Source organism: Lithobates pipiens, unplaced genomic scaffold (assembly GCF_037356315.1).
Source record: "Lithobates pipiens isolate NorthernLeopardFrog02 unplaced genomic scaffold, aLitPip1_a1.2 Scaffold_24, whole genome shotgun sequence".
Taxonomy (NCBI): domain Eukaryota; kingdom Metazoa; phylum Chordata; class Amphibia; order Anura; family Ranidae; genus Lithobates; species Lithobates pipiens.
Window position 1 is genome coordinate 10,732,449 of NW_027507786.1, and position 125,380 is coordinate 10,857,828.

At 44.7% G+C, this 125,380-nt stretch overlaps 2 protein-coding genes across 2 annotated transcripts in view; both read left to right on the top strand.

The window, feature by feature from the left end:
* Positions 1–58,220: 58,220 nt before the first annotated feature.
* DHCR7 (7-dehydrocholesterol reductase) lies at positions 58,221–113,460 on the top strand. Its single transcript, XM_077453603.1, has 8 exons — positions 58,221–58,313; positions 91,913–92,014; positions 96,272–96,494; positions 97,009–97,099; positions 99,876–100,089; positions 102,091–102,295; positions 108,573–108,704; positions 111,950–113,460. Exons 2-8 carry the CDS (start codon positions 91,920–91,922, stop codon positions 112,412–112,414), a joined length of 1,425 nt encoding a protein of 474 aa, XP_077309729.1. The 5' UTR covers positions 58,221–58,313; positions 91,913–91,919; the 3' UTR covers positions 112,415–113,460.
* A 10,772-nt stretch (positions 113,461–124,232) lies between these two features.
* ZDHHC13 (zDHHC palmitoyltransferase 13) overlaps positions 124,233–125,380 on the top strand; it is a 71,313-nt gene continuing 70,165 nt past the window's right edge. The window contains 4 exon segments of the mRNA XM_077453604.1: positions 124,233–124,259; positions 124,721–124,817; positions 124,820–124,840; positions 124,843–124,861. Of these exon segments, the coding sequence (XP_077309730.1) occupies positions 124,248–124,259; positions 124,721–124,817; positions 124,820–124,840; positions 124,843–124,861 (149 nt within the window). The 5' untranslated portion in view covers positions 124,233–124,247.

Sequence of the window (125,380 nt, forward strand, 5' to 3'; positions counted from 1 at the left end):
CATCTGATCATCCCCCAAAGCTATTCATAGTTTCATAGTTTCATAGTTAGTTAGGTTGAATAAAGACACCAGTCCATCCAGTTCAACCTGAGTGAGTGGCTACAATTGTCCCTATCCCTGTACATTGCTACACCCACATCGGTCCCTATCCTCAAGGAGCCAACAATCCAAGTTCCCCATTCATATACTAGGGCCAATTTTGGACAGAAGCCAGAAGCCAACTAACCTACCTGCATGTCTTTGGATTGTGGGAGGAAACCGGAGTACCCAGAGGAAACCCACGCAGGCACAGGGAGAACATGCAAACTCCAGGCAGGTAGTGTCGTGGTTGGGATTTGAACCAGCGACCTTCTTACTGCTAGGTGAGAGTGCTAAGCACAACACCACTGTGCCGCCCGTACACCACTGTGCCGCCCGTTTTACCTTTTGTATCACTTGACTCTTCTAGATTGTAAGCTCTAACGAGCAGGGTCCTTTGATTCCTCCTGTATTGAATTGTATTGTAACCAGGGCCGGTGCTACCACTAGGCAAAGTAGGCAGCCGCCTAGGGTGCTATGCTGCCTAGGGCGCCCGGCCACTGGTGTTCCTACTCTTGTCTCTCTGCAGCAAGCAACTAAGTATCAGCATCAGCAGGCAGCCGCCGCTCTGTTTGCGCATAGTGTCAGAGGTGTGTTTTTGTCCAACTCCCGAATGAATGGAAACAAGCAAACATTTTTTTTATTGATGGGCACTGGTAGGCTGCATTGATGGGTGCTGGTAGGCTGCATTTGATAGACGCAGGTGAAGCTACATTTCATGTGCGTTGGTGAGCCTGCATTTGACGGGCACTGGTGAGGCTGCATTTGACGGGCACTGGTGAGGCTGCATTTGATGGGCACTGGTGAGGCTGCGTTTGATGAGCGCTGGTGAGGCTACATTTGATGGGCGCTGGTGAGGCTGCATTTGATGAGTGCTGGTGAGGCTACAGTTGATGGGCGCTGGTAAAGCTGCATTTGATGAGTGCTGGTGAGGCTGCATTTGATGGGCACTGGTGAGGCTGCATTGATGGGTCCCGGTGAGGCTGTATTGATGGGCATTGGTAGGCTGCATTGATGGGCACTGGTGAGGCTGCATTTGATGAGCGCTGGTGAGGCTGCATTGATGGATGCTGGTGAGGCTGCATTGATAGGTGCTGGTAGGCTGCATTGATGGGTGCTGGTAGGCTGCATTTGATGGGCACTGCTAAGCTGCATTGATGGGTTCTGGTTAAGCTATATTTCATGGGTGGGCGTTGGTGAGGCTGCATTTGATGGGCACTGGTGAGGCTGCGTTTGATGAGCGCTGGTGAGGCTACATTTGATGGGCGCTGGTGAGGCTGCATTTGATGAGTGCTGGTGAGGCTGCATTTGATGGGCGCTGGTGAGGCTGCATTTGATGGGCACTGGTGAGGCTGCATTGATGGGTGCCGGTGAGGCTGTATTGATGGGCATTGGTAGGCTGCATTGATGGGCACTGGTGAGGCTGCATTGATGGGTGCCGGTGAGGCTGTATTGATGGGCATTGGTAGGCTGCATTTGATGAGCGCTGGTGAGGCTGCATTGATGGATGCTGGTGAGGCTGCATTGATAGGTGCTGGTAGGCTGCATTGATGGGTGCCGGTAGGCTGCATTTGATGGGCACTGCTAAGCTGCATTGATGGGTTCTGGTTAAGCTATATTTCATGGGTGGGCGTTGGTGAGGCTGCTTTTGATGGGTGCTGATAAGGCTGCTTTTGATGGGCGCTGATGAGGCTGAATTGATGGGCACTTCATTAAAAAGATGGGGTTTACATGGGCGGGGGAAAAGGGGGTTGGATCAGGGGTGGAGCCAAGGGGGGGGGGGCAAAATGAGGTTTTCGCCCAGGTTGTCAATCCTCGCACCAGCCCTGATTGTAACTGTACTGTCTGCCCTCATGTTGTACAGCACTGTGAAAACTGTTGGTGCTATATAAGTGCTGTATAATAATAGTGTATTTATTTATAGGCAGCACAGTGGTGTAGTGGTTAGCACTTTCACCTAACTTTGCTGGTTCAAATCCCGACCATGACATTATCTGCCTGGAGTTTGCATGTTCTCCCTGTGCCTGTGTGGGTTTCCTCCGGGTACTCCGGTTTCCTCCCACACTCCAAAGACATGCTGGTAGGTTAATTAGACCCTGTCCAAAAAATTGGCCATAATATGTGTATGTGTATGTCAATGTTGTAAGTGTGTTGGGACTCTACAGGTTAAAGGACCGCATAAATAGCTGCAGATGGACACCGGTGGCAAGAAAAGCACCCTGAGGTGATTCAGTTCTTATAGGTAGCGCTATACAAATCATTCATTCATTCATTTAATAGCTAATTGGCAGGAATCATTGGAAACCTTAAGGAGAGCGTGCTGCACATTATTATTATTATAATTATAATACAGGATTTATATAGCGTCAACAGTTTGCGCAGCGCTTAAATATACATATTTATTGTATATCGTCAATAAAACAGGGCCCTCCTCCATGTGACAAGGCATTACAATTTTCACTAAGTTTCTTTTCTGGCCATTATAAATCAAAATTTTATTATATTATTACTAAAAATAATTTTATTGTATAGAATAGTGCTGGGTGTTCAAACAACACTAAGCAGCCACATTTTTTATTCCTTTATTTTTCTATCTCAGCTTTTCCTACACACTAATTTACCATGACCTGAAGATATACTGATTAACAGGAGTTCCCTGAGATCTGAAAATGGAAAATTGTATCAAATACATTGCAAATTGCAGAAACTGCATAAAATACTTGCCCGGCATACTGGTATGTTGCCATGTAGGAAAAGGACTTTTTTTTTTTTTAAAGGTTCCTCCATGTCGAGAAAGACCAATCTAATGGATAAGATGTCTGGGAAACATATAATGTGCATTTTTATTAATCAGCAACAGGTATTAACTAGCCTTGGTCAATGGCCTATCCACTCTATTCTAAATATATATTCTATATCCATTCCAAATTCAAAAATGCGAAATTCAGAAGACTATGGATAAGCTTGGGTGTGACTCCAGGTTCACGTTTGGCCAAACCCCAAAGGCAGCTGTCAGTGCCAGGCCAATGAGCCCAGCAGTTTCACATTCAAAAAGGGGCAGGGATGCCATCTGACCATATGAAATAATATGGACACATGGCCATGTTAAGTCAATGCCATTGATCCAATATGGCTATGCGGCCATATTAGATTAACAATGTCTGGAGCATCCCCATTTAGACATACTAGGGCCAATTTATAGACAGGATCTGATTAACCTACCAGCATGTCTTTGGAGTGTGGGAGGAAACTGGAGTCCCCGGAGGAAACCCACACAGGCACAAGGAGAACATGCAAACTCCAGGCAGATGGTGTTGTGGTTGGGATTTGAACCAGCTGCTAGGTGAGAATGCTAACCACTACACCAATTTTAGGCACACATGGTCATATTAAGTCAATGTTATTGACCCAACATGGCCACATAGCTATATTAGACCAATGTCATAAACCCAATATGGCCATGTGGCCATATTAGATCAATAACATCATGAGCATCCCTGCCTCTTAGTGCACATGAAGCTGTGGGCCGGGGAATGGTCACATCAGGTCAATGTCATTGACCCAACATGGTCACATGGCCATATTAAAGCAATATCATTGACCCAGTTTGGCCACATAGCCATATTAGACCAATGTCATAGACCCAATATGGCCATGTGGCCATATTAGATCAATAATGACATGCGCATCCCTGCCTTTTTGTGCATATGAAGCTGTGGGCCGGGGAAGGGCCATATTAGGTCAATATAATTGACCCAATATAGCCACATAGCCATATTAGATCAATATCGTTGAACCAGTTAGATATTAAAGCAATATCATTGACCCAGTTTGGCCACATAGCCATATTAGATCAATGCCATAGAGCTAATATGGCCCTGTGGCCATATTAAATCAATAATGCCATGAGCATCCCCGCTTCTTTGTACATATGAAGCTGTGGGCCAGGGAATGGCCATATTAGGTTGATGTCATTGACCCAATATAGCCACAAGACCATATTAAATCAATATGGTTGACCCAATTAGATATTGAAGCAATATCATTGACCCAGTTTGGCCACATAGCCAAATTAGACCAATTTCATAGACCCAATATGGCCAGGTGGCCATATTAGATCAATAATGTCATAAGCATCGCCACCCCTTTGTGTGCCCGAAGCTAAAGGAAGGGCAAAGGCCATATTAGGGACATATGGCCATAGGTCAAGGTCATTTGCCCAATATGACCCCCACATGGCCATATTAGATCAATGTTATTGACCCAGTATGGCCACATAGCAATTTTATATCAGCATCATTGACCCAGTATGGCCACATGGACATGTTAGACCAATGATTTCATGAGCACCCCCACCCCTTTGTGTACATGCAGGTCAGGGAATCCCCCACCCACAGCTCATTGACTTAGCACTTACAGCTGCCTTCTGGGTATGGCCTGAACCCAAGCAAATCCTTATTAAAGACACGCATCAACACTTGCCAACGTACAATGGCGCATGAAAATGCACTGGCCTAATGCTACAAAAAATGCACACATAGATCTACATGGGCAAACACTCTTTTGCTCCCTATTTGTTTTTTCCAGTTTTTAAAATATGGCTCATAATATTTCTCATGAAAAATAGCCAGAACAGCAATTTCAACCTTTGGTCACTAAGTCCCTCTGGAATTAAGGAAAGGCCGAGGATCATTATAACTTATCAGACCTATGCAAACCTTAGTCCTCCTCTTAGGGTTTTCAGATCTTGTTGGAATTCCTTCACCGTATTCCCATCTCGTGAGATGCTTCATGGATTGTGGTGGGAATCCGAGGAACCTTCTGTCACCTGATGGCCCTCTGAAGGGTTGCATGTTAGGTATGTGGCAAATTGCAGGGGCCTCACACATCCAAGGGGTTAATACTGCGTGTCACATTACTGGGATGACTGCCGGAGGGATCTGTGGCCTTAGAAGTGTTACGAAATCTTTTCAAGCAGGCTGGATGGTTGACACATTGTCAGGATGGGAGCATTCCTCTCCCAAATTTAGAAAGGTGACATCACTGATATGCAAGACATCACAATTCCCTACCAGCTACAGAAACCCAATGGCAATAAATATTGTACTTGGCCATTTTTCAACACGCACCTCAAACTGACATAGGCATTTTTATTAGGGGCTAGCCACCTAAGGGGAAACCCTACCTATATACAATGAGTGTACATATGAGTGATTTTTGTATCCTAAACTTTAAAGCTGAAGCTTAATCTGCATATATTTTGCCTGGGTCCTCCTGCCCCCATTATCGACATGCTAATGACATGTTTAAGTAAACTCTTTCCAGCTGCTACTGTTACACTCTCTATAATATAAAATAAAAACAAATCCAGCAGGGATAGCGGGAACCCCTCATACTGGACAAAGCAGGTGTCTAGACCCAGAAACTCTGAGCTGGGATGATGGGAACCCCTTTTAATGGGAACATCAGGTGTGCTAACCTGGAAACTCAGCACTGGGATGGTGGGAGCTTCCCATAATGGGAACATCATGTGTGGAAACCCAGGAACTTAGCATTGGGTTGGTGGGAGCCTCTTATAAAGGGAACATCAGGAGTGCCAACCCAGGAACTCAGCAATAGGATGGTCGAAACCCCTCATAATGGGAATAACAGGTGTGCCAACCTGGGATCTCAGCTCTGGGTTGGTGAGAGCCTCTCATAATGGGAACATCAGGTGTACAGACCCGGGAACTTAGCACAGGCTGGTGGGAACCCCTCATGATGGGCACAGCAGGTATACAGACCCAGGAACTAAGCACTGGGATGGGGGGAACCCCTCATTATGGGCACGGCAGGTGTGTATAAAAAGGAACTCATCACAAGGATGGTGTGAGCCCCTCATAATGGGCACACTATGTGTGCAGACCTGGAAACTCAGGGTATGGATGGTGGGAACCATACATAATGGGAAACTCAATGCCAGGATACCAGTGAAAGCTGGCAAATAATTTAACTCTCTTGTGCATCTACCAAAAACCAAAGTATCAGTTTTTGGCGGAGTGACCCTATAAAATAGGGAGTTTTTCAAACTGAAAATGTGTCTTTTTTTAGCTTTTACTGAATCCAGCTGGGAGCCTGGATGGAATAATTACGAATATGATAAAGGTATTTTATGTCACTCTGGCCTCCCCCATCTGGAGGTTCCTTGATACATCTCTGTTATTATTTATGGTTGTGCATGTCCTCACGTTGAAGACATATGGTAGAAATCGTGTTTTATTTGTTCTTACTCATCCTCAGGACGTTTATCATCTCAACCTTCCATGTAAACGTGCTTTAATCATTGTGCTTCTAAGGATGAGCCAGGTTTGTTTGTGGTGGATACAGGACCATATTTCCTGGGCCTGGCAAGGCAGCACATGGTCCGGAGCAGAGCTGGGAGTCCTCCTGCGTGTCATGTATCTATAGAGGGGATCCTCCGAACAGATGAGCGAGGAATCCCCCATATGTCATCAAAGCTCCGGATGGGACATAATAATCACCTTGACAGAGATTAAGCTAATGGGTTACATATTAACTATGCTTTTCTGTGATGAGTCAGTCTGGTGACTGCTCCCTATCCTGTATAAACTAGATTTAATTACATAAAGGTGACCTTTTCACAACTATAGGCTAATAGATACAACCTCATATGTGCAAGAGATGCTGTGACCACAGTGGACAAACTTGGGTTAGGAGTGACCCTAAATAAGTCATTTAGATCACTAATGAAGTAGTGGACGGTTGGTTGGCCTCCGACAGACTGTAGAGTAGTTAGGCCAATTTTACAATATAGGTCCTCTCTACTCACTAGAGTAGATGTGTGCTACAGGAGCCCAGAACCCCTTGTATGGAATATGATAGGCAGTCTAACCTTTTGGAGGCAGCTCTCGCTCAACAGGAGTAGCCTAATGAGTCACTTAAAATGTTGGAAGGATATTGGAGGAATGAGAGCACAATGTAAAGGTAAATAAATCAATGCATTCCTGGTTAGATTTTACATTGTATAAACCCATACTAGACTGAACCAGTTGGTTTGGCACTCTCATTCTTCCAACATCCCACCCTCTACCCATTAGTTAACCATGGGTTAAAATACGGAGTATAAAAATTGGAGTGCCTGAAGGATGAATTGGTACGGCGGTCAGATAAACAAAAAAAGTTTTATGAATGGTTTATAGCCAACATGTTTCAGAGGTTTCCAAATCATATTCTTCAGGGATTTGGCTGCTAACACCCCATTCCCTGCTGCCATTCTCACCTAGGCAAGAGATACGTGTACCTGCTACTGCAACATCCTGGGATACATAGGTCCCATATGTCAAGAGCCTGCATGAGCAGGGACTAGGCAGTGGGCGAGTCTGGCACACATTATTAGGGTCTACCTCCTGATAAAGTCCAAAAAGAGATGGCGGAGTGGGACCCGGGATGTGACACCTGAGCAATGGATTGCAACGCTAGGTTGGTTGGGCAAGTGATTATCTAAATTGAGAACAACTCTGGATAACTGGTACGAGTGGAGATAAAGTGGCTGGTGTAAGCCATGAAACACTTTGACAGTGTTATATGTATATCCTATGACCAACTTTTGTCACACGAGATCCTTTAAAGCATTTCCTCCTCTGCACATCTCCACTACTTATGTTGGGCCCAATTCTTCATTTTCTATGTACACTGAGATCTTATTTCCTTCCAGGACAGGACTCTCTGGAAGAACCACAATATATATAAAGAATGACCACCCTCTGCCATATCCCCCACATGCTCCACATATAGGTTGCTTGATCCACATCTGGGCATCCTTCAACCTTCCAAATGCAAGTATCCACCGCATTGAAGTGATTGGGCTGTCCTATGTGTGATATGTGGAATCCCATGAAAATTGCACACAGGAACATGAGTTCCTGCTACTTGAAGTGAGAACGGGGCCTCTGACTGCGTTTACACTTGCGCATTTTGTAGCTTTTAGCTCAAAAACGCTCAACAAGCAAAAACCCATTGTTTTCAATAGACCTTGTTCACATCTGAGCAAAACACCTTGTGACAGACCCAACCAGTACAGGGGCTTTTGGAGAGGACTAGGGGCAAGCCTCTTACCCACTGATTATGGCCCATAGAGAGAGCAGATCATTCTACAGTATAATGATGAACAACTATGAGATGAATGCTGAGAGCGAGGCTTGGATTAATTCTCTGAATAATGACAATAAAGATTCCCTTCTGGAGAGGATAAGAATGTGTAAGATTATTCTTGTACAGGGTAATGGTCCGAGGGAATATGGCGGCCCTCCTGCAGACTGGGTTAGAGAGGCTCCTTCACTTGGGACAGAAATGTTTATCAACAAGACCCCTCAAGAAATCTATGAAGATAAATGAATTCCACTGTATCAGACTGCTGGAACATTGTCTGTATTCTGATGACTTGTTTGGTTGACAGAATACACAGGTTTGTGTCTCTCCCATTGTGTGCCTCCTAGGTATGCATTCCCATTGCCAATTGTGTTAACTGAGTCACCTATTGTTTCTGTCTGTCTGCTAGTATTGTGTCCCCTTCACCTTGTTACCAAATTATTTGGGGATGTTATATGTTTGTTGATTAACTTACTGTTGAAATAGATTACTGTTTAATTAAGATCACTGTTAGTTGTTATCTTTTAATTGGATTGGTGTTTGAAGTTTGCATTGTCATGCTAATATCCTCAAGAGGGGAATGTCCTCCTGTGGGGTATAAAGTATGTGTTTCAATAAACACTCATTCCTTTGGATTTTACTTTAACATCTTGTTTGTGTGCGATGCTTGGGGTAAAAAGGGCTGGTATTAGCTCTCGGCTGGCTCAGGAACGGTTTGGAGGGCAGGAGGCAGTTCCTTCACACGTCCATCTCTCAAAAGAGTATATGAGCTACTTTTCCGGGCAGAACTGAGCATTTTTGTCCCTCTAGACTTCAGAGGAAACGTCTAAAAACCGCAACATAAAAGTTTTTCTAGCGTTTTTTTTTTCCAAGCATTTTGTCGCGTGTTTTCAGCACCCTTCTGGTGCTTTTTCAGAAGCACTCCACACCCTTTCGTTGGAAAACACCTGACAAAAGTTGCAAAAAGCACAAAAAAAAAACGCCCGAATACACTTAGGTGTGAATGTAGCCTCAAGCTTTGAAAAGGCAGAATATGTTTCTAAATGTAACAAAATGTAACTGGCTTTTAATAATAAGAAGAAATAACACTGTCGTTTATTGATCTATTGGGGGTTCCGAGGATGCAAATTTTGAATGAATTTATTTTTGTGTGTTGGCGTGACTTTGGTTGGTGTAACTTTGCTTTATTAGAACATTATGACCTCAGAAGAAAATATTTGTTTCCTGTTCATAGTGAATGTCCTCATTTTCTTTTTCTGCCAGCAGATCAGTTGTCTCCTCTATTTCCAGTTCTGTGTTGGGACAACTCACACATCCGGGACTCTATGTATAGATTTGCCATTGGTGTTAAGTTTTAAAATAGACCCTTTGGGGCATATTTTGGGTTTCTTGGACATTATATGCTAAACGTAAGGACAGTCACATACTGTATACATTCTTGAATAGGATGCTGCTGCAGAGGATTAAATGGGATCTCTGGCCTTCCCTTCGAGTGATTGTAAAGTCTCATTTTGTTTCGATTTTTTTTTTAAATAACAAACATGTTATACTTACCTTCTCTGTCCAGTTGGTTTTGCACAGGGCAGTCCAGATCCTTCTTTTCTCAGGTCTCTCTTTGCCACTCCTAGCCCCTCCCTCCTGTCGAGTGTCCCCACAGCAAGCAGCTTACTATGGGGGCACCCGAGCCAAGTCACAGCTTCATGTATCCATTCAGACACGGAGCTCCACCCCGGCCCCACCCCCTCTCTCTTCTTATTGGTTAACTGACTTTGATTTGACAGCCGTGGGAGCCAGTGGCACCGATGCTGTGTTCACAGTCTCAGCCAATCAGGAAGAGAGTCCCGGATGGCTAAGACACTCGTGGACATTGCTGGAGAGAGATGGGGCTCAGGTAAGTTATTAGGGGGGCTGAGGGGGGCTGCCACGCACAGAAGGTTTTTGATCTTACTGCATAGAATGCACCTTCTGCCTTTACAACCCCTTTCAGCTCCTCTCCTGGACCTAAACGGCTTCCTCTGATTTCACTGCACACTGTGAGCACAATGCAGCAAGTCAGATAGAAACCACCTCATTTCCTGGCTGGAGGACATCCAGCATCATTTAGTGCACAGGTGTCAAACTGGTGGCCCTCCAGCTGTTGCCAAACTACAAGTCCCATGAGGCATTGCAAGGCTGACAATTACAAGTATGACTCCCATAGACAGAGGTATGATAGGACTTGTAGTTCAGAAATAGCTGGAGGGCTGCCAGTAGCGATTTCCTCCCCAACCTGACTGTCCTTGATCTGCCCTTTTCATTCAATGAATTTCACTATTTTCAATGCTGGAGGCACATCATCACATGTGGGCATTACAGAGGGTGGTCTTCACACAAATAAGGTCTGCCTAAGAACGCCCACTCCTCCAGACTAACACCCACCCATCAAGGCAATTTGAAATTTGCATAGGCCCTCCCAAGAGCCAGCCCATTGCTTATAGCAGAGCTGAGGGCTCCTGAGAGGAGTTTCGGAAAAAAAACTTAAATTTAAATTTTAAATAAAGAACTTTGTAGCAAAATCAGGGTCAGTGCCCATCTGCAGCCTTACCATTGCACATCAATGCAGCCTGATCAGTGCCCATCTACAGCCTCACCATTGCCCAAAATGCAGCCTGATCAGTGCCCATCTCTAGCTTCACCGTTGCCCATCAATGTAGCCTGATCAGTGCCCATCTGCAGCCTCACAATTGCCCATCAATCCAGCCTGATCAGTGCCCATCTGTAGCCTCACCATTGCCCATAAATGTAGCCTGATCAGTGCCCATCTTCGGCCTCTCCATTGCCCATCAATGCAGCCTGATTAGTGCCCATCTGCAGCCTCGCCATTGCCCATCAATGCAGCCTGATCAGTGCCCATCTGCAGCCTCTCCATTGCCCATCAATGCAGCCTGATCAGTGCCCATCTGCAGCCTCTCCATTGCCCATCAATGCAGCCTGATCAGTGCACATCTGCAGCCTCACAATAGCCCTTCACTGCAGCCTCATCATTGCCCATCAATTAAGCCTTATCAGTGCCCATCTGCAGCCCCACAATTGCCCATCAATGTAGCCTGATCAGTGCCCACCTGCAGCCTCACCATTGCCCAACAATGCAGCCTGATCAGTGCCCATCTGCAGCTTCACCGTTCTCCATCAATGTAGCCTGATCAGTGCCCATCTGCAGCCTCACCATTGCCCATCAATGCAGCCTGATCATTGCCCATCTGTAGCCTCACCATCAATGCAGTCTGATCAGTGCCCATCTGCAGCATCACCATTGCCCATCAATGCAGCCTGATCAGTGCCTATTTGCAGACCCTCCATTGCCCATCAATGCAGCCTGATTGGCGCACGGAGATTAGCGACACCGGATTACACAGTGCGGGGATCTCCTGTTTACTCAGCGACCAATGTAATACGAAGTCCCGCCTCCTGGACTGGCTCCTATGATAGAGAGAACACTGGTCCAATGCCAGGACATGTTGTGATGTCTACTATAGGAGCCGGTCCAGGAGGCGGGACTTTGTATTACAGTGCCCACAGAGTAAACAGGAGATCCCCGCTCTGTGTAATCCGGCAGCGCTCGCCCCCCCTCCCCCCCCAGGCAGCCCGGGTGGTAAAATATCAGCGTATAACACATACCCATGATTTGCCCTCTATTTTCAAGAGGAAAAGTATGTGTTATACACCGATAAATACGGTATATATATATATATATATTATATTACAGTGCTCAGCATAAATGAGTACACCCCAACAGATTTGTCAGAAAACCTTACCTTCAGAATCAACATTTTCTATGGGACATTAAACTACAAAATACTCCTAAAAATGTGGCCCATTGATTGCAACCGAGATTTGTTAATTTGCGCACACAAAATAGTATTTTTCCTAACAAGTTAGTTCAAGACCATGTTGCAAAAATTAATACAAACACCTATGGGAAATTCTGAAGAGACGAACATCACTCTCCCTCAGGCATCCAGGCTCTAAAAGAGGTTGTTCTTGAAGAATGGAAAAAGATCGATGTTGCAATGTGTCACCAACTTGTTCATTCCATGCCTAGAAGACTTATGCCGCGTACACACGATCGGAATTCTCGTCGGAAAAGCTTTGGATGGTTTTTCTGACGGAACTCCGACAGAATTCCGCTCAAGCTTGTGTTGCCTAAACATGGTCACACCAAATGCCGACCGTCAAGAACGCGGTGACGTGCAACACTACGACAAGCCATGAAAATAACGTTCAATGCTTCCGAGCATACGTCAAATTGTTTCCGAGCATGCGCCGGAATTTTGCGTGTCGGAATTGCCACAAACGTTCGGAAATTTCCGATAGAAACTTTTTCCGTTGGAAAAATTGAGAACATGCTCCCAATCTTTTGCTGGCCGAAATTCCGCCAGCAAAAGTCAGATGGGGCATACCCATGGTCGCATTTTCCGATGAAAAGCTCTCATCGGTCTTTTGCTGGCCGAATTTCCGATCGTGTGTACGGGGGCATAAGTGCTGTCCTTACAAATCATGGAGGTCATACAAAATACATTTTTGGCGTAGAGTGTATTCATATTTGCATCAACTAGTTTGAGTAAAACTGAAGATTTTGTAATCTAAGTTATATTATTAACTTTACTTTCATGTAATGAGCTAAACAGATGTTCTATAAAACTCAGTTTTGTCAAAATTTGGGAAATTGTTATTGTGTTATTTGAACTATTGATCAATCAAATCTTACTTTTCAAGAGGGGTGTACTCATTTATGCTGAGCACTCTATATACAGTGCCTTGAAAAAGTATTCATACCCCTTGAAATATTCTACATTTTGTCATGTTACACCCAAAAATGTAAATGTATTTTATTGGGATTTTATGTGATAGACCAACACAAAGTAGCACATAATTGTGAGGTGGAAGGAAAATGATAAATGGTTCTCAAGATTTTTTTACAAATAAATATGTGAAAAGTGTGTGTGTGTGGGGGGGGGGGGGGGCATTTGTATTCATCCCTCTTTACTCTGATACCCCTAACTAAAATCTAGTGGACCCAATTGCCTTCAGAAGTCACTTAATTAGTAAATAGAGTCCACCTGTGTGTAATTTATTCTCAGTATAAATACAGCTGTTCTGTGAAGCCCTCAGAGGTTTCAGTTCAGGGATAAAGTTGTGGAGAAGTATAAAGCGGGGTTAGGTTATAAAATCTCCCAAGCTTTCAACATCTCACGGAGCTCTGTTCAATCCATCATCCAAAAATGGAAAGAGTATGGCACAACTGAAAACCTACCAAGACATGGCCGCCCACCTAAACTGACCAGCCGGGCAAGGAGAGCATTCATCAGAGAAGAAGCCAAGAGGCCCATGGTAACTCTGGAGGAGCTGCAGAGATCCACAGCTCAGGGGGGAGAATCTGTCCACAGGACAACTATTAGTCGTCTCTCCACAAATCTTCCCTTTACGGAAGAGTGACAAGAAGAAAGACATTGGAGAAAGAAAGTCATAAGAAGTCCTGTTTGTAGTTTGTGAGAAGCCATGTGGGGGACACAGCAAACGTGTGGAAGAAGGTGATCTGGTCAGATGAGACCAAATGTGAACTTTTTGGTCTAAAAGCAAAACGCTATGTGTGGCAGAAAACTAACACTGCCCATCCCCCTGAACACACCATCCCCTCCTTGAAACATGGTGGTGGCAGCATCATGTGGTGGGGATGCTTTTCTTCAGCAGGGACAGGGAAGCTGGTCAGAGTTGATGGAAAGATGGATGGAGCCAAATACAGGACAATCTTAGAAGAAAACCTGTTATGCCGCGTACACACGAGCGGACTTTTCAACATCCAAAGTCCGACGGACTGATTCCGTCAGACTATTCGATCGTGTGTGGGCTGCAACGGACTTTTGATTCACCAAAGTCTGACGGACTTTAGAATATGGAACATGCTTCAAATTTTTCCGCCGGAACTCCGCCGGACCCGGTCCCTTCGAAAAATTTGCTCGTGTGTATGCTATTCCGACGGACTAAAACCGACGCTAGGGCAGCTATTGGCTACTGGCTATGAACTTCCTTATTCAAATCCAGTCGTACGTCATCACGTTCGAATCCGTCGGAGTTTAGTGTGATTGTGTGTGGCCAAGTCCGCTCAGTCGAAAAGTCCGTCTCGTGTGTACGGGGCTTAAGTCTGCAAAAGACTTGAGACTGGGGCGGAGGTTCACCTTCCACCAGGACAACGACCCTAAACAATGGAATGGTTTAGATCAAAGCATATTCATGTGTTAGAATGGCCCGGTCACAGTCAAGACCTAAATCACATTGAGTATCTGTGCCAAGACTTGAAAATTTCTGATCACAGACGCTCTCCATCCAATCTGACAGAGCTTGTGATATTCTGCAAAGAAGAATGGGCAAAAATGTCCCTCTCTAGATGTGCAAAGCTGGAAGAGACATCCCCAAAAAGACTTGCAGCTGTAATTGCAGAGAAAGGCGGTTCTACAAAGTATTGACTCCGGGGGGCGCCATACAAATGTACCCCCCACACTTTATACATATTTATTTGTAAAAAAAACTTTTTAAAATTATTTATTATTTTCCTTCCACTTCACAATTCTATCACAGAAAATTCCAATTAAATACATTTACGTTTTTTGGTTTTAACATGACACTATGTGGAAAATTTCAAGGGGTATGAAAACTTTTTCAAGGCACTGTATATGTACATATATACACACACATACATACTCTTATAAATAAATGTAAAAATGTATATAAAACATGGACGGTGTCAGTAGGGCAGTGGATGGTGTCAGAAGTTTTTACTTTTTATAATTTTACTTTTGTATTTTTTTTTTCCAATATTTTTTATATTGGAAAAATAATGGAAACTCAAATGATTCGTTCCACAACCATTTATCCATAAGTCCTTCCGTTTATAATCCATATAAAAAGATTATAGCAATGTGATTGGTTGTGTAACCATAAAATGTCCATCCACAAATGGAAGCCTCCACAAGGGGATTAGAAGCAAAATCCAGCAGGAGCTCCAGAGTATAAAAGAGAAGAGAGGAGCCTCTAAGTGTAGCAATATGTTGCTAAATGTTGTACCTTCATTAAATGTAACCATATTACTACACTTAAAGGCGCCTCTCTTCTCTTTTATACTCAGTTGTGACATGACGCTGGTCTTATATCAAGACATCGCTTGTATATCAAATCAAAATTTATTTAAAAATTTTGCAAAACGTTCTCAAACTAAGTTACCATCAAACCAAGGTTTTACTGTATATCCATTTATTTTTTTTAGATCCAAGCAGTGTAGGTACCTGAATTGGACCTGGTATCAGCCTGTTGTATTCCCTGTACAGCAAAGCTCAGAGAGGTAGAAGCAGCACAAGGAACCAATCAGTTGTGCTGCAGAGCGAGGAGCATGCAGGTAAGATGAGAGAGCAGAGAGGTTAGCTCATCAGTATGCTGCTTCTCCTTTTACTGTCCAATCACAGGATGAGAGCGGGGGAATGGACCGGTAAATGCGAGTGAAATAGCAGCAGAGAAAAATCTCAGGTCCTCTCCCTGGCCAGCCAGGGCTATGCGTCGTGGCAGAGCCGTGTAAATCTCAGGACTGGATGGACAGAAATATGAATCCTTTGGCAGGTCAAAGAGCTCCCAAATAATTATTTAATCTGGATATTTAGCTGTCCAGCTTTAAGTAACAATAAAGTATATTAGAGCATGAAGAGCCTTTCCTCCTGTAGAGTACCCACGGCGTGGAATGTGCATCCATTTCACAGATCCTTGCACTTTCTCCCGCCCCGTGCGAAGTTGGATATGTATAGTTGCCGAGTATTGAATTCTCATCATTCCTCCTCTCCGTCCGCTGGATGTGATGGACAGTTACAAGTCATCTGTATTTTAAGGAATCGGGTCCCTGGCACATTCCTCCTGTTTGGAGATGATTTATCCCTCTCTGAATACTAGGGGATGTTGTCACTTTCTATTTGTTTGAGCTGGTACAGCTAGGTCATACATACATGGTAGCAAACCCACGCCAGGTCTTCGGAAGAGGCCCAAGGCTTGCCCATGGATGGAGCTGACGGACGGGGATTGCTCTGTGTTTTTTAGAAGCTGGACTCCAGGAAAACAATTATTTATACAGTCCAAGTACATATTTGAAAGGAGCCAATGGATGGACATTTCTGTACTTCTAGAGATCTAAACAGTACTGCTAGCCTGGTGACCTGACTTTTCTCTACAGCAGTTAAGCAACACAACTTGGTCACCTCCAAAGCCTGTAACTGGGCAGTGAAGGAGCAGCCAGAGGCTTATAAGGTCATCCCTCTTATGTCATCCTCTGTGATGTGGTCATTTGGGATACAGAATTGCACACGGGTCACAGAGTCACTTGGGGCACAGGAGCGCTGGTGGTCACAGGAGACACAGAGTTCAAAGGATTGGAGGCACAGGAGTGCTGAGGTCACTGGAGATACAGAAGTGCACAGGGGTAACAGAGTCATTGGAAGCACAGGAGCGCTGGGGACACTGGAGATAACAGAAATGCACAATGGTCACAGAGTCATTGAAGGCACAGGAGCGCTGGGGACACTGGAGATAACAGAAATGCACAATGGTCACAGAGTCATTGGAGGCACAGGAGCGCACAGGGGAAACAGAGTCATTGGAGCCACAGGAGCACACAGGGGTAACAGAGTCATTGGAGGCACAGGAGCACACAGGGGTAACAGAGTCATTGGAGGCACAGAAGCACACAGGGGTAACAGAGTCATTGGAGGCACAGGAGCACACAGGGGTAACAGAGTCATTGGAGGCACAGGAGCACACAGGGGTAACAGAGTCATTGGAGACACAGAAGCACACAGGGGTAACAGAGTCATTGGAGGCACAGGAGCACCCAGGGGTAACAGAGTCATTGGAGGCACAGGAGTGATGGGGTCAATGGAGATAGAAGAAGTGCACAGGGGTCACAGAGTCATTGGAGGTACAGGAGCGCACAGGGGTAACAGAGTCATTGGAGGCACAGGAGCACACAGGGGTAACAGAGTCATTGGAGGCACAGGAGCGATGGGGTCAACAGCAATAGAAGAAGTGCACAGGGGTCACAGAGTCATTGGAGGCACATTAGCGCCCAGGGGTAACAGAGTCATTGGAGGCACAGGAGCGCACAGGGGTAACAGAGTCATTGGAGGCACAGGAGCGATGGGGTCAATGGAGATAGAAGAAGTGCACGGGGGTCACAGAGTCACTACAGGTACATGAGAGCACAGGGGTAACAGAGTCACTGGAGGCACAGGTGCACTGGGGTGACTGGAGATAACAGAGGTGCACAGGGGTCACAAAGTCATTAAAGACACAGGAGCGCTGGAATCACTGAAGACACAGGAAGGCACAAGAGTCACAGCTGGAGGCACAGGCGCACTGGGGTCACTGGAGATAACAGAAGTGCACAGGGGTCACAGAGTCACTAGAGGCTCAGAAGCACTGGGGTAGCTGAAGATAACAGAAGAGCACAGGGGTCACAGAGTCACTGGAGGCTCAGAAGCCCTGGGGTAGCTGGAGATAACAGAAGTGCACAGGGCCACAGAGTCACTGGAGGCACAGGAGGGCTGGGGATGCTGGAGACACAGGAGTGCATAGTGATCACAGATCACTGGAGACACAGGAGTGCTCAGGGGTCACAGGGTCATTGGAGGCACAGAAGCGCTGGGGTCACTGAAGACACAGGAATGCACAAGAGTCACAGAATTACTGGATGCACAGGAGCGCTGAGGTCACTGGAGATAACAGAAGTGCACAGGGGTCACAGAGTCACTGGAGGCTCAGAAGCACTGGGATAGCTAGAGATAACAACAGGGGTCACAGAGTCATTGGAGGCACAGGAGCGCTGGGGTCACTGAAGACACAGGAATGCACAGGGGTCACAGAGTCACTTGAGGCACGGGAGCGCTGGGGTTGCTGGAGACACAGGTGTGCACAGGAGTCATTGGAGGCACAGAAGAGCTGGGGTTGCTGGAGACACTGGGGTCACTGGAGGCACAGAAGTGCACAGGGGTCACAGAGTCACTGGAGGCACAGGAACGCGACCGTGGATAGATTCATGCTATGCATGAATCTATCCATTAACCATGTAAGGGGGTGGCATGGATAGAGGCGGCGGTGCCTGTGCTCCCTCAATGAACGGGCCCCCCCTGGCGAACACTTCTTTTTCTGTGTAGATTTTCACATGTCCCCTCCCCTCCCGCATGAATCACAGCTCTGCCCAATCCCATCTGAAAACGTATTAAATTCGCATTACGATCTCGCTGTCTTTTGCACAAATCGCGACGCAAAGTCTCACTGAACTCCAGGAAAAATTTGCATGAGAATCGCACCCGTTGGCGACGCATAAGCGTGAACCCAGACTTAAAGAGATGCAATAGTAACCCAGCTGCGGACAGGTGGTAGACAACCCTCAGTGCAGAACCATCTGCAGCATCTGCTTTGGTTTAGCTGCCATTAACCGCCATCACCATCCCAGCAAAGGTCAGGAGTGATGCATCAGACAGACCGCTGACAACTCTTTCTCTCTGCAATCTATTCTCCCACCATTCTGCAGCCCTCGCCCGCCCACACACAGTCTCCATCGGACACCTGCGCTGCCACCATCCAAACAATGGCAGGCAAATGAGTGTGCTCTGTGCTTTTATTTCCAGCACTAAATGGTCCTCTTTATTCTATACTGAGTCACTGAGCAAAGGATTGTAAAGGCTGCAACAACGGGAGTCGCCATTCATTTGATTCATTGATATGAGGCTCAGATATTATGGGATGCTGTACAGATTACGCAGCACATTCTACATGAGTCGCCCAAGAAGCTTACACTCTAACGTCCCAGTCATTGCAACTCCGGCACATTTTGGGAGCAGTAAGGGTAGATTTAGATGTGCGTCTAATCTCCGTATCTGCTTCCGGATTGCGTGCAGAGGCTGCTGACAAGCGGTGAAGGAGCGCGGCGACGCCTCCTCACCGGCTGCTTTAATCAATTTTTGCCGGCAATTGCGCCGCAACCGCGTACAGGGCTTTAATTGGACCCCAGGCAAACATTTTCTTGGGCCCCCTCTTCCACGCAATTTCACTCTCCACATGCTTTGAGACATACAATAAATAGCAGCTAGACTCAAAATCACTTTACTGAATCAGATCAGGCAGTGATTGCGATTGGTTGCCAGAGGTTACAGTGTATCCTTACCGCTCACTGACTGGCTGCTAGAGGTTACAGCACACATTATGGCTCACTGTTATTTTCTAGAGGTTACAGTACATGACTTCTGCTTGTTGATTGGTTGCTAGAGGTTACTGAACATCTATACCACTCACTAATTGGTTATTAGAGGTTACTGCACATTTTTACTGCTCACTGGTTGGTTGCAAGAGGTTAGTACACAGCATTACTGCTCACTGATTGATTGGTAGAGATTACTGAACATCTATACCACTTACTAATAGGTTGTTAGAGGTTACTGCACATTATTACTGCTCGCTGATTGATTGCTAGAGGTTACTGAACATCTATACCACTCACGAATTGGTTGTTAAAGATTACTGCACATTATTACTGCTCACTGATTGGTTGCAAGAGGTTAGTGCACAGCATTACTGCTAACTGATTGATTTCTAGAGGTTACTGAACATCTATACCACTTACTAATAGGTTGTTAGAGGTTACTGCACATTATTACTGCTCGCTGATTGATTGCTAGAGGTTACTGAACATCTATACCACTCACGAATTGGTTGTTAAAGATTACTGCACATTATTACTGCTCACTGATTGGTTGCAAGAGGTTAGTGCACAGCATTACTGCTCACTGATTGGTTTCTAAAGGTTACAACACATAATCGCCTCACTGCCTACCTGCGTATTCACATGCACCAAAATTCAGGATGCTGTGGCACCTCCAATTTGCTTACTTTTGCAGAACAGACTGGTTTAATGACCACAGTTGTAGGCAGGACTTTCAAGCATGCCTTTTTACCTCCCCAGCGGGCAGCATTCAGCAGAAGTGATGGTGGATGCGACCTCAGGGGGACATGATATACATATTAATGCCACCTCTATTTACATATCAATGCTGCAGTCTATGACTATTTACATAAAGCTGGGCAGCAGCAGAAGTTTATACTGAGATATCGGGATACAGCATGGGACTAAAACTTCAAGGGATAAGGGAATTTAAACTGGGATAGTTGGCAAGTATGAGGCAGCTGCTTTTAGCCCCACTACAATGATGGGGCCCAGGGCAGCTGCCCCTTTTCCTCTACCTTAAAAGCGGTCCTGACCGCGTGCACTGCACATGATTGCGGGGGGCATTTACAGCGCTTCCCCACTGACTTGCATGTGTAGTATCGCTACATGTCGGTTCAACGGTGGCAAAAGAAAAGCATCGCGGCTACGGCATGTAAATATCCCCCTCCGCTGCTCATTTCAGCTTAAGGGGGTGTGGTTGGCGGATGAAGAGCGTTTTTGTTGCCCCTCCCCAACTACAAGTCTAAACGAGTCCATTAAGATGTTAGCCGGTGTTCTGTCGAATAGTGGCCTCTATCGAAAAATGGCCGCCCCAGGCTGCGCATGCGCAGTATGGAACAGCACAATAGCTGATTTCCCGATCAGCTGCTATGACGGTGCATGCGCAGTGCGTCGGATCACAATAGACGACGAGCGCGGAGGGACAGAATTATTCTCGGATTCTGCCTCGCACTTGCGGGGCGTGTTCAGTGTTGGTATAGACAGAGGTTGGTACACAGATACAGGGCCTGCGTTCTCTTGAGAAAGGAGCATTGCGGCGTATGGATTACTATCGTGCTCTGAAAACCCCTAATTTCCTCCCGGAGACCCACTTCCCGGCGGCGCTGCGTGTCGCGCTGCCCTCCAACCATTGCAGACTTGCAGACTGCTGTCTTTACTGACGGCTCCCTGAAATATCCAACAGCACACCTGCAATTACACGTTTTGAGAAACACTGGGTTAGGGGTTAATATTAGTGTTAGGATTAGGATTAGGTTTAGGGGTTAATATTAGTGTTAGGGGTTAATAGCGTTAGGTGTTAGGATTAGGGGTTAATATTAGCTTTAGGGGTTAGGATTAGGGTTAAGGCTTAATATTAGTGTTAGGGGTTAGGATTATGGGTTAATATTAGTGTTGGGGTTAATATTAGTGTTAGAGATTAGGGTTAGAATTAGGGTTAAGGGTTAATATTAGTGTTAGGGATAAATAGTGTTAGGGGTTAGGATTAGGGGTTAATATTAGTGTTAGGGGTTAGGATTAGGGTTAGGGGTTAATATTAGTGTTAGGGGTTAGGATTAGGGTAAGGGGTTAATATTAGTGTTGGGGATAATATTAGTGTTAGAGGTTAGAATTAGAGTTGGGGGTTAATATTAGTGTTAGGGTTAATATTAGTGTTAGGGGTTAGGATTAGGGATTAATATTAGGGTTAGGATTAGGGGTTAGGGTTAGGGGTTAACATTAGTGTTAGGGGTTAGGATTAGGGTTAGGGGTTAATATTAGTGTTGGGGTTAATATTAGTGTTAGAGGTTAGGGTTAGAATTAGGGTTAGGGGTTAATATTAGTGTTAGGGGTTAGGATTAGAGTTAGGGGTTAATATTAGTGTTAGGGGTTAGGATTAGGGATTCATATTAGGGTTAGGGGTTAGGATTAGAGGTTAGGGTTAGGGGTTAATATTAGTGTTAGGGGTTAGGGGTTAATATTACTGTTGGGGTTAATATTAGTGTTAGAGGTTAGGGTTAGAATTAGGGTTAGGGGTTAATATTAGAGTTAGGGGTTGATATTAGTGTTAGGGGTTAATATTAGTGTTAGGGGTTAGGATTAGGGTTACAGGTTGGGGTTAGGGTTTTTTATTTTTTTATTTATTATGATTTATTTTCATTGAATTATTGCTTGGAAGCAGAAAAATCCTCAAAAACGCACAACAAAACGCACCAAAATGCTCACAAATGCTTGAATCAAGCATCGTACATTTCCATGGAACGAAAAACACTTCAAACGCGCACCAAGCTGCCCGATTCCAGCTACAAAACTCGGAGGTGTGGATGAGAAGCTCACAGTGTGCGGTGATATCAGAGGGAGACGTTTCAGTCCGGGAGAGGAGTCGGTACAACTGTATAAGACTGAAGGGGGGGCCGGAGGGAGGATTTTAAAAAAATTATCTTCATCGATATTTCGGGGGCCTGGAAACCCTTTTTTTTTTTTTACTCATCTCTATTCTCCAGCCGGTGTCTTGGGATGCGTCTCATCGGAATATTTGATGATTTCTATATGTATGAAGGAAGGTGGAAGATGTTACATTTGTATCATTTTATTAATGAAGGATTTCTGCTCTGATTCCGGTCTTTTTCGACTCATCAGCACTTGTTATATGAAGTGCGATTCACAAAGTGAGAAGGTTGGAGACGCTGATTATTATTTGCAGATAATTTACACCTTTAAATGATTATTACCGGCATCTTCTGTGTTATGTAGAGCAGTCATGTCAGCCGCTTACTTCCAATCACATATTCTCCACTGTATAAAGTCACAAGAGCCGCCTAGCAACAGGAGCAGAAAGGGTTAAAACCACTGTATATAAAGGCAGAAAACTCTTGGCTCCAATTCATTAAGCCCAAACTACCCTCCCCCCCCAAGATGTATGAGTATTATGTCTCAGCAAAAATTACCCCCCCCCCAAAAAAAATAGAGCACTGACTGGTATGCTTACCCCCTAAGCATAAATCCCCCCTCCTTCCAGCTACAATCCCCCCCCCCCCCAAATGTCCCCTCTTAGCACATATCCCCTACTACAACTCACATTTCTGCCACAAGAATACATCCTCTCCCCCCTTTCCACTCCAAACCCCCCTCTCAGCACCAATTCCCCCAGTCCCCCCTCCTAGCACAATTCCACCCCCCCCCCCCCCATACAAAATTTCCCCTCTTAGCACAAATCCCCTACAACTCAAATTTCTGCCAGGAGTACACCCCCGCCCCATTCCAAAACCCCCTCTCAGCACCAATTCCCCCTAGTCCCCCCTCCTAGCACAATCCCCCCCCCCCCCAAAAAAAAATTCCCCCTCTTAGCACAGATCCCCTACAACTCAAAATTCTGCCGCGAGTACACATCCTCTCCACCCCACTCCAAATTCACCCTCCCAGCACCAATTCCCCCCAGTCCCCCCTCCTAGCAAAATCCCCCCCCAAAAAACTCACATTTCTGCCACAAGAATACATCCTCTCCCCCCTCCCACTCCAAACCCCCCTCTAAGCACCAATTCCCCCAGTCCCCCCTCCTAGCACAATTCCACCCCCCCATACAAAATTTCCCCTCTTATCACAAATCCCCTACAACTCAAATTTCTGCCAGGAGTACACCCCCCCATTCCAAAACCCCCTCCCAGCACCAATTCCCCCTAGCCCCCCCCCCTCCTAGCACAATTCCCCCCCCCCAAAAAAAAATTCCCCTCCTAGTACAAATCCTTTACAACTCAAATTTCTGCCGCAAGTACACATCCTCTCCCCCCACTCCATATCCCCCTCTCAGCACCAATTCCCTCTCAGCCCCCCCAAATTCCCCCCCAGCACAAATACCCCCCAATCCTCCCTAATAGCCAAAATCCCCCCCCCCAAAACAAATCCCCTTCTAGCACAATTCCCCTCTCCCCTCTACCTTATCATGTCTTCTAGCACAAAACTCCCCCAAATCCCCCCTCCTACCACAAATCCTCTTCCCCCATACCCTTCCTAACACAAATCCCCACTCCTAGCACACCCCCCAAATTTCTCTTCTTACAACTATTTTTACCCCCTGTCACCTCCCAAATTCCCCCTCCCAGCATAAATCCCTACTGCTCAATCTCCTTTGCGGTGACCCCCCCAGTACCTAGGGCAATCATGTGTCATGTGCAGAGGGTACAGAAAAAATTGTGGTCCCAATGAGCACAGTGGCCTCCATCATCTGGAAATGGAAGAAGTTTGGAACCTCCAGGACTCTTCGTACAGCGGGCCGCTCGGCCAAACTGAGCGATCGGGGGAGAAGGGCCTTAGTCAGGGAGGTGACCAAGAACCCGATGGTGACTCTGACAGAGCTCCAGTGTTTTTCTGTGGAGAGAGGAGAACCTTCCAGAAGAACAACCCTCTCTGCAGCTCTCCACCAATCAGGCCTGTGTTGTAGAGTGGCCAGACAGAAGCCACTTCTCAGTAAAAGGCACATGACAGCCCCCCTGGAGTTTGCCAAAAGGCACCTGAAGGGCTCTCAGACCACGAGAAACAAAATTCTCTGGTCTGATGAAACAAAGATTGAACTCTATGGATTGAATGGCAAGCGTCATGTCTGGAGGAAACCACCGCTTATTACCTGGCCAATACCATCCCTACAGTGAAGCATGGTGGTGGCAGCATCATACTGTCGGGATGTTTTTCAGCGGCAGGAATTGAGAGACTAGTCAGGTTAGAGGGAAAGATGAATGCAGCAATGTACAGAGACATCCTCGATGAAAACCTGCTCCAGAGAGCTCTGGACCTCAGACTGGGGTGAAGGTTCATCTTCCAACAGGACAACCACCCTAAGCACACAGCCAAGATAATAAAGGAGTGGCTACGGGACAACTCTGGGAATGTCCTTGAGTGGCCCAGCCAGAACCCAGACTTGAACCCGACTGAATGTCTCTGGAGAGATCTGAAAATGGCTTTTCACCGACCCTCCCCATCCAACCTGATGGAGCTTGAGAGGTCCTGCAGAGAAGACTGGGAGAAACTGTCCAAAAATAGGTGTGCCAAGCTTGTAGCATCATACTCACCAAGACTGGAGTCTGTAATTGGTGCCAAAGGGGCTTCACCAAAGTATTGAGCAAAGGCTGTGATACTTATGTACATGGGAGGAGCCTGCGATACTTATGTACATGGGAGGAGCCTGCTATACTTATGTACATGGGAGGAGCCTGTGATACTTATGTACATGGGAGGAGCCTGTGATACTTATGTACATGGGAGGAGCCTGTGATACTTATGTACATGGGAGGAGCCTGTGATACTTATGTACATGGGAGGAGCCTGTGATACTTATGTACATGGGAGGAGCCTGTGATACTTATGTACATGGGAGGAGCCTGTGATACTTATGTACATGGGAGGAGCCTGTGATACTTATGTACATGGGAGGAGCCTGTGATACTTATGTACATGGGAGGAGCCTGTGATACTTATGTACATGGGAGGAGCCTGCGATACTTATGTACATGGGAGGAGCCTGCGATACTTATGTACATGGGAGGAGCCTGTGATACTTATGTACATGGGAGGAGCCTGTGATACTTATGTACATGGGAGGAGTCTGTGATACTTATGTACATGGGAGGAGTCTGTGATACTTATGTACATGGGAGGAGCATGCGATACTTATGTACATGGGAGGAGCCTGTGATACTTATGTACATGGGAGGAGCCTGCAATACTTATGTACATGGGAGGAGCCTGTGATACTTATGTACATGGGAGGAGTCTGTGATACTTATGTACATGGGAGGAGCCTCTGATACTTATGTACATGGGAGGAGCCTCTGATACTTATGTACATGGGAGGAGCCTGCGATACTTATATACATGGGATTTTCTTTTGTTTTTTATTTTTAATAAATTTGCAAAGATTTCAAAAAAAACTTCTTTCACATCATTATGGGGTATTGTTTGTAGAAAGGAAGGAGAGGAAAAAAATTAATTGAATCCATTTTGGAATGAGGCTGTAACATAAAATGTGGAAAAAGTGAAGCGTTGTGAATTCTTTCCGGATGGAGTTTAACTGCGATCGGGATGTTGGTGTATGAGTGCCACTAATACCACAATGTTACTATGAGACATCTGACTGCTGAATTATCTCTGTGAACTTTTAAGACATTTGGACATTGTGCAATAAAAGCTTTTTTTGGGATGAATTTATAGAGACGTCATTATGATTTTATGGCTGCTACTTAAAACGAAGCGCCGGCAGCCGGATAGATCCAAGCTACTGGTTACGGTGCACATATGGTATACGGATGTTGAGGTTGATTAGCTAACAAAGGATTTTTTGTTTACTAAAATCATTTCAATGCTGTATTAAGCTCCACCCATTTTTTTAATTTTTTTTTTTTTTAATGCCCCCCCGCAGGTTTATGCCATAACCGTGTATAAGCACACTATGGCAGATTTACCTGTCAAACGAAGCCCTCCAGTACTGCGTACAGATCGTACACTTTTGACACTAATTTGGGACCATTGACATTTATACAGCAATCAGTGCTATAAAAATGCACTGATTACTGTATGAATGTCACTAGCAGGGAAGGGGTTAACACCAGGGGGCGATTAAGGTGTTAAGTGTTCCCTGGGTGTGTTCTAACTATAGGCGGGATGGTACTAACTAGGGGAGGAGATAGATCGGTGTTCCTACTTAGTATGAACACACGATCTGTCTCCTCTCCCCTGAGAGAACCAGGATTTGTGTGTTCTAGCTCTGTCACAAGCAATCACGGGTTCACGGCGGTCATCGCGCCCCCCCTCCCCGAGCATCCGCATCGGCTCTGGGGGCACGCGGCGCGCCTGCTGTGACGTCTTAAAGCAGGCTATTACAAGGAAACAAGGAAATTTGAAAATTCGAAGTTCAAAAATTTGGAAATCTGAGAATTCGGAAAAACCGAAAATTCGAAATTCGGAAATCCGAAAATTTGAAATTCAGAAATCCGGAATTGCAACTGTGATGCGGTGTGGGAAGCGCACAGGAATCGCTGCAAATCTGGCACCACACCAGTATGAACCTAGACTAAATGTTATTTAGGTTTTACCACCACTATTATGTCTATATAAATGTTACTTATGCCTGTTTGACTCGTTTTCACCCGGGGTGCATCCAGGGCTATGCCACGGGCATTTTTTTGCCCACTTTAAAAAAATTTTTTTTTTATCATAGACGAGACCTGAAGGTTACTTAACCACTTTAATACCGGTCACTTTCCCTCTTCCTGCCCAGGCCAATTTTCAGATTTCAGCGCTGTCGCATTTTAAAGGACAATTGTGCAGTCATGCAACACTGTACCCAAACAAATATGTTATCATTTTGTTCCTACTAATAGAGTTTTCTTTTGGTGGTATTTGATCATCTGTGCAGGTTTAGGAGATATTCATTTTACCTACAGGCAGGGCTTTTTTTTTCAGCTGAAACATGGGGGGAACGCAGTTCCGGCATCTCCAGCACTGAATGTATGTGATGGCAAGGGGTGCCGGGGGTGTGCTGGAGGGTCTGTTGATGCTGGGAAATCTATTGTTGTTGGAGGGGATCTATTTTTGGGGAGGAAGGGGGTCTATTGTTGCTGGGGAGGTTTTCTGTTGCTTGCAGAGGACCTATTGTGGCTGGGGGTGGGTCTTATGTAGCTGGGGGGGGTCAATCGTTGCAGGGAGGGATCTACTGTTGATGGAGGGGTCTGTTGCTGACTGCTTGAGGGTCTATTGATGCTGGCTGCTGGGGAATTTATTTTTGCTGCAGGGGATCTATTTTTGGGGAGGAAGGGGGGTCTATTGTTGCTGGGAGGTCTTCTGCTGCTGGAGGGGATCTATTTTTGCAGTGAGGTTTATTGTTGCTGGTGGAGGATCTATTGTTGCTGGGGTGGGTCTTATGTTGCAGGGGTGAATCAGTGCTGGGAGCAGTGGCGGCCCACATGGGCACCCCCCCCACCCCATCCCTGCTACAGTCTCCCTATCCATGCGCCCGGCCCATTTCAGAATGCCAGACGCATGGGAGGGACACTGGCAGCATATGATGGGCAGACTGGCAGCATTTGATGGGCACTCTGGCAGCATATGATGGGCACACTGTCAGCATATGATGGGCACTCTGGCAGCATTTGATGGGCACTCCGGCAGCATTTGATGGACACTCTGGCAGCATTTGATGGCACACTGGCAGCGTTTGATGGCACAGTGGTAGCGTTTGATGGCACAGTGGTAGCGTTTGATGGAACAGTGGCAGCGTTTGATGGAACAGTGGCAGCGTTTGATGGCACAGTGGTAGCGTTTGATGGAACAGTGGCAGCGTTTGATGGCACAGTGGTAGCGTTTGATGGCACAGTGGCAGCGTTTGATGGCACAGTGGCAGCGTTTGATGGCACAGTGGCAGCGTTTGATGGCACAGTGGCAGCGTTTGGGCACAGTGGCAGCATTTGATGGGCACAGTGACAGCAATTGATGGTTCAGTGGCTGTGTTTTATGGGCACAGTGGCAGCATTTGATGGGCACAGTGGCAGCATTTGATGGGCACAGTGGCAGCATTTGATGGCACAGTGGCAGAGTTTGGGCACAGTGGCAGTATTTTATGGGCACAGTGGCTGCAATTGATGGCACAGTGGCAGCGTTTGATATCACAGTGGTAGCATTTGATGGCACAGTGGCTGCAATTGATGATTTTTTTTTTTTTTAAACTTGAGCACCAGCCGCCATTGGCTGGGAGGGGTCTACTGTTGAAGTTTGGGTCTAATGTTCCTGGCTGTTGGAGGGTCTATTGATGCTGAATTTTGGGAGCCCACTGTTGCTGGGGTGGATCTATGGTCACTGGGGTGTCCATTGGTGCTAGATTTATTTTACTGCCTTTCTTGTTATCATTAACAAATTCAATACAAAATACTTAGCACCACAAAATGACACTTGGTTCTGTATTCTTTAAAGGGGTAAGGGTTAGACAAAGGAATGGTTACTCGGAGGTGGGTAGGGGGCGGAGTCAAGGGGCGACTCAGAAGGGAGGAGTTCCTGCACCTATTCTCTGGGAAAAAAAGCCCCGCCTACAGGTAAGCCTTATTATAGACTTACCTGTAGGTAAAAATGTCAGAAAGGGGTATACAACCAATTTAATGCATAGAACCTTGTTTATTTTATGAAAGCAGAGACCCTGGAAAATAATATAGTGGTAGTTCCAGATTTTTATGTCACACAATATTAGCACAGCCATTTATCAAGCACAACATTTCAGTTAAAAAATACAATAAAGTTGGTTTTAGGGCACGATAGATTACCCAATTTTTATTTATTTTGGTTACTCATTTCATCAGTTTGGTGTGTTAACCATGAATAACGGGCTGAGAATTATTGCTCTCACTCCGGCGTGTGCGATAATATGTAACATGTGTGGCCTTGGTGTATGATTACATTCATATGTTCATGTATGTGAGGGTGGAGTGGGGTTTTCTTTACGAAATGTTTATTTTTTCATTATGTAGGGGGCAAAAAGTTCCCTATGTGATGCTTTTTTTGGTGACAGGTTATTGACACATAAGGGGGTCTTTTAGATCCCTGATGTCTCACTTGTCCTCCAATGAAGCTAATAGAGCACAGACTGAGCTCCATTAGCTTCTTCCCCAGGCAGAGGAAGTGACACCGGAAGTGACGATTTACATGTTGCTTCCAGGCTCTTAGTAGAAAGAGGAGATCAGGGAATGGATGTTTGCTGATCTCCTTCCCCTCTACCCCGCAGCTTCCCTCATGCTGTTTTTTTTGGGGGTCGGGCAAACAACCACCCCCCCCCCCCCGAGCTACACCACCCCCCCCCCCCCCCCGCTGTTTTCCGGCCGGTCCTGCACTTACCTCATCATGGTGGGTGGCAGGCAGCATGGTGCATAGGCTCAGCTCTGAGTCCTCTCCTCCATGGCGGCTTGCAGCTCCTTCTCTCCTCCTCCTAGGCATCCAATAGGATCGCCTGTCATTTCAGCCAATCAGGTGACCGGTGTCAAAACACGCTTCCTGATTGGCTGGGAGGAGGTTCAAATCCCGCTTCCTGATTGGCCGGGAGGAGGATCAGTGTTAAAATGGCGAATATTGATTCGCCGTTGTAACACACCTGGGTGGGCTCGGAACGCACTCTCTGCGCCCTAAGCCCATCCAATATTGAAACCTATTAGAGCCTCTAGCTCTAATTGGTGCTTCAAAAAAACAGCCCCGCCCCCCTTCATTGGAATCCATGCACTGATGTCCTGAAAGGGGCCGGACGCATGGATAGGGGAGGTCCATCCTTAATGGATGGACTGCCACAGGTGTGGAGCCCGGGAAACATGTCAGGAGAGGGGCAGAGTGAGATAAAAAAAAAAAAGCAGCACAAGGAGCCAATCAATTCATGTCCTGATGAGGAGCATGCTGATAGGGGGAGAGAGCAGAGTGAAGGAGAGATGAGCTCATCACTGAGCTGCTTCTCTTTTAGGCTGGGTTCACATATATGCGAATTGGATGCCTTTTTAACCACATTCTGAATCACATAATATGTGACTGTGACCAGCTTTCAGTAAGGCCGGTTCACACATGTCTGGGGGCGGCCGCGTCCCGTGCGTGTTTGGGGTCTGGTTCAGGTGGGAATTCAGGCAAAAATTTACACCTAGACCTGTGAACAGAACACACCGGACTGCAGGCTGCGGCTGGACATGTGAGAAGCCAGCCTTACAGGCCAGGAGGACCTGGGCTCAGAGGAAGGGGCTGCATGATGTTGGCCATATGACTGAGGACATCTAGTTGCAGAGGAAATCGGATTGGAGCTGAATTTTTGCTACAAAAAGTTGATTGGGCTGCTTACTCTAATCTTATTTTCAGTTGGAGTTCCTCCTTAGGTCCGGGCGGTGAGCCTATTTCTGGTATTTTTGGAGCGTCCGTTTTCTCTGATTAGCCCCGAAGTTGTGGTCGGAGTCCCGGCACTAAACATTGTGGGGTAAGAATAGAATCAGGATTTCTATATTTAGCTCTCTGTGTGTCAGGCTTGTGTGAAAGTGGAATAATGCGGCTACAGCTGGACGTTTACTACTGCGCCTTTCATATCACCGAGCAAAACAAGGCGGCCAATGAATGGCGTTCACACGCGTCTGGCGGGATTTTATCCTGTCTGGTCCCGGATTTTATGAGTTTATAGGTGGTCTGAGCGAGAGTAACCAAAAACATATTGTCACCGAGATGGGGGCAGAACTACAGGCCTGCTAATGGTGATATGTAACCGAAAATAGATATAGTACAATGTAATATATTATATAGAATAATGTGACCTACAGTATAATAGATATGATATAATGTAATATACAGTATAATAGATATAGTATACCGTAATATATAATGGATATGGCATAATGTACTATATACTACATACAGTATAATGTGAGCTATAATAGATATTGTATAATGTAGTATGTAATAGATATAATATTGTGTAATATATAACAGATATGATATAATTTCATATATGACAGATATGGTATAATGATATATATACAAGATATATTATAATGTAATATATAATAGATATGGTATAATGTAATAGATATGGCATAATGTAATATATAATATATATGATATAATGTAAGATATAATAGATATGGTATAATGTAATATATAATAGATATGATGTATAATGTAATATATAATAGATATAGTATAATGTGATATATAATAGATGTGGTATAATGTAAGATATAACAGATATGGTATAATGTAATATATAATAGATGTGTATTATCATATATAATAGATATGATGTAATGTAATATACAGTATAATAGATATAGTATACCATAATATATAATAGATATTGTATAATGTAATATATAATGGATATGGAATAGTGTGATATATAATATGTACAGTAAAGTATAATGTCATAAATAAAATATATAGCCTAGTCATGTGATCTGTAACAGATATGGCATAATGTACTATATACTACATACAGTATAATGTGACCTCTAATAGATATTGTATAATGTAGTATGTAATAGATATAATATTGTGTAATAAATAACAGATATGATATAATGTCATATATAACAGATATGGTATAATGATATATATACAAGATATATTATAATGTAATATATAATAGATATGATATAATGTAAGATATAATAGATATGATATAATGTATAATATTATAGATATAGTATAATGTGATATATAATAGATGTGTTATAATGTAAGATATAACAGATATGATATAATGTAATATATAATAGCTATAGTATGATGTAATATTAAAACAGATATGATATATGGTAATATATGATAGATATAACGTAATATACAATAGATATGGTAATATATAATATATATAATAGTTGTAATATGTTGTAATATATAATTAGATGTAATATATAATAGATATGATATAATGTAATATATAATAGATATGATATAATGTAACCTATACCATGAAACAATGAAGATATTAGAAGTCAATAACAGGGACAAAGTTACTAGTTTTATTTTATGGAGAAAGTGATCTGGAGACAGAAGTTGGACCTGAAGGGATCATCTATTCTAGATCCACTCTAGTTATTGCTGAGTGTTGACCACATGCGAGTCATGCTCTTAGCCTGCACTGTGATTGGACAGTACTACAGACCAACCAATTGTATTTCATCCTGTATTGGTTCAGAACAGTAGTTTAATATTATATATTAGAGCTTTATTAAACCCAAAAGCTACAATGTCATTTCTGTTCTTGGGTTTACATACACTGGAAGAACAGGTCATAAAAAAAGTACTCTGCTGCCACCTAATGGACATAAGTGATTACTGCTGAGGCTTTTCTTACCCATCCAAGATTACTGTTATAATGTAGTTTGTATTGACTGAAATGTTAAGGCTTTTATTTCTGTAATCTCTTTTATATGTACCGTGTATTGTGGTATTGAAATCAATGGGCAGCACAGCTGAAGCACCTGCAAAGGCGCTTTGCGGGCGCTTTTAACACTTTATTCGGCCACTAGCGGCGTTAAAAGCGCCCCGCTAGCAGTCGAAAAAGCACCTCTAAAACTCTGGTAAAGCGCTGCTAAAACTAGCGGCACTTTAACTCCGATGCCCCCCGCGCTGTCAGTGTGAAATTGTGTCAGATTTACCAAAACCATATAATATGAGGTCAAACCTAAGGGGTTTCAATGTGTATGCAATCAGGCAGGCCCTTCCACTACATGGTTTTGGTAAACCTGAAGGAAAAAATCAGCAGACAATCTGATAGTGTTTATGGGGCTTTACTCTACCACCAGCTTCATTCACAACACTGATGCTGTGGTATGACGGGTCAGCAACCTGCAATCTGGGCTTGCTAACCCACCATTCCGGAGCAGGAGGTCGCAGGCCACATCAGAGGGCTCCGCGGGCCACATGTGGCCCCCGGGCCACTGGTTGGCCACCCCTGGTATAGGTGAAAAACCCAACACTGTCTCTTCCCTGGATTCCATCCCCAAGGTCCTGGATCCTGTGGAGCTCCATACTTTGGCCTTTTGTGGCACCATGCCTGTATGACTCCATGATGCTGACATTGGAGTCCACCAGTTCCGGTAAGGGCACACGCACTTCTCTTCATTGTTGATGATGCCATATCTTTGATGTCGTCCATATCAGACAGTGTTTTACACTTTGATTCCTCATTATCCCATGTTGGAAGATCATATTGTGTTGGACTATACTCCATACACTTTTTTGGACGGGTTTGATTTACATATCCTCCAGTGCTCATTGGTGTTGGGTTATTCACCTATACAGTTTTTTTACATACATTGGACACTTTTGTATATTCGTTTTGTTTTATCGCCATTATTCATCATTTTTCATATTCATTTATTTATGTTTATGGGTTAGCGCTGCATTATTTACCAATCAGAACCAAAGCACCACTAAAATGAGCGGGGCTTTAGCGCTAACGCACGGGTGGTCCCAGTGTGAAAGGGGTCTAATGCCGCGTACACACGACCGATCTTTCCGGCAGACTAGGTCCGTCGGACAGTCCGATCGTGTGTGGGCTAATCCGACCGTTTTTCATTATAAAAATTTGACGGACCTCGTAATAGAACGTTTCAAATCTTTCCGACGGACTCAATTCCTATCCGGAAAACCGTTCATCTGTGTGCTGGTCCGACAGACCAAATATGACGCAAGGGCAGCTATTGGCTATTGAACTTCCTTCTTTAGTCCCGTCTTACGTCATCACGTTCGAACGAACGGACTTCCGCAAGTCTGTCTGAAACTCCGCTGAAAAGTCCATTGGGGACGGGAAGACCGTGGGACCTAGTCTGCCGGAAAGTTCGGTCGTGTGTACGCAGCATAAAACTTCAAAACCTTCAGGTGAAACTTCTGAGAGCTGTGTACGAAGAATATGTGTTTCTGTATGTGATTGTCCAATGAGCCATTGTCATGTGGAAAAGACGCCGGATTAAAAGTACATTTATACTATCCAAATAAACATAGAAAGGGGATTGCAGATCAGAATGAGATAAATGCAAAAATAAAGAGAGATAGAATAGAATGGAGTCAGATAAAAATACTGAAATTTAAAAAATAGAAACATCAGATTTAAACTGCACGTAAAAAGGAAACCCGTTCCTATCTGCCCCTTAGACCGCCTATCTACCAACCGTGACCGATCGACTTAGGCCAGCACGATCTCTACCTTCAGAAAACAGGTTTACTGTTACAAACAGCTGAGCAAAGCCAACCCTGGCTTTGCTTGGCTGTCTGGCCAAAAAGCAGACACGCCCGCTGGTCGCTCGGGTCTCCCGGTGGCATAAGAGAGCCGCAGAAGGCGGCAGGAGGCCGTGGGGGGGGGGGGGGGGGAGGCAGGGTCCCCTCTCGCTGTTTGTAATGGTAATCGAGCCAATTGCTATTACAAGAGAGCCAACCGGCAGCTCTAAATAACTATACCGGGTGGTTAATGCAGCTGCAAGCATCATTCTGTAACAGGCGACGCCCCCCCCCCCCCCCCAAAAAAAATGCCACCCCAGGCAAATGCCTTGTTTGCCTCGCAGTAGATACACCCCTGCCCCCTGGTGGGGACTACAAGCGGTCATGCCAGAACACATTGTACGGACATTGTCACTATCAGGCAGACGGTCCAGAGCAATGATGTGCTGGAAGGAGTACTTGTAGACGGAAAGTGGGCAAAAGGAACTGGAGGAGATCAGCAGCACTGAGATGAAAACTGTATTTTATGGTTAAAAAAAAAAAAAGACCTTGGCGATTGTTTAACCACTTGCCAACCGTCCTATGGCATATTTACTGCTACAGGGCAGGCGCACAGTGATCGGGTGCGAGCGCGTGCCAGGGGCGGCTCGCTTCCATTGTGACTGACAAAATAGGGGCTTTTAAAGCGTCGCCAATTGAAAATATAGGGTACTGGAGTTTGTCGCTGTTCCATTGGTGCTCACCATTTTAAGACTTACCATGTTGGGTATCTTTTTACTCTCTGTATCTTTTATATTTCACCAAAGAACTCAATCATATTTTGTGTTTGTTTGCTCTAAAAATTGACTTGAATGTACTTTTTACCAAAATCTTATTCTGTAGGGTGTCTGCTTTCAGAAAAAAATATATAATGGTTTGGGAGTTGTAACTGATCTTCAGGTCTACAATAATTTTTTAAACATGTGTGAAAAAATACCAAAATAACTCTGATGTTAAACTCTGAATTCTCAGCACAACACTGCGCTTAATTGCTAACTTTGAAAATGCTTTTGAAACAGAAAAAAAATATATTTCCATCTCTGCCACTGGAGGGCAGTCCTGAGCTGCAATGTTGAATCCAGGGTCCCTTTAATTCTGATTGATCTGCCTGTGTGTGGGTAATATTGATTGATAGGAGCGCGATGACGTCAGTGTTCATGTTTGCACAGCCTTGAAATCCACAATGTTTGCTCGGCCCTGAACTCCTGACTGATATGAGGGAAGGAGGAGGACATCATGGTCAGACACATGGGTGTCCACTAAATGGTTAAAGGTTTCCAGATAGACATGTGAATGTGATCAGCTTAGAGCAATGATGGTCAACTTACCTGATAGAGGCGCTTCAAGTGTGGCCCCCCACACCACAAAAGGGCCACACATAATACTGAGGGAATGTAATGCTACAGAAAATGGTCAGAGACTGCAGACATGATACAAGAGATGGTAAGAGACTGCAGACATGATACAAGAGATGATCAGAGACTGCAGACATGATACAAGAGATGATCAGAGACTGCAGACATGATACAAGAGATGGTCAGAGACTGCAGACATGATACAAGAGATGGTCAGAGACTGCAGACATAATACAAAGGATGGTCAAAGACTGCAGACATGATACAGGAGATGGTCAGAGACTGCAGACATAATACAAAGGATGGTCAAAGACTGCAGACATGATACAGGAGATGGTCAGAGACTGCAGACATGATACAAGAGATGGTCAGAGACTGCAGAACATGATACAAGAGATGGTCAGAACTGCAGACATGATACAGGAGATGGTCAGAGACTGCAGACATGATACAAGAGATGGTAAGAGACTGCAGACATGATACAAGAGATGGTCAGAGACTGCAGACATGATACAAGAGATGGTCAGAGACTGCAGACATAATACAAAGGATGGTCAAAGACTGCAGACATGATACAGGAGATGGTCAGAGACTGCAGACATAATACAAATAATGGTCAAAGACTGCAGACATGATACAGGAGATGGTCAGAGACTGCAGACATGATACAGGAGATGGTCAGAGACTGCAGACATGATACAAAAGATGGTCAGAGACTGCAGACATGATACAAGAGATGGTCAGAGACTGCAGACATGATACAAGAGATGGTCAGAGACTGCAGACATGATACAAGAGATGGTCAGAGACTGCAGACATGATACAAAGGATGGTCAGAGACTGCAGACATGATACAAAGGATGGTCAAAGACTGCAGACATGATACAAAGGATGGTCAGGGACTGCAGACATAATACAAAGGATGGTCAAAGACTGCAGACATGATACAGGAGATGGTCAGAGACTGCAGACATGATACAGGAGATGGTCAGAGACTGCAGACATGATACAAAAGATGGTCAGAGACTGCAGACATGATACAAGAGATGGTCAGAGACTGCAGACATGATTCAAGAGATGGTAAGAGACTGCAGACATGATTCAAGAGATGGTAAGAGACTGCAGACATGATACAAGAGATGGTCAGAGACTGCAGACATGATACAAGAGATGGTAAGAGACTGCAGACATGATACAAGAGATGGTCAGAGACTGCAGACATGATACAAGAGATGGTCAGAGACTGCAGACATAATACAAAGGATGGTCAAAGACTGCAGACATGATACAGGAGATGGTCAGAGACTGCAGACATAATACAAAGGATGGTCAAAGACTGCAGACATGATACAAGAGATGGTCAGAGACTGCAGACATGATACAAGAGATGGTCAGAGACTGCAGACATGATTCAAGAGATGGTAAGAGACTGCAGACATGATACAAGAGATGGTCAGAGACTGCAGACATAATACAAAGGATGGTCAAAGACTGCAGACATAATACAGGAGATGGTCAGAGACTGCAGACATGATACAGGAGATGGTCAGAGACTGCAGACATGATACAGGAGATGGTCAGAGACTGCAGACATGATACAGGAGATGGTCAGAGACTGCAGACATGATACAAGAGATGGTAAGAGACTGCAAACATGATACAGCATCAGAGACTTTACATGGCCAGACATGCTCCAGACTGACACCTACCCATCAAGGCAGTTTGATATTTGCATAACTTCTCCCAAGAGCCCACTGCTTACATCAGGACTCAGGGCTTTTGAGAGGAGTATTGAGGCAGGATGCTGTGATGTTTTATTGTACAGCACCCTGTTGGCCCCTCCCACCAGCCATGATCTGCCTGCATAGTATAGAGAAGAACAGAGACCTAGTGATGACATTACTAAAATCACTAAAATGATGATATCTCTAAAATAAGCTAAGTAATTTAAAAAGGTAATTAGCATGTTGATAAGGAGGGAGGAGTCAGGAAAGGCAAAATATAATACCAGTGGCTTAGCAGACAAGCTCATTAAAAAAAATTCTCTGAATTCCCTCCACCGGGCAAAAGACACAAACCTTTATGTACAAAGGTACATTTTAAGCCTCCCTTCTTAGGGCTTCCGTTCTTTAACCCCTTACTGACGCTGCTTGAAAGGTTCTTAATGCCCAGGGGCGGCCCGTCCATTGATGGCGCACGGGTGCCTCCCCCTCTATGATTAATAGATAGATTCATGCATAGCATGAGTCTAGCCGCCGCAGCTGCGGCCACCCCCTATTCATGTGTTCGGCCCCTTTCAGGATGCCATGCGCATGAATTACAGCGGCGGGGGTGTTTTTTTAAGCACCTGATTAGAGCCATAGGCTCCAATAGACTCCAAAATGGAGTGTAGTGTGTTGCGGCGTTCATAGAGAGAAGGATAGGCAGGGACAGTGTCAGCTGTGCTTTACTTCTTTAGATAGTGCTGTTACAGTGAGTGTAGTGTTCAGGGAGAGAGCAGGATAGGCAGGGACAGTGTCAGCTTTGCGTCCTAACCTAGCGCTGTTACAGTGGGTGTAGTGTGCCTCCTGCACAGCATACACCCGAATCTACCCCCTCGTTGCTGGTGTTCTGTAGTTGATTTGTGCAGCACAGGCATATGCCTAATATTCAGTCAGTGTAGTGTGCATCCTGCACAGCATACACCTGAATCTACCCCCCCCCCCCCCCCCCTCACTGCTGGTGTTGTGTAGTTCATTTGTGCAACACAGACATCTGCCTAACATTAACATAACATATTTTGGGTGCGGGGTTCCCCTTAATATCCATACAAGACCCATTGGGGCTGGTAATGGGCTGGGGTAAGGGGGGTGATGGGGTAGCCATGCCATTTTTCTCAAAGATTTTCATCCATATTGCCAGGACAAGACATTACATTAAAGCCGCAAGCAGTTTTAAATGGCTTTTTTTCCTTTACAGGTACGATATTTAAAGGAATATTTCACTTTTTTTCCACTTTATGCATCATTAAAATCACTGCTCCAGAAAAAAACATCAGTTTTTAAAACTTCTTTTTGCATTGATACATGTCCCCTGGGGCAGGACCCGGGTCCCCAAACCCTTTTTAGGACAATAACATGCATATTGGCCGTTATAATTAACACTTTAGATTTTGAATGTTCGCGTCCATTGTAATTAATAGGGTTCTAACGTTCGTGCAAACTTTGCGGTCCGTTCGCAGGTTCTGGTGCGAACCGAACCGGGAGGTGTTCGGCTCATCCCTACCGGGGAGGGAAAATGGCTAATTGGGCCCAATTTGGACATTTTCACTTAGGGATGTACTGACTTTTGTTGCCAGTGGTTTAGACATTAAAGAGGAAGTAAAGGCAAAAAAAATAAAAATAATAAAAAACACACCCTGTAAGGCAAAGGCATAATGAGCTAGTATGCATAGCATACTAGCTCATTATGAATAACTTACCTGAGAACAAAGCCCCCGAAGCGATCCTCCGTCTTCCTCTTCGCCACTGCCATGTATCCCGGAGCGACTTCCGGGTCTCGCTGCTCCGGCGCTGTGATTCGCCGGAGCCGCGTTGACGTCACTCCCATGCATGCGCACGGGAGCCGACACTCGCGGCATATCGCCGCGATCTGCGGCCTGCCCAGTGCGCCTGCGCGCCGCTGTCTACGGCTGTCTTTGGGTAAATATCTCCTAAACCGTATAGGTTTGGGAGATATTTCTTGGACCTACAGGTGAGCCTTAATCTAGGCTTACCTGTAGGTCAAAGTGGTTTGTAAGGGTTTACAACCACTTTAATGGCTGTGTGTTGAGTTATTTTGAGGGGACGGCAAATTTACACTGTTATACAAGCTGTACACTCACTACTTTACATTGTAGACAAGTGTCATTTCTTCAGTGTTGTCACATGAAAAGATAGAAGAAAAGATTTACAAAAACACACACACACATATGCACGCGTGTTTGAGTTTTGGGATGCACACCCTATTGCAATAAGCAGGGCCGTCTTTAATATTGATTGGACCCTGGGCAAAAATTTTCTTAGGGCCCCCCTCCCCCATGCAATTTCGCTCTCCACCTTCTCTGAGACATACAATAAATAGCAGCTAGACTTAAAATCAGTTTACTGTATCAGATCAGGCAGCGATTGGTTGCCAGAGGTTACAGCATATCACTACTGCTTACTGACTGGTTGCTAGAGGTTACAGCACTCCTTAAGGCTCACTGATTAGTTGCTAGAGGTTACAGCACATTTCTGCTTGTTGATTGGCTGCTAGAGATTGCTGTACAGTAATACTGCTCACTGGTTGCTATAGGTTACAGCACATCTTCTCCTCACTGCAGGGGGGCATGATATACCTATGAATGCTGCCTTTATTTACATATTAATGCAGTTGGCCTCAGCTATTTACATATGCATGTCACTGCTATTTACATATGAATGCCAGTATTTACATGTAAACACAGGTCTGCAGGTGAGTCATCTGTACACAACAATAGGGCAGAGCTGGGCAGCATTAGTAGCAGCACAGGACTAAAACTTCAAAGGGTCAAGGGAATGTGAACTGGAATAGTTGGCAAGTATGAGGCAGCTGCTTTGGGCCCCACAACAATGACAGGGCCCAGGACAGCTGCCCCTTTTGCCCTGCCTTAAAGACGACCCTGGCAATAAGCTGCGCACACCCATGACGCCCTGTAAAGGTGACATCTGTCTTCTGTTCTTCAAAGCTGCCGCAATGAGAGGTTCCCAGCTGCTGTACATGTATCCGAATTGCGGTGAGTGTCCTGTGTCACCTCCCTGTCTCTTTTTAGGTCAGTTTGGCGAGAACATTGACTTTCTGGGTGTATACTCCTCAGACCGGCCTGTTTACAGGTTACATAACATTGTATTACATTGTATCCAAATGACTCACAGAGAATTCGCAACAGTAAAAAATGGTTACAAAATACTGTCTGAAATCACACCTACAGTATGCATTACACTCCCATGATGTACTTTCCATTTACATAAACAAAACACGTCAACAAACGCTTGTCAACATGGACTGACATGCATGGCCTGCGTTTCTAACCACCTCCCGCACAAGGTTCGTCATATGACGTCCTTGACTTTGTGCAGGTATATCTGAATGACTGGTGCAGCTACAGGCATCATCGTCTTTTTTTCAGCCGGCGATTCCCTACACCATAAGAAGGATCATATCGGCTGTTCTGCCACTTGATCGTTCTTACGGGCGGCGAGAGGGGATGTCCCCTCCTCCCGCCGACCTCCGATGCATCTACCAACTCACGGCTTCCATCAGTGAGTCTGAGAAAGGATCCGCCGGCCCCAGATGGTGACCATAGAGATTTCAGGCGGACCAGAGTCTCTATGATCGCTCAGAGGCCGGGCGCAATGTTATGACTTCACGCCCGGCCTCTGCATTCAGGCAAACGGCAGCGCCTCGGCTGGGAAGGCGTGATCATTTATTTTTTATTTTTTTTATTTCAGGCTTCCAAGCCTAAAGGTGAGATGTTGGGTCTTATTGACCCCATATCTCACTGTAAGCCCTTGTACACGCGGTCGGACATTCCGACGGAAAATGTCCGATCGGACCGTGTTGTCGGATAATCCGACCGTGTGTGGGCTCCATCGGACTTTTTCCGTCGGAATGTCCGACCAACAAAGTTTGAGAGCTGGATATAACATTTTCCGACAACATGATCCGATTCGGACTTTGTCCGATCGTTTTTAGAGAATTCCGATCGGACAAAGTGCCACGCATGCTCAGATCAAATTACGAGACCAAAGCTATTGGCTACTAGCCTGAACATAGTCCCGTCGTAACAAACAAACGAACGTCATCAGGTTCTGAACGATCTGATTTTCCGACAACTTGTGTATGCAACACCAGTTTCGGACAAAATCCGTCGGAAAAAATCAGATGGATTTTGTGGTCCGAATGTCCGACCGTGTGTACAAGGGCTAAAGAGGACCGATCATGCCATATTCCCTTTTTTTTTTTAAAGTGTCAAAAAAAAAAAAAAAAAAAAGAAAGTCAAATTAACAATAAAAAAAAAAAGTAATTCGCCCCTGTCCCCATGTGCTCATACGCAAAAGCGAACACATACGTAAGTCCCGCCCACATATGAAAACGGCGTTTAAAACACACATGTAAGGTATCGCTGCGAACGTTAGAGCGAGAGCAATAATTCTAACCCAAGACCTCCTCTGTAACTCAAAACATGTAACCAGTTAAAAAATGTAAAATGTCGCCTATGGGGATTTTTAAGTACCAAAGTTTGGCACCATTCCACGAGCGTGTGTAATTTTGAAGCGTGACATGTTAGGTATCAATTTACTCAGCGTAACTTCATCTTTCACATTATGCAAAAAAAATAAAAAATTGGGCTAACTTTAATGTTTGTTTTTTTTAAAGCATGAAACAGGTTTTTTTTCCCAAAAAAAAAGTGTTTGAAAAATTTCTGCGCAAATACCATGCGATATAAAAAGTTGCAACGGCCGCCATTGTATTCTCTAGGGTCTTTTCAATATATATATATATATATATATATATATATATATATATATAATGTTTGGGGTTTCTGTGTAATTTTCTAGCAAAAAAAAATAATTTTACATGTAGGAGAGAAATGTCAGAATTAGCCTGGATGGCAAGTGGTTAAACGCTTAAGGACTGCCCATATACTGCGGCAGGGAGGCTCTTTAGAGTGAAATCACGTACCTGTATGTGATTTTTTTCTTCCAGGCCTGGGGCGTGCACGTGCGCCGCCGGCAACCCACCCCCGCTGTGATTGGACACAGCAGGAGCCAATCAGCGGTTCCAGCAAACCCGATGTCCGCCGAGACCCGCCGTTCATTCTATGTAAACAAGGCAGACCGCCGTTCTGTGACAGGTGAAGCCAGAGATCTTGTGTTCCTGTTAAGTCGGGAACACAGATCTCTGTCTTCTTACAGTAAAAGCACCTCCCCCACCATTAAAAAGCACCCCTTAGGGACACGTTTAACCCTTTGATCGCCCCTGATGTTAACCCCTTCCCTGCCATTGTCATTAGTACAATGTCAGTGCATATTTTTTAGCACTGATCTCTGTATTGGTGTCACTGGTTGTGTAACACACTGGTCCCCAAAAAGTTTCAAAAGTGTCCGATTTGTCCACCGCAATGTCGCAGTCCTGCTATAAGTTGCTGATCGCTGCCATTACTAGTAAAAAAAATAAAAAATCAATAAAAATTCCATACAAATATTCCATTATTTGTAGATGATATAACTTTTGTGCAAACCAATCAGTATAAGTTTTATGAGATTTTTTTTTACCAAAAATATGTCGCAGTGACAGTGCATTTTATTTTTTTGCACTGTTCATTGTATTGGGGTCAATAGTCCCCAAAAAATGACACTAATGCCGCGTACACACGATCGAATTGTCCGGCGTACTTAGTCCGACATACAATCCGGCGGATAGTCTGGCGGACTTTCTACCGAACGGACTTGGCCACACACGGAAACACAGAAAGTCTGACGTTCGCTTGCGCGATGACGTACAGCACGTACGACGGGACTAGAAAAAGGAAGTTCAATAGCCAGTAGCCAATGGCTTCCTTTTTCATACTTGCTTCTGAGCATGCGTCATTCTTAGTCCGCCGGACTAGCATACTGACGAACGTATTGTCTGCTGAAACCCAAGTCCGGCGGAAAGATTGGACTGCAAAAATACTTTTAGTCCGCCGGACTTCACGCTGGAAAAGTCAGCTGAAGCCCACACACGATCGAATTGTCCGCTGAAATGCGTTTCGGCGGACTAAGTACGCCGGACAATCTGATCGTGTGTACGCGGCATTAGTGTCAGATTTGTCTGCTGCAGTGTCGCGGTCCCGCTAAAAATTATCGATCGCTGCCATTACTAGTAAAAAATATAAAAAGAAATAAATCTATCCCATAGTTTGTAGACGTAATATCTTTTGTGCTAACCAATCAATATACAATTTTGGGGATTTTTTTTACCAAAAACATGTAGCAGAATACATATTGGCCTAAATTGATGAAGAAATAATTTTTTTTTTTTTAATTACTGAATGTTTTATAGCATATAGTAAAAAATATTATTTTTTTTTTTTTTCAAAATTGTCAGTTTGTTTTTTGTTTATAGCACAAAAAATAAAACCGCAGAGGTGATCAAATACCACCAAAAGAAAGCTCAATTTGTGGGTAAAAAAGGACGTTGATTTTGTTTGGTTACAGCGTTGCACGACCGTGCAATTGTCAGTTAAAGTAACGCATTGCCGCAACGCAAAAAATGGTGTGGTCATGAAGGGGGTAAACCTTTCCGGAGCTGAAGTGGTTATGTACCTGGTTTCCCAATAACCCATGATGAGACTGGCGTATGATGGTGTAAAATTTGCACCCATCGCAGCTCCTTGAACCAGTAGGTATAAATCATCATTGAAGCTAAATTAATTCTGTGGCCTCTAAGATGAAGAATGCTTGTCTTTGGTTTATAAAGGGATCTGTTGTCAAAAAATGATTAAGAGCCAAAAGGCCAAAGTGATGTGGGATTGAAGTATAGAGCGAATTGACATCTAACGACACCTAGAAGTAATTTGATTACCATCTGTAAGGTTGTAATCGTTCTAATAAATGAGTGCTATCACTTATGTATGATTGCAGACCATGCAATTTAATAATTTGTAATAAAAACATCTTTGCCATTCAGAAGCTTCCCTTCAACCACTTAGCATATTATTTTATATATGCTGTGATTCTGTACTTGCCAAATATGCTGCAGAAATCTCCCTCCACTGAGTCTGGCTGCAGCCATTTTAACTGTGGGCATCTGAAGCTGCTGCCTGTTCACTTCCTGGATTTACACAGACACACAGAGGCACACATCCAGCTCTGCAGCTCTCATTGACCCTCTTATGACTCATCCCCCTTCCTGGGAAAACTCTGTGCATGATGTCATAAGCCTAGGCTAATGACCAGACAAGAAGCAGGAAGTGGGCTGTATAAGGGATTTACTGGCAGAAAAAAATGTTTTACTATCCAAAGTTAAAACAACAACAACAAGGGCAGAAGATTTAATAGATGGAAAGATGAAAAAATGACGGAAGTTACACTTTAAGACCCCTTTCACACCAAGGGCATTTTGCAGGCGCTATAGCGTTAGAAATAGAGCCTGCAATCCACCCTAAAACTGCTGCACCATTGTCTGTAGTGTGAAAGCCCTGAGGGCTTTCACACTACAGCAGTGCGCTGGCAGGACGTCAGGAAAAGTCCTGCCAGCAGCTTCTTTGGAGCGGTGAAGGAGCAGTGTGTTTACCGCTCCTCCACCGCTGCTCCCCATTGAAATCAATGGGGCAGCGCTGTAATACCGCCGGCAAAACTCCACTATTGCGGTGTACTTACAGTGGTTTTAACCATTTCTCGACTTGCTAGCAGGGGGTAAAAGCCCCCCGCTAGCGACCGAAATGCGCCGCAAATCCGGCGGTAAAACGCCGCTAAAATAGTAGCGTTTTACCGCCGACGCTATGGGCGGTGTGGTGTGAAAGGGGTCTAAGTGCTTTATTTTCCATAGGAGTGATATTACCTGAATTATACTATATTACCAAAAGTATTGGGACGCCAGCCTTTACACGCACATGAACTTTAATGGCATCCCAGTCTTATGCCCCATACACACGGTCAGACATTCTAACCACAAAATCCATCTGATTTTTCCCAACGGATTTTGGCCCAAACTTGTCTTGCATACACACGGTCGCACAAAGTTGTCGGAATTTCCGATCGTTGGGGACGAACGAGGGGATGTCAAACACGTATGTCGGGACTATAAATGGGACAGTAGACAATAGCTTTCGTCTCTTAGTTTATTCTGAGCATGCGTGGCACTTTGTCTGTCGGAATTGTCTACACACGATCGGAATTTACGCAATCGGATTTTGTTGTCGGAAAATTTTAGACGCTGCTCTTAAACTTTGTGTGTCGGAAAATCCGACAGAAAAAGTCAGGTGGAGCCCATACACAGTCAGATTTTCCAACAACATTATCGTTGGAAAATCTGACCATGTGTATGGGGCATAAGTCTGTAGGGTTCAATATTGAGTTGGCCCACCCTTTGCAGCTATAACAGCTTCAGCTGTCCACAAGCTTTAGGAGTGTGTCTATGGTAATGTTTGACCATTCTTCCAGAAGCGCATTTGTGGGGTCAGCAGGCACTGATGTTGGATGAGAAGGCCTGGCTTGCAGTCTGCGCTCTAATTTATCCCAAAGGTGTTCTATCGGGTTGAGGTCAGGACTGTGCAAGTCGACCTGTCATTGGTTACAGCAGAATAAAGTGAAGGTTCTGGAGTGGCCATCTCAGTCTCCTGACCTCAATATCATTGAGCCTCTCTGGGGAGATCACAAACGTGCCGTTCATGCAACACAGCCCAATAAATTACAGGAACTGGAGGCTTTTTGCCAAGAGGAATGGGCAGCTTTACCATCTGAAAAGATAAAGAGCCTCATCCACAAATACCACAAAAGACTTCAAGCTGTCATTGATGTTAAAGTGGTGTTCCACCTGCAATTTTTTTTTGTTCAGCAGCAGTCAGCAGCAGCGGCCATTCTAACTAAGAGAAACCAACATTGGAGCCTTGCGGCTTCAATGCACATTTCCTACTGCGCATGCGCGAGTCGCGCTGCGCTTTGTGAACGGCCAGCTGTCTTCTGGGACACAAACAGGTCCCAAAAGATGGGGGGGATGGATCAGAAGTACACTATGTACGCCATAAAAAGGTACTATAAAATAATTTTTTTTTTTAGATCCAAAAATGAGGAGTGGAGAGGTGGTCTTTCGTTTAAGACCACCTCTCAAAAAAGGGTGGAACCCCGCTTTAAAGGGGGCAATACACGGTATTAAAGCGGGAGTCTGCCGGGAGTGCGCATTTTTTTTTTTTTAAAAGCCAGCAGCTACAAATACTGCAGCTGCTGACTTTTAAAATAGTGACACTTACCTGTCCAGCGCGCCCGCGATGTCGGCACCCGAAGCCGATCTCTCGATCGTCTCTCTGGTGCTGCCGCCGCCATCTTAGGTATGGGAATCAGGAAGTGGAGCCTTTCAGCTTCATTTCCCGGTTCCCTACTGCGCATGCGCGAGTCGCGCTGCACAATGAGGATGGACCCGCTGCCTCTGGGATCTGTGTGTTTCCCAGCAGGCAGCGGGGGACTTTCGGAAAGGGGCGTAATCTACGCCCCTTTCCGCAGAGAGCTATCCAGGAAGTGGGTGCAGATACCTGTACTGTACAGGTACCTGCACCCCCCTCCCCCCTGAAAGGTGCCAATTGTGGCGCCGGAGGGGGGGAGGATTCCAATGAGCGGAAGGTCCACTTTAGGGTGGACCTCCGCTTTAAGAACTGGGGTATGTAAACTTTTGATCAGGTCATTTGGGTAGGTTCTGTTGCTATTTTGATTTAAAAAGAGTAAAAACAGATGATTGATAATAAATGGCTTCTGCCAAACACTGACCATGAGTGAAAGAAAAGTTTTTGTGTTATCATTCATATTCACTGAAAAATGTCCTAAAAATCATAAATTCTGCCAGGGTATGTAAACTTATGAGCACAACTGTGTATATATATATATATATATATATATATATATATATGTATATATATATATATATATATATATACATATATATATATATATATATATATATATATATAAATGTAAAGGGCAAGACTGCCTAGCAGCTTGTAGTAGCGTTTTTTTTCAGGTTGTGTTATGCAGTTTTTTTGTTTTTTTTAAAATACATGCAGGGGTTTTTTATGCGTTTTTTGCGTTTTTATTATTCATACTACTATTAGCTGCTAGGTAGTCTTGCCCACACATGCATACCCATAGAGTATTCTTTTAGGTTCATGCATGCAGTTTTTATACATGCGTTGTGCTATGCATTTCTTTTTTACGCATCCTTTTATATATACATGTGTATTCTATATGTACTTGCTATTTACTCTTCATATTCATTTTGTTATAGCCTTTTTTTTCTCTTACTATTAATTGGTTGCGAGTGGCTTCGGTTCGGTGGGCTCAGTAGTTCTACAGCGGCATTATATGCAGGAGATGTGATTTTGTGTTGTCTTTTCCTTTCCTCTCTTTCCACCTTTGAACGGCCTCTTTGTTTCTGAGTGTTTTCTGATTGGCTGAGCCCGGATATGCACTGCCAACCCCTTCTCCTAAATAGAGCTTGCCTGTGTATGATTTTAAATGGTCTGAGAAAGGCGCCAATAAGCGTTCCGAAACGCGCTACCATAGCAAGCAGCCTGCCCCAGGTGTGACATCACATCCGGCCTTGTGTCCCATGGTGGTTCTGCTCATTTCCTGGAACATTGGACTTTGTTTCCTCACTGATAACAGGCTATATGCTGTCACAAGCGGCTCTTCTAGTGGACAGCTTCCATCCGATGTGGCATGGTTGCAGAACAGATAAGCTCTTTGATTTTATATTTCTGTGAGTTTGCATTTGCCTTTTTTAATAAGCCAATTGATGCTGCACTTAGCTGGCGCCCCCTTGTGTTCCTCTTTTGCAATTTCAGAAATGTGTTCCTGTCTCAGATGGAGCTGCCTACTGAAGCATATCACACTTTCCTGTGGGATTTTTATGAACTTCTTATAAACCTTTTTCTGAACTACCCATGCTACACAAGCGTATCTTTACATTTCAAAGGTTAAAGGAGGGAGGTTCCGCGCTATTGGCAACCAATAAATCTTTAACTACCTCCCGCCCGCCGTATAGACAAATGACAGTGGGCGGGGTGCTCTCTATTTTTCGTATGTCATGTGACACCATCCCAGTCTCGCTGTGCTTGCACACCCGCAGGCAGGGGTCAAGTCCTGGGGAAAAAAGTGTGGGAACTCCCACCCAAGATCCACTCCGCCACCAAAAAAAATAAAAAATGATACGCTCATATGCACGGATGCTTTAAAAGTGGTATTTTTCATCCAATTTTCGTATTGTGTGTATGAAGCTTAACACATAATTAATACAGCTTAATACATAAAAAAAAACAATCCTCAATAAACATAAATACGGTAATTCTCTGAATAATCGGCATTCATTCCATTGTGCTTCCATGCAAATGTGAACATCATGTTCTGATCTTTATTGGGGAATTTTATTTTGTATATAGAGTGTTTGTTTATGTGGTGCGTTTACACTTTTCATTGAACAGAGTTTGGATAACACAGGGTTAATTGGAAAGGTCATAAATTAAGTGCACATTATCTGGACAGAATGCTTGGGGAGATAGTGACTGCTTAGGAGATGTATGTTAGCTTGGGGGGGCTGCAAACTCTGCAGGGGCTCCAACACACACTCGCTGCTATTCCAACCCTTCACATATTTCCACATAAACTTCCCTCCTGGCATTAAACTTTGCCAGGTATTGTGCTCAGCTTACCACCCCAAACTGATGTTCCTCCCTCAGCTCACCTCTCTCCCTGCATGTCCTGTGAGCAAAATAGCTGTGCTCCTCCTCTGGGTTCTCTCATCATATGGCACTGAAGATAGAGGAGGGGGGGGGGGGGGGAGGATTCAGCGGGACACACAGAGCAAGTATGCAGGAGACTGGGGGGGGGTGGGGGGAGAGATGAGGAGACAGAAAATCAGGAGGGGCTGGTGGGGAGGAGCATCACGAGAGGTCTGACTAAATACAATCTCTTAGCAGCAGGGACCTGATCTACTCATCAGCAAGCTGTGATTGACAGGTAGATCGAAGCGGAAGCTGTCATGGGGCCCCCTACTGGAATTGCCTGAATGGTCAGGTGTGGGGCACTTACTATTGCAAGCTGTGTCGGTGGCTGCTGGTGTAGCACCTGCCGCACACCTCGCATACTTCAAAGTCTTGCAGGACACGGCTGCTAATGGGAACTGAGTTCCTGTTGTGGAAAAAAGTACAGGAACTCCGTTCCCATGCGTTCCCACAGGACTTGAGCCCTGCCCGCAGGAGTGCTTGCGTGTTGATCGCTGGCGCAGCGATCGCTGGCACGATGTGTCCCCGAAACACGATGCAACCCCTGTTCTCGGTAAAAAGCTGATGAGATAGGGTGTCCAATCACAGCTGATCACAGTATAAACAGCAAAAGCCGCGTATTGCCTTTTCCTCTATTGTGTCTGACAGACACGAGTAAAGGAGAGCCAAGCGCAACTGCTCTCCGGACAGGGGGTGGTCTGCACTGAGTGATTATCAGTGCAGCCACCTTGAGGATTCCCACCCAGGACCACCAGGGATGCCCATCAATGATGCCCACCCTTGAGCACCAGGTATGCCCACCCATGATAACCAGGGATGCCAATCAGTGCCCATAAATTATGCTAGTCATTGCCCATCATAAATGCCTGCCAGTGCCTCCTCATTAGTGATGCCTACCAGTGGCATCTATCAGTGTCCATCAGTGCCACCTATCAGTGTCCATCAGTGCCACCCATAAGTACCCATCAGTGCAGTCTTTCAGTGCCCATCAGTGGCACCTATGAGTGCCCATTAGTGCCGTATATCAATGCCCATCAGTACTGCACACCAGTACCACCTATCAGTGCCCATCAGTACCGCCTATCAGTGCCCATCAGTGCTGCATATTAGTGCCCATCATCAGTGCTACCTCATCAGTGCTACCTCATGGGTGCCACCTCATTAGTGTCCATCAGTGAAGGAGCAAACATACTTATCTAAATGTTATAACAGAAACAAAGAAAATGTTTTTTTTTTTTTTTTTAAATGTTGTTTTAAAATTTGTTTAGCAAGAAATAAAAACCCCAGTGGTGATCAAATACCACCAAAAGAAAGCTCTATTTGAGGGAACAAAATGATCATTTTTTTTCGTGTTCGATTAATTAATTTTTTTTAATTGATTAACCACTTCAATACAGGGCACTTAAACACCTTCCTGCCCAGACCAATTTTGAGCTTTCAGCGCTGTCGCACTTTGAATGACAATTGCGCGGTCATGCTACACTGTACCCAAATGACATTTTTATCATTTTTTTCCCACAAATAGAGCTTTCTTTTGGTGGTATTTGATCACCTCTACGGTTTTTATTTTTTGCGCTACAAATAAAAAAATACCGAAAATTTTGAAAAAAAATGTTTTTTTTTTGTTTCAGTTTCAAAACTTTCTAAATAAGTACGTTTTCTCCTTCACTGATGGGCACTGATGGGGCTACACTGATGGGCACTGATAAGGCGGCACTGATGGGCACCAATGAAGTGGCACTGATGAGGTGGCATTGATGGACACTGATAGGCGGCACTAATAGGCGACACGGATGGGCGACACGGATGGACGCTGATAGGTGGCACAAATTGGCACTGATAGCTGGCACGGATTGGCATGGATGGGCGGCAGAGGTGGGCATGGATAGGTGGCACAGATGGGCATGGATAGGCAGCACAGATGGGCATGGATAGGCGGCACAGATGGGCATGGGTGGGCACTGATAGGCGGCACAGGTGGGCACTCATAGGCGGCACAGGTGGGCACTCATAGGCGGCACAGGTGGGCACTCATAGGCGGCATTGGTGTTATACTGTACTAATGGATGCCAATCAGTGCCAAACAATAATGCATGCCAATCAGTGATGCCCATTGTGGGCACTGATTGGCATCCATTATGGGCACTGATTGGCATCCATTGTGCTGACTGGCATCCCTGGTGGTCTAGGGAGGATTACCTTTTCCCTGGTGGTCTGGTGGCATCCCTGGAGGTCCAGTGTGGGCATCCTCGGGGGGGCTGTGCTGATAATCGATCAACACAGACCCCCCCTGTCAGAGGAGCAGCCGATCGGCTCTCCTCTACTCATGTCTGACAGACGCGAGTGAGGAAAAGCCGATCACCGGCTCTTCCCATTTACACTGTGATCAGCCGTGATTGGACACGGCTGATCACGTGGTAAAGAGTCTCCGTCGGAGACTCTTTACCGAGATCGTAGTTGCCGGGTGTCAGACTGACACCCCACAACAACGATCGCCGCGATGCGCGCCCCCGGGGGCGCGCAGCGGCTCATAATCCTGAGGACATCATATGACGTCCGGTCAGGATTATGAAACCACTTTGCCACCGTCAATTTGTAATAGGGCGGGCGGCAAGTGGTTAATCATCTAATTTCGACACATACAGATCCAACTACTTTTAGCTGATCTCCTTGCATTGAAGCTCTGCATTAGTCAGTGGTAAATGTGATATACACTATATACAATCACCCGACACTAGTTAATTTCCACAATCCATGACTCAACTTCACAGTTCACACAAAAACATTTTAAATTCAATCTGTAGCACTGACGTAAGTCATATTTTTTCCCACAGTAGCGAGACAATCCCTCCACCTCCGGTCTAACTAATCACTCTCACCTTATGGCATGGACCCCTGTGCAAACAGGTGGTCATGCAGGCGGGTATCAAAAGGGTTAACACGGCCCATAAACCTCTCACGTCTCCTTAGATCTCAGCAAGGACGCCGGGTCATGGGTAGAAAGAAAAGATCTAAGTGCTCATCGCTTTAGTATAAGATTAAATTTTTGTGTTCAAACCCAAACTACTCACATAAAGATGATAAAAACACAGCATGGAAAGCCGACAATCGTGTTAGTTCCATAGGGCAGCAGCGGGTGACGTCATGCCTAGCTCCTCCCCCGTATGCGTTAGGTTCAATCAGAACTTCGACGTCACCGGACTCCTCCCCCCTTCGCTTTGTTAGCAGATGGAGGCACTTGGGGAAGGAGGGAGGAGTCCAGTGACGTTGATGTCCGTGACGTCACCGGATCTCCGACGGAACTCCCTGAAGACCCGGAAGCCGGCGGAGAGGTGAGTACCGATCAAAAGAATTTTGATCGATCAAAAAAATTAATCGATTAATTAATCTTTCATTTCCACAGTCCTAAAAATTTTGTTTGGCTGCAGCGTTGCATGACCGCGCAATTGTCATTTAAAAAGCGACAGCGCTGAAAGCTGAATATTGGCCTGGGCAGGAAGGGGGCAAAGTGCCCGGTATTGAAGTGGTTGATCACTGCTGGATTTTTTATTTTTTGCTAAACAAACGAAAACAGACCGAAAATTTTGAAAAGAACAAAACAAAACATTTTTCGTAGCTTGTTATAAAATTTTGCAAACGGGTAATTTTTCTTCTTCACTGAGGTGTGCTGAAGGGCACTGATAGGTTGCACTTATAGGCTGCACTGATGGGCACTGATAGGGGACACTGATAGGGGACACTGATAGGTGGCACTAATGGGCTCTGATAGGTGGCACTGGTGGACACTAATAGGCAGCACTGATAGGGGACACTGATGAGGAGGCACTGATTTGCAGCACTGATGAGCACTGTCTGGCAGCACTGGTGGGCACTGTTAGGCCTGCAATGATAATCAGGACACTGATAATCAGTGCCTTGAATATCAGTTTTGATGCCCATTTAACACAAGTCAGTTATCGGCTCTCTTTTTCTCTGCTCACGCTGTCAGCATTAGGAAAGAAAAGCCGATAACCAGCTTGTGTTGACATCCATGATCAGCTGTCATTGGACACAGCTGATTACATGGTAAAGGGCCGCTGTGATTGGCCCTTTACCCCGATCAGTGATCAGCTATGCGATCACAGAGCCCGCCGAAAGTGCGATCATGGGAGGACGTCCGCGCCTTCCCTCCTGGCAAAGAAAGCCCACGCTGTAGCCATCATTCGGCTATAGCGGGAAGAGGTTAAGCTCTCTTCTGTCACTCGTTCAGATGATCAGCGGGACCCAGCAATAAATCAGTGCCAGGGAACCGCTGATGGGCATGTGCTGGAGCCAGTGACAGCCCGGGAAAGCCCTCTACCTGAAAATACAGAACCAAGTATCATCAAATCATCAAAAAGTATCATCAAAACCCCCATCAAATCATTCCCCTCATCTACAGTGGTGTGAAAAAGTGTTTGCCCCCTTCCTCATTTCCTGTTCCTTTGCATGTTTGTCACACTTAAGTGTTTCGGAACATCAAACCAATTTAAACAATAGTCAAGGACAACACAAGTAAACACAAAATGCAATTTGTAAATGAAGGTGTTTATTATTAAAGGTGAAAAAAAATCCAAACCATCATGACCCTGTGTGAAAAAGTGATTGCCCCCTTGTTAAAACATACTATAACTGTGGTTGTCCACACCTGAGTTCAATTTCTCTAGCCACACCCAGGCCTGATTATTGCCACACCTGTTCACAATCAAGGCATCACTTAAATAGGAGCTGCTTGACACAGTAAGGTCCACCAGAAGATCCTTAAAAGCTACACATCATGCCGAGACTCAAAGAAATTCAGGAACAATTGAGAAAGAAAGTAATTGAGATCTATCAGTCTGGAAAGGGTTATAAAGCCATTTCCAAAGCTTTGGGAATCCAGCGAACCACAGTGAGAGCCATTATCCACAAATGGCGAAGACATGGAACAGTGGTGAACCTTCCCAGGAGTGGCCGGCCGCCCAAAATTACCCCAAGAGCGCAGCGACGACTCATCCAAGAGGTCACAAAAGACCCCACAACAACGTCCAAGGAACTGCAGGCCTCACTTGCCTCAGTTAAGGTCAGCGTTCATGCCTCCACCATCAGGAAAAGACTGGGCAAAAATGGCCTGCATGGCAGAGTTCCAAGGAGAAAACCACTGCTGAGCAAAAAGAACATCAAAGCTCGTCTCAATTTCTCCACAACACATCTTGATGATCCCCAAGACTTTTGGGACAACATTCTGTGGACCGATGAGACAAAAGTGGAACTCTTTGGAAGGTGTGTGTCCAAGTATATCTGGCGTAGAAGGAACACTGCATTTCATAAAAAGAACATTATACCAACAGTAAAATATGGTGGTGGTAGTGTGATGGTCTGGGGCTGTTTTGCTGCTTCAGGACCTGGAAGACTTGCCGTGATAAAAGGAACTATGAATTCTGCTGTCTACCAAGAGATCCTGAAGGAGAATGTCCGACCATCTGTTCGTGTACTCAAGCTGAAACGAACTTGGGTTCTGCAGCAGGACAATGATCCTAAACACAGCAGCAAGTCCACCACTGAATGGCTGAAGAAAAACAAAATGAAGACTTTGGAGTGGCCTAGCCAAAGTCCTGACCTGAATCCTATTGAGATGTTGTGGTATGACCTTAAAAAGGCCGTTCATGCTCGAAAACCCTCTAATGTAACTGAATTAGGACAATTCTGCAAAGATGAGTGGGCCAAAATTCCTCCAGGACGCTGTAAAAGCCTCATTGCACGTTATCGCAAACGCTTGGTTGCAGTTGTTGCTGCTAAGGGTGGCCCAACCAGTTATTAGGTTTAGGGGGCAATCACTTTTTCACACAGGGCCATGATGGTTTGGATTTTTTTTCACCTTTAATAATAAACACCTTCATTTACAAATTGCATTTTGTGTTTACTTGTGTTGTCCTTGACTATTGTTTAAATTGGTTTGATGTTCCGAAACACTTAAGTGTGACAAACATGCAAAGGAACAGGAAATGAGGAAGGGGGCAAACACTTTTTCACACCACTGTATTAACCTTTTATACCACCACCCCCTTCCTTTAGAATGTAAGCTCTACGAGCCAGGCCCTCCTGTCCCTTCTGTATTGAATTGTAATTGTGTGGTCCCCCCTCTACATTGTAAAGCACTGCGTAAACTGTTGGCGCTTTATAAATCATGTATAATAATAAGTAATATATATATATATATATATATATATATATATATATATATATATATATATATATACATATATACACACGTGATTCTGCGCACAGCAGCCACTGTGTAGCAGTAAATCTACAGGAGGCGTCCGGCGAATGGCTAACTGGCACCCCCACTTAACAAGAGGTACTAGTGTTCTGTTCCCAAATACTGATAAAAACAGACACTACACTTGATCTTTACTAAAAGGAGACTTCAGCTCTAATGCCGCGTACACCCGACCGGACTTTCTGGCAGACTAGGTTCCGCTGGACTTTTGGTGGAGTTCCGACGGACTTTCCGAACGAACGGACTTGGCCACACACGAAAGGACTAAGTCCTTTCGAAAGTCCGTTTCCTTTTGAATGTGATGACATAAGACGGTACTAAACAAGAAAGTTCAATAGCCAGTAGCCAAGAGCTGTACTTGTGTCGTATTTGTTCCGTCGGACCAGCACACAGACGAACGGTTTTCCCGATTTTTAGTCCATCGGATAGATTTGAAACATGTTCTATTTCTAGGTCCGTCTGATTTTTTTTTTTCGAAAAACGATCGGACTAGCCCACACACAATTGAATTGTCTGACAGACTGATCCCGTCGGACCTAGTATGCCGGAAAGTCCGGTCGTGTGTACGCAGCATTACGCTCATACCAATGATCTAGAACAGGGGTCTCCAAACTGCGGCCAGAGGGCCAGATGCGGCCCTTTGCTAGCCTGTATCTGGCCCTTTGGGGCACTATTCCTTCCACTGACACCAAAAAGAGGGCACTATTCCTTCCACTGACACCAAAAAGAGGGCACTGTTCCTTCCACTGACACCAACAAGGGGGCACTATTCCTTCCACTGACACCAACAAGGGGGCACTATTCCTTCACTGACACCAACAAGGGGGCACTATTCCTTCCACTGACACCAACAAGGGAGCACTATTCCTTCACTGACACCAACAAGGGGGCACTATTCCTTCACTGACACCAACAAGGGGGCACTATGCCTTCACTGACACCAACAAGGGAGCACTATTCCTTCACTGACACCAACAAGGGAGCACTATTCCTTCACTGACACCAACAAGGGAGCACTATTCCTTCACTGACACCAACAAGGGAGCACTATTCCTTCACTGACACCAACAAGGGGGCACTATTCCTTCACTGACACCAACAAGGGAGCACTATTCCTTCACTGACACCAACAAGGGAGCACTATTCCTTCACTGACACCAACAAGGGAGCACTATTCCTTCACTGACACCAACAAGGGAGCACTATTCCTTCCACTGACACCAACAAGGGAGCACTATTCCTTCACTGACACCAACAAGGGAGCATTATTCCTTCCACTGACACCAACAAGGGGGCACTATTCCTTCACTGACACCAACAAGGGGGCACTATTTCTTCCACTGATACCTCACCAATGATGGGATACTATTCCTCTTACTGATAGGGGCACTTCTATTCCTCCTACTGACCACCAGCCTTGAGGCCATATTTATTCTCACTGATGCTGGGCTCGGGACATTTTCTGCCCCCCTGCTGAGCACAATCCGGCCCTCCTAAAGGCTGAAGGACAATAAACTGGCCCTTGGTTTGAAAAGTTTGAAGACCCTTGATCTAGAACAGCCATTCTCAACCAGGGTTCCGTGGAACCCTGGGGTTCCTCCCGAGGTTGCTGGGGGTTCCTTAAGCTGTGGCTAATAAATCACCTTTTTGATGGTGCCTACAGAGTTCAAGGTTCAGCATCACTTAGCAAAGCCATCAGCATGACACAAAATATATTAATAGCTGTCTGTAAGGGTGGCATTCTGAGCACCATTTTTAAAGGGAACATTCTTCCTACTGACCACCAGTATAAGGGGCATTGTTCTATTGACCCCTGATGAATTGGTTTTAGTAAGCGTTCCTCGAGACCTGAAAATTATTTTTGGGGTTCCTCTAGGGTTACAAGGTTGAGAAAGCCTGATCTAGAACACGCTCCAACATGTATGAACTCATCTGAAAACCAGAACCATCACCGGGGTCGTAACTCACTACCATGAATAACGACTGTTGAATATTTCGCATTTTACTGCGCACAGCCACATTGAAAATTTTACATTTTCTTTTGTTCTATTTTTAATCCGGCACGTTTCGCTCTTCAAAAGAGAATGCAGAATGAAGCGCCATGCTGCAATAATCGCCTTCCATGCACCTTCAGCCTCACACCGGCTGGATGAGTGTGGACAGATTGTTATGGCAACATGCTGGTTGTCAGATGGTGGTTTGAGCCGGCTGCACCAATCCAGCTGTTGGAAAGAAGATGATGTGTTTGTGCTGAACGTGTGTGATTGGTCAGCTGCCTGTGTGTGTCACCCTAATGGGAGGGGCAAGGGAGAGGAGGAAGGGGGGGGGGGACTCTCAAAGAGAATTGCTTTGCAGACATCCTCCTGCCTGCACAAAGGATCTGCATGGAGCTAGGCCAACACACTCAGGAGCACAAAGCAGGTAAAGCAGCTTCATTCTACACCTATAGACAGCTATGTGCACTATGTGCAGGGACATCAATGAATGCTTGGCAGAATAAGTGAATATTTATAGGAAAATAAGAGCAGGGCGCGGAACAACAACATAAAAGGATCTTTGTTCTCTGGGAGGAGAATGTTGAAAACAGTTAACGATTCTTTATGTTCAATCCTCGAGGAGGGTTGGGGGGCTGGAAAATCCAAAACTTAAACTTTTAACTGAAAGAAAAAGTTAATATTTTTAAAGTAAATCTGCGCTTGGTCACACAGAAGATCACCGCTTAGAGAAAGTAACTTGTTTGCGTTATGTAAAGATAGATACAATGTAACACTAAAATCAGATATATATACGCTACAATGTAACACTAACATCATATGTGACAATGTAACGTTAAATCATCTATATGTTACAATGTAATGCTAAAATCATATATATGTTACCAATGCTTAGAGCAGATAACGGTTATAATGTAACACTAAAATCATATATAAATATATATATATATATATATATATATATATATATATATATATATATATATATATATATATACGCTACAATGTAACACTAACATCATATATGTGACAATGTAACATCAAATCAGCTATATGTTACCATATAATGCTAAAATCAGCTATATGTTACAATGTAATGCTAAAATCATATATATGTTACCTTGCAATGCTTAGAGCAGATAACGGTTATAATGTAACACATAAAATCAGATATATGTCTATTACTTCTTTATTACAGGTATTTATACAGTACCATAAGTTTAAGCAACGCTTTACATATATAATGTACATTCACATCAGTATGTTACAATGTAACACTAAAATCAGATATATGGTACAATATAATGCTAAAATCATATATGTGATAATGTAACGCTAAAATCAGATATAAGTTACGATGCAACACTAAGGGGGTTATTTACGAAAGGAAAATCCACTTTGCACTGAAAGTGCACTTGTAAGTAAAGCCGCTGTAGATCCGAGGGGGACATGCAAGGAAAATAAAAAACAAAATTTTAGCTTGCACATGATTGGATGATAAAATCAGCAGAGCTTCCCCTCATTTCAGATCTACCAAGTGCAGTGCAAAGTGGATTTGCCTTTCATAAATAAACCCCTAAAAGCAGATAACGGTTAGGGTGGCACAGTGGTGTAGTGGTTAGCACTCTTGCCTAGCAGTAAAAAGGATGACTGGTTCAAATCCCAACCACGACACTACCTGCCTGGAGTTTGCATGTTCTCCCTGTGCCTGCGTGGGTTTCCTCTTGGTACTCCGGTTTCCTCCCACACTCCAAAGACATGCAGGTAGGTTAATTGGCTTCTGTCCAAAATTGGACCTAGTATATGAATGGGGACCTTGGATTGTGGGCTCCTCGAGGGTAGGGACCGATGTGAGTGTGCAATGTACAGGGATAGGGACAATTGTAGACACTCAGTAAGGATGGACTGGTGTCTTTATTCAACCTTACTAACTATGTAACTATGTCATAAATGTAACACTAAAACCAGATCTATGTTACAGTGTAATGCTAATATCATATATATGTTGCAATGTAAAGCTAAAACCATATATATTTTATAATGCAACACTAATGCCGCGTACACACAATCGGAATTCTCGTCGCAGAAACCCCTGTTGCTAGGCAGTCTTCCTAATCTGCCTCTTCCTATTCGGCAGCACTTCCTCCTCTTCGGTGAGCTGTCCCATTGCCTTCTGGGACATGTGTGCATCCCAGAAAACAACGGGGCCATTCACAAAGCACCGCGCGACTCTCGCATGCGCAGTAGGAAACGGGCAGTGAAGCCACAAGGCTCCACTGCCTGTTTCCCTTTGTGAAGATGGTGGCGTCGGCATCCGACAGATGGATCGGCCTCGGGGGGCCGACATAGCGGGCTCCCTGGACAAGTAAGTGTCCTTATTAAAAGTTAGCAGCTACAGTGTTTGTAGCTGCTGACTTTAAAAAAAAAAAAAAATGGTGGCTGGAACACCACTTTAAAGCAGATAAAGAGCATAATGTTACATCAAAATCATATATACAGTGGTGTGAAAAAGTGTTTGCCCCCTTCCTCATTTCCTGTTCCTTTGCATGCTTGTCACACTTAAGTGTTTCGGAACATCAAACCAATTTAAACAATAGTCAAGGACAACACAAGTAAACACAAAATGCAATTTGTAAATGAAGGTGTTTATTATTAAAGGTGAAAAAAAATCCAAACCATCATGGCCCTGTGTGAAAAAGTGATTGCCCCCCTTGTTAAAACATACTGTAACTGTGGTTGTCCACACCTGAGTTCAATTTCTCTAGCCACACCCAGGCCTGATTATTGCCACACCTGTTCACAATCAAGGCATCACTTAAATAGGAGCTGCTTGACACAGTAAGGTCCACCAGAAGATCCTTAAAAGCTACACATCATGCCGAGACCCAAAGAAATTCAGGAACAATTGAGAAAGGAAGTAATTGAGATCTATCAGTCTGGAAAGGGTTATAAAGCCATTTCCAAAGCTTTGGGAATCCAGCGAACCACAGTGAGAGCCATTATCCACAAATGGCGAAGACATGGAACAGTGGTGAACCTTCCCAGGAGTGGCCGGCCGCCCAAAATTACCCCAAGAGCGCAGCGACGACTCATCCAAGAGGTCACAAAAGACCCCACAACAACGTCCAAAGAACTGCAGGCCTCACTTGCCTCAGTTAAGGTCAGCGTTCATGCCTCCACCATCAGGAAAAGACTGGGCAAAAATGGCCTGCATGGCAGAGTTCCAAGGAGAAAACCACTGCTGAGCAAAAAGAACATCAAAGCTCGTCTCAATTTCTCCACAACACATCTTGATGATCCCCAAGACTTTTGGGACAACATTCTGTGGACCGATGAGACAAAAGTGGAACTCTTTGGAAGGTGTGTGTCCAAGTATATCTGGCGTAGAAGGAACACTGCATTTCATAAAAAGAACATTATACCAACAGTAAAATATGGTGGTGGTAGTGTGATGGTCTGGGGCTGTTTTGCTGCTTCAGGACCTGGAAGACTTGCCGTGATAAAAGGAACTATGAATTCTGCTGTCTACCAAGAGATCCTGAAGGAGAATGTCCGACCATCTGTTCGTGTACTCAAGCTGAAACGAACTTGGGTTCTGCAGCAGGACAATGATCCTAAACACACCAGCAAGTCCACCACCGAATGGCTGAAGAAAAACAAAATGAAGACTTTGGAGTGGCCTAGCCAAAGTCCTGACCTGAATCCTATTGAGATGTTGTGGTATGACCTTAAAAAGGCCGTTCATGCTCGAAAACCCTCTAATGTAACTGAATTAGGACAATTCTGCAAAGATGAGTGGGCCAAAATTCCTCCAGGACGCTGTAAAAGCCTCATTGCACGTTATCGCAAACGCTTGGTTGCAGTTGTTGCTGCTAAGGGTGGCCCAACCAGTTATTAGGTTTAGGGGGCAATCACTTTTTCACACAGGGCCATGATGGTTTGGATTTTTTTTCACCTTTAATAATAAACACCTTCATTTACAAATTGCATTTTGTGTTTACTTGTGTTGTCCTTGACTATTGTTTAAATTGGTTTGATGTTCCGAAACACTTAAGTGTGACAAAACATGCAAAGGAACAGGAAATGAGGAAGGGGGCAAACACTTTTTCACACCACTGTATATATATATATATATATATATATATATATATATATATATATATATATATATATATGTTACATATGGGGGTTATTTACGAAAGGCATATCCACTTTGCACTGCAAGTTCACCTGGAAGTGCAGTCACTGTAAATCTGAGGGGTAGATCTGAAAAATGAGGGGAAGCTCTGCTGATTTTATCATCCAATCATGTGCAAGCTAAAATGCTGTTTTTTATTTTCCTTGCATGTCCCCCTCGGATCTACAGCGACTGCACTTCCAAGTGCACTTGCAGTGCAAAAGTGGATTTGCCTTTCGTAAGTAACCCCCAGTGTAGCATATCTGATTTTAGAGTAAAGCCCCGTACACACGACCGGACTTTTCAACATCCAAAGTCTGACGGAATGATTCCGGCAGACTATTCGATCGTGTGTGGGCTGCAACGGACTTTTGATTCGCAAAAGTCTGACAGACTTTAGAAATGGAACATGCTTCAAAATTTTCCGCCAGAACTCTGCCGGACCCAGAAATCCGCTCGTGTGTGTGCTAGTCTGACGGACTAAAACCGACGCTAGGGCAGCTATTGGCTACTGGCTATGAACTTCCTTATTCTAGTCCAGTCATACGTCATCACGTTCGAATCCGTCGGACTTTGGTGTGATTGTTTGTGGCCAAGTCTGTTCATTCGGAAAGTCCGTCAGAACTCTGTCAGAACTCCGTCAGAACTCCGTCGAAAGTCTGCCGGACTTAAGTCCTATCGTGTGTACGCGGCATTACACTGGGAGTTATTTACGAAAGGCAAATCCACTGTGCACTACAAGGGCACTTGGAAGTGCAGTCGCAGTTAGAACTTGTAGTGCAAAGTGGATTTGCCTTTCGTAAATAACCCCCCAATGTTACACTTAGACCCCTTTCACACCAGGGCGTTTTGCAGGTTCTATAGCGTTAGAAATAGAGCCTGCAATCCGCTCTAAAAAAGCTGCACCATTGTATGTAGTATGAAAGCCCGAGGGCTTTCACACTACAGCGGTGCGCTGGCAGGACGTCAGGGAAAAGTCCTGCCAGCAGCTTCTTTGGAGCGGTGAAGGAGTGGTGTGTTTACCGCTCCTCCAACGCTGCTCTCCATGGAATTCAATGGGACAGCGCTGTAATACCGCCAGCAAAACGCCGCTATTGCCGGCAGTTTTAACCCTTTCTCGGCTGCTAGCGGGAAGTAAAAGCGCCCCGATAGCAGCCGAAATGCGCCACAAATCCGGCGGTAAAACGCCGCTAAAAATAGCAGCGTTTTACCACCCACACTATGGGTGGTGGGGTGTAAAATCAGTGGCGCAGCGACCTAACTCCATGCAGCTTTTGGTTGATAATTTGCCCATTTGAACAGATGCCATTTGCTTTTACTCCAATGAAAAGGTTTTTTTTTTTAAATAAAGGAAAAACGTAAAAAGGGAATCCCAACCATGGCACCCCCTGCGTGTAGTTTGCATGTTCTCCCTGACCTTCTATGTGTTTTTTTCCGACATGCCAAAGACATGCTGGTAGGTTAATTGGCTTCTGCCTAAATTGGCCTTAGTTATGTGTACAGTATGTAAGAATGTGAGTTAGGGGCCTTAGAATGTAAGCTCTCAGGGCAGGGACTGATGTGAATGTACTATACAATGTAAAGCGCTGTGTAAATCGATGGCGCTATATAGTATAAGTACCTGTAATAAATAAATAATAAGTGGTTTATGTATTGGCTCTTCAACATTGTGGGGGTTATTTACTAAAGGAAAATCCAGTTTGCACTGCAAATGCACTTGGAAGTGCAGTCCCTGTAGATCCGAGGGGGACATGCAAGGAGAATAAAAAAACAGCATTTTAGCTTGCACATGATTGGCTGATAAAATCAGCAGAGCTTCCACTCATTTCAGATCTACCCCTTATATTTAGAGTGACTGCACATTCAAGTGCACTTGCAGTGCAAAGTGGATTTGCCTTTCGTAAACAACCCCCTGGGACTTCACTAAATGTGTGTCTGATTTATCTTAAAGAATTCCAGAAAGGTAAGCGCCTGTTGCCAGAGGCTGATGTCCTCATGAAGATGTCACTTTTTTTTTATTTATCATGCGTGTTACACAAGACTTGAAATGCACAAGCCAACGATGAGACCTTTTAAGATTCCATTTGGCTTTTTGTGTTATGATTAGAGAAATCGCTCAGAACCTGATATTGGGTCACCAGCTGCTGCGTTATGTAAACGCTCACCGCCAATAAAGTGCTTTTTCTACTGGTGATACAAACTCAAGCCTAGTACACATGATCAGAAAATCAGATGGAAAATGCCAATTTCTAAGTGATCGTACGATAATCCGATCGTTAGTCATAGGTGTGCGCAGCCTATTCCATTAGGGTGGGCACCCCAAAGCTCAAACACACACGCCTTTTTCTGCAGCCTCAGCTGCACGGGGCAGTGAATGAATGGAAAGTGCTCTGTGGTGAGCGGCTTCCTGTTCATTCACGAACTGAAGCATATTAAACACAGTTTCACAATTTCACCAAAGCAAACGGGGTTCCTAAACAAATTGTAAAAATATAAATGATAAAAAAATTAAAATTATAAAAAAAATAAACAACTACTGACACCGTCCACTGCCCTACTGCAACTGTCCATTGCTCTACTGACACCGTCCACTGCTCTACTGACACCATCCACTGCTCTACTGACACCGTCCACTGCTCTACTGACACCATCCACTGCTCTACTGACACCATCCACTGCTCTACTGACACCGTCCACTGCTCTACTGACACCATCCACTGCTCTACTGACACCGTCCACTGCTCTACTGACACCATCCACTGCTCTACTGACACCATCCACTGCTCTACTGACACCGTCCACTGCTCTACTGACACCGTCCACTGCTCTATCTACTGACACCGTCCACTGCTCTACTGACACCGTCCACTGCTCTACTGACACCATCCACTGCTCTACTGACACTGTCCACTGCTCTACTGACACCGTCCACTGCTCTACTGACACCATCCACTGCTCTACTGACACTGTCCACTGCTCTACTGACACCGTCCACTGCTCTACTGACACCATCCACTGCTCTACTGACACTGTCCACTGCTCTACTGACACCGTACTCTGCTCTACTGACACCATCCACTGCTCTACTGACACCGTCCACTGATCTACTGACACCATCCACTGCTCTACTGACACCGTCCACTGATCTACTGACACCATCCACTGATCTACTGACACTGTCCGCTGCCCTACTGACACTGTCCACTGCCCTACTGACACTGTCCACTCCCCTACTGACACTGTCCACTGCCCTACTGACACTGTCCCCTGCTGTACTGACACCGCCTGCTGCCCTACTGACACTGTCCACTGCCCTTCTGACACCGTCCACTGCTCTACTGACACCGTCCACTGCTCTACTGACACCGTCCACTGCCCTACTGACACCGTCCGCTGCCCTACGGACACCGTCCGCTGCCCTACTGACACCGTCCGCTGCCCTACTGACACCATCCACTGCCCTACTGACACCGTCCTCTGCAATACTGACAAATTGACATTCAGCCACTTCAGAAGGGACCAGCTGAACTTCGATCTACGTATGGGCAGGCTACTTGTGAAGAATTCAATCTACCAATTGAATTCCCCTTGGATTCTCCCCACACGATCAATGCTGCTGGCTATAGCCGGTATCACTGATCAGTGTATTCTGATGGCGGGGAAGTGCCCACACTAGCAAAGCAGTGAGGACTCTCCCATCCACATTAGGTTTGTGGATGGGGGGGATCGGGTCATTATTTTTTGTTCAATCAATGGCTGAATGGAAATAATACACCTAATACACACAACAAGATTATCGGACGAAGGATCGTCCTTTTTAAAAAAAAAATGTAATGCATACTAGTCTCCAATATCGAAAATGAAGTGGTTATTAAAGTATGAAAATTCTCATAGGATATAATAAAAATTTGGAAGTAATGTATTGTATTCTATTGTATTTTCAGAAAAAAACTGTACCAATTAAATGAAAATCGTACGATCTGATATCGTGCGAGAATTCTTTTTTTTTTGTGTATTTCCCTTCTAAAAATTTCAGACCAAAGCTGTGTACTAACGATCAGATTATCGTACGATCGTTTGAAATTTTTTTGGACGATATTCTGATCGTGTTTACGGCGCTTTAGGAATGGTAATCTGCAAAATATGACATTTGTGTTCTCGAGATTAGATACACTTTAAATCGGGGTCACGTTCCACTGCTAATGACATCACAGTATGGATCTCTTCCTGCTGGGAGTCAAACAACAGGACCCCTGCAAGGTCACAGCTGGCCAATACACAGACCCGACCAAGAGGCTGGAAATGTAAAAGTTCTAATTATCCCGGATAGGAGTCCCCATCCCCTGAACCCATGGTGTGACATTCAGATGGAGATCTGATCCCCATCACTCAGGGGTGACACAAAGGGGGTTATTTACGAAAAGGAAAATCCACTTTGCACTGCAAGTGCGTTTGAAAGTGCACTTGGAAGTGCAGTTGCTCTAAATCTAAGAGGTAGATCTGAAATGAGTGGAAGCTCTGCTGACTTTATCATCCAATCATATGCAAGCTAAAATGCTGTTTTTTATTTTCCTTGCATGTCCCCCTCAGATCTACAGCGACTTTACTTCCAAGTGCACTTGCAGTGCACAGTCGAGTTTCCTTTAGTAAATAACCCCCATAGTGCAGCTATTGTCACCTTCATCAAAGGATTGTTAATTCCCCAAATTCTCTCTTTGTGGGAGACAGGTGACACTTTCCACCCATACTGAGGCCTGGGGCTATGAAATCCTTCAAATGTCACTGTGTGCATGCTGGGGTGACGAGGAAAAACATAACACATCACTCTTTCCTATACATACATCAATAATACAACATATGACGGAGAATAAAGAAACAAGGTCAATAATACAGCTGCAAACACACTGTATATATATATATATATATATACACACACACACACACACACAAACACACACACACACACGGGTTTCTGCACAACAGTCGCCCTGTAGCAGTAAGCTGCAAGTGTTTTTAAGAAGATATATCAACTGTTTACACAAGACGTTTATTTGTTTTGATTGCAACATTGTTATAAGATCACAGATACAAGTTATTTATAGAAGGTTACTTTGTATACAGGGGTTTCTATTTGTTCATTTGTTGGATATACAGTATCTCACAAAAGTGAGTACACCCCTCCCATTTTTGTAAATATTTTCTTCTATCTTTTCATGTGACAACACTAAAGAAATGACACTTGTCTACAATGTAAAGTAGTGAGTGTACAGCTTGTATAACAGTGTAAATTTGCCGTCCCCTCAAAATAACTCAACACACAGCCATTAATGTCTAAACCGCTGGCAACAAAAGTCAGTACACCCCCTAAGTGAAAAATGTCCAAATTGGGCCCAATCAGCCATTTTCCCTCCCCGGTGTCATGTGACTCGTTAGTGTTTCAGGTGTGAATGGGGAGCAGGTGTGTTAAATTTGGTGTTATCGCTCTCACTCTCTGATACTGGTCACTGGAAGTTCAACATGGCACCTCATGGCAAAGAACTCTCTGAGTATCTGAAAATAAGAATTGTTGCTCTACATAAACATGACCTAGGCCAGTGATGGCGAACCTCGGCACCCCAGATGTTTTGGAACTACATTTCCCATGATGCTCAACTACACTGAAGATTGCTTGAGCATCATGGGAAATGTAGTTCCAAAACATCTGGGGTGCCAAGGTTCGCCATCACTGGCCTAGGCTATAAGAGAATTGCCAAGACCCTAGAATTGAGCTGCAGCACGGTGGCTAAGACCATACAGCGGTTTAACAGGACAGGTTCCCCTCAGAACAGGCCTCATCATGGTGGACCAAAGAAGTTGAGGTGACGTGCTCAGCGTCATATCCAGAGGTTGTCTTTGGGAAATAGACGTATGAGTGCTGCCAGGGCCGCTGTTAGAAATCATGGGGCCCCATACAGCCTACCTGACGGGGCCCCATTGACCCCGCCCACAACCCATCCTGGCTCCGCCCATAACCCCACCCCTGCCTCCACGCTGTCAGGGCAGGAGGCAGGAGCTGGAACATTTAACATTTACAGCGCCCCACCAATCATAACTGCATCTGAATGGGAGAGATGTCAGTGTTTTGACATCTGTGCCCATTCAGTTTGTGTCTTCATACGGAGCTTTCAATCAGGTCTGCATGAAAAAGGACCTAATTGCAAAGCTTGGGTGAAAGGTTATGAAAGGAGAGTGGTTTGGGGGTGGTAAAAATGCAGCTTGGCTATGTATTTTTACTGTCCCTTCCCCCATCACATGTGTAAAAGTAGCATCTCACTATGTGCACATGGTCATTATCATTATGATGATCAGTGCACAGCAGGTGCTGTGTGGCTCTGTCAGTGTAACATGACTGTGTGATGCTGACTTTGTTATGGCTGTGCTGAGTTATAGTCTGTAACACACAGTACAGTCATATATCAGGAAAGTCAGCACCACACAGTCATGTTACACTGACAGAGCCATACAGCACCTACTGTGCCCTGATCATCATAATGATAATAACCATGAGCACACAGAGTCTAGGGACTGCACATGCTACAATAGTGTGACCTGTCAGTGTGTGTGTGTGTGTGCAGGGGACTGCTTGCCTGTGCACCACTGCCATTGTCCAGATTACTCCTGCTGCTCTGTCTGTCTCAGCCGTCCCAGTGATAAGTCCCTCAAGCTGCAGCACTTACTGGATGAAGGGAGCCGTATAACAGTAATATCCATCCGCCGGGGAGGCATACAGTGAGCAGGAAGAACTTTAGTTTGTGCAGGTATACTGAGAACAGCATGCGGCACAGCATTGTATCCCTGCACCCGAAAATAGAAAAAAAGTCCCTCTTCTGCTTTCACCTCCTGGGCCCCTCTGGTAACCTGATGGGGCCCAGGAAATGAATATATATTCCTTATATATGTTAGTAATCAAGTGGGTGCAGGTTAATATAGTTATTTCGTTTTTTTTTTTTTTTTTTTTTTTTAGCTAGAAGTTAAAAGCTGCTCGGGCCCCCCCTGCTGGCCGGGCCCGGTACAACAGGGCTGGTTGTACTGCCCTATCAGCGGCCCTGAGTGCTGCCAGCATTGCTGCAGAGGTTGTAGGAGTGGGGGGGTCAGCCTGTCAGTGCTCAGACCATACGCCGCACACTGCATCAACTTGGTCTGCATGGCTGTCGTCCCAGAAGGAAGCCTCTTCTAAAGATGATGCACAAGAAAGCCTGCAAACAGTTTGACTAAGGACATGGATTACTGGAACCATGTCCTGTGGTCTGATGAGATCAAGTTGAACTTATTTGGTTCAGATGGTGACAAGCGTGTGTGGGGGCAACCAGGTGAGGAGGATAAAGACAAGTGTGTCTTGCCTACAGTCAAGCATGGTGGTGGGAGTGTCATGGTCTGGGGCTGCATGAGTGCTGCCGGCACTGCGGAGCTACAGATCATTGAGGGAACCATGAATGCCAACATGTACTGTGACATACTGAAGCAGAGCATGATCCCCTCCCTTCAGAGACTGGGCCGCAGGGCAGTATTCCAACATGATAACCACCCCAAACACACCTCCAAGACGACCACTGCCTTGCTAAAGTAGCTGAGGGTAAAGGTGATGGACTGGCCAAGCATGTCTCCAGACCTAAACCCTATTGATCATCTGTGGGACATCCTCAAACGGAAGGTGGAGGAGCGCAAGGTCTCCAACATCCACCAGCTCCGTGATGTCATCATGGGGGAGGGGAAGAGGACTCCAGTGGCAACCTGTGAAGCTCTGGTGACCTCCATGCCCAAGAGGGTTAAGGCAGTGCTGGAAAATAATGGTGGCCACACAAAATATTGACACTTTGGGCCCAATTTGGACATTTTCACTTAGGGGTGTACTGACTTTTGTTGCCAGCGGTTTAGACATTAATGGCTGTGTGTTGAGTTATTTTGAGGGGACAGGAAATTTACACTGTTATACAAGCTGTACACTCACTACTTTACATTGTAGACAAGTGTCATTTCTTCAGTGTTGTCACATGAAAAGATAGAATAAGATATTTACAGAAATGTGAGGGGTGTACTCACTTTTGTGAGGCATTGTATATCCTTCTTGGCTAATAAGAAATATTTTTAAATTAAAGTTTTTGTGCCCGGAGTTGAGCTTTAAGTCCTGACAATGGGCATTGAACCCTTAAAATGAGGCCATTGTGTGGCACAACATACTTGTTTGCTGCACAGAAGATATGAATGAGGGGATTGTACGTTCTGCTCTCTCTTTTTCCCTCATTTATTGGTCTCATGCGATTTCTTGAGGTCCCTGAAGTAATGTCTGTTAATGGATTGTGTTTATCCATTAGAGCCATAGAGGCAGAATGCCGCGTACACAAATAACTAGCTGAAGGGCCACGTCTTATACATTTAATTTAAAGCCAATTTCCGACCTTCCCATCAGTTTGCACAGTTGTAATTGAAATTGTTGGCTTTGATGTGACTGCACACTGCGAGCTTTTTACAATGTGCACTGGAAGCTGCAGCAAACCAGATAGAGCCCCGCCTCATTTTCTGGCTGGAGGACGTCCAGTATCATCTAGCTTTTTCCTCACCAGCCTGACTGTCCCTGGCCCCCCTCATTTCATTTATTGGATTTTTAGGCTCAGCGTGGGTGTTACTTCAGGAACCCTACCTAGGAACAACCGCTCCTCCAGACTGACACCCACCCATCAGGGCTTTTTGATATTTTGCATAACTCCTCCCACTGCGTTCATCAGGACTGAGGACTTTGGAGAGGAGTACTGAGGCCGAGGGCTGTGATGTGTTCAGGAAGCCAAGTAGAGCACCCTGGTGGCCCCTCCAACTCCAGTCCTCAAGGCTTCCCAACAGGTCCATGTTTTCAGGCTCCCCATTATTTTGCACAGGGGATTTGATCAGTTTTACTGCCTTAGTAATTATCACAGCTGTTTCATCTGAGGGAAAATCCTGAAAACATGACCTGTTAAAACCCAGTATCATGTGACTTGTTAGTGTTAGAAGGTCTCAGGTTTGAATGGGGAGCAGGTGTGTTAAATTTGGTGTTATCGCTCTCACTCTCTCATACTGGTCACTGGAAGTTCAACATGGCGCCAAGGAGGGCTGGAGTTGACAAACAATGGCATAGAGAAACATTGTGTCTAAAATAAAGCATGCAATGAAAATGGAAACATTTATTTAACAACTTGCCGACCAGCCGCCGCAGTTGTACTGCGACAGGTTGGCACGGCTGCGTGAACCGCCGTCATTGTACTTTGGCTGCTATGGCGAAGCTCTGCTGACTTCCATCATCCAATCATGTGGAAGCAAAAATGCTGTTTTTTTTTTCTTGCACGTGATTGGGTGAAGCTTCATCTCATTTACTAAGCTCTGGAGCAACTGCACAGTTGCAATTGGCTTAGACGCAGCATTGTACAATTTTAGAGGATAAGGATAGTGGCAACCGCAGGGACTTGCTAGCAGGGCAGATGTCCATTTTGCAAATTTTTCGGCTGCTTTGAAATGATCTAAAGCAAGCCATACATTCATTTTATAATCGGACACTTACCTGTCCTGGAGTCCAGCGATGACGGCACCCGCAGCTGATGTTTCCATCAGCTGTCGGGTGCATGCCGCCTCCATTGCGAGCAGGCATGTACTGGCCATTGGGACTACAGGGAGTTTCCCGGTGGGCCGATGGTTCAGTGGGCCGGTCAGGTGCAGTCCTGGAGCCACTCCTCTGACAGTGAGTGATCGTAATTTCACTCCTGTTAGTAGGAGCAGCAGTCGTCACTCGCTGGAGAGAGCATTAGGCTTTCTGCTCCCTCCAGCCTGCAGAGGGAGATAGCTGGCAGACGTTCCATCCTCTCTCCCCTTATCACATGACTGGAGAGAGGTACGAGAAGCTGCCTTCAAAACTGTGAGTACACGTGGGAGGGGGAGGAGAGGGAGGACATTCTGATGTAAGGGGAAGTGCAGATGGAGACACTCAAAATTAAAGTGGGCCGGCCATGATGAAGTCCAGGGCCAAATTTTTGTCCCAGTCCAGCCCTGATTGCGAGTAAGGGAACCCGGCAGTGTAGCCTTTCAGCTTCACGTCGGGAACCCTACTGCGCATGCGCCAGGCTCCCCTCCTGTCTTCTACTGGCCTGGCGACAGCGGGAGGTGTACAAAGAGCGTAAGTTTCAGTTTTGGGTGGAACTCCGCTTTAAGCAATTTTCTTCCCTGCAGCCATGGGTATATATACAGTATACAGCGAGGAGGTCAGTGGCCGGTGAGACTCTGGCTAATATCAGAGCCAGATACACACAGGTTACATATTCACAAATTACGCATTCGCTCTCACTATGTTGGCGATTGCAGTTATACTAGTTATACTAGTTATACTAAATTTAACTAAAATATTTACAAACGCTGTCCCTTCAAGATGTTTTTCACATGTAACCTGTAAAAAAAAAAATGTAAAGCCATTTTAAAATGGAGTTATTTAAGTACTCAAGTTTGGCGCCATTCCACAAGTGTGCGCAATATTCAACCATGACATGTCAGGTATCTATTTACTTAGCGTAACATCATATTTTCACCGAATAAAAAAGGGAAAAAGCACTCACATATCATCATATTTTCACATTTTACAAAAAAAATTTTGTTTTTTTTTTATTTATGAAACTTTTTTTTTTTTTTGAAAAATTGCTGCGCAAATACCGCGTGACATAAAAAGTTGCAACGACCGCCATTTAATTCCCTAAGGTTGCAAAGGTCTTGAGAGAGCTCTTTGCTTTACCCATCATGGGAGGTTTATTTTGTGACACCTTCGGTAATGAGACACCTTTTTATAGGCCATCAGCTGAGACTGAACCAGCTGATATTTAAAGTGGAGGGCCACCCTAAAAAACGAAACAACATTAAAATGTTCCAAAAAATATATAAAAGAAAAATATATATATATATTTTTTTTTTTATAAACTCACCAGAATGCCTGTTGCTAGGCAGATCGTCCTAATCTGCCTCTTCCTACTCCACGGTGGTCTTCGGTCTTCTCCTATGCGTGTTGTCTTCGGTGGAATGGGGCGTGGTGTGTTCTGGGAACTGTGTGTGTCCCAGAACACCGCGCAACCCCATTCACAAAGCGCTGCACGGTAGGAAACGGGCAGTGAAGCCGCAAGGCATCGCCGGGGGCCGCGAACCCGGAAGACACACGCCGAGGGCAAGATGTCAGCTCCCTCAGGCGTGGAACGGGCACCGATACGGGGGCCTCGTTCTGAGGTAAGTATTTGATAATGAGCTAGTATGCGCTGCATACTAGCTCATTATACCTTTGCCTTGCAGGGATTTTTTTTTTCCTTTTTTTTTTTTTTTTTTTTTTTATGTGCAGGTTTACTACCGCTTTAATTTGCACTGACAAGGGGGAGGATTGCTTTCTAATTACTGATAGATTTCAGCTTGGCTTTCCATTCCTTTTTGCACCTCCCTTTCTTCACGTGTTCAATATTTTTTCCTTGTGTCATTCCATTTTATTACACAGAACCTCATTTCTGAACTTATTTGTTTTGGTGTCTTTGTATGTATGGATTGCAGGGGTTGTTACCGACATGTGTGGAAGATTTGATGTCAATAGCACCTTTACAAATATATTTACGAAAAATGGTGTTCAGTACTTATTTTACCCGCTGTATATATATAAATACGTGTGTGTGTGTGTGTGTATGTATGTATGTATGTATGTATGTATGTATGTATGTATGTATGTATGTATGTATGTATGTATATATATATATATATATATATATATATATATATATCATTTTTTTTTTTTCTCCCAGACATACATTTTGATCGGAATGCTTTTTATTATATAAGAAAGCTCTCTCTCTCTCTTACTACACCTCACTATTCTATTTCACAAGGGTTGACGTTGCGTTTTTTGAAGTGCAGAGTAGCAGAGGATATACCTTAGTAATAGCTTTAGGCATTTCATCAGTTCAACTTTCAGATAAAGGAGGTTCCCTATTGACGGTGACATGACCCGACACTCCGGGGTTGTGGCTTACAGACATCCTGTCATGTGTTCCGTCTGTCACGCGAAACCTCCAGAAGACATTACTGAGTCACGTTTCAATTTATTTTTTTATTTTTTTCATGAGCGGAGGTCATTGATCCATAGATACCCAGAACAAATTTAACAGCTTAAATGTGCATCCATTTAATTTGACAATGTTATTTTCCTGGCGCCAACATGGCAGTTATGCGGTCATGGATTGGTGCTAGGAAAGAAAAATGAAGGTAAGAATTTGATACAATTTTCTATTTGTCTGTCCATCTGCTCGCCTAAAGATTTTTTACATTATTGTTAAAGTGGAGGGCCACCCTGAAAAAAAAAACACATTAAAAAAAATGTTTAAAAAAAAAAAAATGAAAAAATATTTTTTTTTTTACTTACCAGAAATGCCTGTTGCTAGGCACATCATCCTAATCTGCCTCTTCCTCCTCCGCGGAGATCTTCTTTCTTCTCTCCTCGTTGCGTTGTCTTCTGGGTAATGGGTAATGGGTCGCGTTGTGTTCTGGGAACTGTGTGTCCCAGAACACAGCGCGTCCCATTCACAAAGCGCTGAGCGACTCGCGCATGCGCAGTAGGAAATGGCCAGTGAAGCCGCAAGGCTCCACTGCCTGTTTCCCTTAGAAAGAATGGCGGTGCCGGGACCCGAGAGCCGAGGGACGGGTCGGCCTCGGGCGGCCGACATCGCTGGCGCCCTGGACAGGACTTATTAAAGCGGAGGTCCACCCTAAAGTGGAGCTTCCGCTCATTGGAACCCTCACCCCCTCCGGCGCCACAATTGGCACCTTTCAGAGGGGAGGGGGGGTGCAGGTACCTGTACAGTACAGGTATCTGCACCCACTTCCGGCATAAATATCTGCAGAATATACGCCCCTTTCCGCAGATATCTACGCCCCTTTCCGAAGGTCCCCCGCTGCCTGCTGGGAAACACACAGATCCCAGAGACAGCGGGGACCATCCTTATTGTGCAGTGCGACTCGCGCATGCGCAGTAGGGAACCAGGAAATGAAGCCGCAAGGCTCCACTTCCTGATTCCCATAGCCAAGATGGCGGCGGCAGCACCCGAGAGACGATCGAGAGATCAGCTTCGGGTGCCGACATCGCGGGCGCGCTGGGCGGGTAAGTGTCACTATTTTAAAAGTCAGCAGCTGCAGTATTTGTAGCTGCTGGCTTTTAAAAAAAAAAAAACGGCGGAACTCCCGGCGGTCTCTTGCTTTAAGTCAGCAGCTGCAGTGTTTGCAGCTGCTGACTTTAATTTTTTTTTTTTTTAACCGGCCCTCCTATTTAACCACTTGCCGCCGTCATTATAGTGCGGCAGGTCGGCTCCTTCCCACAAAATGCTCCACCTGTGTGTTACCTGTGTGTCGGCTCCTTTAAGAGCCACAGCAGCCACGCGCGCCCGTTGCACAAGGCCCGGGGGCCACGATGTCCGCCGGCTAACCGTCACCACAGGAAAGAGAGCCAGAACGGGGATCTGTCAATGTAAACAGACAGAACCCCATTCTGACAATGGAGGAGAGAGAGAGAGAGAGCTGTGCTGTTCCTAGTGATTAAGAACAGCGATCTCTCTCCTCCTTCAGCCAATCCCCTTCACCCCCACGGCTAGAAACACCTCCCTAGGGAACACATTTAACCCTTTGATTGCCCCCTAGTGTTAACCCTTTCTTTGCCAGTGACATTTACACAGTAATCAGTGCATTTTTCTAGCACTATATAAATGTCAATGGTCCCAAAAAAAATGTCAAAAGTGTCCGATCTGTCTGCCGCGATGTCGCAGTCCCACTAAAAATCACGCAGATCACCGCCATTACTAGTAAAACATAAATAATAAAAATGCCATAAATCTATCCCCTATTTTGTAGATGCTATAACTTTTGCGCAAACCAATCAATATACACTTATTGCGATTTATTTTTTATTTTTTTTACCAAAAATATGTAGAAGAATACATATTGTCCTAAACTAATGAAGAAATTCTTTTTTCTGATGGTGACATCTGATGTAAAGGAGGACTCTGATGGGGACATCGGATGTAAAGGGGGTCTCTGATGGTGACATCTAATGTAAAGGAGGACCCTGATGGTGACATCTAATGTAAAAGAGGACTCTGATGGGGACATCTGATATAAAGGAGGATTCTGATGGGGACATCTGATATAAAGGAGGACTCTGATGGGGACATCTAATGTAAATGAGGACTCTGATGGGGACATCTAATGTACAGGAGGACTCTAAAGGGACATCTAATGTAAAGGAGGGCTCTGATGGGACATATAATGTAAAGGAGGGCTCTAAGGGGGACATCTGATGTAAAGGGGGACTCTAATGTCGACACCTAATGTAAAGGGGGCTCTGATGGGGACATCTAATGTAAAGGAGGACTCTGATGGGACATCTAATGTAAAGGAGGGATCTAAGGGGGACATCTGATGTAAAGGGGGACTCTGATGGGGACATCTAATGTAAGGAGGACTTTGATGGGGACATCTAATGTAAAGGAGGACTCTGATGAGGACATCTAATGTAAAGGAGGACTCTGATGGGGACATCTAATGTAAAGGAGGACTCTGATGGGGACATCTAATGTAAAGGAGGACTCTGATGGGGACATCTAATGTACATGAGGACTCTGATGGTGACATCTAATGTAAATGAGGACTCTGATGGTGACATCTGATGTAAAGGGGGTCTCCATGCATTGACAGCTGGAGCTGGGAGAGCTCTGTTCATAGGTGTGCGCAGCCTATTGCATTAGGGTGTGCACCCCAAAGCTCACTGTGTTCATTCAGAAAGGGAAGGGGTCAGTAAATTACATATTTACCAGCCCCTTCCCCCATTCATCCTAAAATATCCCCGCAGCAACAGCCGTCGGGAGAGGATAGGGGGGAAGCCAGCAGCGGTGTGGGAGTGGGGAGGGGGGGGCTAGGGTAGTAGGGGCAATCCATGCTGCACAGGGCGATCAGGATGTGCCTGGGTGCACCTGGCACACCCCGTGCGCACACCTATGGCTTTGTTTACAAGCAAAACCTTACTATTCCGGTAACTTTAAATTAGATGGGAAATTAAAAATGTAAGGACAAAGTCTGTTTTGTCAGTTTTTTGTTTTGTTTTTAAAACAAATAATACGCCAACACTGAACAATATGATGTAGAAAACACAGCGAATGATAATCAGACTCTTTCACCTTTAATAGGCCTGTAGCCATGAATGCCCGCTACTATCTCCCCAGCAATCTGTTGAACTTCAGCCCATGCAGGCGCAGCGCGGCTGATAAAAGCTCTTGAAGGACATTTCCAATGGATATGTTTTTCTTGTTTAAATAAACATATTTCAGCGAGGTTTGTTTAATTGGGTTTTTTTTTTTCACTTTAAGGGCCAGTTCACGCCAGCTACATTTCTTTGCGCTTTTTTTCTGCACTAAACAAAAAAAAAAGCATGCACTGTGTTTTCCATGTATTCCAATGGCTCTAGTTCACACCATGCACCATTTCCGGTGCCGACACTAAACTAAACTAAAAGGGCACACTGAACTAAAGCCATTGGAATTAATGGAAACCACTGTGCATGCATTTATAGTGCAGAAAAAAAGCGCACGGAACTGCATCTGGTGTGAGCTGGTCCTTATACTTAAAAAAAATAAAAATTTATATATATATATATATATATATATATATATATATATATATATATATATTTAAAAAAGAAAAAAAAATATATATATATATATATATATATATATATATATTTAAATATAAATATACTTTTATATGTTTTTCTTTATACTTTTAACAGCAAAAGCTGCAGGGTGTGTGTGTGTGTGTGTGTGTGTGTGTGTGTGTGTGTGTGTGTGTGTGTGTGTGTGTGTGTGTGTGTGTGTGGGGGGGGGGGGGGGGGGGGGGGTTGGTGCAGGGTCTAATGAGAAGAGTCACAAGACTCTCCGCTGCTCTGGTAACACGAATTCCCCAAAGTAGTTTTTTTTTTTTAAAGGCACTGGAAGGATAAACGTGAATGAAAAAGAAAGCTATTAAAGATATTTCTGATAATTCGGCTAGGAGAAGCAGCAAGGGCCGGGACAAGGGGTGGGCAGGAGGAGAAGCTGCCCTGGGCACTGTGGTATCATGAGAGGTGTGTGGGAGGGCCACAAGGGAGGTTGTGGGGGAGGGGATTTGTGTTGGGAGGGGGAATGTGGGGGGGGGGTGTTAGAGGATAAGAATTGTTCTAGGAGGGGGAATTTGGGGAGAATTGCACAGAGGGGTTATTTGAGGGCATTTATGTTGGGGGGGGATGGGGGGAACAAGATTTGAGTTAGGAAGGGGAATTTTGGAGGCTTGAAAAAGTAATATGGTGTGTGCGTGGGGGGGGGGGGGGGTATTTGTGCTAGTAAGGGAAATTTGTTTTTGCCGGGGGGGGGGGGGGGGGATTTGTGTTGGGAGGGGGAATGTGGGGGGGTGGCAAGGGGTAAGAATTGTTCGAGGAGGGGGAATTTGGGGAGATTTTCTCAGAGTGGTGATTTGAGGGGATTTATGTTGGGGGGGTGGGGGGAAAAGATTTGTGTTAGGAAGGGGAATTTTGGAGGCTAGAAAAAGTAACATGGTGTGTGGGTGGGGGGAGGGGAGGGATATTTGTGCTAGTAAGGGAATTTTGTTTTGGGGGGGGGGATTTGTGTTGGGTGGGGGGGGGGGTGGCAGGGCATAAGAATTCTTCTAGGGGGGGAAATTTGGGGAGATTTGCTCAGAGTGGTGATTTGAGGGGATTTATGTGTGTGGGGGGGGGGTGGAGAGAATGGCGGAAGATGATTTGTGTTAGGAAGGGGAATTTAGGAGGCTAGGAAAAGTAATATGATGTGTGGGTGGGGGGGAGGGATATTTGTGCTAGTAAGGGAATTTTGTTTTGGGGAGGGGGGATTTGTGTTGGGAGGGAGAATGTGTGGGGGGTAGCAAGGGTTAAGAATTGTTCTAGGAGGGGAACTTTGGGAAGATTTGCTCAGAATGGTGATTTGAGGGGATTTATGTTGGGGGGAAAGAAAATTTGTGTTAGGAAGGGGAATTTTGGAGGCTAGAAAAAGTAATATGGTGTGGGGGGGGGTATTAGTTCTATAAAGGGAATTTTGTTTTTTGGGGGGGATTTGAGCTAGCAAGGATGATTGGGGGTATTTGTGCTAGAAGGGGAGATTTGGGGGCATTTGTGTTGGGGTGGGGGATTGGGGAGAATTTGTGCTGCCTGGAAAGGGGGGGGGGGGGTTGGAGTGGTAGGAGAGGATTTGTGCTCAGAGGGGGAATGTGAGGGTTAGAGGATTTGTAGTAGGAAGGGGGAATTTTTTTCGACGAAGGATAGATTTGTGCGGGGGGAGGGGTGAAGATTTGTGCTGGGGGGAAGGGGATTTCAGCAGGGGGCGGATTTGTACTGGTAGGAGGGGGAATTCGTGATTAGGGGGTAAGCATGCAGATTAGTGCTCGATTTTCTTTTTGGGGGGAGGGGGTTTTTCGCTAAAAGATAATGCTCATGTATCTTGGGTTCGGTATGCTTGCCCTGGCCTCTAGATGGCCCTGTCCGAAGGCTCTGTATAGGTCTGGATCCATCTTTCTATTCTCTTGTACAAGAGGAGTATAGCATTGCATATAAAGGGAAACCAATGCTGCCGCCAATAGCGCATTCAATCATTAATTTTTTTACTAAAATGATCACATGACATGAGGGGCGGGGCTTATATAAATTGAGCGTTCTCATTTGGTGGTGTCTAGAGCAGCAGGATATCGAAATACAGCCATGAATCATGACGACGATACATCTGGGAGGAAATGTTTGCACATTACATATGCTATGCTGTGCTCCCGATGTACAGTGAGTGTGCTTTGCTCTTCCCCTCCCTATGCAGGACTTGTCTGCGCAGACTCTGCATGGTTAGCTGATCTTGCCAGAGCCCTTTGTTCATCAGGGATGCCGACTATACTGCCTGATATACGGAATCTATAGCTGATAAGAGCGGTCATTGTTCAGCACTCTATGATAACTCTCTAGTGCAAAGTTTACTGTTTCTGAGGCCGAAGGTTTCCTTCCATAGTTGCTGACATGTAACCCCCCTGGCTGGCGGTCACATTTTACAGAAGTGGCAGTCAGCAGTTTACACAGGGTGCTTGGAGAAGGACAACTCCACTTAGCATTACTTAAAGCGTTACTAAACCCAGGAGCCTGCATTCACTATATCTGGTCTCCCCATGTACCCTGCATTCACTATATCTGGTCTCCCCAGGAGCCCGAATCCACTATATCTGGTCTCCCCAGGAGCCTGCATTCACTATATCTGGTCTCCCCATGTACCCTGCATTCACTATATCCGGTCTCCCCAGGAGCCTGCATTCACTATATCTGGTCTCCCCAGGAGCCTGCATTCACTATATCTGGTCTCCCCAGGAGCCTGCATTCACTATATCTGGTCTCCCCAGGACCCTGCATTCACTATATCTGGTCTCCCCAGGAGCCTGCATTCACTATATCTGGTCTCCCCAGGAGCCTGCATTCACTATATCTGGTCTCCCCAGGAGCCTGCGTTCACTATATCTGGTCTCCCCAGGACTCTGCATTCACTATATCTGGTCTCCCCAGGAGCCTGCATTCACTATATCTGGTCTCCCCAGGAGCCTGCATTCACTATATCTGGTCTCCCCAGGACTCTGCATTCACTATATCTGGTCTCCCCAGGAGCCTGCATTCACTATATCTGGTCTCCCCAGGAGCCTGCATTCACTATATCTGGTCTCCCCAGGACTCTGCATTCACTATATCTGGTCTCCCCAGGAGCCTGCATTCACTATATCTGGTCTCCCCAGGACTCTGCATTCACTATATCTGGTCTCCCCAGGAGCCTGCATTCACTATATCTGGTCTCCCCAGGATCCTGCATTCACTATATCTACTCTCCCCAGGATCCTGCATTCACTATATCTGGTCTCCCCAGGAGCCTGCATTCACTATATCTGGTCTCCCCAGGACTCTGCATTCACTATATCTGGTCTCCCCAGGAGCCTGCATTCACTATATCTGGTCTCCCCAGGATCCTGCATTCACTATATCTACTCTCCCCAGGAGCCTGCATTCACTATATCTGGTCTCCCCAGGACTCTGCATTCACTATATCTGGTCTCCCCAGGAGCCTGCATTCACTATATCTGGTCTCCCCAGGATCCTGCATTCACTATATCTAGTCTCCCCAGGATCCTGCATTCACTATATCTGGTCTCCCCAGGAGCCTGCATTCGCTATATCTTGTCTCCCCAGGACTCTGCATTAACTACAGGTCCTTCTCAAAAAATTAGCATATTGTGATAAAGTTCATTATTTTCTGTAATGTACTGATAAACATTAGACTTTCATATATTTTAGATTCATTACACACAACTGAAGTAGTTCAAGCCTTTTCTTGTTTTAATATTGATGATTTTGGCATACAGCTCATGAAAACCCCAAAATCCTATCTCAAAAAATTAGCATATTTCATCCGACCAATAAAAGAAAAGTGTTTTTAATACAAAAAAGGTCAACCTTCAAATAATTATGTTCAGTTATGCACTCAATACTTGGTCGGGAATCCTTTTGCAGAAATGACTGCTTCAATGCGGCGTGGCATGGAGGCAACCAGCCTGTGGCACTGCTGAGGTGTTGGCCCAGGATGCTTCGATAGCGGCCTTAAGCTCATCCAGAGTGTTGGGTCTTGCGTCTCTCAACTTTCTCTTCCCAATATCCCACAGATTCTCTATGGGGTTCAGGTCAGGAGAGTTGGCAGGCCAATTGAGCACAGTAATACCATGGTCAGTAAACCATTTACCAGTGGTTTTGGCACTGTGAGCAGGTGCCAGGTCGTGCTGAAAAATGAAATCTTCATCTCCATAAAGCTTTTCAGCAGATGGAAGCATGAAGTGCTCCAAAATCTCCTGATAGCTAGCTGCATTGACCCTGCCCTTGATAAAACACAGAGGACCAACACCAGCAGCTGACATGGCACCCCAGACCATCACTGACTGTGGGTACTTGACACTGGACCTCAGGCATTTTGGCATTTCCCTCTCCCCAGTCTTCCTCCAGACTCTGGCACCTTGATTTCCGAATGACATGCAAAATTTGCTTTCATCCAAAAAAAGTACTTTGGACCACTGAGCAACAGTCCAGTGCTGCTTCTCTGTAGCCCAGGTCAGGCGCTTCTGCCGCTGTTTCTGGTTCAAAAGTGGCTTGACCTGGGGAATGCGGCACCTGTAGCCCATTTCCTGCACACGCCTGTTCACGGTGGCTCTGGATGTTTCTACTCCAGACTCAGTCCACTGCTTCCGCAGGTCCTCCAAGGTCTGGAATCAGTCCTTCTCCACAATCTTCTTCAGGGTCCGGTCACCTCTTCTCGTTGTGCAACGTTTTCTGCCACACTTTTTCCTTCCCACAGACTTCCCACTGAGGTGCCTTGATACAGCACTCTGGGAACAGCCTATTCGTTCAGAAATTTCTTTCTGTGTCTTACCCTCTTGCTTGAGGGTGTCAATGATGGCCTTCTGGACAGCAGTCAGGTCGGCAGTCTTACCCATGATTGCGGTTTTGAGTTATGAACCAGGCTGGGAGTTTTTAAAAGCCTCAGGAATCTTTTGCAGGTGTTTAGAGTTAATTAGTTGATTCAGATGATTAGGTTAATAGCTTGTTTAGAGAACCTTTTCATGATATGCTAATTTTTTGAGATAGGAATTTTGGGTTTTCATGAGCTGTATGCCAAAATCATCAATATTAAAACAAGAAAAGGCTTGAACTACTTCAGTTGTGTGTAATGAATCTAAAATATATGAAAGTCTAATGTTTATCAGTACATTACATAAAATAATGAACTTTATCACAATATGCTAATTTTTTGAGAAGGACCTGTATAGCTGGCCTGGTCTCCCACAGTACACAGAACATGGAAATGCAATAGTTTAGTAAATATAAACTGCTAAATACCTTTTCTCATCAGCAGTATATAGCAATCTTGTGACTTCTATCAGTGCCTGGCTCGTAGGAGTTTTCATTCTCCCCTGACTGTCCTATGAGGCCCCCTGCCTGGACAGTGCTAAATTGACCCTGTGCTGATTAGACATGTGCAGTTTGTTTCATTCCGAATTAAAAATTCAGACAAAAATTCTCTAATGTATCTGAATTTCCGAATTAGAATAGTACTGAATTTCAACGAATCCGATATAACGAAAAAAAGGTTTTAACGAAATTCGAATTGTTTTCAAATCGTTGTTGCCTTATAAGAAATCTCCATTAATAGCTGTAAAATATTGTAATTATGAATATATTTAGCTTGTAACTATGTAGGGCGGAACTTATTATCTTCACAGAAATCTCTGGTAAACCAGACAAGCAGTGGTGGCCTGTGCATTGCGGGCACACGGACACCGACCCCCCCCTCCCCCAACTACCCAACCCTGCTGTCGCCTCCCTATCCATGCACCCGGCCCCTTTCAGGACGCCGGACACATGGATTCTATGATAGGAGGCTGTAACAGGCTTCAAAAAGGGATGGGCTCGGGGCGCAGGGAGTGCGCCCTGATCCCACCCAATTGTGCGACCATACCGATTGAATATTCGCTATTTTCACACCGCATTGCCTCCTCACCAATCTGGAGGCAGGTCAGTGAGACCTGTTTCCTGATTGGGCAAAGCGGCAGGCGTCCCTATTGGATGCTCAGTGCTTTGGCGTAAGTGGGACAGAGCGGAGGAAGCTCACTGGAGAGGAGACGCCGGAGACAAGGACACCTTAGTTTCCAGTCCTCCTGCACGGGGTGTCCCGCGATCCATCTGTGCGGGGGGGGGGTGTGTGCGGGCCAGAGTGTCCCGCGATCCATCCGTGGGGGTATGGTGGTCGTGGGGTGTCCCATGATCCATCTGTTGTGGGGGAGGCGGAAGGCACGCTGGCAGCATTTGATGGGCACGCTGGCATGGTTTGATGGGCACGCTGGCAGGGTTTGATGGGCACAGTGGCTGCAATTGATTTTTTTTTCCAAAAATGTTTGCGCCCCCCCAAGAAATTTTGAACACCAGCCAAAACTGCAGACAAGTCTGTGCCTAGGCTTTTGTATACAAACAATGGGATCCAAACCTCATTGTTTTAAACATACTCATCTCAAAGGATCCCATGCTGAGATATGCAATAAAGGGGGACAACCCGTATTCAATACTTAGCTTCCCGGGAAAATTTTTGTCAATCTCCTTCTCAGAATAGTCACAAGGATTTGCATTAAAGGGGGCTGACTTTATGCAAAGTATAGGGATTGAAGATGTAGTCAATAGGGAAGTTGACCAATCAGAGCCACGCTATGCCAACCAATTGGGCATCAGCCTGCAGTATATACACAGAGTAGATGGGAGGGAAACACACATTTTATGGGAGAGCAGCCATCAGAATGGAACCTTGGCGTGAAGGGTAATTATGGGAACACTCTGCCTTTTACTTGTAACTAAATATGTTTGTAGATTAATGGTTTAACCAGTTGAGGTCTGGTCCATAGCCGAATGACGGCTACAGCGCGCACCTCAATTTCCAGGAGGGCGTCATAGGACGTCCTCCCCTGTGCACGCGCCCCCCTGTGCGCCGAGCCCGGCCCCTTACCATGTGATCAGCTGTCAGCCAATGTAACCGGCTTATGTTAAAGGGACATCGGCCCCGAAGAGGAAGGAGGTAAAGATGCCTCCTCTGTGCCATCCAGTACCCCCTGCCAGTGCCACCTATTATTGTCACCTGCCAGTGCCCACAGTGCCCATGAGTGCCACCTATCAATGCCCATGAGTGCCACCTATCAATGCCCACAAGTGCCACCCATCGGTGCCCATCACTGCCGCCCCATCAGCGTACATCAATGAAGGAGAAAAATTACCTGTTTACACAGTGGAGCTAATCAGTGCCACTTAGCAGTGCTGCCTGTTAGTGTAAGCAATCAGTGCCCATCGCTGCCACCCATCAGTGCCCATCACTGCCACCCATCAGTGCCCTTCACTGCCACCCCATCAGCATACATCAATGAAGGAGAAAAATTACCTGTTTACACAATTTTATAACAAAATATAAAAGCTCTATTTGTGGGAAAAAAATGATAAAAAGTTAATTTGGGTGCAGTGTAGCATGACCGCGCAATTGTCATTCAAAGTGTGACAGTGCTGAAAGCTGAAAATTAGGTCTGGATAGGAGGGGGGGTTTAAGTGCCCGGTAAGCAAGTGGTTAAGGAATATATTCCTTAGTCCTTCCTTCTATATTCCTTCATGTAATTCTCTTATTTTAACCTAATATTTTCTTCCTTGGTGTAGACCAGGGGTCTCCAAACTACGGCTTGCAGGCCACATCCAGCCAGCTGGGAGTTTTTTTTTCCCATTCTCTGATTGGGACATTAATGTACAAGGGTCTCTGATGGGGACAATAATGTGTGTGGGGGGTCTCTGATGGGGACATTAATGTACAGGGGTCTCTGATGGGGACAATAATGTGTGTAGGGGGTCTCTGATGGGGACATTAATGTACAGGGGTCTCTGATGGGGACAATAATGTGTGTAGGGGGTCTCTGATGGGGACATTAAAGCGGGATTCCACCCTAAAGTGGAACCTCCGCTGATCGGAACCCCCCCCCCCTCCGGTGTCACAATTGACACCTTTCAGGGGGGAGGGGGTGGAGATACCTGTCAAAGACAGGTATTTTCACCCACTTCCGGGCATAGACTCCCACGGGAGTCTACGCCATTTCCTGCCCTGCCGCGCTGTCTGCTGGGACACACACGGGTCCCAGTGACAGCGCGGAGATTTCCTATTGCGCGGCGCAGCTCGCGCATGCGCAGTAGGGAACCGGGAAGTGAAGCCGATTCGCTTTACTTCCTGATTCCCTCACCTCGAATGGCGGGGGCAGCAGCCGAGGCCCGAGCGGTCGATCGGCCTCGGCTGCCGGCATCGCTGGAACCCGGGACAGGTGAGTGTCCATTTATTAAAAGTCAGCAGCTGTAGTATTTATAGCTGCTGGCTTTTAATATTTTTTTTTTGGGCATCCCTCTTTAATGTACAGGGGTCTCTGATGGAGACAATAATGTGTGTGGGGGGGGGGGGTCTCTGATTGGGACATTAATGTGTGTGGGGGGGCTCTGATGGGGTGTGTGTGGGGGAAAAAAAAGGACATAAATTGAATTTATCTACAGCCTTGCATAAAATAAATTAATGAATTTGAAAAAAAAAATAGTGTATATATATATATATATATATATATATATATATATATATATATATATATATATATATATATATATATATATATATATATATTATATATTTATTTATTTATTTATATTTATAATTTTTTTATTTTTTTACAAAATGTTACTTTGTTTATACTTATCCCCGATGTTGTGATAAAACTTGGCAGACTGCCTGCATTTTGTATTTAAGAAATTAATCGTGCAGCTCTAATAAAAAAAAACATATATATATATATATATATATATATATATATATATATATATATATATATATATATATATATATATATATATATATATATATATATATATTAGAGCTGCACGATTAATCATTATGAATTATTTTCCCTTCCCGATCTTCAAATCAGCATTTCACGATTCTTTGTGAGAATTCTCGCAGCTGAAAAAAATAAATTAAATATTCCAGGAAGCCTGCCAAGTTTCACCACAACATCGGAGGATAAGTATAAACAAAGTAACATTTCTTCTTATGCCGCGTACACACGATCGGCATTCTCCTCAGAATAAGCTCTGATGGTTTTCCCATCGTAATTCCAACGCAATTGGAACACCGTGGCATACAACACGTTCGGCACTATAAAAGGGAAGTTTAATGCTTCCGAGCATGCGTTGAATTGTTTCCGCGCATGCGTCAGAATTTTGCGTGTCGGAATTGCATACACACGATCGGAAAATTCAATAGGAAAGGTTTTCCATCTGAAAAATTAAGAACAGGCTCCCAATCTAAAGTCCGTCGGAAATGCCGACAGGAAAAAGACCGAAGGGGCATACACACGGTCGGAAAATCCGATGAAAGGCTCCCATCGGACGGTTTCCATCGGAAATTCTGTCCGTGTGTACGCGGCATTAGATCAAAGGAATGAACTTCTGCCTGTAGATGAGGGAAGTTTAACCACTTAAAGACTAAACCTTTTTCTGGCACTTGCTGCTTAGTTCAAATCAATATTAATTGTTAGAAAATTACTCAGAACCCCCAAACATTATATATATATATTTTTAGCAGAGACCCTACAAAATAAGATGGTGGTTGTTGCAATATTTTATGTCACACTGTATTTGCGCAGCGGTCTTTCAAACGCAATTTAAAAAAAAATACACTTTAATGAATGAAAAAAAAAAAACGAAAAAGTTAAGTTAGCAGTTAAGCAAGCACACAGAGGCAAGGTAACATGACGTTTGCTTAAGGGTGAAGGTCTGCTTTAAAGAGGAAGTAAACCCTGATGGGTTTACTTCCTCTTTGATTCCCTGCAAAGGTAAAGTATAATGGACTACTATGCATCGCATCACATAGCATCGCATCGCATCGCATAGCATCACATCGCATCGCATAGTAGCCCATTATGTGTCACTTACCTGACACAGGAGCCAGCGAAGTCACCGCTGTCCCCTGTAGTCCGGAGCATCCATCTTCTCGGTGGGTCTCGCTGCTCCGCCGCTGTTATTCGACGAAGCCGCGATGACGTCACTCCCGCGCATGCGCACGGGAGCCGCCACTTGCGGCATATCGCCGTTGACAGCGGCGTGCTCAGTGCGCCTGCGCGCCGCTGTCTATGGCGCATGCGCCGTAGACAGCGGTGCCTGTATTTTGGCAAATATCTCCTAAACCGTGTAGGTTTAGGAGATATTTCTTGGACCTACAGGTAAGCCTTAATCTAGGCCTACCTGTAGGTCAAAGTGGTTTGTAAGGGTTTACAACCACTTTAAGTAGGAAGCAGAAATTGCTTATTTAATAAAGAAGATCTGATCACCTCCCAGTTACACAGATAAAAGTACAAACTAACTAATACAATGATGAGCTCAATGAATGTAAAGCGGAATTTCTTGTTCCTACAGACCTGACTAACTTTGAGGACGCATCATCTCAGCCGCTGAGTGTTGCTGTAATATGAAATGTTCATCTTTTATTCAAATACAATATTTCCATATGATGACTGTACACATGTATTCACTTACCTGTCTAACCAGTTCATGGAAACAAAGGAAGCTTTATTTACATTACACCGGCACTACCCGAATAGGAAGCGTTTTCTTTATTCTTCCTCCATTCATCAGATTTATCGCCTCTGCTGATGTGGGTGAATCCATTATGCCCCATACACACGATCGGACATTCCAACAACAAAATCCATGTTGCTTTTTTTCGGACGGATGGCGACTCAAACTTGTCTTGCATACACACAGTCACACAAATCTTGTCGAAAAATTCTGAAAATGAAGTTCAATAACCAGTGCGGCTCTTCTGCTTGATTCCGAGCGTGCGTGGCACTTTGCGCGCCGGAATTGTGTACACGCGATCGGAAATTTACGTGAACGGGTTTTGTTGTCGAGAAAATGTGAGAACCGGATCTCAAATTTGCGCGACGGAAATTCCGATGGAAACTGTCCGATGTAGCCTACAAACAAGGCGGAATCTCCGACAGCAAGCTCCGATCGCACACTTTACATTGGAAAGTCTGACCGTTTGCCATTAGAATGATCCTTATGTACGTCACATTGCTGATCCTTTATGGAATATCAACCCCACCTAAAAATACCACTGAACCACACAATGGTATGATATTAAAGCGGAGGTCCACCCTAAAATGGACCTTCCGCTCATCGGAATCCTCCCCCCCTCCGGCGCCACAATTGGCACCTTTCAGGGGGGAGGGGGGTGCAGTTACCTGGATAATCCAGGTAACTGCACCCACTTCCGGGATAGCTCTCTGCGGAAAGGGGCGTAGATTACGCCCCTTTCCGCAAGTGCCCGCCCCCTTCCGCAAGTGCCCTGCTGCCTGCTGGGAAACACACAGATCCCAGAGACAGCGGGGACCATCCTTATTGCGCAGCGCAACTCGCGCATGCGCAGTAGGGAACCGGGAAATGAAGCCGAAAGGCTCCACTTCCTGAATCCCATACCCAAGATGGCGGCGGCAGCACCCGAGAGACGATCGAGAGATCGGCTTCGGGTGCCGACATCGCGGGCGCGCTGGGCGGGTAAGTGTCACTATTTTAAAAGTCAGCAGCTGCAGTATTTGTAGCTGCTGGCTTTTTAAAAAAAAAAAAAACGCGGAGTCCCGGCGGACTCCCGCTTTAATCCTGATCATACCTTTTTAGAAAATTATTTTTATAATTATTTATTATTTATTATCTTTTTAGAAAATTACTTTTAATCATTCTGAGTTTATGGAAGAGTTCTGGGACTAGTTAAAAAAACTTTAATATATTCCATTAAAGCGGAGTTCCGCCTTTTTTTTTTTTTTTTTAAAGTCAGCAGCTACAAATACTGCAGCTGCTGACTTTTAAAATATGGACACTTACCCATCCAGCGCGCCCGCGATGTCAGCACCCGAAGCGGATCTGTCGCTCGGCTCTCGGGTGCTGCCGCCGCCATCTTGCGGCTTTACTTCCCAGTTCCCTACTGCGCACGCGCGAGTCGTGCTGCGCAATAAGGACGGTCCCTTCTGTCTCTGGGATCCGTGTGTTTCCCAGCAGACAGCGGGGGCTCCGCAGGAAGTGGTGTAAATACCCTCAGATTCTACGGATATCTATGCCCGGAAGTGGGTGCATATACCTGTATTATACAGGTATCTGTACCCCCCTCCCCCCGAAAAGGTGCCAATTGTAGCACCGGAGGGGGGGAGGGTTCCGATAAGCGGAAGTTCCACGTATTACTTATGACAGTGCTACAGTTTGAATTTAAAAAGTATTTGTGTGAACTGTGAAGTTAAGTCATGGATTGTAGAAACTAACTAGTGTCGGGTGATTGTATATAGTGTATACCACATTTGCCACTGACTAATACAGAGTTGCAATGCAAGGAGATCAGCTAAAAGTAGTTGGATCTGTATGTGCGTTATAATTAATCGAAATTAGTCAATTAATCGATTAAAAAAAAAAACGATTAAACGAACACGAAAATTTTAATCAGTAACAGCCCCAATGGAAATGTTTTTTATTTATTTATTTTTGTGTATTTAGGTGGGGTTATTTGAGGAAAATATTTTTTGTTTATCCTTTTTAAAATGTTGTATTTTATAAAAAATGACTTGATTGGAAAAAACAAACCAACTTGAATTAGTTAACAAAAATACTTTATTAAAGCATTTCTTCACTCTAGAAACAACATTTTTTTTTAAGGGGAAACAATGCTTATCAGTCCCCCCCCCCCCCCCCGGTGCTACATTTGGCACCTTTGGGGGGAGCGAGAGGGATCGGGTACCCGTCCCAACTTCTGAGAGATCTCGCCAAAGCAAGATCACTCTGAAGTTCCGCCCCTCTCCTCCTTCCCTCGCCGCTGGGCCATTCAGAAAGCGCAGCATGCTTCGCGCATTTTAGAACCGGCTTTCAAGCCGAAAGGCTTCACTACCGGGTTCCCTTACTACAAATGGAGGCGGCAGCACCCGAGAGCTGACGGAAACATTGGCTGGGGTGCCAACATCGCTGGATTCCAGGACAGGTAAGTGTCCATAATTAAAATAATAATAATAATAAAAAGGTTGTATTATTAATTTATTCCATTCCATTTATTTAGATGCGGCATTCGTTTGTTTTGGATAATTTTGTAACTTTGGATAAATTCGTATTCTTTGTGTTCACTAACAGTCAAATTTGAAAGGAAATTCCAATACCTTTAAAAGATAGTTATTATTAGTTATTTATTTAGAATTTTCGGATTTACGAATTTTCAAATTTTCGAATTACAGTCGTAACGAATGACCCTAAAACAAAACAAAAAAAAAACAAATGAAACAAAAACAAAAAAATTTTCGGCAGTGTACATGTCTATCAAATACCACCAAAAAAAGCTTCATTTGGGGGGGGGGGGGGGGGGGTTATAGGTTCTCACGACCGCAAAATTGTTAGTTAAGGCAACGCAGTGCCCTATCGCGAAAAGATGGCCGGGTCATGAAGGGGGGGAGTAAATCTTCTGGAGGGTAAAAACCCAGTGGTGATTAAATAGCTTCTTTACAGTGCTGCATGACCGTGCAATTGTCATTCAAAGTGGTTAAACCTAAATCTGAGATAAAAGCACAAAATTCTGAGATAATAAAATAAAATAAAATTCAGAGATAACACAAAATTCTGTTATAATAAATTAGAATTTTGATATAATAAAATTAGAATTTTGATAGAATTATATCAAAAAAATCAAAAATTCTAATTTTATTATATCAAAATTCTAATTTTATTGTGAGATAACCCAAAATTCTGTTATAATAAAATTGAATTCTGAGTTAGTAAAGTAAAATTCTGAGATAACACAAAATTCTATTATAATAAATGTGAATTTTGATATGATAATATTGAATTCTGAGATAAAATTGAATTCTGAGATAATAAAATAAAATTCTGAGACAATAAAATACAATTCTGAGATAATGAAATAGAATTACGAGATAATAACACAAAATTACGAAATAACACAAAATACTGAGAAAATAAAATAGAATTCGGAGATAATAACGAAATTTATTGTATGAACAAATAAGAGAAGCTTATTTAGGGTTTACAAACACTTTAACATTTTCTCTCTCTTGTCTTTCAGTATAAAAATGGGTGAACATAGGAAGCAGCATGCAGCTAAAAGAGATCACAAGAAAATCGCTAACGGAGCAAAAGAAGGTGACGGGCAATGGGGTCGAGCCTGGTAAGAATTCCTCCATAAATCACTCCTTAGACTGGCCAGTGATTGGATGACTATCCTTTCAGTTCGATGAAGCTGTGTGATAATCAGTTTATCTTATGCAGAAAATAAATATAATTGGCCAATAATTTGCAAAAAAATTAGTGAACAGATTTTCTCCACAAACGTTTACTAATGATATCGAATTGAACAGTCACACAAAAGAGTAAACTTTGCAAACAACCGTCAAAATCTACTCCATCCAATGGCATAGACAATTGAAAAAAATGAACAATTGCCATGAAGATCATTCGATATATAATTAGCAATTGTTTGCATTTTGATGGGTTTTGACCTTTTTATCTAAATCTACTTTGTTTTAGCTGATTCTTTGTTGGACTAAATAAATGAAAAAAAAAAAAAAAAACATCCCTTTCCAGATTTATGTACTATATGGCCAAAGATTTGTGCACACCTGACCGACACACCTAAATGAGCTTGTTGGACATCCGGTTCCAAAACCATCAATAAAGAGTTGGACCTCCCCTGTAGCCTCATGCACACGAGACGCAGTTAAACACGCGTTCAGATGCAGTTGGACAGTTTTTTCAACTGCCCCTGAACTCATTCAATGTTATCCTATGTGTCCATGCACACAGTCTCGTTGTTGCAGTTGCGTTTAATCTCGTTTTTCCAGAAGCAAAAAAATGCATTCAGAAGCAAAAATTTCCACGTTTCAGACGCAAAACGCGGTAAAACGCGGCAAAACGCTGCTACCGCGTTTAGCCGCGTTTGCGTTTATATGCGTTTTTAAAGGTGACCTTTTTTTTACATTAAAAATCTCAAAAATGATTGCAAATGATGAAAAACCATTAGAAAAATATTTTAAACAATTGCAATTGCAAGTGGACAATCCACAACTTGTGGCAAGTGACATGGCAGGTAGCAAGTGACGTGGCAAGTGGACAATCCACAACTTGTGGCAAGTGACATGGCAGGTGGCAAGTGATGTGGCAAGTGGACAATCCACAACTTGTGGCAAGTGACGTGGCAGGTGAAGTGGCAAGTGACGTGGAAAGTGGACAATCCACAACTTGTGGCAGGTGACGTGGCAAGTGACCTGGCAGGTGACGCGGCAAGTGACCTGGCAGGTGACGTGGCAAGTGGAAAATCAACAACTTGTGGCAGGTGACTGGCATGTGATGTGGCAAGTGGACAATCCATAACTTGTGGCAGGTGATGTGGTAAGTGACGTGGCAAGTGGACAATCCACAACTTGTGGCAGGTGGCATGGCAGGTGACGTGGAAAGTGGACAATCCACATCTTGTGGCAAGTGACGTGGCAAGTGGACAATCCACAACTTGTGGCAGGTGACGTGGCAGGTGATGTGGCAAGTGATGTGGCAGGTGATGTGACAAGTGGACAATCCACATCTTGTGGCAAGTGACGTGGCAGCTGACGTGGCAAGTGACGTGGCAAGTGGACAATCCAAAACTTGTGGCAGGTGACGTGGCAAGTGACGTGGCAGGTGACGTGGCAGGTGACGTGGCAAGTGACGTGGCAAGTGGACAATCCACATCTCGTGGCAAGTGACGTGGCAAGTGACGTGGCAGGTGATGTGGCAAGTCACGTGGCAAGTGGACAATCCACAACTTGTGGCAGGTGACGTGGCAGTTGGACAATCCACAACTTGTGGCAGATGACATGGCAAGTGACGTGGCAGGTGATGTGGCAAGTCACGTGGCAAGTGGACAATCCACAACTTGTGGCAGGTGCCGTGGCAAGTGACACGCTAAATACAAGTACACTGCAGCTCTCACAGCTGCTGCTACTCACTCTGGTCTCACAAAATTGCTGAAATAGTTAATTTTTGAGCTGGGGAGGGTCTATGATGTTAGCTTAACTAAACGCTTCTAGACGCAAACGCGGTTTCAACATGTGTCCAGCAGCGTTTGCATCTGCGTCTCGTGTGCATGAAGCCTAAAGCCTCTACTCTTTTAGGAAGATTTTCCTAAATATTTTGGAGTGTGGTTGTAGGACTTTGTGCCCATGTGTGAGGTCAGATTTTAGATGAGAAGACCTGGTACAACATTGGCGTTCCAATTCATCCCAAAGGTTCAGTTCAGTAGGGTTGAGGTCAGAGTTCTGTGCAGGACACTTGAGTCCCTCCCCACCAAACTAGTAAAACAATGTCTTAATAGAGATGTTGGAGGAGAAGACCTGACTCATTCCAATGCACCCCAAAGATGTTCAGAAGGATTGAAGTCAGGGCTCTGTGCAGGACACTTGAGCTCCTCCACACCAAACTGGTAAAACCAGGTCTTAATGGAGAAGACCCGGCTTGTTCCAATTTATCCCAAAGGATTGAGGTCAGTGCACTGTACAGGAAACTCCAGTTTCTCCACACCAAACTAGTCTTTATGGAACTGGCTTCGTACACAATGGCTCAGTCATCGTGGAACAGAAAAGGGTCTTCACCAAACTGTTACTACATGGTTGGAAGAGCTCAATTGTCTACAGTGTCTTTGTATGGTGTCGATGTTCAGTAGGGTTGAAGTCAGGGCTCTGTGCAGGCACTTGTGCTCCTCCACACCAAACTGGTAAATCCAGGTCTTAATGGAGATGTTGGAGGAGAAGACCCAGCTTGTTCCAATTTATCCCAAAGGGTTGAGGTCAGGGCACTGTACAGGACACTCCAGTTTCTCCACACCAAACTAGTCTTTATGGAACTGGCTTCGTACACAATGGCTCAGTCATGCTGGAACAGAAAAGGGTCTTCACCAAACTGTTACTACAAGGTTGGACGAGCTCAATTGTCTACAGTGTCTTTGAATGGTGTAGATGTTCAGTAGGGTTGAAGTCAGAGCTCTGTGCAGGACACTTGTGCTCCTCCACACCAAACTGGTAAAACCAGGTCTTAATGGAGATGTTGGAGGAGAAGACCTAGCTTGTTCCAATTTATCCCAAAGGGTTGAGGTCAGGGCACTGTACAGGATACTCCAGTTTCTCCACACCAAACTAGTCTTTATGGAACTGGCTTCATACACAATGGCTCAGTCATGCTGGAACAGAAAAGGGTCTTCACCAAACTGTTACTACAAGGTTGGATGAGCTCAATTGTCTACAGTGTCTTTGTATGCTGTAGTATTAACAGGACCCTTCCCTGGAAATGTGAATTCACTCATGTGGAGAAAACGCATACGTTTGTTCATGTAGGTGCGATGGTCTGGATCAACAAACAACTTTGCCCATATAGTTTAGGTATCTTTGTGTAGGAACCCAAATGCAACCAAACAGATTTCAGTCACCATGACTTCAGAGTGAGACTGTTGTTGGTTGGATGCCATTAATTCCTGTAGTTTGTTTATATACAATATATATATGTTATATATAAACAAACTACAGGAATTCATGGCATCCAACCAACAACCAAAAGTTTCTTGCTCAATAGAAGATGTTTCCTTAAAAAATAAGGAAATTAGCTATTGAGCAAGAAACTTTTGGGAGTACGTTGACTCGTTGGCAGATTGTGGCCATATAACTGAACATATAAAGAAGGAAAAACTAGATGCAGATAGGTCACCTTTAATAAATTATATGATCAGAGCATAATGCCAGATGAAGCCTCGCCCACGGAATACTTGATTGGAGCATGCATGGGAGAGGCATCTTCTGGAATAATGGTCTAATGCAGGCCATACACAGTCGAAATTTCGAACGAATTTTCTTTTCAAAATCAGAAAATTCGTTTTTTTTGTGATCCGATGATGCCACCATTGATTTTCGAAAATTCGGCCGACCAAGCCTTCAATTTCACCTCATATTGCTACAGAAAAGAATTTTCTTGGCTGGGAATCTTCTTTTCTCTCCATAAATTTTCTTGTATCTCCGTACATTTTCTTTTCTTATTACGTTTCTCGCACGATTCTCCCATCATTGATTAGAAAATCGTTTGTTTTTCTAAAAAATTTCCAACATGTCCGATTCCTCAAATTTTATTTCCGCACGAAAATCGGCTGTTGCTGCAGCCCACTAATGGTGCGAAATTCATACGAAAATTCTTACATACGATTTTCGAAAGAAAATTCTTTCAAAATTCAAACCGTGTATGGCCGGCATAAGTAAGTGCAATTTATCATTTTATTTATTAAAGATTTACTTGCACTATCCAGAGCACTCAGTTTTGTTTATTAGTCTAATATGTTTTTGAACCATTTATAGCTTCTCAGTTCCAATTAGTCTATCCTTGGATTATTACAATTTCTTACATCTCTTGGCAGGGAAGTGGACTGGTTCTCGCTGGGCAGCGTCATCTTCCTATTGATGTTTGCTCCACTCATTGTCTATTATTTTGTGATGTCATGTGATCAGTACCAATGTGCCCTCACCGGACCTCTTCTTGACTTGTACTCTGGAAAAACCCAGCTGGCCGACATATGGGACAAGACCCCGTTGCTGACCTGGAAAGCTGTTTATATCTACGCAGCCTGGGTATCTTTCCAGGTAATTAATTATGGAATTCAAATTACATTTCAGTTGATTTTAGGAGGTTCAAGTTCCTCCTTTTTGGTTTTAACATGACAAAATGTGGAAAATTTTAAGGGGTATGAATACTTTTTCAAGGCTTTGTGTGCGTGGGTGTGCAAATATATATTTAATATTTATATATATATTTTTTTTTCTCTCTCTCTCTCTCTCTCTCTCTCTCTCTCTCTCTATATATATATATATATATGATCGATAGTGTTATCTATTATTAATATACCCATTTCCACATTCAGCTATTAAATAGCTGTCCCCTTTTTGAAAGCCCATTTAATGTATTAGAAACGGGAGCGCAGCTGCGTAAGGAAAATGCATTGAGTAGGACGTTCAACCAACATGTTGCAGCGCTGTGATTTATTCTGGAATAAGCCCCGTAGAAAACAATGGACAATCATTTGTCCTTGTGTTTTGTCTGTGGTGCACGGAATGGTGTGAACAGCACCTAATGATGATTTTTTTTTTCTTTTTCCAGGTGTTCCTGTATATGCTAATTCCAGATATCTGCCATAAATTTCTCCCAGGCTACGTTGGAGGTGTCCAAGAAGGAGCTCGAACACCAGCTGGTAAGCCACTTGCCGACGGCGGACTGTAGTTTTATTGATATAGCGCAGAATCAGATGCACTATATTACCAAAAGTATTGAGACACCTGCCTTTACACGCACTTGAACTTTACCGGTATCCAGCCTTAGACCGTAGGTTTCAAAGTTCAATACAGGAAAACCTTGGATTGCAAGCATAATTTGTTCCAGAAGCATGCTTGGAATCCAAAGCACTTGTATATCAAAGCGAATTTCCCCATAAGAAATCATGGAAACTCAAATGATTCGTTCCACAACCATTTATTCATAAGTCTTTCAGTTTATAGTCCATAGACTATAGTCCAAAGATTATAGCAATGTGATTGGTTGTGTAACCATAAAATGTCCATCAACAAATGGAAGCCTCCATAAGGGGATTGGAAGCAAAATCCAGCAGAAGCTACAGAGTATAAAAGAGGAGAGAGGCGCCTCTTAGCCCTTGTACACACGGTCGGACATTCCAATGGACAATGTCCGATCGGACCATGTTGTCGGATAATACGACCGTGTGTGGGCTCCATCGGACTGTTTCCGTCAGAATATCCGACCGACAAAGTTTTAGAGCTGGGCTATAAAATTTTCCGGCAACATGATCCGATTGGACTTTGTCCGATTGTGTGTAGGACAAAGTGGCATGCATGCTCAGATCAAATTCCTAGATTAAAGCTATTGGCTACTAGCCTGAACGTAGTCCCTTCGTAACGAAATAACGTCATCACGTTATGAACGATCGGATTTTCCGACAACTTTGTCCGACCGTGTGTATGCAACACCAGTTTCGGACAAAATCCGTCGGACAAAATCCGACGGATTTTGTTGTCGGAATGTCCGACCGCGTGTACTAGGGCTAAGTGTAGCAATATGCTTCTAAAAGTTGTACCTTCATTAAATGTAACCATATTACTACACTTAGCCCCTGTACACACGGTCGGAGATTCTGCCAACCAAATCCATCGGATTTTGTCCGAAACTGTTGCATACACACGGTCGGACTAAGTTGTCGAAAAATCCGATCTTTCAGAACGTGATGACGTAATTTCGTTACGATGAGACTACATTCAGGCTAGTAGCCAATAGCTTTGATGTAGGAATTTGATCTGAGCATGCGTGGCACTTGGTCCGATCAAAATTCGCTACACATGATCGGAGTATGTCCGATCGAACCAGTTGGTCGGGAAATATTTCCAACATGTTGGAAAATTGGGTCCTATGGATATTCCGACGGAATCAGTCCGATGCATACCACACACAGTCGGATTATCCGACGACACGGTCCGATAGGACACATTCCGACGGATTCTCCGACCGTGTGTACAAAGGCTTAGAGTCCATTCACACAGGAGCAACTTTGGATCCGACTTGAAGTCATCCCAAGTTGCCTCAAGTCGCGCAACATGATAAAATCAATGTAAGTGAATGAGAGCCGTCTTAATGTACACTACTGAAGTTGCTCCGACTTCAGAAAAGTTTCCTGTACTACTTCAATCCGACTTCTAGGCAATTTATACCCATTGATTTCAATAGAAGTTGCCTCCAAGTCGGAACCCCCTGTCTTAACTGAAGCAACTTTCCAGGAAGTAAAAATAGTTTTCTAGGCAAACCCCTCCCTCCCACAGAGCTGATTATTATGTGATTGGCCACTGGCAAAGTCCCTGTCCTGGAGGCAACTTCAAGTTGCCTGGTAAGTTGCCTCAAGTCGTGCTGTGATTCATACTCAAGTCGTGTCCAAGTTGCCTCCCAAAGTCTCGCTGGAAGTCGCGTTGCCCCTTTGTGAATGGACAATTCGATCGTGTGTGGGCTCCATCGGACCTTTGCTTGCCAAAAATCCGGCGGACTTTAGAAATAGAACATGTTTTAAATTTTTCCACCGGAACTCCGCTGGACCGAGAAATCCGTTCGTGTGTATGCTAGTCCGACGGACAAAAAACAACGCTAGGGCAGCTATTGGCTACTGGCTATGAACTTCCTTATTCTAGTCCGGACGTCATCACGGTTGAATCCATCGGACTTTGGTGTGATTGTGTGTGGCCAAGTCCGTTCATTCGGAAAGTCCGTCGGAACTCCGCCGAAAGTCCGTCGGAAAGACCGTCGGACCTAGTTCTTCGAAAAGTCCGGTCGTGTGTACGCGGCATTAGAGGCACCTCTCTCTACTCAGTTGTGACATGACGCTACTTGTATATCAAGTCAAAATTTATTTAAAAATGTAGCCTGTCTTGCAAAACGCTCTCAAACCAAGGTTTACTGTATTGAGTTGGCCCACCCTTTGCAGCTATAAGAGCTTCATCTCTTCCGGGAAGGCCATCCACAAGGTTTAGGAGTGTGTCTATGGGAATGGTTGCCCATTCTTCAAGAAGTGTGGCCATAGGACTTTGTGCCCATTTGTGAGGTCAGGTACTGATGTTGAAGAAGACCTGGTACACCATTGGCGTTCCAATTCATCCCAAAGGTTCGGTTCAGTAGGGTTGAGGTTCTGTGCAGGCCAGTCAAGTTCCTCCACCTCAACCATGCCTTGCTTTTTTTCCAGTGGAATATCACACATAAACCCAAAAAGTGTTTCAGGTTCATGTTCCTTATGATATCCCTGAGGTCAGTGGACATCTAAGCCCAGGGCTGATCGGCTCATCTTCCTCCTTGCTGATTTCACTATAAGTGAAGACTTTCCAAAACTGTTCACCCCTATGGCATGTTCCGTAGTGCTTTTCATTGTACATAGAACCCGATAGCAGCACTGACCTCCATTGTCTTCTCTGTTTCTCCAGGAATAATCAACAAGTATGAAGTTAATGGGCTCCAGGCCTGGATCATCACACACATCGTATGGTTTGCCAATGCCTACCACTTCCACTGGTTCTCTCCAACCATCATCGTCGACAACTGGATCCCCTTGTTATGGTGCACCAACATACTGGGCTACACCGTCTCCACGTTCGTTATGATCAAAGCTTATTTCTTCCCAACAAACGCCAAAGACTGGTAAGAGCTCTCCTACCACGAACACTCAAAAGGGTCCTCCACCCACAGGTGACATTTCAGGTATAGGGGAGGTCTGGGAGGCTTGGTCACCCTATGAATTCTGATATTTGTTGGGGTCACCAGCAGAAATATCTCCCTGAGTTTATACAAAAGATCTCAACTCTGTTCCTGGGGTTTGGGCACACATGCAATTCGTTTTAATTCATTTTTTAACGAATTTCGACAAATTTGTTCATTCGAAAATATCAGAATTTTTTCGGAAATTCCGCAAATTCGAAAATAAGAATGTATATCTGAAAATTCAAAAGAACGAAGATCCAAAAAAATAACAAAAATCAGAAAATAAGAACGTTCGAAATTGGGAAAATCAACATTTTGGAAATTCAGAAAGTCAAAGATTCGGCAAGAAGTGTTCGGCATTCACATCTACAACACTTGGCATGGTGGACATTCGAGGATAAATCCGATCCTACTCTGAATATTCAAATAAATTAGTTCAAGCTGATTCATTGGACCAATCAGATCAGACCGGTCTCCGTACAATCGGATTGAACCAATCTACAATCAGAGTGGACCAATAAGATTGCACCAATCTCCGTACAATCAGATTAGACCAATCCACATGATCAGATTGGACCAACCAGAGTGCACTAATCTCCATACAATCAGGTCACAACAATTTCTATACAGTCAGACTGGAACAAACTCCATGCAATCAGATTGAACTAATCAGATTGGACAAATCTCCATACATAAGATAGGATCAGTCTGATTGGTTCAATCTGATTGTATGGAGATTGATTGCCTATAATTGGTCAAATCTGATTGCATAGAGATTGGTTCAATCTTATTGGTCCAAACGATTGATTGGTCCTATCTTATATATGGAGATTTGTCCACTCAATTGTTTGGACCATTAGGATAGAACCAATCAAACTCCATACAATCAGATTGAATTAATCAGATTGGACCAATCAGATCGGACTAATCAGATTGGACTCCATATTTCCATACAATTAGATTGGACTAATCCCCATACAATCACATTGGACCAATCTGCATAGAATCACATTGGACCAACCCCCATACAATTACATTGAACCAATCTTTATACAAAGACATTTGACTAATCCCCATGCAATAAGATTGGATTAATCACATTGGTCCAATCCCCATACAATCACATTGGACCAATCTGCATAGAATCACATTGGACAAATCCCCATACAATCACATTGAGCCAATCTCTATACAATCACATTTGACTAATCCCTATGCAATCGGATCAGATTAATCACATTAGTCAAATCCCCATTCAATCAGATTGGGGCAATCTCCATACAGTCACACTTGGCCAATCCGATTGGACCAATCTCTATACAATCAGTTTAGTCCGATTTGATCGGTCCAATCTGATTACTGTAATCCGATTGGACTCCATATCCCCATACAAACAGTTTGGTCCAGCGTGATTGTATGGGGATTAGTCCAAACTGATTGTATGAGGATATGGAGTGCAATCTGATTAGATTAATCAGATTGGCCCAGTGTGATTGTATGGGGATTAGTCCAATCTGGTTATATGGAGATTGTTCCAATCTGATTAGTCCGATCTGATTATATGAAGATTAATTGCCTCTGATTGGTCCAATGTGATTGCATGAAGATTGGTCCAATGTGATTGCATGGTTGTTAGTCCAATGTAATTGTATGGGGATTGTTCCAATGTGATTCTATGGGGATTAGTCCAATCTCCATACAATCACATTGGTCCAATGTGATTGTATGGGGATTTGTCCAATCTCTATACAATCATATTCAACTAATCGCGTTCCAATCTGATTGTATGGGGATTAATCTAAATCCAATTGGACCTCCTCCATGTAATGTACCATCAGAATAGAAATATTATAAGGAAGTGACACTATTCCACACACCCCAGTTCTGTGGGCCATTGGAGGATCTATTAATGATAATTTCTCATTCTCTGTTTTCTGGCAGTAAATTCACCGGAAATTTCATCTACGACTACATGATGGGGATTGAATTTAACCCTCGCATTGGAAAGTGGTTTGACTTCAAGCTGTTCTTCAACGGGCGGCCAGGAATCGTGGCTTGGACCCTCATCAACCTGTCCTATGCAGCCAAGCAGCAGGAGCTGTACGGACAGGTCACCAACTCCATGATCCTGGTCAATGTCCTCCAGGTAAGTCCTGAGAGGATAGTTTTATATCATTTTTATAAAAAAATTTATACTAGTAATGGCGGCGATCAGCGATTTTTATTGTGACTGCAACATTATGGCGGACACATCGGACATTTTTGACACATATTTTGGGACCATTGTCATTTATACAGCAATCAGTGCTATTTAACTGTACTGATTCCTGTGTAAATGACACTGGCAGTGAAGGAGTTAACCACTAGGGAGCAGGAAGGGGTTAAGTGTGTGTGTGTGTTTTTTTAACTGCAGGGGGGTGTGGCTTGACATGTGATGTCACTGATCGTCTTTTCCTATAACAGGGAAGAGACGATCGGTGACAGGCTCAGTAGGAAGCACGGGGAGAGGTTTGTTTACACAGACCTCTCCTCGTTCTTTAGCGATGTGACCCGGCGGCGGGCTCCCGACCCACGGCTGGGCACTTAAAGAGCAACGTACCGTTACGTGTGCCCAGCCGTGCCATTCTGCCGACGTATATGTGCAGGAGGCGGTCCTTAAGCAGTTCATCACTTAGGGTACATTTCTATTACGGCCCCAAAATCGTGCGATTTAGAGTTGCGACTTGGGAGTGTGACTTTGATGTGACTTTGAGCGCAGCTTTAAACCATCTTTACACTCTCTGGATCAAAGTCGCATCAAAGTGGTTGCTGGCACCTTTTTGATGTCGTTGATTTTCAAAGTCGCATAGATGGAAACCGGTACCATTGAAATCAATGGGCTGTGACTTGTCATGCGACTTTATGTGTACAAAATCGCATGACAAGCCGCACTAGTGGAAACGGAGCCTAGATGAGTATGGAGCTTCTTTATCTTTAATCCTTGTCTATGTTTCATGTTAAGCTGGTGCCATGAACGCAGACCCAGGGTTTCTTGTCTAAGGGTGACTCCCTTTTCTTGCAGCATTCTATGGAGTCACCCTTGTATGCAAGGACTAGAGTCTCCTACACTTTGTGCATCAATAAAAATACACAGCCCCTTAGTGTAAGATGGCAAGGCACTCTCCTCCATTTATCAAGCTAACAGGCTGGCTGGAGACTGCACCGTCCATTGTTAAAGCTGAACGCCAAGAAAAAGTCTAACGAGGTGCATGCTGCCTTGTGGACTTATCTTTATAATTTTACAATTGACATTTTTACAGCTTTCCATAAGCAAAGCTATAGCGATACTTCCAGCTCTCTGACGCTAAACCTTCTTGTCTCAACTCCAGCTGATTTTCAAAGTTGCATAGATGGAAACCGGTACCATTGAAATCAATGGGCTGTGACTTGTCATGCGACTTTATGTGTACAAAGTCGCATGACAAGCCGCACTAGTGGAAACGGAGCCTAGATGAGTATGGAGCTTCTTTATCTTTAATCCTTGTCTATGTTTCATGTTAAGCTGGTGCCATGAACGCAGCCCAGGGTTTCTTGTCTAAGGGTGACTCCCTTTTCTTGCAGCATTCTATGGAGTCACCCTTGTATGCAAGGACTAGAGTCTCCTACACTTTGTGCATCAATAAAAACACACAGCCCCTTAGTGTAAGATGGCAAGGCACTCCCCTCCATTTATCAAGCTAACAGGCTGGCTGGAGACTGCACTGTCCATTGTTAAAGCTGAACTCCAAGAAAAAGTCTAACGAGGTGCATGCTGCCTTGTGGACTTATCTTCATAATTTAACAATTTACATTTTTACGGCTTTCCATAAGTAAAGCTATAGCGATACTTCCAGCTCTCTGACGCTAAACCTTCTTGTCTCAACTCCAGCAGCTGCAGAGCCGCCTGCCGCAGCCGCTGTTCCCGCCCCTCCCCGACCTCCTGTCCAATCACAGAGAGCTTTGTGTTACAAAGGCTCCTGTTAATGAGCAGCAGAGGTGATGGGCGGGCAGAGATGCTGTGTGTGTGTGAGAAGACATGGGGGTTGAATTACTAAATGTGGAGAGTGCAAAATCTGGTGCAGCTGTGCAAGGCAGCCAATCAGCTTCCAGGTTTTATTGTCAACGTTTAATTGAACAAACTGAAGTTAGAAGCTGATAACATGCACAGCCGCACCAGATTTTGCACTCTCTAGTTTTAGTAAATCAACCCCAGTAGACACATGCACTGTCGAAAAATGTGTTCGTTTTTTATTTTCGTTTTAATTATTTATTTATTTTTCAAAAATTCTGAATTTGTAAACTCTAAATTTCGGAATTCAGAAATTCAAAAATTCACAAATTCGAAATTCAAAAATTTGAAAATTCGGAATTCAAAAACTCGCAAATTCGAAAATCCAAAAATAAGAAAGGAAAATTCAAAATAACAACTAACTAATAATAACAAACTATTAAATTATAGGTATTGGAATTTCCTTTCAAATTTGGCTGTTAGTGAAGGTAACGAATACAAATTTATCCAAAGTTACGAATTATCCGAAAATAACGAATGCCGCATCTAAACAAATGGAACTGAACGAAATAATAATTATACGTTCTTGTTATTATTATTGTTATTTATTATTCATTACATTCCATTCGTTTAAATAACATTTGTTATTACGAATAATTCGTAACTTTGGATAAATTTGTATTCGTTACGTTCACTAACAGCCAAATTTGAAAGGAAATTTCAATACCTATAATTTAAGTTAGTAATAGTTAAGTTATTATTAGTTACCATAGTTATTTAAGATTTTCGAATTTTCAGGTATTTGAATTTTCAGATTTTAGTTTTTTAGAATTTTCGGCTTTTCATTCTTTTTGGATTTTCAAATTTTCTGAATTTTTGGATTTCGGAAATTCAGAATTTCTGATAATTCAGAATTTCCGACATTCAGAATTTCTGACATTCAGAATTTACGAATTTTCTAATTTTAAAAATATTTGGAAAAATTTGGTTATTCGGAAATTTGGAATTAACGTATTTGTCTAAACGAATTGCACATGTCTAAGCCCCAGTGTCTTTTTTTTTTTTAGAGCTCTGGGAGTGTAGTGATAGCTGTGCTCCTGGAGCTTCATAATACTGTCAGATGTAAACTAAAGAGATAAGTCCAGGAGGTGGCATGCACATCATTAGACTTAAATCATAGTATACCAGCTGGATTGGCTGAATTCCTGCAGTTTAGATTTAACTCTTTCCTGTGAAAACTGGAAGTTCAGGGAAGCAGCACTGGAAGTTGTAAAATACAAGTGCTGGGGGTAAGAATTTTACCAAATAGTTTACTGGGGAATGCTTATTTCATTGCTCTCAATGCGTTAAACTAAAAATGCAGAGGGGTTAATGCTACTTTAAATTTAGTAAATTCTGCTAGGGGTTAGCTCCAAGCATCCAATACTTTTCTCCTTCTCGATTGAGTTCTTGAACTAATATTACCTATTAAGTACCTGCAGTCTCATCTTAAAAGGTTTTATTCCTCAAACCTTGCACCATTTGTGTTGCCTCTCTATACCTGTTTTATCTTATTAATATATCTTTTTGTAAGTGAGGTCCCCACATTGGTGTATATGCAATATTACAAGTGCAATGTCATCATATAATATAATAATATAATATATAATATGACCACCAGATGCCTCCACTATACAATTTGGAAATATTTTTCTATATTCTTAAATCCCAATCCCAGGGATTTGCACTCTTATTATGTATACAGTATCTCACAAAAGTGAGTACACCCCTCACATTTAAAAAAAATATATTTTCTTCTATCTTTTCATGTGACAACACTGAAGAAATGACACTTGTCTACAATGTAAAGTAGTGAGTGTACAGCTTGTATAACAGTGTAAATTTCCTGTCCCCTCAAAATAATTCAACACACAGCCATTAATGTCTAAACCGCTGGCAACATAAGCAAGTACACCCCTAAGTGAAAATGTCCAAATTGGGCCCAAAGTGTCAATATTTTTTGTGGCCACCATTATTTTCCAGCACTGCCTTAACCTTCTTGGGCATGGAGGTCACCAGAGCTTCACAGGTCACCACTGGAGTCCTCTTCCCCTCCTCCATGATGACATCACAGAGCTGGTGGATGTTGGAGACCTTGCGCTCCTCCACCTTCCATTTGATGATGCCCCACAGATGATCAATAGGGTTTAGTTCTGGAGACATGCTTGGCCAGTCCATCACTTTTACCCTCAGCTTCTTTAGCAAGGCAGTGGTCCTCTTGGAGGTGTGTTTGGGGTAGTTATGTTGGAATACAGCCCTGCCCAGTCTATGAAGGGAGGGGATCATTCTCTGCTTCAGTATGTCACAGTACATTCATGGTTCCCTCAAGGATCTGTAGCCCCCCAGTGCCAGCAGCACTCATGCAGCCCCAGACCATGACACCCCCACCACCATGCTTGACAGCAGGCAAGACACACTTGTCTTTGTCCTCCTCACCTGGTTGCCCCCACACACGCTTGTCACCATCTGAACCAAATAAGTTTATCTTGGTCTCATCAGACCACAGGACATGGTTCCAGTAATCCATGTCCTTAGTCTGCTTGTCCTCAGCAAACTGTTTGTGGGCTTTCTTGTGTATCATCTTTAGAGGAGGCTTTCTTCTGGGATGACAGCCATGCAGACCAATTTGATGCAATGTGCAGCGTATGGTCTAAGCACTGACAGGCTGACCCCCCCCCCCCCCACCCCTTCAACCTCTGCAACAATGCTGGCAGCACTCATATGTCTATTTCCCAAAGACAACCTCTGGATATGATGCTGAACACGTGCACTCAACTTTTTTGGTTGACCATGGCAAGGCCTATTCTGAGTGGATCCTGTCCTGTTAAACCGCTGTATGGTCTTGGCCACCGTGCTGCAGCTCAGTTTCAGGGTGTTGGCAATCTTCTTATAGCCTAGGCCATCTTTATGTAGAGCAACAATTCATTTTTTCAGATCCTCAGAGAGTTCTTTGCCATGAGGTGCCATGTTGAACTTCCAGTGACCAGTATGAGGGAGTGAGAGCGATAACACCAAATTTAACACACCTGCTCCCCATTCACACCTGAGACCTTGTAACACTAACAAGTCACATGACACCGGGGAGGAAAAATGGCTAATTGTGCCCAATTTGGACATTTGCACTTTGGGGGTGTACTGACTTTTGTTGCCAGCGGTTTAGACATTCATGGCTGTGCGTTAAATTATTTTGAGGGGACAGCAAATGTACACTGTTATACAAGCTGTACACTCACTACTTTACATTGTAGACAAGTGTCATTTCTTCAGTGTTGTCAAATGAAAAGATAGAATAAAATATTTTCAAAAATGTGAGGGGTGTACTCACTTTTGTGAGATACTGTATATCAGGACATTCATCTCTGCACAAAGGCCATGTGATTGGTATAGATAGGGGTGATGGAAATCTGATTTGAGTTCCCTTTTCCTTATACACACAATTCCCTCACAGTCCACCAAGTACAAGTCAACTACAGGGACCCACCGAACTTGGAATCACTGGTGCTCAGACAGGAGTGTCTCCACATTCTGACAAACGATTCATCCAACAAAGTAGAGCCAGCAATTCAGTGACATTGATGGACATAAATCTTTTTAACTACATGGTGAGATCCAGTTAAAACACAGGCTTACGCGTTTCGTCTATACAGCTGCCCAGATAGCAAGCAATTGAGCTGCATGTTTGAAAATGACTTGCTAAGCTATTGCTAGACTTGCCAGGCTTCACAGGTTTCATTGCAGCAAGTCTGCATTGCATGACTCCAGATCAACTTTCTTTTGCAAACATTCTGCAAGTTCTGGTTCACTTATACGTTGCAATAGTCCTCCCACCCCATGGGTCACTGTGATTTGCAGAGCTCTTGTTGTAGACTCACCACTGCAACTTTGCCCTTGCTAGAGACTTGTCACGCAAATTTGCTACAAATTGGAAAGGTGTCAGCTAGAACTTGTGCTTCATGTGCTCTGCAAGTGTACAACTTGCCAGTGAAAACGTGCAGGAAGACTTAGAATTCAACACTGCCAGAAATTTGTGACAAGTTATCCTTGATATCTGGGTGTAAAGCCAAAACGCATAAGCCTGTGTTTAACTTGACCTCACCATATAGTCAATAAAGATTTATGTCCATCAATGTTCATAGGTTGGACTTGATGGACTTGTGTCTTTTTCTTTCAACCTCACCTACTATGTAACTATGATGTCACTGAGTTGCCCTCACAGTCCACCCAACCCCGACCCATATCTTCTGAAATCTGCTTGGTAATTGCACATTTGATTTTCTTGCATCTAATAAGAAATGTAAAACTTACCACTCTAGGTATGTACACAAGGTGCTAACCATCCACTTTTTTTTGTATGTAGGCCATCTATGTGGTGGACTTCTTCTGGAACGAAGCTTGGTACCTGAAAACCATAGACATCTGTCACGACCATTTCGGCTGGTACCTGGGATGGGGAGACTGCGTCTGGTTGCCTTTCCTCTACACGCTACAGGTAAGGGGGTGGAAGGGGCCAACCAATCCAAGAGCTGGAACAGAGTCATTTATTAAAGGGTCAGTCCACCCAGAAGTAAATATTTCAGTCATAGTTAGGGCCTTGTGGGCTGTATGAGCCACTGGTTTCTCATATGCCTTGAATAGAACAGTGAGATTTCCCTACCATTATTTCCAGTAAGGAGTCAACAATACATACGAACACCTAAACTTTTGCTCATGCGGCTCCTTGTTCGATGGGAGTCAAGGATCATATATAGAATCATTATTTCTTAGCCCCTGTACACACGGTCGGAGATTTCCACAACCAAATCCGTCGGATTCTGATCGTCGGATTCTGCCCGTCGCATTTTGACCGTCGGATCTTGTCCGAAACTGTTGCATACACACGGTCGGACAAAGTTGGTGAAAAATCCGATCTTTCAGAACGTGATGACGTAATTTCGTTACGATGGGACTACATTCAGGCTAGTAGCCAATAGCTTTGATGTAGGAATTTGATCTGAGCATGCGTGGCACTTGGTCCGATGAAAATGCTCTACACATGATCGGATTAGGTCCGACCGGCCCAGTTGGTCGGGAAATATTTCCAACATGTTGGAAAATTGGGTCCGACGGAGATTCGGACGGAATCAGTCCGATGCATACCACACACAGTCGGATTATCCGACGACGCGGTCCGATAGGACACATTCCGACGGATTCTCCGACCGTGTGTACAAGGCTTTACACTTCTGTATATGACAGCTTCCTGCTTTCACCGGTTCCTAAGGAAGCAGGGGGTGCTGGCACCCACCGCGTCCCTAGGAGCAGCTGACATCACAGGGAATCTCTGCCATGTAAGCAAAGGGGCAGGGATAGCAGTGACATCACCACTGGCCATACTGTATTTGGGAAATGATGTCACCACTATCACCGACCCTTCCCTTATATCAGAGCTCTCGTTCAGTTTTGTGGTACCGTCTAGATTGGTCATATCTGCCGGGTCATCAGATTCATTTTTTTTCGGGGAGTTGGTGGGCGGCGGACATCATGATTGACAATGGATTTACATTGAGGGACATTTTTTGAGGATTGTTAATTTTTTAATAAAGGGCTGGTGAAAAGGATTGAGTGTCTTTATATCTAGGTTAAAACATTTTTTAGGGGTACTCATTCACTTGGGTATATGGGGGGGGGCTTATTATTAAAGGGGCTTCCAGATTCCGATAAGCCCCCCCCCCCACCTGCAGCCCCCCACAGCCACTGGCCAGGTTTGTGGGGAAGAGGCCCTTGACCTCAACAATAGGGGCAAACCCCCCCACCCCACCATGTTGAGGTCATGTGGCCTGCTATGGTTCAGGAGGGAGGGGGGAAGAATGCTCTCCCCCTCTCCTCCTTCCTTCCCTGGCCAGCCAGGCTGCATGCTCAGATGAAGGGTCTGGTATGGATTTTCTGGGGAACCTTGTGCATCTTCTTCTTTTTTTCTGTGAGTTACCCCCTTAAAAGGGTCTTTTATGTATTTTGAGGGGAATCTATACACATTTGTTTTTTCATTCTTATTGCAGGATGTGCTACAGCAAGTGCCATTTATTACATTGCATTGCCATCTTCTTTAAAACAAAACAGGACACTGACCCCGCCCCCCGAATATTCCCCATAAATGAGGGGTCTCTGAGAATTTTTTTAAGAAGCCAGTAAGGAAATGTAATTCGCTGGCAATCTAAATTTATTGATTTATTGAGACAATAAAAAGAAAAAAAAAACATTTATTACATTTCATTGCCGTCTTGTTTACAAAAAAAAAAACTGAACACCAACCACCCCAAGTCTGTGAAGAGAAGAGTGAAGAGTCTGTGTGCTTTTTTTTTTTTTTTTTTAAATAAACCAGCAAGGAAATGTCATTTGCTTCCAATTTTAGTTTAATCTCAGTTTGTGGATTTTTCAAAGAAAATAGAAAAAAAAAACAAAGAAACATTTACAACATTCTGTGGCATTCAACATATACTCAAACATGAATATAGTTGTACCAAAGGGAGGTATGCGGATAAATTCGTAATCCAAATAGTCATGCCATTTGTTTGATGTTGGTGTGTGAAAGGTTTTCCACATCTTTAGCCCGTATCGAATATATTAGTAATGTGTCTATTCTTATCTAAATTGTCCAAACCTGTCTAGCTATGTGTATCATACAATAAGGGGGTGAGGGACAGAAGTACAGAATACATACACTACTTTGCCAAAAGTATTGGGACGCCTGCCCTTACACGCACATGAACTTTAATGGCATCCCAGTCTTAGTCCGTAGGGTTCAATATTGAGTTGGCCCACCCTTTGAAGATATAACAGCTTCAACTCTTCTGGGAAGGCCGTCCACAAGGTTTAGGAGTGTGTCTATGGGAATGTTTGACCATTCTTCCAGGAGTGCATTTGGGCGGCCAGGCACAGATGTTGGAAGGGAAGGCCTGGCTTGCAGACTCCACTCTAATTTATCCCAAAGGTGTTCTATCGGATTGAGGTCAGGACTCTGTACGGGCCAGTCAAGTTCCTCCACCGGAAACTCACTTATCAATGTCTTTATGGACCTTGCTTTGTGCACTGGCCATCCCCAAACTGTTCCCACAAAGTTGGGAGCATGGAATTGTCCAAAATGTCTTGGCATGCTGACACCTTAAAGGTTCCCTTCACAGGAACTAAGGGGCCAAACCCAACACCCTAATCGCCGCTCCACCAAATATTACACTCGGCCATGGAAGCTCGTTCCATAAAGCTCTCTACGCACTGTTGTGGTGCTTATCTGAGGGCCACACAAAGTTTGGAGGTCTGTAGCTATTGACTCTGCATACAGTTGCTTCAGTTTTCATAAATGTGTCCCAATGTGTCTAATATGCCTATTTCGTATGATTGTCAGTTCCATCTAGTGGCCATAATGCAGCATTTTCCTGATAGCGGTATTTCAGGAAAATCCTGCATTATGGCCACTAGATGGAGTTGGCGATCATAGGAAATTAACATATTAGAATGCTGAGATATTTTCAAACTTTTAGAAATAGTTATGGGGGGGGGGGGTAGATTTGGGGAAACCAAAAACCTCTATCAATGCTATTGACGGACTATATCTTATATATATTATTTTTGGTTTTGCCTGTAGTTTCACTTTAAAATTCACCCATAACAACTAACTTTTCAAATGGTTACAAAATGCAATTTTATTAATTCAATTGTATTAAAATGTTATATTTAATATGTATTTTTCTTTTTTTTCAGGGTTTATATTTGGTGTACAACCCAGTACAGCTCTCAACAACAGCTTCTGCAGCAATACTTCTGCTGGGGCTCGTTGGGTACTACATCTTCAGGATGACCAACCATCAGAAAGACCTGTTCAGGCGCACCAACGGCAACTGCATCATCTGGGGCAAGAAGCCGAAATTCATTGAATGTTCTTACACGTCTACTGACGGCAAGAAGCACCACAGCAAGCTCATGATCTCCGGCTTCTGGGGGTTGGCCCGGCACATGAACTACACCGGAGACCTGATGGGATCTCTGTCCTACTGCCTGGCCTGTGGGTTCGACCACTTACTGCCTTATTTCTATATCATCTACATGACCATCTTGCTCGTCCATCGCTGCATCCGGGACGAGCATCGATGCTCCAGCAAGTACGGCAAAGACTGGAAGCTCTATACGGATGCCGTCTCGTATCGGTTGCTGCCGGGAATATTTTAATTGCCACGATATAGTTCAGGGAAAACAACTGAAATTCATAGTGAAACTGTGAAAGTACTGTTCTAATTTCTTTTTCTTTTTAAGAAACAGCTATTCTTATTGGACAATTTTTTTGTTTTACAAAGCACACAAATATTCATTTTCTATTTAAAAAAAAAAAAAAAACTCGGGTTGTCAATGACATAATTACATCTGAAATACAACTTTTGGAGAGAAAACTGATTTTAGAAAATAAAAAAGCCAGGACCTCATAATGGCTTCCTCAGCTACCTACCCTCAGCTGCATTTTTTAAAACAACTTCTGCAATAGAAGAATGGACTTACAATATATACCCATATATATATATACAGCGTATACCCCACCTACCAAGGAAAGAATGTGTAAAGCTCCGTAATGCGTTCTTCCATGGCTCATGAATGATCTAGACAGGTCATTGAGGTTGCTATTCTGATATTGTACATATGAGCTGCTGCATTTTCACAGCTTATTAAAGGAAACCAACACGTTTCGTGGATCTGTACCACATTTTTCAGGGCTAGTAATAAAGATCTTATATAAACAGATCGGAATGGTATAGGAATGCCTGAGATGAGTATGATTACTGTCAGCAGGGCCTGAGCTAATATCTGGATTCATATCTTGAAGCAAAAGTTTGATAAAACCAACACGTTTTGGGAACCTGCGCCACATTTTTCAAGACTAGTAATAAACATTTTATACAAACAGATGTGTATGGTATAGAAACGGCTGAGATGAGTATGATCACTGGCAGCAGGGCTTGTGCTAATATCTGAAATCGCATTTCTCAAAGCAAAAGTTTATTGAAGGAAACCAACACGTTTCAGAAATATGCGTCACATTTTTCAGGGCTGGTAGTAAACATCTTCCATAAACAGATCTGTGTGGTATTGGAATGGTTGAGATGAGTAATGTTGATAATATCTGGAATCATAGCTTGACTAAATAACTTATTGAAGTAAACCAACATGTTTTGGGGCTCTGCACCACATTTTTCAGTGCTTGCAATAAACATCTTATATACACAGATCTGGGTTGTATAGGAATGGTTAAGATGAGTATGATCACTGTCAGCAGGGCTTGTGCTAAGATTTAGAATCATATCTCGATGAAAAAGCTTATTGAAGGAAACCAACACGTTTTGGAGATCTGCGCCACATATTTTAAGGCTAGTAATAAACATTTTATATAACCAGATCAGTATGCTATAGGAAAGGTTGAGATGAGTATGATCACTGATAGCAGGGCTTGTACTGATATCTAGAATCACATCTCAAAGAAAAAGTTTATTGAAGGAAATACATTTCAGGAATCTGTACCACATTTTTTAGGGGTAGGAGTAAACATCTTCCATCAACAGATTTGTGTGGTATTGGAGTGGTTGAGATGAGTACTATCGAATCATATCTTGGCGAAAAAAACGTATTGAAGGAAACCAACACGTTTTGAGAATTTGTGTCATAATTTTCAGGGCTAGTAGTAAACATCTTTCATAAACAGTTCTGTGTGGTAACGGAACAGTTGTGTTGTGTATGATCACTGTCAGCAGGGCTTGTGCTAATATCTGGAATCATATATTGAAGCATAAACCTATTGAAGAAAACCAACACGTTTTAGCAATCTGCCCCACATTTCTTTCAGAGCTAGTAATAAACATCTTATATGCACAGATCTGTGTGGTATAGGATAGGTTGAAATGAGTATGAACACTGTCAGCAGAGCTTGTGCTAATATCTTGAATCATATCTGAAGCAGACATTTACTGAAGGAAACCAACACGTTTTGGGGATCTGCACCACATTTTTCAGGGCTTGTATTATACATCTTATATTAACAGATCGATGTGGTATAGGAATGGTTGACCTGAATATGATCACTTTCAGGAGGGCTTGTACAAATATGTGGATTCACATCTATAAGCAAAAGAAACATTGTGCATGTTGTAAAGAAAAAACCTATTGAAGAGAACCAACACATTTTGGCAATCTGCGCCACATTTTTTTTTTAGAGCTAGTAATAAACATCTTATATACACAGATATGTGTGGTATAGGAATGGCTGAGATGAGTATGATTACTGTAAGCAAGACTTGTGCTAATATCTAGAATCATATCTAAAAGCAAAAGTTCACTGATGGAAACCAACATGTTTTGGGATCTGTACCACTCTTTCAGCGCTTGCAATAAACATCTTATATACACAGATCTGTGTGTTATAGGAACAGTTAAGATGAGTATAATGACTGTCAGCAGGGCTTGTGCTAATATCTAAAATCACATCTCAAAGAAAAAGCTTTTTGAAGGAAACCAATGCGTTTTGGGGATCTGTTTCACATTTTTCAAGGCTAGTAAATTGTAATGAACATTTTAAATAAACAGATCAGTATGCTTTAGGAAAGAGATGAGTATGATCACTGTTAGCAGGGATTGTACTGATATCTAGAATCATATCTCAAAGCAAAAGTTTATTGAAGGAAACCAACACATTTCAGGAATCTGTGCCACATTTTTCATGGCTAGTAGTAAACATCTTCCATAAACAGATCTGTGTGGTAATGGAACAGTTGTGTTGAGTATGATCGCTGTCAGTAGGGCCTATTGAAGAAAACCAACACATTTTGGCAATCTGCACCACATTTTTTTTAGAGCTAGTAATAAACATCTCATATACACAGATCTGTACGGTATAGGATAGGTTGAGATGCGTATAGTCACTGTCAGCAGGGCTTGTGCTAATATCTTGAATCATATCTTGAAGCAAACGTTTACTGAAGGAAACCAACATGTTTTGGGGATCTGCACCACATTTTTTTTTAGAGCTAGTAATAAACATCTTATATACACAGATCTGTGTGTTATAGGAATGGCTAAGATGAGTATGATCACTGTCAGCAGGGCTTGTACTAATATCTAGAATCATAGCTCAAAGCAAAAGTTTATTGAAGGAAACCAACACGTTTCAGGAATCTGTGCCACATGTTACAGGGCTAGTAGTAAACATTTTCCATAAACAGATCTGTGTGGTATTGGAATGGTTGAGATGAGTAATGTTGATAATATCTGGAATCATATCGTGACGAAAAATATGTATTGAAGGAAACCAACACGTTTCAGGGGTCTGCGCCACATTTTCATGGCTAGTAGTAAACATCTTATATAAACAGACCTGCATGGTATAGAAAAGGTTGATATGAGTATAATCACTGTTAGCAGGGTTTGTGCTAATATCTGAAATTATATTCTCAAAGCAAAAGTTTAGTGAAGGAAACGTTTCAGGGATCTTCTCCATATTTTTCAGGGCTAGTAGTAAACATCTTCCGTAACACAGATCTGTGTGGTATCGGCATAGTTAAGATGAGTAATGTTGATAATATCTGGAATCATATCTTGAAGAAAAAACATATTGAAGAAAACACATTTTGGGGATCTGCTCCAAAATTTTCATGGCTACTAGCAACCATCCTACATAAACAGATCTGTGTGGTATAGGAACGGTGGGGATAAATATGCTCATGGTCACAGCAAAGCTTGTGATAATATCTGGAATCAAATCCTGAAGAAAAAGTTTATTGAAGGAAACAACACGTCTCGAGAATCTGAGCCACATTTTTCAGGACTAGTAGTAAACATCTTCCATAAACAGATCTGTGTGGTATCGTAATAGTTGAAATGGGTAATGTTGATAATATCTGGAAACATATCTTAAAGAAAAAATGTATTGAAGGAAAACCAACACATTTTGAAGATCTGCACCACATTTTTCAGGGCTAGTAATAAACATCCTATATACTGTACACAGATCTGTGTGGTATAGGAATGGCTGAGATGAGTATGATCACTGCCAGCAGGGCTTCATATCTGGAATCATATTTCGGAGCAAAAGTTTATTGAAGGAAACCAACTCGTTTTGGGGATCTGCGCCACATTTTTTAGGGCTAGTAGAAAACATCTTCCATAAACAGATCTGTGTGGTATCGGAATGGTTGAGATGAGTATGATCACTGCCAGCAGGGCTAGTGCTAAGATCTGAAATCATATCTCAAAGAAGAAGAACAGTATGTATGTAGTGTAGGAAGGTGACAAGGGCTCCACCATGCCACTAGGAGGATAACCAAGCTGCCTGCCCACTACAGAAGCTATGCTTCTTTCAATAGCTCTAATTTAGGAGTGTTATCATAGCTTGCCTGTGTAGCGTATCTAAATCTTTTCATTTTTATATCCAGAGCCCTTGCAATAAATAGTTGAACCTCTCAGTTTCAGCCAATCTTCGGCCCTCAAACTACAAGTCCCAGGAGGCATTGCAAGACTCTGACCATAACAGGCATGACTCCCATAGGCGCGATGGGATTTGTAGTGTCACCACAGCTGGGAGTCTGGAGTTTGTCTATCCTTTGAAAATGGAATACATGAACCTGAAGGTGGTGAGTTTGTGCGAGGTCTGAGCAGAATGTCTCTCTTGTATAGTTCAGTGTTATGGACAACTCACTTGATATTTTTCCTGAATAAAATGTGCAGTTTTTATTGTATTTTGTATTTTTTACTGCTAATTTCATTAAAGCTGATCGCTAGTCCTACCATTTTGTTACCACACTTATAGCAAGTCCTCTCCTGTGTTGAAACGGATTAAGCTCAATTCCCTGCAAACTTTCATCTCTGAAATATACCCAGGGCCGGACTGGGAATAAAAACCAGCCCTGGAAAAAATTTCATACCAGCCCCACAGCATTATTATACCAGCCCAACAGCATAACGTCATTATTTTCTTGTTCATGAAAGGGAAAACCACACATTTTAAATCACATTTGATGAAGAGTATATTATACAGTATATAGATATGAAATCACATAGGGCTTTATATCTATATATCTGTATATATATATATATATATATATATGCAAATTCCAGTTAAACGTGGTAAGTGGTCAATCATCAAGGGGGACCCCAGGAACTCAGAGCGTGGGGGGTGGCCACCTTTCGCAGAAAGAATACACTAAGGTAAGGAGGGTGGGTTACTAATATAAGGGGGAAACCCTTTATGTTAGTGCCCCCTTACATTATCGTATTCACTCCCCCCTTACATCAGTGAACCCCCCACCCCCCAACTGGCCTGTCGGCGCTGTCACTGACCTCCTATCAGGTGCATTGTGCAGGGCTCAGTCAGTCGGCTTCAGCTTGGTGGCTCTGGTATTATCCTATGGTCTCCTCTCCACAGTGCACACAAGTCTGACTTCTCCCATGACCCCCATCTTAGCGGCGCTCCCACTCTTGACTCCTCTCCAGACTCCCTCAGAGGCTGCAGACATGCTACAGGAGATGGTCAGAGACTGCAGACTTGATGTGCCCATCAAAATGCAGCCTCACTGTCCCCATCAATGCAGCCTCACTGTGCCCACCAAATGCAGCTTTACTCTGCCCGTGAATGCAGTCTCACTGTGCCCACAAATGCGGCTTCACCATGCCCACCATTGCAGCCTCACTGTGCCCATCAATGCAGCCTCACTGTGCCCATTACTGCAGCCTCACTGTGCCCATCAAATGCAGCTTTACTGTGCCGTGAATGCAGTCTCACTGTGCCCATGAATGCAGCCTCACTGTGCCCATCATTGCAGCCCCTCCTGTGCCCCATGTCCCAGTCTGCATTCCCTGTCTGTGGGATGGTGTGTTGTTGATGCTCGGTACAGTACCTTGCATGCCAGCAGGATATCCATGACGGCCAGCAGCAGGCAGGGTCTGTTCTCGTTTTGGATGGGGACGGTGCTCCTTCCAGAGGATCTGTTTGCTGTGAGATGGAGTAGTCCCTGGCCACCTGCACCTTCAGCCATCCTCATTTTCTGGCCCCAGTCAGCCTGTCCTCTGGTTCTGGGGAAGTGGAGAGCACTGGGTGGGAGCTGGAGAGAAGGGGGAGCAGAGAGTATTGGCGGAGTTGGAGAACACATGGGTGGGGGGCAAAGAGCATGGTGGAGTGGAGATCACAGGGGTGGGGAGCGGAGAGCGCTGGGGGGGGGGACTTGAGAGCACTGGGGGGGCCAAAAAGAACAGGGGTGGAGAGCATGGTAGGCTGAGAGCACTGGGGGGCTAAGAGTGTGGGGTGGCGAAGAGCACTGGGGAGGGCAGAAAAACAGGGGTGGAGAGCACGGGGGCTGGAGAGTACTGGGGGGGTACAAAGAGCAGGGGGGAGTGGAGAGCAATGGGGGGGAGCTTGAGAGTACCAGTGGGGGCCAGAAAGAACAGGGTTGGAAAGCACGGGGGACTGGAGAGCACTATGGGAGGTGGAGAGCACTGGCAGGGTTGGAGAGCACATGGGTGGGGGCAAAATGCAGGGGGGAGAGTAGAGGGGTTGGGAGTGGAGAGTGCTGGGGGGAGCAAAAAAAAACAGGAGTGGAGATCACGGGGGGGGGGGGGGGTAGAGAGCACTGGGGGGAGTGGAGAGCACTGGGGGGGGAGAACGGGGGAAGAGCACTGGGGGGAGTGGAGAGCACTGGGGGGGGTGAAGAGCACTGGGGGGGAGTGAAGAGCACTGCGGAGAGTGAAAAGCACTGGGGGGGGGGAAAGAACAGGGGGGAGAGCACTGGTGGGAGTGGAGAGCACTGGGGGGGAGTGAAGAGCACTGAGGGGGAAAGAACGGGGGGGAGAGCAATGGGGGTAATGGAGAGCACTGGGGGGAGTGGAGAGCACTGGGGGGGAAGAACAGGGGGGAGAGCACTGATTGGCAGTTATAGGCAGCACTGGTGGGCACTGATTGGCACTACTGATGGGCAGTAATAGGCAGCAATGGTGGACACTGATTGGCAGCACTGATGGGCAGTGATTGGCAGCACTGGTGGGCACTGATTGGCACTACTGATGGGCAGTGATTGGCAGCACTGGTGGGCACTGATTGGCAGCACTGATGAGCACTGATTGGCAGCACTGGTGAGCACCGATTGGCAGCACTGGTGGGCAGCAATAGGCACCAATGGTGGGCACTGATTGGCAGCACTGATAGGCAGCACTGGTGGGCACTGATGGGCAATGATAGACAGCACTGGTGAGCACAGATTGGTAGCACTGGTGACAGGCCCATCTTAAAGGCAGGGCAAAAGGGGCAACTACCCTGGGCCCTATCATTGTTGTGGGGCCCAAAGCAGCTGCCTCATACTTGCAAACTATCTCAATTTAAATTCCCTTATCCCTTGAAGTTTTAGTCCCGTGCTGTGTCCTGATACCTCTGCCCTATTGTTGTGTACAAATGACTCACCTGCATCATCAATCATATGTAAATAGCTGCATCTGGCAGCATAGATATGTAAATAAAGGCGGCATTCATAAGTATTTCATGCCCCCTGCAGTCAGGAGATGATGCGCTGTAACTAGGGTTGCCACCTTTTCTTCAAGTCAAACCTGAACATTTTAGCGGCGCACGGCAATTTTTTTTATAGTATAAACTATATATATATTTTGCTATTAAATAACATTTCTAATCATATGAAGTTAAGAACAAGAGTCCCCCTTTACATTAGAGTCCACAGAGTTCCCCTTGTACATCTGAACTCGCAGAGTTCCCTTTCACTGTAAGCCCCTGTACACACGGTCGGACTTTCAGACGGAAAATGTCCGATCGGACCGTGTTGTCGGATAATCCGACTGTGTGTGGGCTCCATCGGACTGTTTCCGTTGGAATATCCGACCGACAAAGTTTTAGAGCTGGGCTATAAAATTTCCGACAACATGGTCCGATTGTGTAAATGACCTATCAAATAATACCTGGCGTCCCTGTTATGGGGTGACAACCAGGGGAGGGCTGGCAGCCTTAGGCCTGGGGGGCAAGTCCAGTCAAGTGGCCCATTGAACCACTAAATCAGCTCACCACCCATCTACATCACATTCCCCGTATAGAGAGAGAGGGAGACTGCTCCGCATTGCCCCAAAGAGAGAGAGACTGCTGGACATTGCCTGCACAGAGAGAGAGACTGCTTCACACCCCCTGCACAGAGAGATACCGCTTCACACTGCCTGCACAGAGAGAGACCGCTTCACACTGCCTCCACAGAGAGATACCCTGCTTCACACTGCCTCCACAGAGAGAGACCGCTTCACACTGCCTGCACAGAGAGAGACCGCTTCACACCCCCTGCACAGAGAGAGAGACTGCTTCACACCCCCTGCACAGAGAGATACCCTGCTTCACACTGCCTCCACAGAGAGAGACCGCTTCACACTGCCTCCACAGAGAGAGACCGCTTCACACCCCCTGCACAGAGAGAGACCGCTTCACACTGCCTCCACAGAGAGAGACCGCTTCACACTGCCTCCACAGAGAGAGACCGCTTCACACTGCCTCCACAGAGAGAGACCGCTTCACACCCCCTGCACAGAGAGAGACCGCTTCACACTGCCTCCACAGAGAGAGACCGCTTCACACTGCCTCCACAGAGAGAGACCGCTTCACACCCCCTGCACAGAGAGAGACCCCGCTTCACACTGCCTCCACAGAGAGAGACCGCTTCACACTGCCTGCACAGAGAGAGACCCCGCTTCACACTGCCTCCACAGAGAGAGACCGCTTCACACTGCCTGCACAGAGAGAGACCGCTTCACACCCCCTGCACAGAGAGATACCCTGCTTCACACTGCCTCCACAGAGAGAGACCGCTTCACGCTGCCTGTACAGAGAGAGACCCCGATTCACACTGCCTGCACAGACCCCGCTGTACACTGCCTGCACAGAGAGAGACCCCGCTGTACACTGCCTGCACAGAGAGAGCAGTCACTTTCTGTGCAGGCACTGTGAAGCAGTCAGTCTCTGTACAGGCAGTGTAAAGTGGAGCAGTCTCTCAGAGAATGGAGCAGTCTCTCAGAAAGAGACTGCATTATTGCCCCCAGAGAGACTGAGAAAAAGAGCTTGCCCCTTCCCCACACCCAGTACACAGACCAATGAGGCTGCAGGAAGATGAAGACTAAAGACTGTGCTGTCACTGCCACCACACTAAGCACTACCTGTGGAGTCCGGAGCTTCTCTGGTGAGTGAGCACCACACCACTGGGCAAGCCAAGCAAGCAGAGTAGCTGAGAGTCACAGTGAGCGCAGCAGGCCAAAACAGGCAAGTCCTGCTGTCTCCCCGGCCTGAACACCAGATTCACCAGGGTGCAGGTTCCTCCTGCCTCAATTGCGGATAGTAAGAAATGCACATGCAGGCGCATGCCGGAGCACAGGCCAGATTAAGGGCATTGTGGGCCTGGTGCTGCAGCGGAGCAGGTTTAGGAGTGGCAGGGATATGAGGTAAGTAATGTCATATCCCAGCTCTTGCCCAGACTTGGTCACAGCCCCACAGGGCTGTAATGTTAGGGAAGCCCAGAACTTGAATTACCAAGCTTCCGTAAGAGCCGTGTGTTGGTGTGTGCTCTGAGGTGAAAGTTTCCAAGCCATCAGAATACAGTGATCACCGCTGGCAGCTATAGCAGCCAGCACTGATCGCTAAAAAGCATAAAGACACGCTGGTTGTCCTGTCAGTTGATGGAGTCAAATTCTGTACAACCAGTCTGCACAGAGATAGATTGAAATGTCTGCTGAACCGGCAGAATTTCAATCTGTCTATTGTGGCCTAAGTCCACCAGTCTCTGGGTTTAATAATATCCTCAAATCTTCTGAAAGGGGGGCTCCACTCAGGTGTAGAAATTCCCTTTGAATGCCACCTTATTTCCAGAACTCTCTTTAGGGTCCTTTAACACTGAAGGCGCTGTGCAGGTGTTTTAGTGCTAAAAAATAGCACCTGTAAAGCACTTCTTATGCCCCCCCAGGTTTCCCACTGGGGCGGTGCGCTTGAAGGACATTCTGAAAAGTCCAGCAAGCAGCATTATTGGGGCGGTTTGGGAGAGGTGCCCAGCCCATTGAAATGGATGCAACACGGCCGTTTTTAACACTTTCTTTGGCCACTAGTGGGGGTTAAAAGTGCCCCACTAGCGCCACTAAAACAATGATAAAGCGCCACTAAAACGAGCAGCACTGTACCACTACCGCCCACATCGCCCCAGTGTGAAAGTACCCTTTGGTATTAGATGTACAAACAAAAAGGTGAGACCACATCTAATACCTACAGAGAGTAATGGAAATAAGGTGGAGTTCAAAGTGAACTGTGTCATTACCTGCAGGGATTGGCATTTAGGGGGGTTAAAGCAGGCAGGGATGAAATGTGATATCAACTATTCACTGCCTGTCAAATGCCTCTGAAAAGTAACCTGAGCATGGATCACTTTTCAGAGGAGTGGCAGTGGCTGCTGCAAGTGAATACAAGCATTTAGGCTCACACTGGTGGGCTGTGGTTTGGCTGCAGTGCGGGTGTACTGGCGGGTGTCACACCCCCTCAGACTTCTTTTAGGTTACTCATTGTTGCTGCATGTTCTGAAAGTGCACCAAACATGCAGCATGCAGGACGTTTTGTGCACTTTCAGAACATGCAGTAAAAATGTGCATCCTCTATGTCCCAGGGGCAACATGCAGGATGACTGCCAGTACACCAGCACTGCAGCCAAACTGCAGCATGTCAGTGAGAGCCCACATCATACCACCTAGCCCTAGGAGGGCAAGGTACTGGCACAGGCTGCTAGAAAAAAACTCTTTGGCTGCAGAGAGGAGGAGAGAGGAGGAGCTCACTTACTTGGATGGTGCCAGCCTCCCAGGAGCCTCACTGGATTCCAGCCAACTGCTCAGATTGAGCAGAGAGCAGTTCCAGCCTCTGCCAGCCAATGGTGTGGAGTAGGGAGGGGCTGGGCGGGGCTGTGCTGTGTAACACAGACTGTCAGCCCTGACATGAAGACATCGCTGGCTCACAGTACTGGACTCGGCCAGCTCAAGAACTGTGCATATTGCGGTTTTGAGCTGACTACACAGCAGCCTTTGCCACCGCATATCAGAGCAGCCCAGGGGGCAATTGCATCCCTGCCCCCTGGCCCAGCCCGCCCCTGGTGACAACTGCCTCCCAATTGTGCTCCTGTGTTAACCTATAGCAACCAATCAGTGAGCAGTATTACTGTACAGTAATCTCTAGCAACCAATCAACAAGCAGAAATCATTTGCTGTAACCTCTAGCAACTAATCAGTGAGCGGTAATGTGTGCTGTAACCTCTAGAAACCAGTCAGTAAGCGGTAATGATACGCCTCAACCTCTGGCAACCAATCGCAAACTCTGCCTGATCTGATACAGTAAACTGATTTTAAGTCTAGCTGCAATTTATTGTATGTCTCAGGGCAGGGGGAGAGCGAGAAAACGTTTGCCCGGGGTCCAATCAATATTAAAGACAGCCCTGACTGGTGAGCACTGATTGGCAATGATAGCACTGGTGGGCACTGATTGGCAATGATAGCACTGGTGGGCACTGATTGGTAGCACTAGTGGGCATTGAATGGCGGCACAATAGTGTGAATAAGCTGAATGTTGGCCTGGTCAGGAAGGGGGTGACAGTGTTCGGCAGACAAGTAGTGTTGGGATTACTTCACCCCATATGTCAGGTGTATATGGTACGTTTATTACCCCCAGCACACACTCCCTGCACCTCCCCTCCTCCTCTACTGCAACATCTATTTCCAGTCAGATCAGTTTTCCCGCCCACTCAGCGCCTCAGCAGACAAAAATGTGACAGGTCGCCGAATGTGACGAAACACCGGACACACCCTTGCTCCGTCACGCTCCCATTGGTCCTTCCGCGTTGAGTGACAGGGCGGAGTAAGCGGGTGGGACTTGGAGAGCGCTCCGCCAATCAGATCAGCGCTGTACCTGGTAACCAGGAAGTGTGTGCTCGTGGTGACACAGGGAAGCGTCTGGAGACGGAGCGGGGTCACTATGAGCTCCCCGGTAAGTGGCCAGCGGATTATTGTTTTTTTTTTTTTTAAACTCAGTCCTCGCCCCAATAGGCGGGAGTTAGGGATGGGGGAGCCCCACATAAGAGAGGGGGAGGGGACCTCTGTGCTCCATCTGGGCTGGTGACCCCCCCTCTAAAATATTCTACATGGCTGTGCTGGGACTTGTAGTCCTTCTGCTCAGAATGGGCTTAAAGGAGAACTCTTCTGTGTTACCACAAGGCTGCAGCGGGGCTCCCCTTTACATTTAAAGCGGAACTCATTCCATTACAGCCAATGGAAGCCACAATCTTGGCCTCCGTCTGATCTGCAGTTGCCATGGTGATGCAGATGTGATGACACCAGCCATTGGATGGCTTGATGGTTTGGTTGTGCGCACAAGCAACTGTGACCATTATCATTCATGGTGGTCACTTCTACTTTATGACTTCATTGTCTTCTCTCCTGTGTCCTCAGTGTAAGCATCCCCATGGGCACCAACATGGGCACCACCACCAACATGGAGGACAACACCAACATGGAGGACAACCGGACCAGGAGGCCGCCACCCGCCGGTGCTGGAGGACTACAGCAACTGGATATTGTCAAAGCCACCCAGTGAGTAATATAACCACGCCGGGGGAGGGGGGGGATCTTATAGTGGTGTATGAGGCTCACTCTGGTACCCTCCCCCCATCTTCTTCTCATTTCTCTCTCACTCTGTTACATTTTGTCCCCCCCCTTCTCTCTTCCTCCTCCCTCCTTCTCTCTTCCTCCTACCCCCCCTTTTTTCTTCCTCCTCCTCCTACCCCCCTTCTCTCTTCTTCCTCCTACCCCCCTTCTCTCTTCTTCCTCCTACCCCCCTTCTCTCTCTTCCTCCTCCCCTTCTCTCCTTCCTCCCTCCCCCCCCTCTCTCTCTCCTCCTCCCTCCCCTCTTCTCTTCTCCTCCTCCCCCTCCCTTCCTCTTCATCCTCCTCCCCTCCCTTCTCTCTTCCTCCTCCTACCCCCTCCCTTCCTCCCCTCCCTTCTCTCTTCCTCCTCCTCCCCTCCCTTCTCTCTTCCTCCTCCTCCCCTCCCTTCTCTCTTCCTCCTCCTCCCCTCCCTTCTCTCTTCCTCCTCCTCCCCTCCCTTCTCTCT

Bases quoted from the DNA above. Each gene is read 5' to 3' on its own strand.
- DHCR7 (XM_077453603.1), top strand. From the start codon at position 91,920: ATGGGTGAACATAGGAAGCAGCATGCAGCTAAAAGAGATCACAAGAAA. The intron at 100,090-102,090 runs GTAAGAGCTCTC...GTTTTCTGGCAG, and splicing joins CCAACAAACGCCAAAGACTG to TAAATTCACCGGAAATTTCA. The intron at 108,705-111,949 runs GTAAGGGGGTGG...CTTTTTTTTCAG, and splicing joins CTTTCCTCTACACGCTACAG to GGTTTATATTTGGTGTACAA.